Raw genomic sequence first — 129,450 nt, 5'->3', positions numbered from 1 at the left:
ACAGAGATTAATGAGCCTCAGACCAGAGGGGCGGATGAGCTGTACTGTTCTTATGGGAAGCCTGGAGCAGCGATATGGCCTGCCTACCTTTGAGGATGAAGCAGTACACCAGACGGAGATGAAAAAAGTAGAGCATAGGAGCTAATGCCACCAAGCTTCACAGACTAATCCAATGCTGCTAGCATGCGTTCCCACATCATATCCAGAAGCATATCTGAGTGGCAGGCCAGGGCACACTGCTCAAGGCACATACTGTAGGTAATTACCCTGCTCTGACGCCCTTGTGCCCTCCCACTTATTCGCTACCATTAAACTATAGGAGGCCAGCACTAAGAAGAAACTTGTTGTAGCAGACCTACAGTTTTTTGGGAGTTTATTCCAGATAAGTGGTGCATAAAAACTGAATTCTGCTTCTCCATGTTTAGTAATCATTGGATTGCTGTATCGCAGTTGCAGACACCCAAAAAGGACACGTGGGCAAGATACAGCTTGGTGGGTGTAGCTGTCCCAGAGTTGGGTTGAATTTTGTGGTATTTATGGGGCCAGGCTTCCAGCATGGACCCATATTGTTATTGGCATTATTCCATTTCTTCTTCTTCTTCTTCTTCTTCTTCTTCTTCTTCTTCTTCTTCTTCTTCTTCTTCTTCTTCTTCTTCTTCTTCTTCTTCTTCTTCTTCTTCTTCTTCTTCTTCTTCTTCTTCTTCTGCCGTTTTTGTCAGTTCTGGCTGAACCGTGCATACGCTTTTTATGAAACTCGGCCATATGATAGATGGTCATGAAAAACGATCAAAAAATAAATCTCACAATCTTTCGTCAAAAGGTGGCGCTATAGCACTCAGTTGAAAATGCCAACTTTGAACAGGTACAACTCATGCCCTGTTTTACCTACAGCCATAAAACTTCAATACACACATGCGTCTCCTCATGATGAACAACTTTCACACTCTGACTTTTGACCTCTGACCTTTAGATCTCCCACCATTTCGAATTATATGAAAAACAGTTAAAACCTATCTCCTCCTGGGATTTTTGAGTAATCTGCACGAAACTTTTTACACATGAACTTTGGACCTATGCCAAAAAACGTTTGCAAAATATTTTCCATAAGTGAAAAAATGAAGCTTTAATGAGCCAATGAATATTGCAGTTTTATGACAATTATTCATCTGCCCCTAACACATACATGCAGACTTACCATTCTTTGAAACTTTGCAGAAATGTAAAGGGCCATTCCAAATATCACTGAAACCAATCTTACTCCAATTGGTCAAACGGGGGCGCTATAGCAATTTTTTGAAAATTGAAACTTTAAACAGGCAAAAGTCATGCCTCGTTTGGCCGACAGCCATTAGACATGCTTACACATGTGCCTTGACTAATGAGGAACACATCTATCACGTTGACCAGTAAGCACCGGCCTTAGATTGTCCGCAATCTTGAGCAGTTTGAAAAACACTTAAACCCAGGATTTTTCAGCTATTTGCGTGAAACTGTATCATCTGTGTGATCTCCTTTTTCACAGGTTCTTGTCTGTTGGTGGCTTCTCGCTTAAATGTGTGCCCCACAACCCGAAGGTCACCAGTTCAAGCCTCACTTGGTGCAGATTTCATCTAAGTTGCATTTCACACAACATGACTATCAATAAATACATCTGTAATTGTTAAAGATAACATGAAATACTTAATTGAGTGTTTTTTACATACAGCTGATCAACAATCTCACAACTTTTCAGATAGCAATGAGAGTATGTTTTTTCAATGTATAACATACTTCATTGTGAAAATAGCTGATGTACAATCTGACAACTTTTAATGGTTTGTGAGCTTGTAGATCGGCTACTTTCACTGGTTTTGGTTCTGAGGAGATGTACAATTTCTTCATTGGTAAATGGTTTGTGAACGAGTGATCTTTGTGTTAGTGAAACAGGGGCTTGGGTCATGACAGAAGGCAAGAGTTTGTGATCCTCAACAGACAATATCAGCCTGGACAAAGCTATAGCACTATAGGTAGTGTTGCAGCTACCTAAGAGTGCCTCACGATCGCAAGGTTGCCGGTTCAAGCCTCACTTGATGCAGACTCATTTAAGTTGAATTGCAAAAAACATGACTCAATCTATTCCGTTTCCATGGCTCCCTCTCTCTCTTCAATCTATTCCGTTTCTATCTTCAATCTATTCGGTTTCCATGTCTCTCTCTCTGTCTCTTCAATCTATTCCGTTTCTATCTTCAATCTATTCCGTTTCCATGTCTCTCTCTCTGTCTCTTCAATCTATATTCTCTCTCTCTCTCTCTCTCTCTCTCTCTCTCTCTCTCTCTCTCTCTCTCTCTCTCTCTCTCTCTCTCTCTCTCTCTCTCTCTCTCTCTCTCTCTCTCTCTCTCTCTCTCTCTGTCAGGGTCGGCCATAGCTGAGTGGTTAGGGAGCCAGAGGCTCTGGTTGACCCAGGTACGATTCCAGGCCAGGTCAGCAAATGTGTCGATGAATGGAAATTTGTCCCTGAGCAAGACTCTTAACCCCTAATTGCTCTCAGGCCCTCATTGGAAACAAGACCGCAAGGACTTTCATGAACTGACCTGTTAAAGGAATTATCATTTCTCTTTCTCTCTCCTGGCCCCGTATTATCGCTGCTTGCAGCTATATTTGATTTTATTATTTTTCTGAAAATATGAAAAGTGAATATTGTTTATTTTGGGTAATATACTGTATTGTATGTGTATGGAGTATGGTGATATAGTGCCTTCTACTGTTCTCTGCATTGTGGCCTGCTATCACGTGACACCAATCAGGGCAGCATTGGGTTCACTTGTGTGAGCTAAGGTGCTGGTAATCAGAACAGAGTTTCAGAGCTGTGAGGAGCTCTGTCTATGTCAAGAAGAAAATACATAAAATGATAAAAAGTACTAACACTCCTGAATATCTGGGCAGAAGGCGCACACGGTATGTCATCTGTTTATTTGTTTGTCTGTAATGATTGTTTTTGTATGTGTTTATGCAACTTAAAAATGGACATTTCATTGATAATGTGGACATTTTATGGACATTTAAAAAGAAGACGGCATGGCTGTCAACAAGGAGATTCATAATTCATGTTTTTAATTCATTGTGGTTAAAATATATTATTTGTTTTATGTTGCAGTTTTTCACGTTGTCTACCTTGGGTGTAAATAAGAAGCCCTTGTGAACACCAGTGGAGCGTAGTTTACTCTGCCTCAGAAAAAGACAGTTTAGGAGCAGGAGTCTCTTTAGTCTTTGGCATCACATTACATTACAGTCATTTAGCAGACGCTTTTATCCAAAGCGACTTACAATAAGTGCATTCAACATAGGTAGGGAACGAAAACTACTAATCACCAGAAGTCTTAAGTGCGTTTTCTGCAAAAACAAGCAACCAAGAGTATACCTAGCGCTAAGGTAAAAGTACAGTATATCAGCTACCTACTTTCTTAAACAGATGAGACAAATAGCAAAATCAAATGAGCAAGAGCTAAAACAAATAAGTGTATCGACTAAACAAGATCCAATAAAACAATACAGCAATAAAACAAGCGTTTGTACAACTAGTTAACAAGTAGGCCAGGCAAAGAGGAAGGGTAGGGTTTCCTGAAGAGGTGGGTTTTCAGCCTGCGGCGAAAGATGGGCAGTGACTCTGCTGTCCTGACATCAGTGGGAAGTTCATTCCACCACTGTGGGGCCAGAACAGAAAAAAGTTGTGACCGTGTGGATCGGCCAGAAGGACCCTTGAGTGACGAGGCAATCAGTCGCCCCGAGGTGGCAGACCGAAGTGGTCGGGCAGGGGTGTAGGCATCGACTATAGCCCGGTCACAAATACCCTACGCTTTCGGCCGCTTCTATTGGTCGAACTACAGGCAACTGTATGGCACAAAAAGGCCCCACCTGCTGTTCACGCGCCCTGCTACAGCAGTACCGGTGGTGACACTCATGTAACCTGTGGGGTTGACAGTTGTCTCAGTGGTTCCACTTACCGATTTCCATTGTAAATGGCCCCGAGGATGGTGATTCGGAATAATAATAGTTCTCTACATTTTGAATTCCATTCTGTTAACCATATTAATCAGTATGATGCGGAGCGTTGCACAACGCATACCTCCTTTGGAACATTTGGTAGAGTCCCATCATTTTCCACCATGTAACCTCAAGGGGGCTGCTGTGAAAATGTTGTCCCCTTCGTTTTCATAGCAACGTTTGTTTGTTTTTCTGAAGAGATGCTATTTAAAGACGGGGTGGCGTGTTTTTCAGTGATTTTTTTTCCCGCCCTAAAACATAATCATCAGGTATTATGGTTGTACTAGGAGAAAGATTTTTTTCAAAAAAGAAATAGTTAAAATTATGTTTTTATGTGGACACGCCTCCAGTTCATTAAGTATACCTGGTTCTCACCTTAGCACCTCCTCCACCACCTTAGCACCACCCACCTGTCCTAGTCCCTCCTCCTGCCCACACCTGTTGTGTTATGAGGGGGAGTATATTTTTACTATGTCACTAAAGGGCTGTTTTTCTATTGGCACGTTTGACCCTCAAGGTTTCAGCCTCCTAGAAACTCAAAATAGTCAGAGAAGATATAAAACACCATAAAAACACCACCAGGGGGCTTAATGAAGTTCTATCAACCTCATAGACACATGAAAAACAGAAAAAGTGCAAAACCATGGCACCACCTCTTTAAGCTCTGTGTTTGTAATGGTATTCTAATGGGTATGGCAACAGAGAGAGGGGAGGAGGCAGGGAGCTGGAACTAATAACCTTCCCCCACCCACCTCACCGTCCAACACCTCAACAACTCCGTCACCTCTTCCCCGGTGCCTGACCCCACACCAATGTTGCCTCTGTTTCATTATCATGGACAGCTTCAAAGTTGCCATCCAGCCCACCCTGAGACCAATTTCCTTTTATCCTATCTCTTGTCAGACCCAGCGTGGCCCACCAGCAGAGAGACCCGAGGCCGACCCAGACGTCAGCCAGACGCATCTCGTTATCTCAGACCCAGAAAAGGAGCACAATATGTGGCAGTCCAGGACCAGGGTATGTGGGGAAACTGGAGAGAGGGGGTGGTCAACCCTAGTTAGAAGAACATCTCAGGATGAGGTTTGGTGTCACACTAACGAGCTTCTAACAGAAGACAGACAGTTTGGTTTTGTGCAGAGCAGAATAAATAAGAGGCGAATGCAAATCGTTGCTGTCAGATGGAAAACTTATATGTCCAAAACGGTTACTTTTCAGGAAATGTAAAAGAATAACCTGTGTTACAAGGGTGTCTATGTAGTTATTATTTACTATTTAGTCACAAGCCCTAATGCTTTTAATTGGATACATATTTATTAAACCCCAGACAGATTTAACCACACCTTCAACAATGTTCAAAAGTAGTGAAATAGCATATCTACAAGCTCACAACGTGTTGCGTCAAGATGAGATTGTGAGTTTGTAGGTTGGCTATTTTTGCTACTTTTGTGTGACAATGAAGTAGGGCATTATGAAAAAACTTGAAGCGTTGAAATATGGAGATACAAGGTTTCTGCCCGACGGGGTCAAAATGCAACTGGGTCATCTAGCTCTGTAAGTGTGAGCGGCAGTCACATTGGAATGATGAAACATTATTTTATTGGCCATGATTGTCCAAGAGGGGGCAGTATGTCATTAAATGATCTGAGGGAGACAAGTCAGCGCCAACTTATTAGAGTATGTACATTTGAATTCAGAGTGTATTCCTCTCATAACTAACTCAAACAAACAGGCAGACATACTATTCATGTATCTATGTTTACACAGTGTTTCCCCATGATCACTAACAACAAAGAAACAATTATAAGCAGCTATGTTTAGATATTGATATTGATTGTGCTCTGAGAGAGCCCTTTTAATGTTTTTAGTTATTTGTTTTTTACTGGCGTATGCTGCAGAATGCCTTTGATGTTCATGGGGGCACCGGGGTGTTTCATTTAAATCCATGGTGCTTTGTAGAGAAGTAGCTGCTGAATCCCCTGAAGTGTGTGAATGGATAAACAAAGTCTTCTCTCACACTGGCTTTCATATCCAGGCCTCAAGTTTACCCCTCTCTCGCTGACACTGCCTTTCTTCCTCACTTGTGTGTGTGTGTGTGTGTGTGTGTGTGTGTGTGTGTGTGTGTGTGTGTGTGTGGGGGGGGGGGGGGGGGTTACTGTGTACTGTATTCCTACCTGTCGTGTCCAGGCAGGAATACAGGACATACACACGTGTGTGTGTGTGTGTGTGTGTGTGTGTGTGTGTGATATAGAGATCATTCAGTACTCCAGACAGACTGAATCCTTCCATCATCAAAACACCACCAACATCCTCCTCCATCACTATAGAGCCCTGCTATTGCACAGAGTGCACCAGCTTTATCATGGCACTCATTCTTCATTTATTTATACTCCATCATTTTACGCTGTCGCATGCCGAAAATAACAGGTCTACAATCGGAGTGGCACGCCGCCTCAGAATGGTGTGTGACGCGAGAAGGAGTGATATTTATCTTTGTCGTAAAGATCTGCATCATTATACTCTCTTGTCTTAAAGTCACTTTCCCCGATGGCTTTCAAACATTTTCATGTCAAGGACCCCCAAATTGACACAAATTAGGCCATATTTGAAAATATTTTGTGCCAGGAACTCCCATAACAGAAGATTGTTGCATTAGATTTAGTACAGAATTCTACCACTGTCTCTATAGTAGGTACTAGGTAGGGAGATAATAGTGGGGAGACTGAAACCCATTATCTGAATATACATTCTTAATTTCTAGCTGAAATAATAGGAAATAAAACTTTCAACATGGTGTCCCTATTTGGGCATTTGGGTCATTACAAGCGAACATTGTCAGAATGTTGGAAGATGCTTTTTAAACGATAGCAAAAATAGCCTATCTACAAGCTCACAAAGCATTGCGTTGTGGCATGTTCTGAGCTTACATACACGCCACAACGCAACGCTTTGGATAATAGGGCATAAGTGGTTAAACTGTTCACCATTTTGCTGGGGAGCCCTGGAACCATCCCAGTTCTTGAGACCCCCCAGTTCTCCTGGTTGAAATTATAGCCATTTACACAGTAAAATCTTCAATGTTTATTTAACCATGAGTTTCTATTACAGTGTAGTACTTGAGGACTAATTTTGAGCTTGGATGCCAAGCGTGTGTAACCAACTCCACAGTGAAAACCTCAGTGTTCGTTGTGTATTGAGTGTTGCCCTCGGTATGCTATCTGAGAACGTCAGGTGGTTAAAATGAAACTTTCAGTCATTGGTCGGTGCCCTTTTAAAATGCCATCATCATCAATATAGCTGTCAAGCAGCCCCGTACATGTAGAGGATGAGTGCTGTGGATTCACCGCAATCTTTATAATCCGCTTTAATATTGTTCTTGTTTGTTTTCATTCAGATTCCATGTACTTGCTCTGTCATTGACTGTGGGTAACCAACCGTATAATATACTCGATATTAGATTGTAATTGTAGAGTGAGTGTATGTGTGTGTTTGTGTCTTCATGCATGTATGCACATATCATGTGTGCATGCATGTATGTTTGGGTTTTTGTGTAGGTATTAGTGTGTCTATGTGGAGAACTTCTCATTAGTGTGTGTGTGTGTGTGTGTGTGTGTGTGTGTGTGTGTGTGTGTGTGTGTGTGTGTGTGTGTGTGTGTGTGTGTGTGTGTGTGTGTGTGTGTGTGTGTGTGTGTGTGTGTGTGTGTGTGTGCGTGTGTGTGTGTGTGTTGCTCTGACAGTTACATAACCTCATAGAAGTAATAGGAAGCAGGTTGTTCTCCTGACAGTGAAAATTGAGGTGTTGAAACGACAGAAGTACTGTGGTGAAATATTGCTGTTAATTGCATTGTGAAAGATGCTTGCAGCATACACTGAGTACAGCCTACCTCTGCAGCTCTGCTGCATGTTAAAAGCTACAATCCGTAAGTTTTGTTTCTTCCGACAGACAGACGTAATTGCAACAATGTCCGAATTCCAATAAAAATGGTGGAGCATCTAGTGTGCAATCGTATGCGCTGCCTACTTCAAATACCTTTATTGACAGGGTCAACCAGTCTGTGTCCTACCATCCTACTAAATGTCTCAATGTCCAAACACTGCAGATGTGCTATTTATATTGCATTAACAGGATTGTAGTTTTAACAATTTGGCATTTAAAAGAGCGTTAGTTAATTCTGCAAATGAAGACTTGAACACATGCAAATAAAATTTCTCACAAAAACAAGGACTCAAAAATGTCTGTAGACAAGGACTATAGTGAAATGGACATACGCACGCACGCACACTGTACAGGACACATGTTAAGACATATTCAGTAAGAATGTTTATACCCATACTGAAGGCCACATGTGCGCACGCACACACACACACACACACACACACACACACACACACACACACACACACACACACACACACACACACACACACACACACACACACACACACACACACACACACACACACACACACACACACACACACACACACACACACACATTTTCATAAAGACTGGTCAGATGTACAGAGCATACATACAAGCACTATACTTCAAGCAGTGATGAAACTGTGATTGATGATGATGGCAGTGGACCAGTGATGCAACAGTGAAACCAGAACAGGAGTGATTTGATCATTCTTCAAAAGGAGCTGTTGTGCCTACAGAGAAGATGTTCTTTGAGGTGAACAAACGCCTTGTAATGAAAGTTGACACATCTATGTTTGTTTTTCTGGGTTAACATTATTTTCTCCGTAACGGAGGCTGCTTTGCCTGGGATTTATGTTTCACACCAGCCTAGTGAGTTTATTTATCACCATGAGGATGTGGTGCAAGAAGGAAAAAAAGCGTAGAGAAACTGTTTTCGTTTCAGCTATTAGCTGCTGTTTTACCCACAAAGGGTAGGAGAAGCACTCCATCACTCACAGCAGTAGCTGCAGCAAGGTATTGGCAAGGATGAAGTGTGATTAAACAAGGTTATTGGTTTCTTGACGACCCAATTCAAGCCTTTATTGTGGTGCTCCTCTGTCTTCTCCACACGTTACAATGAGAGTCTCGAATGTTTGTCTAGTTCAGTGTTCAGGCTTCAGTCTTCTTCTGGCACACTGTTGTTTTGCTGTCTTTGGCAGATTTAGGTTGTCGCATTATCCAACTACCAGTACAGTATATGTTATCTCTGATCGGCTCTGATTGTAAGCGCATAGTGTAAGATCTTATTACAGATCACTATATCTGAGAAGGTGAAAGGTACTGTATTGTAGAGGGAAGGCTGGATATTTTGGTCCTAATGAAATAAAGATGGAAGAGTTCACTGTAAGTAAATGGCATGTACCTTAGCACCCCACTCCTCACCCACAATCCTTCAACCTCCTCACCTCTACTTCACTGATTAGATTACAGAGTATACACACACACTGTAAAGTGAGGGAATGGTTATTACTGTGCAATCTGAATAGTGGCAGTGTTACTGTAAATCTGCTGGCATGAGAGGCACATGTGCGCAGGGAGGGATGGAAAGGGTGGGTGGGGTTAGAAAAGAGCAATGGACTGCTAATTTATTAGCAACTAGTTGCTATTAACCCATTTAAACCCTATATACTTAGTTGACCGGGGTCTCTCAGGGCTCTGTCCTAGGTCCGCTAGTATTTCCCTCTACAATAATTATCTTTGCCAAAAATAGCTCACTGTGAGCTTGTAGATCGGCTATTTGTTGAATGTTCGCCCCAGAATAGGGACGCCAGGGGGTTCATGTGGTTAATGACACCTCAACAGACCTTAAGCTTCGGCAACTGATGGTCTTTCATCTGATGATGACAACCCACCCCAGGCCCCTGTGCGCGAGGACACCCATCAACTCTTCAGTTCATGCTGGTACTGTAATGAGGAAAACCATAATGGTGAAAACCGCTTGGAGCATCTTCTGGCTGTGTTCAGCTGGTGGATAGGCCCTCTCATTATCTCAATATATGAGCGCCATGAGGTTTGAGTCGTGCTTAGCGTTTGGACACACATTAATCATACTGTCACATCATATACTGTATATAGGCCCACTCCGGAGACAAGAATTCACATTGTCACATGAGGATGTTTTGTATAGACTTGCACGTAGGGCTCATAATATCGTCGCTGTCTGCCAGAAACCTTGTATCTCCATATTGTTTTTCTGTAAATGAATGCCCTTCTTCATCATACTACAGTGTGACACAAAAGTAGCAATAATAGCCGATCTACGAGCTCCCAGTGTAGATCTGCAATTTTTGAAAACATGTTTAAGTGAAAGTGTTTAAGTTTGTCTGTGGCTTGTGACTAATTGATAACTACATTGGAACCATTGGAACACAGGTTCTTATTTCTCATTTAAGTTACAGTTTTGGACATACAAGGTTTCTATCTGACAGAGGCCCAGAAGAACCCCAAGTGAGATACCCATATAGCCTGGCTGCAGGGAGCTGTATTTTCCTACTTTGCAGCAGCATGGTGCTTGATATTATCTGTGAATGCAGGCATTAATGGTACTTCTCCACTGTAGCTCAGGGGTGTTTCGCTACAACTCAACCTTATCAGCAGAATTTAGGCAGAATCCCACTGTTCCTTGTCGCTGCACAGTAAAATCCCCAGTGTTCATTTAACTCAGAGAGTGTCCAAATGTAATCAAATGGACCATGCGTCCATTTGGTTACTTTTGCTAATTTAAATGTGTTAAATTAACACTACTGTATAGTGGTGTATTATGCTTGCTGTGGGGGTTTCTGTTCTTATGATTATTTAAAGATATTTCAGTTTTATTACTTCAGAAAAGAGACACAGCAATGAGGGGTTAGAAAGAGAGAGAGAGTAGATAACAAGCGACACAGGTAGTAGTCCCGATTTGAACTGTACTGTACAGTTGTACTAGTATATGTGCTGAGCCAGCAGCTCACTGCTGTGTTTTTGTGGAAATGTTCGTACTCTGGCTCTGTATTAATTTCCGAATCATACTGGGTACAAAGGGGATGAGTGTAATGATATTCATGGATATAGCTTTGAGAAAACAATGTGATGAAAGTCCCTCCCTCCCATGAATAACCTGTTGTTTTTGATACTTTTGCCTTATTTTGTGCTGAATGTTGCACACTGAAAATATACAAGCCCCCAATGCGCCGCATCAGCAACGTGCAACACCATCATACAGCTAGATATAAGTCTGGCTTTACTGGGACAAGGAGCTGCAGTTATTGATTGCACTTAGGTTGAGGTATATACGGTTAGGCGCAGATTAGATAGAACAGACAGATGCAACCAGTAGGATTAAAGCTCCCAAGTTTTATGTATGGTAATTCAACTGGTGGCCTTCTCTGGGAGCATGCAAGTCAGGAACAGTGCAAGTTGGAAATGCACCCACCGGGTTATATGCAATACCTGTTGTACCAACCTGTTGTCAGAATACTTGCTGTACCCGTTGTCAGAGTACCCTGTAGACAGAGTACCCAGTATGATACCCATGGGACTACTCAGGAACAATGCCAGTTGGGAATGCAGGCCCCACTCATGACAAGTTTGAAGTCGCTCGGTCAGACGGTGCCCGAGCTATACCCGAGACAGACAGACAGAGATTTTATACATTTATAATGTTTACCATTGCCAAATAAAGTATTATTTCTTAGTTACGTAAACAATTTAAATTCCATTTTAGATGAGCAATGAAGCAGGCTTCGATCACTGTGTATCTGTATTGCTTTTGGATATAGCATCCAGACATAAATTGATTCGTGTGTGTGCTCTTTAGACAAGCTTCAATGGAGAATTTAGATGAAGGCATGGATTACACAGATGATAAATTATATCCCAGCTTCCTGATTCAACATTATTTAAATTTTCTTCTTCTATTGACTGACATTGAATTGACTTTTGTGATTCATGGAAGAAGCTGGTATAACATATGATAATCCTCCTGTACATAAATAATGCTGTTGTAGTTACTATTGGTTGTGGCTTTGCTAGGTGTTTTTTGTATATTATTTTTTAAGGCTGCTTAAAGAACCTCAGTCATCTGAGTGACTCTGGCACTCTTGTTTCTTGTGGTGTCATTCTCTTTTGTGCCTGAATAACCAGATGGCTTTGAAAATACCAGATGTATTCATTTATTTTAAAGACTGACTGCTTTTTAATTAAAATTTCACATATTGGCTTATAGTCAAAGTCTAAAGCACAAGAAACAAAAAAATATTAGTGCTGTTAGATGGTGTTTACGTATCTTCTAAAGTTATTGTGATGGTGTCACAGTGCCCTTCAATAGTTGGGGTTGGAAATAATTGAAATTACGGTAAGTGAAGATTTGCTGTCAGTGTTGTGAAAATCTATTAAAGTCAAGTATGTGTCTTCACTCTTCGCAGCGCCAAGGCCCGTTACAGAGAGAGATGGTGGAGAGACCTTTGGCATTTGCGGTGACCTATTTATAATAACCCCCATGATATACCCGTTATATTCTTTTTCATTTGCCACATGTCTACATGGTTTCTCAGTCTGTTCTGACAAACACAGAACAATATCCTGAGGTCCTTGTATTTTTAACCATGTTTTATTTAAAACCAGATTCTCTGTTATATGTGTTACTTGAGCTAGTCATGAAGGATAAAGCTGGGAAAATACGTAGCAATGATATTTATAGACCAATTTAGCAAGTCCACTCTCCAATGTGCTGGAGAGAAGCTTGTTGGACTATGCTATATTTAAACATAAACACGGGAGTCGGGACAGATATGTGAATTTTTGCCTGAAAAGAAATAGTTGGAGAAAAATAACCTCTAAGGTATTTGACAGAATAAATCATACTATTATTCAATAAAATATGTCCAAGAGGTGTGCCCAAGTTCATACTCAGGATTTTAGCTTTTTGGTATGCGCATCAGTCTATGCAGGTGAAATGGTGCTATAATGTGTCTGCTCATTATGCTGGTAGGGGTCAGACAGGGTGGGATCTTATCTCCTATTTTGTTTAATGTATATGGTAGACTTACAAAGCAACTGAATTTGTGTAAAACTGTCTGTGTGGTTGGAAATAGTTGTTAACCATCTTATGTATGTAGATGTATCTTATGTACAGTATGTAGGTTATCTTTTCCCCAAGTGCTGGCTTACAACAGCTTCTGATGATGTTCCCAGTGTGTATGATGAATATTTTAACATAAAATACAACTCCAAGAAATGTATGGTATGTATTAACATAATACACAACTCCAAGAAGAGTAGTATGATTGTACAATGTAAAGATGACAAAAAGGCCTAATTTATTCATTTTATTCTGAGTAGATTAACTGTATCTTGGTCATTGCATTACTGATCAACTCACAGATGATAAAGATATCCCTATTAGACAATGCTGTACATTATGGCAAACATAATTGATACAGTACATAAGTACTCTACAGATGTTAAGGTCTCACTGTTCTAGAGAATTTTGTACTCCTTGCTGCTCACCTGTGGGGTAACTACAGGATTTCCAGCATGCAGATACCTAAGGTTAATGATGCTATTAGATTGTTGTTATGTATCAAGATGGCACATCAGTGGCAGCCAGCTGTTCGTTAATTTGGGGGTACCTACCTGTCAAACACTCTTCTTGTGTACAAAGTCATGTGTCGACTAGAAGAGTCAGATAATTGCGTCATTGCGATTTTAACTAACCCTGTAAAGAGCTATAATCGCTATTGGCGCAACAGCCTCTATGGACTAAACTTTTGTAAGGACTGTCTGTGTGACTGGGTTTTTGTATTGGGTTTGTTATTGTTTTAGTTTTTATCTGATATGGACCTTGAGTCTGAAATACAGTTTGAACTGAATATGTGTAAATGTGATGCATCTGTAAATATGATGCAACTGGCTATCACCACATGTGTATCAATATTTACTTGCCAACAATCTGTTCAGTATGTTTACTGAACATGCCTCAGGAAATGTTTCAGAATATTCAAAATAGGCTACAATATATTTCGAATACTCATACTACAGTATGTGAAAATTATTCAAAAATGTGTGATAATGTCCCTTTTAAAATAGATTTCCCCACATTTTGGGATTATTTTCCTACAGTTTGAAACATCTATGTAAACATGCTGTATAAATATTATTTTTTGCTTTCACTTCTATGGGTTGTGACATAAATTACGCTTAAGTGCAAGTGCAACTCCTCCCCACCATAACTGTTATTTCCCAAGAGGCCACAGTAAAGACAGGTATTTGTCATGTTATCCCAGTCTTGTACTTGTCGCTACTGCAGCAGTACAACAGGAGAATGCTGAGCTGAAAGCCAGATGGCAGACAAGATGAGGGAAGCACAATGAGCTGCCATGAGATGATAACGACTAATTAGAGAGTTTTCTCTTCTCAATGTCATGATTATGGGAGCCTGATGAATATGGAAATGCGTAGAGTGGAGAAGATGGCTGGATCTGGGTCAGACTGCCGGTGGATGATGAGCGGTTTGTGAAGGGTAGTGAAGAGACGTGTTAGGAACACCACACTATTCAGAGAAGCCCTTGCCACTGCCAGGCACACGTGAGAGAACTTAACAAGTGTGCAGCCTTTTGATTTTCATTGATCTATACTTTTTCAGGAGAAGGAGACTTCCCTAAAGATTATTTGTTATAGCTTGCCATTTAAATTAGTTAATTTAATTAATTGATTGATTGGTCAATCCTTTCCTTTGATAAATCAAATGGAAAAGGGGTAGACATATAATGGGATTCCTTTTTTCTCTCTCTATGGAATTCTCACTGCTCCTAGAGTTAACTATACTGTTTCAATAGTTAAAGGAGGAGTTCACCCAAAAAATGACTTATTTTCTATCAATTGCACACCCTATGAAGCCTTGAATCCATGGATTCTTTTTTGTTTTTGTCGCATTCTTAAGCTAATAATTTGATTCCCGTCTCCTACCGGCTAATGTGTCCGGTAGGAGACACAAAGTAGATTATTTGTGTCTCCTACCGGAAATACACACGTTCATCAAATTATTGTCTTAGGAATGCCACAAAAACAAAAATAAATCCATGAAATCAAGGCTTCATGGGGTGTGTAATTGATAGAAAATAAGTAATTTTTTGGGTGAACTCCTCCTTTAATAACTTCTTCCCTGTTTGTTTTTTTTGCCTCATTAAATAAAAAAATATTACCCTAATCATCACCTGAAATTGATATTGATCGGACTGGTTTATAACCCAGAGTAAGAGCTAATTGTCTCCGCCAGGCCGCCATGCAACTCAAGCAATTCGGCCTGGCCATTTGTGCCACATTAACTTTTCCGCCATTTACTTCGATTAGATACTGTCCAAATCTCACACAAATTGGTACACATTATCTCTGGGGTTATGTGACCATGATGTATGAGTCAGAATGTTCCCATTACAAATGCCTATGCCTGCGTTCCAAAGTTTGCAGGTCTGGGTAGGAAACCTTTGCTCAGATATTATGCTTTTAAATTGCTGGGGACGGTAAAGTAAGTGGTTTATACACATTGCAGGTGTCCCAAGTCACAACAAACAGTGTTTAGCAGCACTATTATCATGTGATGTGTGTTGTAAATAGTTGCACCTGTTTTAGACCAGATTTTACTTTAACCACAAAGTGCTACCATTACATTTATGGCAATCTACTCGTATTCCAAAACAATTGAAAACGAGTTCATTTAGCAGAAAAAACATTAACCGCTTTCAACCTGGCGTCCCTATTTTGGGCATTATAGGAGACATTTTGGAAAAATAAGGCTTGGGATCTCAAAAAAACAATATTTGGGGGTCCTGTCTTTATTTTTCATTAGATGGAAGTTGTTACAGTTCCATCAAGTTCCAGCAAAACTAGTTTTGCGCTAGGACAGGAAAAAACATCTACACTTAACACTGTATTATGTTCCGTCTCGCAATCACAATGGTGAGCGAGTGGATGTGCGCGGCACACATAATGGTTACAACAATACCCCCATCTGCTCTGCAATAATTTCCATCCCGGTGATTGTAATTTGAATATGGCTGTGCCATTTTACCAACTCATTTTCTGGCTCCTTGGACAGACATTGTTAAACTTTTCATTAACAGCACCCAAGATGAACATACTGTAGACTGCATAGTTGGGTTCAAAGTTGAAGCTCCCTCAGCATGTTTCTTGCTCATTATGTCTTTGCTACGTGTTTGCTATAGACTTTTGCTGTGGAAGGAAAGGCCTGTCGTTACACTGAGCCAAACACATGCCCGTCAAAATGAGCCTGCCTCACAGCTGACTTCTCTAGGCCGTCACATTATGCCTATCCAACAGATCTGTCAGGGGATATGAGAAATGCCTCCAGTATTGTTTTCGTTTATTAAATTGCACAAGAATATTTTTCACAACCCTCTCAATCAAACTTTGAACAAAAAAGCGTATCATTCCTTCATGCATGATAGCTTTCAACAAACACAATTCTGGAATGTTTTTATTTTCAATTTGTGGGGGAAATGTTTAGAATCAATTAGTAAGTCATCTCTACTGTGTGTGAGCTGCATTTAAACATAAGCCCAGACCAATACCTCTCTGTGGGTCGAGGCAAACGAGATAGCTGTTTGAGAATCTTGTTCTCGACCATCTGCAGAATCAATCCTCTCCGAATGCAGAATAAAGCATAAGTAACAAAATCATTAGTGAGAGGGTATCAATGGGTCTCATTCGCTAAGCTTGTTTACGTCCATATTTTGTACTTATCAGCATTTATGCAAATTCCCACGTTAAGAGTCTGATTCATCACTCTTTTGTTGTCCGTGAAGTATACGGACGTCCGCTCTTTCTCACGTCTGCACGGAGGCAGACTTACATGGGACCAAAGCTTGCGTATATGTCATTAGAATGCCTTAGTCTTCATGCAAAATCATTTGCAATAGTGCCAAACCTGAAATAGAATATTTATGTGCTCAACATTTGTCAAACACATATATAAAAAAGAAAAAATATGTCAAACGATCTATTGCTTGGATGCATATTATAGACTTGATGCAAATTCAACAGATTTTTTTTTCTTTACAGTTGACGCATTTAGAGCTGAATTATTATTTCCCTCTGCGTGTTTGCCGTTAGTGCAAGTGTGGCCACAGTTTCGCCTATTGGGCTTTCATGCCAACTCCAATGTCACGCTATTAATTTATAATATTGACCACATCACGTGAACGCAGTCTTACCATCTGATGAGGATACAGTATGGATGAAATCTAGCTCTGTCCCTTACTCCATTTCCAATTCCAATGTAGGACAGTGGATATGTTCATTCAAAGGACATATTCCCCTCAGTAATCAATATTACTGGTGGATTCCAGCATAATTGTGTTACCTCGCTAAAGGTGAGGGGGCAATTGTTCAGTAGAAAGGGCTTACATAATATCCTTTCCAAGTTTTACTGCGGTCGTGAACTAACTTGTTATTCTCGTTACACGTGAGAGGTGGCTATTTACTTTATTAACGTTCACGACCAGATCCATCGTGTGAGGGACTCTCTAGCGCTGATCTACAAGTTGTCAAGTGGGTGCATCCTGCCGCGTTGTAAGCTTGTAGATCTGTCCATTTTGAGGAGTGATGGCGTTTTTCATCTGTCGTTAGATGTTTCCGGTTGCCTTTTATGGTGTTAAATGTGGCGTGGATGATCTACATGGGAGCGCGCTTGTGACTTTCAGACAAAAATTAGATACACCTGTGCTCCGCACATATCAAGGCTGTACACTCCCTTTCGTGAATCCCACGTCAGATTATGCTTCGAGAAAATACACCCCTTTAGTCACTTTATTTCCACATTATTTACAAACAGCTTAGTGAATGAGGCCTGTGAGTTAAAAGAAAAGTAAAAAACGAGAAAACAGCATGGAAAATGACAAGATGTACTAAAAAAGACAGGTTTGTCAGGAGGAAGATGGCAATGGTGATAAAATGAAACAATAGATAGCGTTTGGAAGGGGCTCTAAACATAGCCAGCAAAGAAATATATGACCTCAAAACAGAACTGAAAAACTACTTTAACACATTCAAAGAAGAATTCAAGATGGCATTAATGGCAGATCTGAAAGAATTCAAATGGGAAACTCGGTGCTAATGCAAAAGAAATCCAGGCACAGGGCACAAGAATTAAAGGGCTGTGAAGGAAGCAGGAAGCACAAAAGTCTTTGAAACTACTGAGAACCATGCAAGATGCATTAACGGATTTGGAAGGGAGGTCCAGAAGATCCTATATTTGCACCTATTGTATAATGTGCCTGTGGATGCAGAGGCGGCTCGGTGTGGGAGTTTATCGATAAATTACTGAAAGCTGAGTTCTACCTATAGGCAGATACCAACTTGCAGATCCAGTGGGCTTACAGTGCGTTTGCTTAAAAGCGGGATGGTGTACCCCCTGCCTTGCAATATTGAGCTGCAACATATAAATGGTTTGCAAAAACGTACAATGGTAATGTTTCTTCACCAATATGGGTGGAAGAACCCATACCTGAACTTTAAGGCCCACGTCAAACATCTCTGTAAAACAGTTTTCGTCCAGACTCATTCTGTCAGATTCTGAGAAACTTGTCCACGCCTTTGTCTCCTCCACTACTGCAATGCACTTCTCATCAGGATCCCTATAAGAGCCTTCAAAAGCTCCAATATATCCAGAAAAGCGCTGCTATAGGATCCTGATGAGACTGGACAAATACGAGCTCATCACATCCATCCTCCACTCACTGCACTAGCACCCCATCTCCTCCCGGACAGAATCTCCCTATAATAACCCATCAATGCATCCACACTCCCTTCTATCCCCAACCACACACCTCCACTCGCAACCTCCGCTCTGGAAACACCAACCTGCTCCACACGCCCGGAAACAAGCATGAGCCTTATACTCGGCCGCTCCTCAACTTTGTAATGCCCTCCCTGACCACCCAGTACCGCAGTCTGTTGATGTTTTTAACAAAGCGTTTTTAGCTACTCTGGCTACACTTAGGCTTTATGCCCTTGTGAATGAACTCCTAGACATTGAAGTGGCAGTGTTTCACCACAGTACAACATGACCATGGTGTGCTACCACTTCTGTAGACAGACACGCTACATTACTTCACTAACGGCAGGAGAGTGGCTGCAGATATCACATTCCCCACTGCTCAATCAGTGTAACAGATGAGCTTGTGTTACAGACAGTGATGGGGACATGCATACACACTGGCACATGCATATACTGTTCACACGCATTTTGCACACACACGCACACACACACACACACACACACACACACACACACACACACACACACACACACACACACACACACACACACACACACACACACACACACACACACACACACACACACACACACACACACACACACACACACACACACAGATGGTTGCCTCATGCCGTGTGTGGTGGTCAAAGCCTGTCATTCTTTTCCCATGACGAAGATGAATGAGCCGGAATACAGCGCTGCCTTTCCTGTATGCTTGGTGTAGGTCAACTTACAGTAGCTCTCAGTAGGCCAGCTGAATGAAAGCTTCGCCCATGGGGCCGGCAAGGCAATGGAACCAGTTAGTATACCGTGTGCTGGTGCAAACGCTGCTTCACAATTGATTACAGTGGATACTGCTTCACACTCTGCTACTGACAATGTAGCGTACGACTTGAATTCCACCCACTGCTCATGAGACACTGTATGACTGAAATATTATCAGGCTGGAGGAATTCAGCCATTTCTCATGCTCAGTCAGGACAACTCATGAATGGAATTAAAATCAGGGAATAAAAGGGATCAGCTGAAATAGAGGATGACAAATGTGTTTCTGGTTTAACACAGGAACAGTGTTGAATTGAATTATTCCATTTCAATTTAGACATTTAGCAGACACTCTTATCTAGCGACTCACACGTGCAAAATATGAGTCAATGGCATGAACTCTAGTCAACACAAAGGAAGGCCGGCTGGACGAAGATGTTTTGTTGTATGCTGTAGTGGACAAAGTATATACTCAAGTAAAGACTCAAGTATTCAAAAGTACAAATTACAAAGTACATTCTCAGAGATTGTCAGAAATGTCCAGGAATGGTCAAAACTTTTCAAAAATAGTGAAAATATCAGATCTTCAAGCTCACAACGTGTTCCACTGCAACGCATTCTGAGCTTGTAGATCGGGTATTTTCAATAAAAAAAAAAAAGGGCTAAAGTGGTTAATTCATAATATTTCACTTCCTACAAATTTGAAATGTAGCGTAGTGAAAGTCTAAAACTAAAAGAAAAAGCAAATACTCAAAAGATGTACTTAAGTACAATACTCAAATAAATGTACAATATTAGTTACTGTCCACCACTGGTTGTATATGAAATGGCATAAAAAAAAATAATCTGAGTGCAACCTTTCCTTTCCTTCAATAAATATGAACAGTTTACTAGGACAATGCACCAGACGGTCAGAGCGCAGTGTCAACAAACGAGAGTAAATAGTCACAAAAGTAGAGTGCAAAAAGAACAATTTGGTGCTTCAAAGAAAGTAGGATGTCTGGTTAAACAACACCTAGCATCTTTGTAACAACATGCTATCTAAAAAACATTCATACTTTCATAGTTTCTGTGGTCAAGTAAAATAAATCGTAACTAGAAAAGTGCGCTCGCAGGTCTAGTCTGGCACAAATGGCTGGGGTCTATGCAGAGTTGGAAATAAATAGTGCATAGCTAAATAGTAAATAGCTCCTCAGAGCACAGGTCTCCACCAGGCCGGGTTGCCTAGCCAGGGCCAGCAAACAGTCTTAGCCAAATGGAATGGGGTCAAAAAAAATCTGAGTCATACTTGACCCCAGAGATAAAAAATCTGTAGGAGTAGTAGCAAAAATGACAGAACATGTCATCTGGCAAAACCGGGGCCTATAAGTTGCGTTGTGATCCAAGGAATCCAGGGCTAAAAATATGTTGATTGTACGACCTACGGTTCAAGAGTTATAGGCCAAAACGTGAGGTGGGCTGTTGTAGCACCACCATGAGGAGATTTGAAAATATTGTTAATATTATCAGGTGGAAATGAGCGTAGCCTATTTGGTGCGTTGTGTAATGATCCAAGGAATCCAGGGGGATTTTTTTTTATTGTATGACCTAAGGTTCAAGAGTTATAGGCCAAAACGTGAATACGTGTTATAGCGCCACCATGAGGCCGATTTGAAAAATGGCATTTCTTGCTTGACCTAGTGGGAATGTGCGTGCAAAATTTCACAGCAATCGGACAGGCCACTCCTGCATACTTTGGAAGCCAATCTTGATAGAATATGAAAAATCAGACAGATCCGTCGAGAGACGTCTTGATCCCATTACATGACTATAGATAGATAGATTATGTATACCAAGGCAATTTGAGTGATGTTTGGACAAAATCTGTACAATATTTTTTTTTTGTTGCAAAACTCTGCCTCCTGTTGGCGCTATAACGGGGCAGAGGTTCTGCTCTGGCCTCCAGGGAGTGGTGTGCGTGCACAATTTCACGCCAATCGGTCCAACATGTCGGAGATTACAGTAGCTGTATGTATACAGACAGACGGACACTCACTCACTCACTCACTCACTCACTCACTCTCTCCGCCTCACTCTATATGACTCTGTGTGTGGTGTCCAAATTACTTTTCCACTTTGCACTGGGTAAATGCGAGAGAGAGCTCTCCCTCCTCTACCCACTCTTCGTCTCTCTACTATTCTCCTATTGATGCATTCCGCCAACAAATTCAACATTTAATGTGACATACCCACGCAGATGCCTCACTACCATCACGCCTGACTAGCACATTCTATGACCGATCTTTGGCCACAGTCTACACTTATTGTTGCAGAGGGTACTGCAAGGATATAAGGACTGTATTTCTTAATAGGCTGGCTATTCCTATTAATCGCCGCAAGTGCTTGACGGGGGGCCCGGATTGGATATAGATCCTTAATCACGCACCTTAGTTATGGTGAAAAGGCCCTGATATTTATCTAGGTATTATTAATTATTACTATTTATTATTACTACTACAACCGTCAGACACTTCCCATCTGACAGCGTCGTAGTATTTATGGGTAGGATATGATGTCATGCGGTCGTAAGACTACGTTACGCTGGCGTTGTGTCCATATACGGATGTAGTACCGTATCGCTGTCGTCATCTTCGTAACACTCCTGCCTATGAGAGGTGGTGGTTCGGCTCCCGCCGTGTGACCACACTCTCATAATTCCCAAATTAAGTGACGATGTCCGATGTGGCTATTGAGTGGAGTGCTTGTCCACGTTCTGCTCAGTAAGGAATGTTAGAAATACTGCAGGGCGTTCGCCATGCTCAGTATCCATCCTAGGGTCTGCCTCCAACGCACCACGGCGTAAACCCATCCTGTTGAGTGTGTCGACCAAATGGTTAGTTGCGTAGAGGAGGTTAGGCTGGCGAAGTACCATGAGTCTCCCTTCAGGTTGCCATGTCGGTATGCTAGACCTTCGTCTTCCTTCGGGCTGGGGGCTCTGACGTACCGGATCGCCAGGAGCTCCTTTGGCAGGAGAGCCAGTTTGGTCTCGCGTGGGTGGACTGCATTGTTATGCTGCTCTGCCACAATTGATTGCACTCTACGACGGACGTTGGGCAAAGTGAGTGCGTTCTCCTCTTTGTTCCGGTAATTGGTCGGGAGAGTAGATTCGTACCAATCAAGTTGTGCATCTCCGACGGGTGCGAGCGATGAAGATAGGTGTGCTATGCAATTGGTGATCCCGGTGTAGCTGTAGGCAGGTTGGCCTAGATGGCTTAGGGAGAACTTGTGACTGTAATGTACAGTCACGACGACACAGAACACCATGGCAACAAAGCCGAGGGTAATGATCGAGTTCACGTCTCTTGATTCTGTTACCTGACCTCGGTGTGAATCGTTGTGGATTGAGCCTCCTGGTCCCGTGCCTCGTTCCACCTCGGTCTCTAGGTAGAGGACCTGAGGAAACGAGGGGTCTGATCGTCCCATCAGGAGATTGTTGAGTGTCGCTGGGCCTGAGTCCGCTACGTTTGACACGTAGCCTAGGGATCTTGAGTAGCTTGAGTATAGGATGGCTTCCATCTCGATCAAGGCGGTGGAGAGTGCCTCCTCAGGGATCACCTGCATTCCTAAGACTTCTTGGAGGATCGTCTTCGCAGATCTTACCTCTCTCTCCCGTGAGCCTCCAGAGTGAGGGGAGGCGGGGGGATTGAATACGAAGCCGACTTGTTGTTCAAAGTCCAAACGCCTACCGGCTATGAGTCGGCGTGTCATGTTTGTGGGTGGTTTGCCTACTGCACCAGTGGAGTCTGCCCTGTGAGTCTATAAGGACTCTCTGCGTTATTATTCGCGGTAGTTCAGGGGGCTTTCTCTCGATTCGTGTTGTTAATCGCGGTAGTTCTGGGGGCCTTCTCTCGATTCGTGGGCCTCTCCCCCCCAGGGCCGTAGTGTTATCGCTCGCGGTTTTATGGTGTCAGGTGGGCCTCTCTCCCATCGGGGGATAGCATTATCACTCCTAGTCTTATGGCATCGGGGGGGATGAACAGGCACTGCTGTGAAGTCTGGGTGCGACGGGTGCGAGCGATGTGGCATTGATTTTCTCACTAGAAATGTAACCAAGATGCATCTTAAAATTTTGAATTTTGTATGTTAGCTTTCCTTCTTTTTGCCAAAAGAAAACTGACAGCACCTGCCTGATAACAGGCCTTCTGTACCTACTTGGCTCCACCAAGATTGCCTCACTGAAATAAATGGGTGAAAACAGCCCATATATTTGGGACTGATTCGTGCTCCTGTCATTCACCGACACTGATCGCACTTTAGCAGGTGTTTTTTTTTTTAAATTGCAAGTGACAGATGATATACTTGTCCTTGGAATGTGTTTCGCTTTTTAACAGCAAGAGACAAGCAAACAAACAGAACAACAAAGTCACTCTTTAGAGACCACCATTCACCATGCGGTCGTGACTGTTTGCTCCGCGCAGGCGAGACCCCAATCATGCCCATGTAATTACAGGTTTGCCAGAACTGTTGGGAGAGGGCTGAGCTTGGGGCGAGAGCTAAAGCTCAGGCTCAGCATGTGGTGTGCAACAGGGTAGGGTACTCAGTGAGGAAGGCAAACTCAGCCAACCAGAAGGCACCACTGGGCCTAATTACAGAGTCTGTGACTAATGATGAAGCAGTGCTCTGAAGTTGTGTGGCCGGAAGTCTCCAGCCTTTGCCGCCCAATCAGCTCACCTCCTGGTCCCAGCTGCACTGTAAATGGTACATTATCATTGTGTTCAGAGCTCCCACCATGCCTTCCTCCCACTGATGCCCGGAGTGTGATGAATAGCCTGTGGGCCTTATACTGTACACTTAATTGTGCCATGCATGTGTGTGTCTTAATCTATATTTGAGCGTATGTGCGTGTGCTCATGCATGTGTCAAAGTATGAACCATTAAACATAATATGTAACCATCTTTTAGCTGTTTGCATTAGCCTTGATATTTGCCATTCTCTTCCTCTATAGGCTCAGGCTATATTTATATGCAGTATGTGAGTGCATGCCTGTGTTTCCCCGAGTGTCAAGGAATTACATCAAGGTAGGCAAGTGTAAATGGATGGTTTTGAGTGGTTTATTTGTTATTTCCATTTGGGTTCTAGTGGTGATTTGTTTTACACTGATAGATGTGGAGAGAGGTTCTCGAGGTGACATGTGATTGAACATGATTTCTCGGAAAGGCTTTATGTGACCAGTAGATACACAGTGCCTCTGTGCTGAGAGAAAACTATCGCTCACTGCTGGACAGTTTATCTTCTCCCTGGAGATCGACTGTGCCTTCGGTAACCATGACTGATGGGGGATAACACATACACACAAGAACAAATCCTTACTCATGTACATGCAACTACACCAGACACATAGACATCTTAAATCCCCCACAAAGGACCACAGCAGTTTCCAGCCATTGTTTACCTGCCTTTTTTTCTTTTGATGAGCTAAGCCTTCTTCCTGTGTGTGTGGCTGCCTGAATTAAACTACCAGGGCAAACTAGGACTATAGTGGGCCTAATCTATCAAGACAGCAGAATCTGTCAGAAGAACTGCCCTAAACATGTAGTGTTGTTGTTAGTTGGAATAAACACAGAAGCACCCGGGAGGAAGTTGACTGAGAAAGGGGAGGAGCCAAACCGAGTTCCTGTTTCTGCACAAAAAGGAGGTGGTGCCCACAGAGTCAAAAACAAAGAAGAAACCCCCTTTTTTCGAATTGATTCCCGGATTGGTAAAGCACTCTATGGACTAAAGAGACTCACAAAGAAATAACATGGCTGCCATTCTGACAAACGAGCCTTTGGCCCCAGAAGAAAAGCAACGCTTTTTATCAACAGAACAATTGAGCCAGACGAGCTTGAGGAGCTGTCCAAGTGCTGAAAGTGCAAGCAGCCTGTCAAGTGGCGCCACTCCATGAAAGAAATGATACATGTTTAACTTTGGCTCAGCCTCATTTTGACTTCACTACCGTGCCGCAAGACGAAGTGTAAATTAATTTTAAGATTAAGAACAGTCGGCCTATATACCACTGTTGCGTGGGAGGCATGTTTAACTGACAATTTATTCGCCCAATATTTTGCATGGTATAGGCTGCTAAGCTACATTTGCCGCATGGAATACAAATTATATGTGTAATAAATATTTCATTCTGCTAATGAAACCCATGGGGTCCAACTTACATGCAGTAGGTTACACTGCAAGCAATTACACTTAATGTAAATCCACAATTGGCTGATATTCAATAGGAAAATAATTACACTGCCCTTTTCAGCTAGACATGTCGTCTTGCACTCCTATCCTTAACGCTCCCCAAGAGTGGGCACTAAAGAAAGAGTGGGCACTGTGCACCTTGATGTAAAATGTTGTCCAAAATGTTATGTCCAAAAATAAATAACGTAAAGGCTATACATAATTAGAACAGGATTAAATATTTGACAATTAGGTCAACTAGGGCTATAGGCATCTAGCTACAAAACCTCTATATCCAATCATTTTAGGCATAGACAAGAAGTTGAAGGTAAATGTAAGTCTGACAATGATGTACCGTGTGCATGTTTTATTTTTATTTTAATGAAAAAATATATTGTAATTACATTTTGGACAAAATAGCGAATTTTACATCGAGGTGGCCACTCTTCCATATTAGTGCCCATGCACTTTATCCTTCCCATGTATCAGTTATTGTTAATACCCCTCACAAACCAATTAATATAGCCTGCCAATCTGTAGCCAAACATCCCCATAATCTGCATTGAACAGCAGTCGCAATAAGCTGCATGCAGAAGAATGCAGTCTCTATACACACTCGCAGTGGGAGGAGTTCGCAGCTCTTACTTTTCAAACGCCCCGTCGCCAGAAAGAACAGATCATTCCTTGCAGAGACTAAAGTGAAGTTCATGCCAGTGCTTGGTTATCATCATTCCACTGTCTGGTAAAAGTGAGTGAGCATCATTTCCAGTAAACTTTCTACTTCCAAAGGAGAGTTAAGAGACTGGACATCCCTCATCTACTGTTTTGCGGAGGGACCGGGAGTGACATTTAGGGACGCACTCCTCGTGGCCAGGCTGTGTGAACCGGGGAGCTGGCCCGGGTCTCCCGCACGGATGATGGAGGGAGACGTTATGGACAAGGTGGAGGCCATGGCGACCGTCTGTGACTTCGACCCGATCACAGGTAGCATCCCGGCCACCAAAGTGGAGATCACCGTCTCTTGTAGGTGAGTGAATGCGCTGCCGATTGTGCGCCAAAGAATTTGGGAATGGTCCGTGCGCTTTGGATGCCGTGACTATTATAAGCCAGTGGTTCTCAAGCTTTTAAGCCTGCGACCACCTAAAACCATTATATTTTAACTGCAAGGGGACCCCTCACCCTGACAAACACTTGAAATAGGAGTTGAGCCATTCAATTTTGCTTGACTTAAAATAACAACGACTGGAGGCATTGTGAGCTTGTAGATCTGCTATTTTCACAATTTTTGCCACTTTCTTATATCATTTGACAATTTGGCCAATGTTTGACCAGTTCTTATAGTATAGATTGTTACTTTTCATGCAGCAGCAATGGTCTTTTTTATTTTTATTAAAAAGGTCTTAAAAGTCCTTAAATTGTCACTTCGCTGTCATCTGGGGACCCCCCCCCCAAAAAAAAAGAAATTGGGACCCCCCTGGCCGTCCCGACCCACAGGTTGAGAACCACTGATATAAGCATCGCATCGTATAGAGGCAAACTGGTGCAGTTGCCTATACGGTAAATGGCCATACCAAAGCGTGCACAAAATATTCATGGCAGTTCCAAACATCCACCCATCCCTACGATTTTTTTTCGAAGTAGCCCACTGTCTAATGTGACGTGTCAGCAGGCCAAGTAGCCTATAGTGGCATCAAACTTTATTTTGTATTATTTCAAACTCTTAAAGTTGCAATTAAGTTGTTATGGTGAGGGTTTTCAATTATCTGGCTGTTTGTTCGTGCATGCGGTCTTTAAATATATATATATATATGTGTGTGTGTGTGTGTGTGTGTGTGTGTGTGTGTGTGTGTGTGTGTGTGTGTGTGTGTGTGTGTGTGTGTGTGTGTGTATATATATATATATATATATATATATATATATATATATATATATATATATATATATATATATATATATATATATATATATATATATATATATATATATATATATATATATATATATATATATATATATAGTTCTTGCATGCGGCCAACCGTTGGGAGTGTGAGCGTGTGTGCCTCGGCTGATATCGACCTTTGGAGAGTTTGTTGGCGCATTTGAGAGGCTCCCTAGAGACAAATGTGCCACATATATTGAACCCTTCACTGAAAGTTAACATAGAAACACTAAAGACGATGTAAGCATGATGGAAAATAAGGCAAGTGCCATGCCGAGTTAGGGTGGGGCGTGCTGGCCGCTGGTTGCAGTCAAACCAGAGAATTGGTTGCAGATTGATTGTCATAATTACTACACCAAAACAAACACTAGCATTTATATAAATAATAATAATAATTTAAAAAGCCAGGTGCTTCTGGTGAAATGACTATATTCATGTAAAAAAAAAAAAAAAAGAATAAAAAAAAGAGATATTTCACTGAGTTTAAAATGTTAATCATGCAGTGGGTGATAATTAGATATTGATGGAGTGAAGGAGTCAAGATGTGAACCTCATAATGCCTTACTATCACCAATGTGGGGTATCTGGTGTCTGGGGAGGGTGGGTGGAGGGGATGATGGTGGTGGGCTGCTTAAGTGGTATGACTGTTTTGGGGGATTTTGTCACTTGCTTTTTTTGTTTTCCTTTCTTTATTGTTATTTGAATTGTGAACATTGATTGTGAGCATTGTGTTTGGTCATTTTGAAAAGAAAGAAAAGCTGTATGCTGGTACATCTCAATTGTGGAATATACATCATTTGTCATTTTGAACAATATCTTCCAATCTACAGTTTTCCCTTGTGTTGCCAATGATGAATGTTGGTTTCAGTACTGTGATTTTGAGGTTATCAGGAATCAATATAATATACTGTTTGTCATATGGAGACATTTATCAGCCACTTGCATGTGCTCCCCATACCTCTCTACTTCAGCTTTCCTCTCCTATCTGAATCTATCTATACACGCTCATTCAATTCTCTCCAGGGGTCAGTGTGCTAGGCCCCTCAAGAGAATTGTAGCCTACCAATCATGTCTTTGATTGGTACATTTTTCTTATTTTCTTTTAAAATAAGAAGCATGTGGTTTTGGAAGCCCTGTTAAAAAAATACTGTGATATGAATGATGCTTCATAATAAACACATATTTAGAACAAGCCAGTCTTCAAAACCATTTCCAAAAAGTGCAATGAACTCATCTGTCACATTCAAAAAATCACAGCAGTTGCTGGTATAAATAGAAACATTCAAGAGAGCAAAGTAATTGGTACAGCGTGAGTCTAATCTGTTAATTGTTATTGTATTGTAATAGGCCTATAGTCCGTTTGTGAAAAGCATTGGAACGTGCATCATCACAATGGGGACTATTGTGCCTCCCTGTTTGCTTGTCATTATGGTATATTTTACGATGAATTCATTAACAGGTCGATGGTTTGTGCAACATGAACAGAGTCAGCTTTTTGTGACATCAGAGGTTTACAGGTGTAAACATTGTTTTCATGCACTCTCCACCATTTTGTAGTATTCCGTGAGAAGAGAGAGGACAGAGTAGAAGTAGAGTGAGAGGAAAGGAAAAATCAAACAAAACAAATATACAGTATATACTGTAAGCGGCTCAGAGCCTCTGCATGATGAGAAGCCTTATAATATCTCCCCCGACTAAGGGGGAATTCCCCCTTAGGCTAGTGGTTAAGATGTTGGCTTTCCACGGGGGAGACCCGGTCCCGGGTCCCGGACGTTTCAATGGTGCCGTGATGAGGATGGGGTTTCCCGGTGGGGGAGGTCAAAAGGGGGGGTGAGTGTATAGCAGTCGTGGCTCAGAGCCTCTGCCTGATGACCAAAAGCCTAATATCTCCCTCAGCTATTAGGGGAGATGTCCCCCTTAGACTAGTGGAGCTACACAATGAATTTGAACTTTTCCTTTTTTTGTGTTTTTGGTCTCCCCTACCTCTCTTCGTTTGAGCACTCAGGCTTTCACAGCATATCTGGGGTTTTATGTAAATTGGTCTCAAAATAGGCCAACTGATTTGTTCTTTTAGAAACATAAGCATCATATGAAGGTGTGTACATGTTCTTTTAGAAACATTAGCATCATATGAAGGTGCGTGCATGTTCTTTTAGAAACATTAGCATCATATGAAGGTGCTGCCATGAGGCAGGGTTTAAAAATGTTGCAGCAGTTAGATGGTTCTTAAGGTGCTGTTTCAAGTTTGTGCAGCATGGAAAGGTAAAGAATACCCCACACATTTCCCATGGTTAAAAAACACTTCACAGCCTGGACTGCTGGCGTAGCGGTCCAGGCACCTAGGCTCAGCGTAGCCTGACAGCGCGTCGCTGGTTCGAGTCCCGATCCAGACGGCCTTCGCAGCATGTCACTCCCCAATCCCTATCTCTCTCCCCATTTCCTGTCAGCCTACTGTCCTATCAATAAAGGCATAAAAGCCCCCAAAACAAACTTTTAAAAAAGGGGTTCAGTGTATTGCTCAAGGACACGTCGACACTTACTCTGGGGGAGCCCGGGATTGAACTAGGAACCTTCCGGTTCCCAATGCCGCCCCTTAGCAACAAAGCACCCAACATAGTGTGTGTACGTGTGTGCATGTGCACGCAAGTGTGTGTATAAGTGTTTATATGGTTTTGCAGCTGTACTTGTTGCCCATCTGTTATTCAAATGTATAGCATTGTCCACAGATGCTATGTACATTATTTAGATAAATGTATACTAATTGCTTGTCAACAGAAGTATGTTATTTAAATAGCATGTTATGTAGACACATTATTATAGAATAATTGTTTTATGGTGCAGCCTCAACCACAAAAAAAACCCTAGCATCCCTGTCTTAATAGGCAAAAATAGCAGATCTACAAGCTCACAACATTGTGAGGTTGTTGTTTCCATACAGTACATGAGGAAGGGTGCTTGGTGGTGGTTGTTGTTGTTGTTGTTGTTGTTGTTTCCATACAGTAGAGGCAGGGTGCTTTGTTGTTGTTGTTGTTTCCTTACATAGTACATGAGGCAGGGACCGGGTGCTTGGTTGTTGTTCTTTCTTTACAGTACACAAGGAAGGGTGCTTGGTTGTTGTTGGTTGAGGCCCTCAGGCTGTATTGCTGTGCAGACCCTTCCATTAATTTCTCCCAAAACAAAGCCTTGCTTTAGGATACAGTTTAATATTCTCTAGAAACATGAATTCTTGTTTTCACCCGTCCTTGAAATAATAATGCCCGATCCAAGATGCGTCATCTCGAGGATCTTTTGGGCTTCCTGGAGATTGCTTGCTCAAATGTAACCCCGAGGATGCCTCGAAAAATAAATGATTAGACAGCTCACCAGCTGAACTGGACTAAATATGCATGACATTTATTTTGAGACATGCATACGCACACGCATACGCATACACGCACACATGCACGCACGCGCGCGCTCGCACACACACACACACACACACACACACACACACACACACACACACACACACACACACACACACACACACACACACACACACACACACACACACACACACAGCAAGCCCCGTTGAGGGACATCCAGGTGGTCTCCACTCCCCAGCAAAATGAGGAACCGTTTAACCACTTTAACCCTATTTTATACTTAAAAAATTGGAAACATTTGAATTTGAACACATATCTTCTCTTATGGAGGTCCCTGCCCCTGGCATGAAATATTTTCAGATGGGGGTTTGTGGCCAAATACATAATTAAATACAAATACATCATCATTTTGGGGATACTTGACATGAAAATGCTTGTGAACCACTGCCCTAGGGTTCTGTTTGGTCCGTCCCATTGTAATGATCAGAAACACTGTTAATGTGGGTGAGAGGCAACAACATCACAGCCCTGTGTAATTGATTTAGTAAGGCTGAGAGCTCTGAGATTGCGGTGTACGTGGAATTGAATTGCAGCATGCACCCCTACAGGCGTTCTCATAACCCGGTGCTGTTATTGCAGAAAGCCTCTCTACAAACACAAGGGACCGACGATACAGGCAACTCTGTATCAAAACAACAAGTGCATATCTCTGTGATAGCACATTGTTTCTGCTCTGTGAGTATGATTGGTTGGGATCACGGGTCAGCCGGTGAGCTGAGGCTCAGAACGTGTGATTCCCATCAGAGAAGGCTGCATGGTGCATGCCAACTCACAGCAGTGTTAAGGTGCCAGCTTGTAACCCGAGTGGTTTCTAGCCCTGTGTTCCTTCTCAGAAATATGTTCATTGAATACAGCTCAGTGGGTTAAGACTGGAAAGTGGTTATGGACCCTTGGCACATTTGAAGGCTCAATGGCCACGGCTAAAGTGCCAGTAATGAGTATTTTCAGTGGTTGATAGTTGAGTAGCGGTTCTGAATATTTCATAAGCTGGATCATGCCAAAACGAGTAGTAACTGTGAATCCAGCTGGATTTCAGATGATGCCCTTTTTATATCTCGGCATACCAGCCTGTCTTACTGTTCCCATGTGAAATGACTTGAGGGAAACTGGGAATTCTCTTGGTCCAAATAGCCACTGAGAAAGACTGTTTCTGTCATTGATAATCAGTGGTAGAAAATTCACAGTGACAAATACGACAAAGCCCCAGGACGGCTGATGCTTGTATCATAATACTGTGATTAAATTATGTTCTGTTTTTGTTTTTGTTCCTCATGAAGAGCCAAGCCCAGAGCTTAAGTCATCATATGTATATCTATAGTGGCAGAAACCAAACTCTGTCTACCTCTGTGACCACAGAGCAAAAAGATAAAGTATTTCTTTTGAAGCAGATCAAAAGCAAACTAGAGTTGTGTAATGCATCTGCTGACAAATTCTCCCCCTCTACACTGTGCTCTGTATCCCATCTGACAACCCAAGTTTAGACATTTCCCATTGCCTGGACACCATTAGAGCAATGTGAAGACATTGCTTATTGTTTACTCCCTATTTCTATTATGGTTAGATGCTAATGCTGTCCCATCCTCCATTGTTTTCCACCATTGCCTCTGAGCTCGGCGGTCCCATTCATTTGGTGTGACAGATTGGTTAGAGTAGCACTGCACCGATCAATGGATTCCATGGCTTGACGGTTTAACTCAACTGGGAAATGCTTTAGTCCCTGGGCATTCATTACCTGATGCAACACACAGCCAAGATCACATAGGTCACATCACGTCCAGTATTCTGTGACAAATGGTTGCAGGGGAGGTTTCTTGCACATCCCTTCACACAAGGCTCCTGATTGCTACTCTCTCGGGCCAATCTGGAATCATGTCGCGTGTCAATCAATATAGCAGTCGGGGGGAGTCGTAATGAAAGCATGGCGGTGATTAGACATGTTGTGCTGTAGATTTATATGTCAAAAAAAAAATTGTAGCAGAGGAATTACAATTCCATCTGGTTAACCAACCTGGTGTTTATTTGACTGTATTGTCACTAACATTATGACAAATTGTGTCTAGTTAGGTGTGTTTAGCGCCACAATGTATCTCATGTTTACTACTCCAATTCCTGTGACCTGGTTTCTTGACTGTCTTTGTGTTTTTGTGGTGGGAGGAAGCAAGTTTGAACGGAATTGGTTTGCATTGTGCATAAAATATTAATTGAAGATCTCTCTGTGTAAGATAGTGAGATTTCAATTTGAAACTGTTCTACCAAGCCCCATTCTTCTCATACCCATGTTCTGAGTTAAGACTGACCCCAGGCAGGCTCACAGCTTTTATCTCCCGGGAGTGTGTGATGTGGCACATCCGTTTTTCTTTTTTTGCGAGTGTGCCTGTGTGTGTGTGTGTGTGTGTGTGGAGGGGGGGGGGGCACAAAGGCACCAAGAGAGAGTAGTTCCTTTCCAATTTTGGGGATGTTAGGATCGCACCAGGCGAGTCCTCAATGAAGCGAATAATTATGCATGAACCCCTTAAACTGTGAAATATTATATTTGGATGAGAGAGATGTGGCCTGTGGTGGTGTCAGTGTTATTAATACATTCTCATTTGGGATGTAAAGCAGGCAAAGTGGTGCAGTCATGTCAGTGGGCTGTTGATATGTGCTGCATGTCACATGCATTGACTTCAGTGATTGAAGGAGTCAACAGCCAACAATTAGCCTGGTAAAGCCAGTACCACAAATTTCTGCCTCGTAATATAGTGGGTGATTGGCTCAGCGTTTAACCAATCAGAGCCTCAAATGTACAAGCAAAGGAGCTAGTTGGTAAATCAAACTTTTAATGAACCCAGTCAGGAGAAGAGCAAAAACATTGTCTCCCTTGAGAAAGACCTTCAATAAACGTTTTAATGAATTCTATAGCAGCATCGATGCTAACCTCTTCAAGTACAGCCATTGTGGTAATTTAAAATGCAGAGCTGCTTGTGTTGTCATCAGCTAAAACCCTCCCCATAATTCACTGATTGGTCTGGCTACCAAAAGCTGGGCACAGTTGATTCTCAGTGGTTGTTTGCCAGACTAACATCTTAACAATGAAGATTGCAAGATTTTAGCCCACAGTGTCAGTATGGTTTGGACAAATCAATGCGTTCTCTTGTTTCAAGATGTTAGTTCACCATACAGGGGCAGTTAAATATGGCATTCTATTTGTGTGTAGCAGGATATCGGCTCTATAATCATGACGGCATGTTTGGGTTTTGTGAATGTGACAGTTGTGGGTGGGAAGGACTGTGCGTTATGATTGACAGGTTGAGTTTTGCTCAGGGAATATTTTTAACCATGTTACAGTACACACATGTACACTGAAGGTCTCATTGTCAGGTTACTGTCGTAGCTGAAGATCAGAGTCAGGAATTGTTTCTGTCAGATACAATCCATGGGATACCTTATACTGTGGCAATGAAAGACACTTAGGCCCCGCTTAGACGACAACGGAAAAAATAAAACATCAGACGTGCCTTCCGTTTTGACTGCAACAGCGTTTTCACAAAAAAGTGAAACACCCTTCCAGGGTGCAAATCTTTCAAAACGCTCCGCCTCACGTCTCCGTATAAACAGGTAATACGGGGGAAACCGCAAAACAACGCAATGTGAGCTTGGAGATCGGCAATCTTTGCTATCCATCGTACAAAGAATAAGGCTTCACTCCGGTAAAATGTAAACAAACCCAAAATAAGAATAACAGGAAAATGGTCTGATTGTGAGTTTGTAGATCAGCTATTTTTGTATATGGGGCTTTAAGTGGTTAACAGTATAGTGCTCCAGGGTTGGCTGTACACTGGAATGGTTATTATTCCACTTGTAAGTCACTCTGAATAAGAGCGTCTGCTAAATGCCTAAATTGTAAATTGTGGTTACAGTTGTAGTCTCCATGAGTTCATGCTCATTACAATTTGCCTCACACTTCTTCATTCCTCTCACCTACAAGGCTCCACATGCCATGCCAACACCAATTACACACTTTACTTCTCTCTTTCCTTCATGTTGTGCATGCTCGCTACTCTCTCCTCCCCCTCTGACCTCATATAAATGCCAAACATATATCGTTGCTGTCGGGCAGAAACCTCTTATCTCCATATTCCATATTTCGTAAATTAACGCCCTATTTGATCAATTGTTTTAGCCTATATGTGGTTATGTGTGTGTGTGTGCGCGTGCGTGCGTGCGTACAGTAGGTGTACGGGACTTGTATACACACATGACACAGCCTACTGTACTTGTGAATATTGTATATCTACAGTTTGGGTGTTTTCAGAGAGCGGGATGAAGCCAAATAGGCGTGAATTCACCCACCAGGTGAAGTGGAAAGTACTCCATCTGGGTAGTAACCGTTGCAGTGTGCACATCTCCCCCAGCTCCTCACAGAAGCCCATCTCCACACAAACCCTGAGCTGTCAAAGTGTGCAATTAGCAGTGATATTATTCCCAGTCCAAACATTAGTCACACACAGCCACATTGTGGAGTTATAGCCTCAGGGAGTCGTAGCATATAATATATGCTGCGACTCCCTTAGGATAGCTCTGTGTGTATGTGTGTGTGTGTGTGTGTGTGTGTGTGTGTGTGTGTGTGTGTGTGTGTGTGTGTGTGTGTGTGTGTGTGTGTGTGTGCGTTGTTATTTGCTCGACCAACAGTGGGAGGGGTTTGATCACTTGGATTCTGTCACTGCTTTATAAAGACGGCCACCCAGGGAGAGCTCTGCTGCAGGTATGTAGGCCTAGAGAGATCCCAGGGTGAACAGAAACGGAATAATTAAACAGATGGAGGAGAAAAAGACACCTGGCGCCATCATGGTGAAGGTCAGCAGACGGGTCTGTCACTAATAACGGGGCCAGATTGCGTGACATGAGCGTGATTGGATGAGAGGTCGTGAGATTGAGACAAAAGCTACATCCTTCTGCATTATCTCCCGTCACCACCTGTAGTGTTTCACAGATAGACAATATCATTCAGATAGGGATTGTTACCTACGCTAGTATGCAGGGTGGGTAATTTCATCAGCTCTTTTTCAATTTGTCATCATTTTTAGCCATGCAAGCAGCAGGGTTCTAAGGATGGCTATTACTTAATGCTTCTGTTGTACAAAAATATCAGATCTACAAGCTCACAAGTATATCATCCACAATGCGTTGTGAGCTTGTAGATCGACTTAAATCCGTCCTAACGCTTTACTCTCAAACAACAGTCTTAAACTACTCGCTGATATGTCGTGGCATTTGCTGTGTGCACCTTCATGTTACATGGAGGATTAACCCTACGGTCCCCCATGGCCTTTCCTCAAAATGTTCAATTGCACAGAATATCCACTTGCACACATAAGTTATCTCAAAATCTAATGGGTGGATTGCCAGGACACTTGTTAAGCACATTCATGCTCACTGGAGGATGATGATTTACTGTAGTGCCACTGTCTGGCCAAAATGTCAACTTTGCACACACAGTATATCTCATAAACTAATAGGCAGGCTGCAGGAATAACCCTTCAAATTTACGTTGACCCCATTTGGCGGCCACATTTTCTAGTTGGGTCTAAGGAGCAGCATGGCCTCTAGGGGCTGCTAGCAGGGCTGGCTGCTTTTAGACATTTCTTGAGTTGATCAATTTAAACAAAGGTAAGTTCTGGGATTGTAAACATGTTAGCAGTAGACCAAAGTACTGTACAGCAGTGGTTCTCAAACTTTTTCATGTCAAGGACCCCCAAAATGATATGTATTTGGCCGCGGACCCCCATCTAAAAACATTTTGTTCCAGGGACCCCCAGAAGCAAAGATTTGAGTTACAAATGTTCGCTTTAAAAAAACATATATTCAAAGATTTGCACAAATGTTCAAGATTTTTCAAAAATAGCAGATCTACAAGCTCATAGCGCGGCACTCGGTGCCGCGCTATGAGCTTGTATATCTGCTATTTTTGAATAGCCAAAGTATAAAAGGTTAAAATTATTTTGATGCTATATTTACACATTTTGCTGGGTACCCCCTGGAACCCCCTCAAGTACCCCTGGGGGTCCCCGGACCCCACTTTGAGAACCAAGGCTGTACAGTACATCTCTCCAGCTTGGCCTTCTGACCCCAATGCCTCCTGTGATGCTCCTTAAAGGCATATTAGAATTTCCTACTCCTCGCATCCGACCTTTCTGGCCCCATAGTGTGTGAGGGGAATGGTCCATAGTCGGAGTGGAAGAGTAAGTCATGGGTCAGGACATACAGTAAATAGAGAATATATAGTTGCAAGTAAGGTCAAAATTGTATCCCATCGTTCTCTCTCTGCTCCAGGCATTCACCTACACTGGAAAGTATTAACCACTTAAACCCTATACTAAGTTGACCGGATTCCCAAGGGCTCTATACTGGGTCCTCTCCTGTTTTCACTCTAACTAAATATCTTCTGCAAAAATAGCTGATCTACAAGCGTTATACGCTTGTAGATCTCTGCCAAACCAAACAATTAATGCAAAGCAATAATTTGATTTATTCAATGATGAAAAATAAATAAAAACATTGTCACGTTAAAGGAGCACTTTATAAACACACCATTTTCAACTTTAACTTCATATAATTGGTCCTCACTAATGCTCATTGTAAGATGGTACAATTTCCATCTACTCACTCTGTCTCATTGGTGGTCTGTGAACAGTTCAGAAACCTGCCTACCAGTGACTGTGACACCATCGATGAGGATTCCAGGCTAATATAAACAACACGCTTTCTCTTCCTGAAAAGTTAGCATGCTATACTAGAAGCCATTGTTCTTGCATGAAAAAAAGAAAAAAGAAAAGTTTGAAATCTTGTTTGAAATGAGTTTCTGCACTCAAACGTTTTAACCACTTAAAGGGATATTTCACTTTAAAAAAACGTTTGGGTCATTTTATCGTCTACTCAGGGTTTTGAGAGCCCCCCGGACAGTTTTTAAGTTGCTTGAATCAGTATTTAGATACTTGATATAATTTTTTATCAGACACGCCCCCTTCCTATACAAACCCATTGTAACTTCAAACTCCATTTTAACCACGTTAGATTCATCGAAAACACCCGTCTTTGGTTCTGGTGACTGATATTGTCCTTCTAATATGTGTTTTTTCGATAACTTTTTCATAAAATGAATATCAAATATCTAAATACTGAATCAAGCAACTTAAAAACTGTCCGGGGGTCTCCCAAAAGCCTGAGTAGACGATAGAATTACCCAATTTTTGTGGGAAAGTGAAATATCCCGTTAAGCCCTATATAATACTAAAATAGCCGATCTACAAGCTCACAACAAGCGATACACCTCCTACTGTATAATGACACTGTGTCATTATACAGTAGGTGTAAGGATCCCAGGTTGAAAGTGTTTAATGAACTCACTGATTGAAAGGCATATGATCTTGAGAAGCAAAAGAGAAATACTTTTACACTCTGAGTTAAAGTAGCACTCTAGATTTTACTTACTGTAGAGTGCAGTATTGTGCTACGCCATGCCCCAATGCAAAAGGTTTTATGTACAGTGTTCACTGTATAGGGTTAATTGACAATAAAGATTTAATTGTGTGGAATTGAAATAAAGGCTATTAAAATGTGGGTAAAATATGTGATAGAGACAAATAGCCATAATAAATGTTGTGCCACTTTTCAATGAGCCTCAGACCACAATGACTTGGAATAATGGTCTTATCTTATTTAGAGTCAGTTGTGGTGAGGAAGAGATAAGTTATGAAACAAGTCATTTCAGGGATAGCAGATTGATTGTCTTTTTGTCTATGAGGTTGACATGTGCCCTTGAAAAGACCCTGTGCTACAAGCATACTGTAGCATGGTTCCCTATTATTAGCAAGGCAGGCATGTAGTTTGGCTCAGTGGCCTTGTGGTTAGAGTGTCTGCCATGAGATTGGGAGGTCATACCAAAGACTATAAAACTTTGTTACCCAATTGCTTGGCACTCAGCATCAAGGGCTTGACTGGCGTTAAGTCCCTGCGTCATGTTAGCGTCATGTCCAGGGTGGGCGTACTTGTACATCAAGCTGCCTCACACTAATGAAACAGGAGACAGGCTCCAGACAAGGCTCTTATTTATGTAGTTTGGCGCCTACTGTATATGTTACAGTGTAGCAGTGCTATCGATTAAACCTCTAATCAATAATACTGGATCACTCGTGGGTACAGTATGTGTTCAGTCTGATCAAACTGAGATTCACAGCCACAACGTGGCACCCTCAGATCTCGGCCGCTCTTTTAAGCTCACCAATTAACCGTGTGGTAAAATACTATGGCACATATTCACAGGACATTCTGTGTTGTGTCGTGCGAAGATAAAGTATGGGGAAGGTGATGGACAAGTTAATTGGCTGAGGGTAATGGATGCCACAACGTAAGGTGGATAAGAGGAGACAGTTATTCACAAATGGATTTGTTGTTCAGTGATAATTACAGTGACAATGTTCCGCTACAGTCAGGTCAGCCCTGGGCTAAATGCCATAACCCAAATTAAGCTGCGTCTCAGACCCCCTACTCACATCCCACATAGGACGACATTGGACATTGTGTATTGCTACATGAGTGATGGATTCTTACTTGGGTTTATATGAGACACTTGGAGTCTCATATATATTCATGGAAATCATTCCCTAAGGGAATGAGGATTGTTGTGTTCTGTATGTGATTTATTTATTGACATTGTTCAGAACAGGAAATCAAATGGGGAACAAATTTATCAGGTTTTGGTTTATGCTGATATGCTAATGAGGTTGCTGAAGCAATCATCTTTAATGTCACTCCTTCTGAAACTTTAGAGATGCCTGACGGCACCCACAGTGCATACGTGGCACTACTTCGAAAGATTCATTTTAAAATGTGATCTCTGATTTATGACACAGTATACTGTCAAGCCAGCGAGAATAGATGGGAAAGAGAGAGGATGACATATATCAGTGGATTGAATCCTGTGACATTGTGAATACATCACAGTATGCATGTTAGACCCTAGAACTACGTGAATGTTTCCATGTCAGCATGAGGTACGATGGCAAATATATATATATATATATATATATATATATATATGTATATATATATATTGTGGTGTACTGATCAAAGCCTAGACTCAAACAGTTTGGTACAAACCCAGATATGGGCATTTATTCAAGGAGATGCAGAGGTTGGGGAGGGGAAATGCTAAATCAATAAGGTAAGTATAACTTTAACAAAGGTTCTTCCCAGTCTGGGGCACAGTTCATTGCAATTTTGTTCATGTTCCACAGGTTGCCTATGAAATAAAGAGAACTGTCTTTAGTCACATGTTTAACCAGTAATTTAGAATGAATGGGGAAATAGTGGAATTTTTGCTTATCGCCTGAGCACCCGTCCGTTCAGAGAGGAGAGCCAGTGAAGACTGAGGCAGAGTGAGAGACTGTTTGTAGCCTGCACTCCACTTAGCCGGTCAGCGCAGGTGCCTTCAGTTGCGGTTGATTGAAGATGTAGATTGGAAGGTACTGCCCTTCTATGACATGGCCTAGGCTGGGGCACTGTCCTCTGGGCTTCACTCTGCCTCTGTCCCACTGTCTTCCCTCGGTGCGGTGCTTACCTTGTCAGACGGTCCCGCAGCGAGACTCCACAATATATACAGTAAAAGCTCACGCTGATGGTTAATCATCACGATACTCTTCACTCTTCACTGTACACAAGAAAATCCTTAGTGCTAGTTCAACTCGGGACATATAAGGGTCCACTAAGGATTTAGCTGTGTACTGTAAGTAAACTTTGAATGAATTGTTTCACCACAACTCAATGTTGATTATCCTGACTGCCAGTTGTGAAAGTATTCAGTGGTACTTTGCGGCCTTAAGGTCATTTCAGACGGGAAGCGGCCGACGCGCCTATGTAATTCAATTTCAATGAGAGGTGTGCAATTATTTGGGACGTGCAGAGAAGTTGAGGGGCGGTGAGGCAAGCGGGTGCGGTCCCGTGATTTTTTTTGCGCTTGTGCTCGTTTGCGCATACGCGAGCGGGCGGCAAGAGCTCGATTGTGGTGAGCTTTCCTTTTCCCCGCACTGCGCAGGAGGACAAAACAACAATGATCCCGGCACGATCCCCGCTGATCCGAGCGGTAACGTCCGCATCCACCGCTCCCAGTGTGTAAAGACCTTTACGCAGTAAAATGTGCAGTGTTCATTTGAACATTTGTAACTCTTGGGTGTATGTACTGTATGTACAGTATGTCAGTATGTCAGTATGTACAGTACGGTGACAAGCTCAATGCTTCTATCCCTTTTTGAGCACTTGGACAATTAGTCTGCAGTAGCAGATGGGAATTTCCAAATGGACTTGGTGATTGCATTGTTTGTGTCATGAAAATTGACTGTGAAGAGTGTACACATACAGTATAACTGTTATGGATATTGCCATAGGGGTCTGCCTTGTTCTGTGTTTGTTTTGTGTGTGTGGTATGCAGATTTGAGTGTGCGGAGCCATTGTTATGATTGGAGCAGCTGTCTTGTGTATCAGCCTGCTTGTCAGCTCAGAGGTCCTGTTTGATTACCATCTTCCATGATCAACCTGTCCAATGAGTGCTCCCTCTGTATACAATATAGCCAGATTTTCCATTTGATATGGCTGTGTTAGTTTGTGTTAGTGCAGATAGTTTGCCATCTGGTGACATTGGGTTGAATGTGAATTGTCTATTCACAAATGTATAGTGTTTGGTTGGTTGACAGTTAAACGCTTTAGTTGGAGAACCAGGAACAAGTTAAGTTTGTACATATTACTGATCTTTCATAATTGGTTGTTTAGCACATCAGCTAAGAGGGTAGGTGACAGTCTTTGTATTTTGTTTAAATTATAGGTAGGAGTAGGGTAGTTAGTATAGATTTTGTTTTATCGCTTTCGCACTAGTAGATAATAGATATATTCGTGGGTTAGAGTGTTAGCAAAGTCTTTTTGTTATTTAGTTCTTTGATTTGGCACCTGCTCGGCCCTGTTCACACTGCACCCGTTTGAAACCACTGTAAATACCATTCACTAAATTGCTTGCACTAAATGCACATGAATGTTGAGGTTGTTCCCTACAATATATCTTTCACTTTTGCATCATACTGTAACACCAGTGTAGTGTTGTGTGCCTTATCTTGAGACCCATAGGGTGGTACATAAATTGGGGCTCTGAATCTGAGCAGTAGGTTGATTGTGGGTCGATCATCTTGCATACAGTACTTGTGTGTGAAGTCCAGTGATTGGGTACACCTATAAATGGATGGTGCCCTGTTTAATTTTGAGCAGTTTTCGGATATATATACACAGCCAACTACATTTGCGGTCATCAGCCAAGTGCGGCAAAAATGTACACTTTGTGGACGTAAAGAATGTCCATATGCCTATCGATGTCTGGACTAATAACCCTCAAGCATGTTCATTAGTTGAGTTCCAGATTTTTCGTTTACGTGATAAGAGTCCTGGTAGTACTTGCATTTACTTAATTCATCCAAATCTTGAGATATTTCATTGTTTGCTGATGCACTGGTGTTGATAACCAACTGTTGCGTTGTTGATATATGCTGCAAATCCTTGTACCTGTTTTATTGCAAACTATCCCAAAACAATTGATTAAGTTCCCCATTTCCCCCACATTATTTTATTTTACATATGTTTGTCATAAAATGTCCAAATAGCGTGAGAAAATCATGTCCCTCTTTAGAGCATGTGATTATTGGCAGAATCGTGGAAAGTTTTGAATATTTGGCGGTCCCGTTTAAAGGACCTACACCATGAATTAAAGAAATAATAATAATATTTAATATCATATTGTTGTCCCTCAAACGTTTTTCAAAAGTTTTTTTTTTTTGGTTGGAACTGAAAAACGGGAGGTATTGTACCCTGACGTGACGTGACGTCAGGGTGAAAATCAGTTTGGCCTGTTTTGAGACCAATTTACAGAAAACCCCAGATTTGCTGTGAAAGCCTGCGTGTTCAAACTGGGGTATTTTTGGGGATAGAAGAGAGGTAGGGGAGACCAAAAACACACAAAAAAAGAAGAAAAAGTTCAAATTCATGGTGTAGTCCCTTTAAAATGTTCACAAGATCAGTGGTTGTTGCAATTGCCTGCACTACAAAACTTCACCATATTGCGTTATGATGCAAAAAAGCATAGAATGTAACAACAATGTGTACGTTCCGTAATGCAATTCCAATGGCGAAAGCTGTGTTGTTTGATCCGGCGAAGGAATGGCGGATTCCCAAAATAATAATATGTGTGTCTCAAAGAATATAGAGCAATTAAAAGTCATATGGATGATGGCAAAGTACTTCACTATGGTCTCAAAGCAGGTGGTTACACTCAGTGTTTTACAGTGTAATTATTGAGGCAGAGCCTCCTACAGTACTCGGACTGTCTCATGGCCTTTTACTGTGAGTGAGTGCAGCCTCCAGCTATTTCCTCTACCTGCAGCCTCATGACCAGACTGACCGGTCCGATCCACCCACTCTACAGTGCTATCCAACTTCCAGTCAATTGACTCACTCCCACTTTGTACAGAATACAATGGCAACTTTAGAACCTCTACAGACAACTTCATACTCATGCTTCCCAAAGTGATGTTCGCATTTTTTCTTTAGTGTCCTTTTACTGAGCCAAAGAGTTAGTGTGATTACTATACTATGAAACACATAAAATAAAAGCTCAAAGGGCATCGCGGTTTATAGGAAGGCTTCTAAGAAAATCGTAAATGAACACACAATTACCTTGCACTACAGAGTGATATACATTTTTGAAACATTAAGAGAGACTGCATAGAAAGTTATGCATTGTTTCAACAAAGGCTGAGTGATATAAAACATGAAGAACGATATAATTAATGTAGCATTGAAAAAACATAAATACACTTACATACATGCAATCCTCATTTTTTATGATATTGCACTTTTGATGTATTTTTGTTTCTGTCTGTTTTACAGGAATCTTTTGGACAGAGACACATTCTCGAAATCGGACCCACGTAAGTGCTGTGACATTATCCTTACGTTTTCCATGCAAATTGAATGTGGTCTATGCTGAATTAAAGTGCTCACCTCTCTTAGAAAACCATGGAATGACAGCTCTTCTCTGTTATTTTGTCTGACTCTTTCTTTACTTTCACTTTTGCTGAGCTTAACTGTGATTCAGTGTAGTCTGCTATTTCAAAGTGCTGCTCTAATAACTCCATATCATTTGCACAGTAATGTGACAGCCGCTACTCTGCGAGTGCTACAGAAGGTACCTTAATGCATGCAGGGTTTTAAATCGCCCGTTTCTGAATACAAATGGGCATCTTTTGGTGAGACACGGTGGAGGCATCCCTAAGTCTCTCACGGGTGGCCGTGAAGGCATTTGCTATGATGCTCCCAGTGGGATAGAAAATGGAGGAGGCATTTGACATAATAGGGCTGAGGTTCAAGCCTTTTGTGTAAATAAGCAGTGGAGGAAATATCACACCCGCCCTACTTTGTATTCCACATAAGACGTGATGAACCTCTGGCTATGTGACAGGCCATTTTGTCCAGGCTCACCACAGCACCGTTTGAAGTAACAAAAATCAAATAGCACCTGGGAGGATCCCACTGTTCAATGTGGGATTGCTCAATAATAGATGTGGCTCCTGCAGCCGTTGATCTTGGTTAGAGCACTGTTCTTTTCCTGTGGAGATCATACCTAGATCTGATATGGTGCGAACTGTCGTTTGAAATTGATGATGAATGGAGGCTGGAGAACCCCCCAAATCAAATGACATTAGATAAAGTTGTCTGCTTGATGTTTTGTATGTACTGTATGCCTCTTTTTCTCTCTACATGTCTCTCTCTCTCTGTCTCTCTGTCTCTCTGTCTCTCTCATGTCTCTCTCATGTCTCTCTCATATCTCTTTCATCTCTCTCTCTCATCTCTCTCTTTCCTTAGTGGTTGTTCTGTACACCCAGGGAGTGGAGTCCAAACAGTGGAGAGAGGTGAGAAATCACAGCTATGAACCTGTCGTTCTCCTTTCCATAGCAACAGTCCCAGTTAGTCCCCCCGTCCCCCCCTCCTTTCTCTCAAGGTAAACGCTGTGACTGCCAATCACTCTCTATTGATTGACCGTGTGAATATTCATGTGCTCTCCACCGCCAAATAAGCTGTGACTGATTGGTCATTAGGATGACAGATACACATATCAATAAAGATCAGCCTCAGTGTTAGAATCCTGCAGAGTGCCAGCGAGCTCTCACAGAGCACTTGATTCTTAACATGAGGAGAGCATCACAGGATGAAGTGGTGGTGGGGGTGGTTGGCTGGGGGAGGGGTTGGACAGAGACTCCCTCTTGGAACATTGCTAGTCTTCATAATCCATAATCGTATATGAAGTGTCCCTTATTACTTTTTCAAATTGTGTGTGTGGTTTCTTAGTGCTTGTCATTTAAACATGAACAGGGTGCTGTACAAAAACATAACTTATAGTTTAAGTGTAGTCATGCTATGCATTGACGTAAATGAAAGGACATAGTAAGACAAGATAATTTGAACTTCCATGAAACTGCTCAATTACGTTAAAGGGATATAACTGGTATAACTGTTAAATAGGAAATATAAAATGTAGATAGGGCCAGCCATTATTTCTGAAAACTAAACACAGAGAGCTTGAATGGGTGCTGCTTGGGTGCTGTTGTTGCTGCAGTTGTACACATTTGAGCTGTACACTCAAATTAAACAAATTAGACTTCAGTGAGCTGAAAGGTTTGCTTGAACTTTCACGCACCAAATCGGTGTAATTAAATAGTAGTGCTATAATTATTTCAATTGAAGTTGGTGTGACATTGTAACAGTATGTGGTGAGGCAACCAATAATCAACCAATAACTTGTTAAGTGGTCATTTAAATAGATTGCCAAGAAACTTGTCTAAGTAACTAGAATAGCAGGAAGGCAGGAAATCTATCATCTCTTTAAATCACATACTATATAAATGGCATACTTAGCATCTGTGGACAAGCGAACAGCATACACCTATCAATTAGCAAATGATGTGAACAATTAACTAACATACAGCTGGATAACATAACTAGCATCTATATGGGCAATAAATACTGATACAAAGACATGGAATTTGTGTTCAATTAAGTTCAATTTAATTAATTTTAATTGTCATTAACACAATGTGCAGGCACATGTGTAAACAGCTGTGGCGGGGCACATAGGGTCATACATCGCATAGAACGAGCACATAGCTCAGACGCTTCCTGTACCTGCCACAATATTGCATAACCTGACTTCCAAGCTGTCGGCCACAGCCTTAACATCTCTTTCTCCCTAAAGGAGATCCAATATGCAGCTGTGAATTGGGAATGGGGCAGATGGACTTTGTAAGAGGCTGAGTCCAGCTGCACTGAATTGATAAAGCTAAGCATCTCACTGGTCCTCTCTCATGTAATGTGTGTTTTGTCCTCCCAGGAGGAGATACGGTCAGTCAGAGCTCCTCTCACTGTGCCACAAACTGCCTGTTATTCAATTACTCTCCAGTGGGAGAGACCCTACCCTCAAATGCTAGTTGCTCACACTCTTCTGTCAGGTGTGTGTGTGTGTGTGTGTGTGTGTGTGTGTGTGTGTGTGTGTGTGTGTGTGTGTGTGTGTGTGTGTGTGTGTGTGTGTGTGTGTGTGTGTGTGTGTGTGTGTGTGTGTGGATAGACAGATAGATAGATAGATAGATAGATATTTGGAATTGGAGGTACTAGTTACGGCATAACATTTAGTTTGACTCGGTTCCACAGATAAATAGTGCCTCTTTTTTTTAAATATTGCCTCTTTTTCTAAATGTTTGCATCTTTCTTAGGTAACATTTGTCATTTTTTTCAAATATAGTATAGTTTGTTGATTACTTTTGGTGCAGTAATGGTCAAAAGTAATCGATGTGCATAAACCATGTATACACTTATAGCCTACTGTATGTTGGTTTGTTTACTGTTGAGTGAGAAAACAATGTTGCACATTAAGCAAATCATCTGGGGACCCCCAAAATCATTTGGGGACCCACAGTTTGAGGACCGCTGTGCTACAGTATGTGACACCTAAGACACAGACAGGCACATTTTTGTCACAAGATTACTTTAATCTTTAGTTCTGGGGCCTATATTCATTCCCAGTACTTGACAATTATATTCAAAAACAGTACTCCGACATTCTGGGTTATGATTCATTCTAGTTAAAGATATATTAATTATTTTAAGATTGGTTATGTACAGCCTCTTCTGGAGAAAAGCTAAACAAAAAAACTGTCTTGACCCAACCATTTGTAACAATTACAGACCAATTTCTCAACTGCCATCAATTAGTCTCATAACAACTTTTGACAGTCGTGAAAGAAAAAAATATTTTTGAAAAGTTTCATTCAGGATTTCAGCAGTATCACATTATCAAGACTGCACTTATAGAGCCACAAACGATAATTTACAATTTACAATCCAGAGCGATTTACTGTAAGAAAGGAAAACACGAGGTAATACATCAAATGCATAGAAATAGTCATCTAGGATCATAGGTAAGTAAACCAAGAGCCTATCATCAGTCTATTCAGTATAATATAAAAAATTACCTGGCATCTGTCTACATAACATGCTATCTAAGTTACATTTTAGCCTTTGCATAAGCCTACAAGGTTGTCAAGGCTAAGTGCTACGGCAAGTGCCACAGGCTAAGGTGGAGTCTGAAGAGGTGAGTCTGAAGAGGTGAGTCTTCAGACTACGGGGGAAGATTGCGAGTGAGTCTGCAGTTCTAACTGCAATGGGGAATTTATTCCACTGTTTGGGAGCCAGTAGGGAGAAGAGTCTGGGACGTGTGGAGCGTTGTCCCAGATGTTTTAACGAAGGTTCTGACAGCTTCCCTGTGTTAGCTGATCTGAGTGAGAGGGAGGGGTGGTAGGGTTGGATCAGGCTGTGAAGATATGGGGGTGCCATACCTTTGGTTGCTTTGTAGGCCAACATCAGTGTTTTGTACTCATCAGTGTTTTGTGCGGGCAGTAAATGGGAGCCAATGGAGGGAGCGGAGAAGGGGGTAGACGTGAACATTTTGGCTGGTTGAAGACCAAGCGTGCTGCAGCATTCTGGATCATTTGGAGAGGCTTAAGTGCACATGCCGGGAGGCCAGTGAGGAGCGAGTTACAGTAGTCAAGTTTTGGTATGACTGGTCTGGATAAGGTGAATTCTAATGACACAGTGATGGTTCCATGCATGTTTTGTTGGACTTGAGTGCAGGATTTGACATCACTGATCATAATATTCTTAACATTAGATTCCAGCTGTAGGTTTGCATATGTGGGAATGCTGTAGTCAGTATATTTGACAAATCATAGGTTTGTTTCGTATAAATTGGTAACCATGTTTCCCCTTCGTCCCCCATAAGTTTAAGGTTCAGTTAAAGTGTTTTTTTCCCTTACTGTGACACCAAAGTTTATAGTATATCCACTGACAATGCCTCTAACAAAACGCCCACAGTTTACACATTGCACCCACAAGGTCCAGCCATACTGTATATTGGCTTTGACCTAGTCTTGTTTCTCTGAGGTTGACAGCTACAGTAATACTAGTGCTTTGCTGCACTGGCCTTGCTGCCCTGCTGTGCACACAGAGAAGGTCAGAATGACACGTGGGCAGGGAGGTATGTTATTTCAAACAGTGTAGCAGTTCTTTGCTGCTGTGTTGATTCCTTGTCTTTTTCTGAGACCTGGCTGAGACTAAAGTAACTGCTACCGGCCCCCTGCCACCACTTTTGTCCGTGACCCTGAAGAGATCTGAACACTTCTACATCAGTCGGAACAGAGATCACTTTCTCAGAGAGAGAGAGAGAGAGAGAGAGAGAGAGAGAGAGAGAGAGAGAGAGAGAGAGAGAGAGAGAGAGAGAGAGAGAGAGAGAGAGAGAGCGAGAGCAAGAGGGGGGAGGGGACTTTTATTGGCTCAGACACACTCTCATGTTTGATGGGGAGCATGCCATCATACTGTAGGTTATTCACATTCTCTTTCAGTTGAGGGACTATTCATTTACCTATCTCCATCTGCTCAAAGGGAGGTATTGCTAGGGCTATAGTGAGTTTTGATCACCGCTACGCTAGATATAATCACACGTGCGAGTCTGCCACTCTATTCCAACGTTTTCCCCTGCTCGTTAAGGCCCAACTCCGATATTATTAATTCACTATCAGTTTATGGTAAAATCTTCTGCTGGGGGATCTTTTATTTATGCAGTGTTCTGACTATGAATTATTCATTTTGGTGTGTGTGTGTGTGTGTGTGTGTGTGTGTGTGTGTGTGTGTGTGTGTGTGTGTGTGTGTGTGTGTGTGTGTGTGTGTGTGTGCGTGTGCGTGCGTGCGTCTGTTGGGGGGATGGGGGGGCTCTGCTTTCATTTTCACTTGCTGTCTCTGTCAAGGGTTTTATCACCAGTCTTCTACACAAAAAACATCCTGCCCACAACCCCTTATTCACTGAGCTTTATCTCAATTTGACATGTATTGTATTGTGTTACTGTACTACTATTAATAATCTTTTTAATAAAGTAATCAATCAATCAATCAATCAATCAATCATTGTACAGAAACATTGTACAGTGGTGGAAAGAAACTAAGTACATTGAGCTACTTTTACTTTACTTTGTCATTTTTTCCAAAACGTTTTTAGTACTTTTTGCCCCACTGCTATTATTTGAAAACTTTAGTTTCAACTTACTTAGACTTCGACGTAGACGTAGATTTCTATGAATACAAAACATACATTAGCCAATTAAAGGAGAATTTCGCACAACGTTTTCTCACCTTTTTTATGATGTTATGATATAGGTGGTACAGTAGAAAGAATTCATAACTCCATCCCGGGTCCGCCGCTGCTAAAAAATACGCCTATGGGACTCTCAATCACGTATTTTAACAGCTGATTTTTTTTGCTGAGATCTGATGTTCATAGTGAGAGAACACTATACAACGTGATATTCTTGAATGCGCTCCAACGGAAGTATCGCTGTCCCGAGACTTCCGGTGGAGAGCATTCAAGAAAATCACGTAGAAAATGTTCTACTGTAGCCTACCACTCGTCCTAGGATATCATAACATCATAAAAAAGGTGAGAAAAACGTTGGACAAAATTCTCCTTTCAGACCTATTTTATACTTTATCTATTTGAATATAGCAGATCTACATGCTATTTTGATGCCAAAACTTTTGTACTTTTACTCAAGTAAAATGTTGAATATAGGACTTTACGTGTAACAACGTATTTCTACATTGTGATATTGCTACTTTTACTTACTGTAAGTAAAAAAATCTTAGTACTTTTCCCACCACTGACATCTTCACTACTGTACAGTACCGCCTCACCTTATCCAGAGTTGTGTCCCTGCCCCTGCATATAGACAAAAGTGTTTCTGGTATGATGAGACATAAGTCACTTTTGTCTCTGTTGGTGACTCTGCCCCCTACTCTCATCTTAAGTGGCCACATTAATTAACTCGGTATAATTGGAGTCAATAACATTGTTTCCTCCGGGTTACCCATCACCAGCGCTATACAGAGAGGTGTGGGAAGAAGAAGGTACCAGGTGTAATTATTGACTTCTGTTCAAATCTTTGAAACTCTACTGAATGGAGAGTGACGTTGTAACATGATTGAAAAAACACATCTGATTGAATGCATGCTACGCAGTGGAACGTACAGTAACTAATTACAGGTATTCTTGTTACTGTAATTGTTACTGTACAGCTTTCTTAATGTACATTCTAAAATCAGTACTGTAATTTCACTTAAGTTGATTTTTGAGTATTGCACTCAACTACAGTACTTTTGGAAAGGCAAGAATGACAGAATAGCCTACAGTTACACTGTTTTGTTACAATCAGAAGAATATTACATTTAAGTTTGTATTGAACTTATTTTCCCATGTAGGGCAATCTTTGAGAAAGCTTTCTTATAAAGAAATGCTCAGCACTTAGGAAAGCATCAACGTATTGCTATTGGTTGTCATTGGTTGGTTGGAGAATGGCTATTTTTAGTGCGCAACACCCACACGCAACTAAATATAAATCAGGCTTAACAGCTCTCTCCTCACATTTGTGCATCTCGTTTGCATGCCCCCCCCCCCCCCTCTCTCTCTTGGTCCTGATCTAGTTTGGGAGAACAGAGGTGATAGACAACACGCTAAACCCGGACTTTGTCAGGAAGTACATCCTGGACTACTTCTTTGAGGAGAAGCAGAATCTACGTTTTGATGTGTGAGTTATTCTGCTTGATCTGGTCTTCTGAGGATGCACATGTGTGAGTTTCAGATGCACCCCCTGCTACGGATTCAGCAAAAAACAAAATCATACCTACTCTTTCTCTTCTTCTTCTTCTCTCTCTCTCTCTCTCTCTCTCTCTCTCTCTCTCTCTCTCTCTCTCTCTCTCTCTCCCCCCTTCTCTTTCCCTTGCTCCTTCCCTGATTCACTCCTCTGCCATCTTCCCACCGACTCAGCTCTCTCCTGAGGAATTATTCATTGGCGCGGTGATCTCGATTGTCATGTGTTGGGACTCAGGAGGGGAGCATCGTATAAGGATGATAAATGTTTCATATCAAGTTTTATACTCATTCTCCCTGCCGCTAAGCAAAGCAAATAATCTAAAACCAAATCCCATAAGAGTTGCGCAAGCACTCGTCCTGCCTTGCACAAAGCTGCCTATCTTCGTTTAAAAAGGTCAGATCAGCGAGAGGGGGTGTCATGAAAGGTGTGTCTGAGATTGGAGACAGGATTTTTTCAACATGCAGAAGAAAAGTACTGATGCCAGATATTTGTGTCAGATTCTGACCCCGATTTTGGAGAGTCCTAGTCCACCGATTACCGATGTTTTGACCGATATTTTGTGAGGTAATTTTATATAACCACTGAAGCCCTATTCAAAAACGTTCAAAAATATCCGATCTACAAGCTCACAACACGTCACAACGCAGCTTGTAGATCAAATATTTTTTAAAGATTTTTGAAAACATGTACACTTTAACCTATAATGACACGCCTAAAATAGGGACACCAGGTTGATAGTAGTTCAAATGGGGACACATCGGTTGTTACCGATACCAATGTCGTAATTCTTTTTTGCCTGAAAAAAAATCTATTTCAGTTTCAAGACTGAATATAGAGCAGAGTCCCCTGTGGTTGTGCAAAGTCTCAGAGGATCTTTATTAATTAATTTGATACCCTATGATATAAGTGTGTGTCAGCGGGAGAGGATGTGCTGTATATCCCCTAAACAATTAGTGTTACTCATTTACATCTCCCTTTTATCATTGGGGTGAGAATAAGGATACACTGAGCTTTAATTACGTTTACATTAACTTTCAATGGCAGATGCTCTCATTTCTTTACTGCATGACACTGTTGTTTCAATGTGATCCGCAAGCACTGTAATGGAATGATATTCATAGAATCCTTCCCTTAATTAAATGCCACCATATAGCTTTTCCAGACATCCATTTGTCTCCTGGCTGACACAATGCTTGTGACTGACAGGGACAAAATGTCTGCACCACAGGGTCCTGTGTCAGCGACAGTTCTTTTATCAGAGTTAGTAATTAAAGTGTTAGAGCGACATCCTGACTCTTGCTGGGGCTTAAAATGTTTGCTTCGGCTTGCCTCTGTGATTTATGCCGTCTTGTGATTTCAGGTACGATATTGACTCTAAAAGTCCAGATCTGGCGAAGCATGTAAGTGAAAAACATTATCTTGTGGTCATGTGTTATGAGACTAACTTTGTATTTTGCCCTTTGCATTTTTGTCACTTAATTCCTTGTCGACTGTGCATGGCATCCATGTTCCGGTCTTATGCAATTCAAAGGTTTGTGACATCAAAATGCTGAAATAGATTTGGTAATAAAAAGTGAATTATGTCTTCCAAAATGTCATTTGCATCTCTCCATCTTCCATCTGTTTGTACAGTGTTTGCTTTCTTTTTCAATACAAAAAGAAGCATTGCCTTCTGTATTATATTAAGAAATCAAGAGTGAATTATGCCTTATCTCCTAAAATTTCCATTTCTCTACTTCCACACATTTGTATTTGTATGATGAAGTGCTGCATTCCTGTAGGCCTAGGATAACATAAGTTTTATTTGTGTCTTGTGAAAAAAGCAAGGCCTTCCATGTTATTATCAAAGCTTTTCAGAAAGAGTTAAGTATTCTTCAGTTTACCATTTGAGCGTGCACTGTATAACTAATTGTCAAGGCAGTGAGTAATCAATCAAGAAGATATGTATTTGTATCAACGTTCTGACATGAAGGGACAATACATTCATTAGAAGGTAGAGAAATGTATCCTTAGCAAAGCAACTGAAAAGATAAATGTAAGTTAGCATCATCTCTCACAGTAAAAATCTTTGATAAACAAGCCATTACTCATACAACACACACACGGCAAGAATATACAGTATTTGCAGCCTTTGGGTTGCATACTGCCAGAGTATTCGTCATCGTGCCCATTTATCACTGTGAGTGATGCTTTTATCGTTGCTTATTAGAGCCCGAGCTACAGTATAGTATGCTGGATTTGGGGGTCTGATAAAAATAGGGAGTAAAATAATAATAAAAAAATATAATTACCTCTAAATTACCCCAAGCATCTTTTCCAGTAAGGTTTTCATATCGGTGCATGTGACAGATATGTGATATGTGATACGGTACTCGTATACAGTACACAGTATCTGTGATAAGCCTTTTATAGGCCAATATCGGCTGATAATCTAGGCCAAACCGATATATACTGTTGGTCGAGCTCTACTGTATATTCTCATTGGCATTTCAATCAAACTTTCCTCTTGCTGAAAACAAACTCATACCTATGTATGTCTTTATCTCTACAGTTCTTTCCTATTCTCTCGCTTTCTCTCTCTCCTTCCTGTTTTTATCTCTCTCTTCTTCATGTCTCTCTCCAATGTCCTCTACTTTCCCTACATTGTTCCCATTTTGCATTTCTTCTCTTCCACACTATCCCTTCTTTGCTGTTTTCCCTTTGCGCTTGTTTGATGACAGTCTGGTATTTCGTATTTGTGTCTTGTGTCTTATGTTCCATGATATGCTCTGTTATGTCAATGCTGCTGCCTGGTCTCTCTCTTCCTCCTTCTCCTCCTCCACCCTGGAAGCCACCCGACTTCAACGTACGTGTCTGCTTCAGGACTCCTAATTTATCAATGTACAATGCTTATAAAGTCTGATCTATGCTTTGGCGGAAAAGGGTAGTGCGACATGTAGCACAACAAAAGACATATTCTCAACTGACAATGTAATATGTATGTCATGTTTTGTCGAGTGACTATTCTTTTTCACCAAAGCATAAATTAGGCTACCAGTGTTTAGATACTCACCACCTATCCTTGTTTCTCTGCCCTATGACCCCGCCAACCTCCAACATCCCACCCTACCCCCCTCTTCTTTTCTTCTCTTCACATTTCTCCCCTCCATGGCAGGACTTCCTGGGTCAGGTGTTTTGTACATTGGGAGAAATTGTGGGCTCACCTGCCAGCCGTCTGGAAAAGCCTTTGGGGTGACTATGTTTTCTCATTTGGCCTCTTTTGTATAATCCAGTGATTTTCAAATGTTGTGTGCCCAATTAGGCACACCGATGGACAAGTCAAAATCTCAAGGCACACCTGTATTCATAGAAAACATAGCTGTTCTACAGGCTCACAATATGTTGCCGATGCAGAATTGCTTATTTGCTTTGTCTACTATTTTTGAGAACTTGTGAAAAAGATTTTCTCTTTACATTACAGCTAGGTTGAAAGTGGTTAAAATATATTATACCTAATATTTAGTTTTTAGGGTAGGCAATCACCCTATCTTTCTAGGTAGGCTAGTCACTGCCCATCTTTCACTGCAGGCTGAAAACCCACCTCTTCAGGAAACACTACCCTTCCTCTTTGCCTGGCCTACTTGTTGTTAACTAGTTGTACAAACTCTTGTTTTATTGTTGTATTGTTTTATTGGATCTTGTTTAGTCGATACACTTATTTGTTTTAGCTCGTGCTCATTTGATTTTGCTATTTTGTCTCATCTGTTTAAGAAAGTAGGTAGCTGATATATTGCACTTTTACCTTAGCGCTAGGTATACTCTTGGTTGCTTGTTTTTGCAGGAAATGCACTTAAGACTTCTGGTGATTAGTAGTTTTCGTTCCCTACCTATGTTGAATAACATAGGTAACAAGTCGCTTTGGATAAAAGTGTCTGCTAAATGACTGTAATGTAATGTAGGCTATACAATTTGCCTCTGCATTGGACAATGAGTGTGCACAGTACTGATTTAGTAAACAAATTGAATTGTTGTATATTACAGGAAATTAGTGTAGTCACCAAATCCCAAGGCAAACCTGGACTTGTCTCACGACACACCACTGTGCCTCGGCACACTGTTTGGGAACAACTGGTCTAATCAGTTTGCAAAGGAATGCCTCATTACTCATTCAATCTAAGAAGGTTTTTTTTGGCGGGCTGATTTGAACTCTTATCAAGCAGACAAGTAATTGTACTTGGACTTGTCAAATGCTTGAGTTCCTCCAATGCACTCTGCAGATAATGATAACTTTGACAACTCTCCCGCAGCATTTTAGTCGTGGTTTAATCAAACATTACACACCATCTCCCCTTCTGCTTGTTCCAATGCTGGGATGATGATATATGTCTGCCATCTATAGCCATCTGTAGAGTGCATTACGTGGTTAGATTAGGCTGGCATGCTCAGATGGGAATGGGTAATTGAACACGACTAGGGGCTTCCTCGATGCAATTACTGTCATTAAGGAAGCAATCTGCCATGGTGCATGAATGGAAGGCAGCAAGAGAACACACCGCAGTATCATACAACTTCAACATGAGACCTTGTGTCTGTGTGTGTGTGTGTGTGTGTGTGTGTGTGTGTGTGTGTGTGTGTGTGTGTGTGTGTGCGTGTGTGCGTGCGTGCGTGCGTGTGTGTGTGTTTATGTACCTTTGTGTGCTATTATTCCACAGTGTGGGTGTGCATACTGTAGGTGTGTACACGTGTCGTCTGTGTGTACTTACATTTATATGCGCATATGTAACGTTAGGATTGTGCCAGTTTATATAACTGGGGAAATACTGTACGCTCCTGTGGAATTGAGGTGTGTGTCACTTCAGCAGCAAGCAGCAAGTGTTGTGTGATATGTCGTTCGACAAAAACAATTTATAACTGTGAACGTACTGGGAGGATTCAGTTGAAACTTAACAGACATGTTAAGGCTTAACTTAACATGTCATCAGCAGGGCAGTGGAAAGAGCTAACACAAATGGTCACCCACAGATGCATAATATCCCAGCCATTGCTGAATCTGAATTGCATAATGTGCAGACTCTTAAATGATAGTGGATTTTAGATTTGTGTTTTAGGTTATTAGATTTTTAGATGGGCAATTGCATTTTTTTGATTTGAAGTTTTATATTGTAATCAGCTAAATCATTCAGTGTTTTTAATTGCACCGGTCTTTTTAAACATCTGTGATCATGCTGAAAGCTGAATAAACATAAACATAAATAAGTAATGCTTTCTATCAAAGCATGTAGGCAGCAGAGCCAAATGGTATTCCAGGGTCGGTGTAGAGAGCATTTTCAACACAGTTGAACTCAAATGTTCAATCAATCCTTTCGTGAGTCCCATCATGCTTTAATTGGCTACAATTATTCCAGTGCAAAAAAAAGTTAAATAACTGGTCTATAAATGACTGGCGGCCTGTAGCACTCACACCCATTGTGAGCAAAGGCTTTTGAGAAATAAATCGAAGGGCTGATCAAGAGCATGTTGCCAGTCACACTTGACCACCAATTCACCTACCAATTTTATAGATCCATAGACGATGCCATAGCAACAACACTACACACCGCCCTCTCCCACTTGGAGAAAATCAACTCCTCTTTGAGAATGCTGTTCACGTTCAACACCATAATTAGACTTGACACCAAGCTCAGGAACCAAGGGCTCAACCCCAGCCTGTGCAGCTGGATCCTGGACTTTCTGTCAGAACGACAACAGGTGGCTCTAACACCTCTGCCCCCCTGACCCCAGGAGCCGTACAGGGATGTGTTCTGAGCCCCCTTCTCTAGTCCCTGTACACCTACGACTGCCTATAGCCACGCACTCACAGCTCCAACTAATCAGTTGCCAAGTTCGCTGACACAACAGTGATAGTCGTGATCAATTCAGTTACATTTTATGGTGCCAAATCACAACAAGTTGTTTCAAGACACCTAACATATAGAGCAGACAGCAGAGACCCAACATTTCGCACCCTGAGCAAGCATTTTTGCAACAGCGGCAGCGAAAAACTGGAAGAAACGTCAGGCAGACCCAGGCTCTAGGGTGGCCTGCCATCTGCTTTGACCGTGTCGGGGGGGGGGGGGGGGCGCGGAGAGGAGAGAGACAGAGAGAAGGGGGAGACAGAAGGAGAGACAAGCAATAGCAGCAACAACAGTAATTATCACAGCAATAACAATAGTACAAGTAGTAAGAGCTGAAAGCAATTTGCAATAACCTGAGGTTCAGGAGGCTTCACGGCCCTTTCACCTGTCGGTGGCTTTGTCAGAGTACCCGTTGTACCCGTCTGTCTGTTTCTTTTGTGCCCATACTGTATATGGAGATATCTGTTTCTGTCTACCTACCTGATCCATGATGTCATCAGTATATGCCCATATATGGGCATGCTGATATGCCCATGTTGTCTGTTTCTGTCTACCTACCTGTGTCCCTTTTATGCCCATATAAGGAGATCTCTGTATCTGTCAGTCCTTGTCCTTTTTATGCCCATATATCGTGATTCCGGATGTTTATGGTTATGTTGTCATAGTGACGTGGTGGTGGTTTGTTTATGTTGTCATAGTGACGTGGCCGTGGTTTGTTTATGGCTGAGTCAGAATGACGTCAGAGGTCAGCCCGCCCGCCGACCCACCCGCCTGCCCTCCCACTAGCCAATTTTAATATAGGATAAGCAGTAGTATAATATAATAACAGTAATAGTAAGTATAATAATAGTGTAAGATAATATATAATGGTATACTATAGTATACTAATAATGTTAAGATAATATATAATGGTATAATACAATATAGTAGCAATCCACAGTCGTGCTCAATGGAGAGACCCGGTCCACAACTGGAGGACCAGAATCACACCCTCGATCTGCAGCCGGGGGGTCCGTGATCACAGTCTATGGAAACCTGCCAAATGGGAGACACAGAAACTCAGAGGAACGGGTCCCCGGATGATGAGTGAGTGACAGTCCTCAGTCCTCACTGGGATACATCATACAATGTTAATTACATGCACCGATGGGATGTGAACCCACACAATGAAGCGGAGAGAAGAAGAGAGGTTGAGGAAGGAAGGGATGGTGGAGAGGGTGAGGGGATAGGAGGGAAGAGGAGAGTAGATGAGGGTGGGGGAGGGGAGGGGGTGGTGAGGGAGAGAAGTGCCTTGCCCTTTAACCCACTGTTTCCCAAACACTGGGTCGGGACCCATTTGTGGGTCACAAGTAACATCCCTTTATTTTTTGTTTCCTACATTTTGATTTTAATTATTGTTATTTCAAAACATTTTCCACAAAAATCCCCAAAAATGCAAAATCTTTCATGAATTAAAAACTAATTCAATGATTTTTCAAAAGAATTTCATGAATAAATAAAAATAAAATCAAAGAAATTCCATAAATTCGAAAACTGTTTAAGAAGTAGTGAAAATAGCCAATCTACAAGCTGAGCTTGTTGATCTGCTATTTTCATTAGCTTGGGTCCAGGGGAAACATCACATTTCTCTTTTGGGTTTTTGGGAGAGAAGTGGAGAACGCAATGCTGCCAAGAGAACAACCTGGCTCTCAGCGTCAACAAGACAGCAAGAGCTGATCTTTAGACTACGGGAGGCCAAGCACAGAACACACCTGGCCACAAAGTCACTGGCAGCGGGCTGCTAAAGAGCTTTTCCCCCCAGACAATTAGATACATGATCAAGCTAGCAACACTTGGAAAATGCTATGTACCTGTACACAAGATGTAACAGTAAAGGCCAATTTGAACCTTGACATTTTACATTCAAAGTTCAGCAACAGTGCATAGATGCTATCCACCCTGTAGTGGCAGTGGATTATAGGGTGCCCTACAGTACTGCAAAAGAGGATGAAGAGACACTGTTCACAATATGCTGTAGACAGTCCACATCAGCAGTAGGCAGACAGGAGGCTAAATATTGAGGTATACTTAGTTGTCAGTGGATGTCGTGCACCAAAATTAGCCGATCTACAAGCTCACAATACATGGCAGTGCAGTACGTTGTAGAGCTGCAATTTAAAAAAATGTGAAGCTCAACAAGTCCTTTTGCTTTCAAAGAATTGAGAATCTTCTGTTTCTCTCAAAATGGCTCTTACAGTCAAACTGAGATTTCATCTCTTTCCTGTGATATAGGATTGTTCAGTGGTTGTTTAATGGCTACATGCTTCACGGAACCTGACATTAGAGTGGCTTTGGGCAGTGGGGCTATGAGGAGTGGCCACTCCAGGGACCGAGGAAATCTGTTAGCCATGCTTAAATGAACCCTCCCAAGGCACACTTGCGTCCAATGACCTGCTTATGAAACGCATCAGTCCCCCTTTCCCCACTTACTGCACCTCTTGTGTATTCTCTTCTCTTTACCTTTCTTTCTTTCTTTCTTTCTTTCTTCTTTCAAATTATGTTTTACTTTTTTCTACATCAACTCCCTCTCTCCCTTACAGTATTTTGTCTCTCTTTCCCTCTCTCATTCTTTCTCTCCCTGTCCCCCTTGTTCTTCCTCTTATTTTCACTGTTGTCTCCACTGTCTTGCAGTCTCCTATTCTTTTTTCCTGCAGGTAAGCAGAAACAAGACCAGCTAAATGAGCTGGGTTCAATCATTTCCCCAACCGCTCTGAAGGTGGGCTCCATACTCAGAGGTTTTGAGGCACTCGGTTCCATTTAAATTACCAGAGATAGCACTTTTTCTTGGGCAAAGAGTAGGTCAGCAGATCACGCAACACAGAGGAATGTCATCTTTTATTGAAAAGATGCTAATTGTTACTCATGAGTATTGCCTGTGGGAGTGAGAAGCATAATACGATTATAGGTAACATGATAATAGAGTTAATTACAGTCAGTGAGAGTAGTAACCTTTTATGTTGGTATGGGAAATTCTACAAGGCACAGGAGCATATGCATGCAATATTATATAACACGTCAAACTAATTATTGTTATTGAGCCCTTCTGCTGTGTTCTTCCAGCAGGCAAAACAAATTGGGTGCAGTGGGTTTGTTTTCGATATGATAGCCAAGGAAAGGGATCCACTGAATATGTTACTAAAAAAAAAAGCTTCAAGCTGAATTAAATATTCTGAGAATTGTTTCACATAGTTTGACAAAGATGCATTTGCAGTACATCCTGCATGTAGGTAATACAATGAACATTTGGCAAACCACAGGATTCAGGTGTTTTTTTCTGTACTGTATGGTATGAGGGCTTCCTGGTTTTTAAAGAGGCTGACTCACTTGCCGTACAGTAGGAGGTTAACGATTTTTATGGAATGTAATTCCATATTTCAACTTTTTGTCATCACCTTAGGCTATGAATGCATTGTTATGTTGCATTGGATTTTTTTGTTCTGTAGCTCACATGGCATTTTGGAGGTTGTTTCTGTTTTGTTACACGTATCAACATGTTTTAAGAATGATATAAACCACTTAAACCCTACATACTTTGTTAACCAGGGTCCCCCAGGGGTCTATACTTGGCCCCTATTTTCCCTCTACAACAAATCTCTCCGCTGAAAATAGCTGATCTACAAGCTCACAATGTGTCGTAAGATTGTGGATTGGCTATTTCTTCATGTTTGGCTATTATGACCCATGCCAGAATAGGGACGATAGGCTTCAAGTGGTTAACCACTTAAACCTCCCTAGACTTAGTAAATTGGACCTGAGTTGAACTTGGCCCGCTTTTTCCCTCTACACTAAATCTCATTGCTAGAAATAGGTGATCTACAAGCTCACAACTTGGTGTGTGTGTGTGTGTGTGTGTGTGTGTGTGTGTGTGTGTGTGTGTGTGTGTGTGTGTGTGTGTGTGTGTGTGTGTGTGTGTGTGCGTGCGTGCGTGCGTGCGTTTCTATTGATGAGGTGGCAGAATATATAATTTCTTGTTTTTTGGTATGACGAGTATTAGTAGTATATGAGTAACTGCAATATCAGCGAATAATAAACCTTATTTACATTTCATTGATTATTACATTAACAGTATACCACATAGTATTGTATACACTTCCACAGTAACAGATGGCTAACTAACTTGTCACTGCAATTAGCAGAGCTGGAAGGAATTGTTCTCAGAGAAAACTGGAGCAGCAGGGTTCGTTTGTCTCATCTTGACTTCAGAGACTCACAGCTCTTTTAAAGTTGTTGGTTAATGAACTTGGCTGCCTGACTTGGGGCTACACAGCGGCTGTTCTTTGAGATGGGGGGAAAAAATAAGCCCTCGACAGATTCAAATAATGAGTGGTGGAGAATGCATTTCCTTTCTTTCTCAAAAAAATGAAATCCTTTAGGTATAGTATTCAAAATGGAAAGATTTTAGAATTTGTTTTATTTAATGTGTGTGTGTGCGTGTGTGTGCATGCGTGCGTGCGCGTGTGTGTGTGAGTGCGTGCGTGTGTATTTGGCATGTTTATTGCAGTTTTTGGAGGTGAAGTGTTTGAGACAGCTAACAAAATTATATACAGTAGATACTTTGCCTTGGGACATCAAACACTATTTGACCATTCTGTTGCCTTGCTTAATGCCAATTTGGGCTTGAAGGCTGGTCATTAACGAGGGTCCCTCAACACACGGTATGTCTCACAGTTTGGAAAATACCACAATCTTGCTGATACTACAATTCATCTTGTTTGACTCACACTGAGAGAGATTTGTTGTGTTATTTTGATAACATAAAATGGATATACACCGCAGAGCTGTTGCATAGAAAACAATCAGCTTTTTATGGCCCTCAGAAGTTTATATTCCTGTTTGCAATTTCTTTGTCTTTGACTCTGTTATGACTTGAAGGTCCCACATGCTAGATCAAGAAATCACCCAGGGTATGACAGGATATAAAAATATGTTTTTTTTTAATTCTTAATATATATAGTCATTTTAAAAAGGACATAGGTTTTCAAAGTACCGTGGATAATTAACGTAAAGCTTGGTATTCCACCCAATTATAATGGGGGTCATGGGTAAATCAGCAAGCAAGGACAATGGATGTCTGCTATCTGTAGTTGAGCTATGCTGATTGTTTAGAACTTTGAGCAGACAGTATTCTTTCCTGTCATAGCCACAGGGTATAATCTCTTGGAAAGGTGTGAAAGCACCTTTGCTCCTCCCTGCATCTGCTTGCAAGAGAGCTGTGCTGTCTCAGCTCAACACCTATATTATTAATCTTTTCAGTAGTCACAGCAGCTCTGTCTGCACACAGACTGTGATCTAATAGTCAGTCTGAGCTCCCACAGCAAGAGAGGTCAAGGCGACCCTGTGTAACATGATTACAGATATGAATGCCATCGCTCACTATCCAGGTGCTGGGTAAGGGGCAAAAGGTATAGCCTCTGGCCAGCTGACAATGAGGAGATATGAGAGAGGAGAGGAGTCTGTTATGTGGTCTGATGTTATGTGTCCACATGAGGCAAAGTGGTATAAAATGCTATCGACCACCTCACAGACTTAATATCTGCATCTGACTGTCATGGGGTGGGCATCTGCCTCGACCTCTAATAGAGTGGGATGTTCTGTTTTTGCCAGGGGGAGATTGAAAAGGATGTAGGGTAGCTTGTTATGTCCCCTGGAAATGGGGAATTGGAAGATTCTTGATGGCCAGAAAGAAAGCAAAGAGGGCAGCGGGGAATTAATTTTGCCAGTGACTTTGAATAGTTTCAGTGTGGGATTGAAAGGTAAAGTATCTTTTTGACTGACAGCTCCACTTAATCTGCTCTTTCACAGTCAAAACAAGAGCCTTTTTAGTGCCTGCAGGTGGCTCGTGAATGCCTAATTCATTTAGCTAGACACACTGAATCAAAAGCAAAACAATCGTATTAGGTTACTGAAACTATATGGAATATTGTCAAAATGTCATTGTACTGTAGGATTGTGAGCAATTAGTATGTGCCCAGGAGGCTCTGGATTTCAACGCAAGGTCAGTGTTGATGTCTGCTGTGGATCAGATGCAGAGTTACAGCTGCCGGTAGATTAGAATGGTTATAACCATCAGTGATGATCTAATCAGAAGAATAGGGATATGAAAACATTGGGTGGCCCGGGCGGCTGGCGTAGCGGTCCGTGCACCTATAGGCTGCTAATGCAGCCTGACAGCGTGTCGCGGGATAGAATCCCGACTTTGCTGTGTGTCACTCCCCATTTCCTGTCAGTCTACTGTATTCTATCAATAAAGGCAGAAAAAGCCACGAAAAACATATTGGGCTACTTGCTGTACAGGGAATTCCTTTCCTTGTGTTGCAGTGATACGACAACATACGGTAAAACATTGAACACTTAAGAAAGGACATTCAGGACTCACATTGGTGCAGTAGGATACGGCATGATATGTAATCAGATAGTAGCTGAAACTAGACAGCAGAAAGTAAGATGCAGTAAGATTCCCAGTTTAGTATTTGGGAAGCTACACAACAGAGTGATAATGTATTCTTATGCATCTGTCAAAGGTTTGGCATTGCACTGAATTGTGATATTAATGCCTTGAAATACAAAGGTAGTTAGGACTAGCCAGGACCGTTCAAACAAAATAATGTCTCTACTTTTGTCTTAATTTCATGGTGTTTACAGTACATCTCTTTTATCTGTAGAGAAAGCGATATTGTCTGTTGTGTTATATACTGTACTGTACATGGTGAAAACACCATCTGTCATTTTTCTGCGCCATATGGTATGCCTTATTTATTCTCTTTGTCCACAAGTTAGAAATACCCTTTTAACTTGTACCTTAAAAGATAAGGCTGGCGTAATCGCTTTTTCTTTTTTTTTCTCCTATCGTCAACATAGCTTAAGAAAAGTCCAAGACCAATAAATGTATTTCACCTACTTACTAGTACGGACTGGAAAAATGACAATGCCCCCATTCATTGTAATGATGAATTACACTGTCAGTAGAGCTCTGGAACTTGTTTTAACAGGTTTTTGGACAACAACGGAGTACTACTGTACCTTTAATCTGACCATACTTGTAAGTACCGTAGGTGAAATGATTTTTCTGGTCTTGGAATTTTCGCAGGTTAAATTGGCAATAAGAAAAAATAAAATTACACCGGCCTTATCCTTTAAACCCATATAGAATCTTCTTCCTCCAGTAATGGTACAAGGCGGCTGTCTCTTCCTCGTTGTGAAACAGGTGTTCTGAATTCACTGACGGCCCTTTTAATCTTCTTTTTAAATCCTGGGGAGATGAAGGATTTCGGTTGCTTATCACTATGTACTATGAAGATCAAGGGGATTAGAGGTGTAATCCCATTTGAACCCTCATGGAGTTTTGGTACCCCGTCATCTAATTTTCTTTACCATATTCTGCCAACTGCCCACAAACCTTTACCATGGCACAGTGCCACATCATCAACATACCCTCTACATGTGTGATTTATTTTAATTGAATTCAGATCAGTGAGACATTCTTATTGTCTCCGCCAGGCCGAAAGCTATGGCGAGAGAGTATTTTCAGATCAGCCATCATAATGGCATAGCGCCACCATGAGGCCGACTTTTGCAAAACACATTTTTTGATATTACTCCCACAGATTTTGTCCAAAAAATACGCAAATCGGTACACAGCATCTCATGTGATCAAGACGGATCTGTCCGATTTTCCATATTCCATCCTGATTGGCTAAGATTGGCTTCCAAAGTTTGCAGGATTGGTTCGTTTTTAACAAAATGCCTCAAATCATGAATGCAGCATGCGATTTCCGTGAAATTTTCCACGTAGATTCCCACTTTGCCCAGGAAGAAAAGCCGCTTAAAAACGTTCAAATCAGCCTCATGGTGGCGCTATAACAGTCCGGTTCACGTTTTTACCTATAATTGCACCGATCTGCGTGAAACTTTGCACGCACAGTAGTCCCTAGAGGCCAAGGCAAAAGCTTTGCCCTGCATTTTTCACATCTGCCTTTTAGAGCGCCACCAGGAGGATGACTTTTGTAAAACATTTTTTTTGCTCTTACTCCTTCAGATTATGTCCAAAAACCACACAAATCGGTACAGTATTTCTAGTCATGTGATCAAGATGGATGTGTCCGGAATTTCATATTCCATCCTAATTGGCTAACATTGGCTTCTAAAGTTTGCAGGATAGGTCTGTTTTGAACAAAATGCCTCAAATCATGAATGCAGTGTGCGGTTTCCGTGAAATTTTGCACGCACATTCCCACTAGGCCGAGGAAGAAATGCCACCCTTTTCACATTGGCCTGTTATAGCGCCACCAGCAGGTCTAATTCAGCAAACACATATTTGGAACAAAATGCCTCAAATCACGAATGCAGTGTCCGATTGCTGTGAAAGGCCTAAGAAGAAATGGCACCCTTTTCACATTTACCTATTATAGCACCACCAGGAGGCCACAATAACCTACCTGACCTGGCAGAGACTTGTGCTCCGAGGAGCACTTTTTCTAGTTTACAATGATTCCTTGTTAAAATAATGAATGCCACCTTAACCACTTGAACCTCAACATATACTGTGGGGGGAGCATTAGCCAAAAAATAGCAGATCTACTAGCTTGTAGGTAGATCTTCTATTTTTGGCTTAAGAAATATGGTGTAGAGGGAGAAAGCGGCCTAAGGACAGTTAGTAACTCAAGTCTGTTTAGCTAAGAATAGAGGGTTTAAGTGGTTTATTCTAGTTGTACTTGTGCTCTACTGACACTAAAGAGTATGTATACCTACCATCAAGTAGGCAAAGTACCATGTGAAGAAAGTTATTTTCTTTTGTTTCATTCTCACAGTTTAATCCTGAGTGTTAATTTAACAACTATGAAAGTGCAGAAGATAATCCTTTCAGGTCAATTTGTACACTCTCAGAGTTAGATTAACACTGAAGATTTTATAGTGCACTCATAATATTGAGCAGATGCCCCTTCCCCTATTCTTACATGCATGACACGTTGTGGCGTGGTTAAATATCACTATCATTCCTCATCCTAATGACCTACGTGGACAGCTCCAACAATTGCCTAATTCTGCCACCTCCATTCACTCAACCTCCACACTGGAAGGTGATAAAGAATATAAGAATTCTGAATCACTACTTCACTATGGCAACTTCCTCCGTCGAATAAATAATAAAAGCCATAGATATCTCTAATAGGATGTGCCATGCATGACGATGTTCGGTGCTTGATTTCTCTCTCTTTTTTTTTTTACACAAATTAGGCCATATTGTCTGAACTGAACTGAACATCGTTCAGTTTCGTTCCCATGAAGTGGATTTAAATAATCTCTGCTTCTTAAAAAGGATGTATTGGTAGTAAGTAAGAAAAAAAAGTACCGACATCTGATTCGGCGCAGTATTTTTATAATTAGAGTTTAAAAGTCGGTACTACTTTCTTAGCAGCGCAGTAATACATTCAAAGGGGTGGTGCGGTTTTTGACACGTGATTCCCGATACAACCAATGGAGTCGCCTCTTCCGTCTCACCACTTCCTGCAACAACGGCCATAGCAACGGTAACGTCCGAAGAAAATACGTCAAAACAAAGAAAATATCCTTCAAAAGCACGTCAAAAGGACTCGAAACGATGCTATATGGATCTTATGTCTGTCAAGAAAGAAGAGGTTCAGGAATTTACACGGACAAGATGGGATACATGAACAACAAGCCATGGATACACGACGGTCGTCTGTCCCGACCGAACTTCAACCAGGTGTTTGCACTTTTCCATTTACGGCCCGTACATCTACATAAACGTTCAGATTTCAAATATAAAGTGCTTACCGCATGGCCATTGATGTTAAAATTCTATATGGTCCCGCAGAAATACCCGTATATTCCGTATTGTTCAATAAAGAGTATTCTTAACCGATCGGTGGCCATTTTCTCATAGATTTATAATGTATCAGAATGCAATACACCTCCCATCCGATAGGGTCGCATTGTTGAAAGGATATGGTGAAAATGGCTACCGATCGGATTAAATTCAATTCAATTTTCAATTCAAAGGGCTTTATTGGCATGAGAAAACATACGTTTACATTGCCAAAGCAGATAGCACAATACAACAATACAGCAATACAATCAAAACAAAAATATGTACATTTGAAAGTCAGAATCTTCCATAGATCAATTTCTATGTATCAAGATCACTGTGCAGGTATAGTGCAGGAATATACACTTAATTATTAGGATTAACAGGCTTTTTATTGAACAATACGGAAGATACAGGTACTTCTCTGGGCCCGTACATCATTGTAACATCCATGGCCATGGGTAAGCATTTTAAATCTGAAATATGAACGTTTATGTAGATGTACGGGCCGTTTATGGAGAAAGTGCAAACACCTGGACTGGTTGAATGTTTCAGGGCTACTAGAACGTGCATCAACGTTACTTATAAACATCAACATTGTGTGGATATGGGTTCTTACAAGCCTCCTGAGGACGCTGGGTTTCACGCAACATTCTACCAGCGTTTTATTGACAAAAATACATTAATGTGATTAATGTGAGAAGAAAACGGCAGAAGGATCAACTCTCTCAAACAGAAACGTCAGCAGGTGAGCCACATTTTAACATGAGACTGAAATAATTTATTGTGTTATCAGATAAAAGCATTGAAAATAGCAGATCTACAAGCTCACAACACATCACAACGCGTTGTGAGCTTGTAGATCTGCTATTTTCTATAGATTTATTTGGGGGGAGACACATTTTAACATGAGACTGAAATCATTTTTTATGTTATCACATGAAAAAAATCAATTGAAAATAGCATATCTACAAGCTCTCACATTTTAACATGAGACTGAAATAATGTATTGTGTTATCAGATAAAATCATTGAAAATAGCAGATCTACAAGCTCACAACACATCACAACGCGTTGTGAGCTTGTAGATCTGCTATTTTCAATAGATTTATTTGGGGGGAGACACATTTTAACATGAGACTGAAATATTTTTTTATGTTATCACATGAAAAAAAAACAATTGAAAATAGCATATCTATAAGCTCACACGTCGCGTTGTGAAAGTAAAACTACTGTACCTCAAAATTCTACTTGAGTACAGTAGCCTACTTGAGTAAATGTACTTAGTTACTTTACACCACTGAAAGTACAGGTACTAAAAAAACATACAGTACTCAAGTGAATGTCCACCACTGCATCTCACCTGTGCTGATAAAGCCCATAAGCTAATTGGCAATATGGCCAAGTAAGAGATTGTAAACAAAACATGCATGTCAATATTGGACTGTCAAATATTGATTTGTCATTTTATGATTGTATGTGTGGTATTACTGTATTTTAAACATTCGTGTGTCATTTCAGTATTAGATAGCCTGCACCTTTGACTCTAGCCTAGAGGAAGCCTTTATGACAAAGGTCATTAAATAGCAACCACTCCTACATACCATCTCAGAGCTGGGCTATTAGGTGCAGACTATTTGTTCTTATATTTGGCAGCGTATAGGACACACCCACATACTGGCTGTTAGAGGGTTTCAACAACTTTGGATGCCCAAAAAGGAGGCAAAAAGGTTGGCAAAGTATTGTGCTGTAATTGGCAGCCGCCATATATGGCGGAGAGGGTGTTACTTATACCCATAGAGTACTGAGTGACATGTTTATTGTATCGTGAAGTCATATGCCAGGATTATGTGAATGTAACCTTACTGCACCTATAATATTTGTGTCCCTGTATGTTTCTCCTTTATGTGAACATAAATAAATGGTTAATGTGTGTGTGTGTGTGTGTGTGTGTGTGTGTGTGTGTGTGTGTGTGTGTGTGTGTGTGTGTGTGTGTGTGTGTGTGTGTGTGTGTGTGTGTGTGTGTGTGTGTGTGTGTGTGTGTGTGTGTGTGTGTGTGTGTGTGTGTGTGTAAGTGAACCACCCTTCGCTGACCGCTACAAGATCTTCTTTGAGAGTCATCCGCCATGGCTTATAGTTGACCAAGAGGTGCTGAAACTAAAACAGCTACGAAGGATGTTCGTAAACACAGTGAAGAAGCATGAGGATCTTGATGCTTCAAACTACAGGTAACTCAAATACTATGTGTGTCTTTGACAGTTCTGGGAAACAAAACAAAAAAAAACCTTTATGCTGAAAAGTATATTATAGATGTATTCCCTCACAAAAACTATGAGAGTCTATGAGAGTATATTTAAACTAAATTGGCGATCATTGTTAAAACGTCTTTATTGATACACTTGTGCTCATCTTTCCCTAACATTTTATGTTGCAGGCAGGATAAATTGAAGCGGAGGTTGACCCCTGATTTCCCCCAACTGGTTTTTCACTGCCCTACCAAGTGCAACATCTCTGAACATACATACATGTCCTTCCTACTGTAGGTATTTTAGGAAAAAGGTTTGGTGATGCAGGGCTGCAAGACATACTCATTGAGTGAAGTTGGTGCCCCAAATCCATCAATGGTGTGATCAGTGGTCATCCACAGGAGATGCAGTCTGCACTTATATTGTGTATATATATTTTGTCATATTTGTATACTATTTAGCTGCCGTTGCACTGTCAACCAACATTTCTCTGTTCATACCTGTGAGTGACACAGAAGGCCTGATCTGGGGGGTGGGTGGGAGGGTTGATGTACAAATGACACATGCTGTGACACACTGTGGTATTTTAATAAATATTTCATACCATATGTTGTAATAATTTGGAGCTTTAGTGTTTTTATTTTACTGTAGTCCATTTTTGGCATTATTCCAATCTAGAGGGCTGATTTTCAGCCATTTTGGGCCAAGGAGTGCTGCTTTTTTTCTCCTACCTTTCAGTACACAGTAGGTTGTGACATTTTCTATGTATGAAATATAAGCTTTTAGCTAAATGTGCTATGTGTATGTTTCATTGTGCTGGGCACCAATCACTTCAGTAGAAGCGTTTTCTTTCTACATTTCATGATCAAAATTCAAACATGAGTACACTAAGGCACCAATACTTGTTTCAGATGTTAGGTACATGTATTTATGACATTTGATAAAGATTTTGTGTTGCCAAAATCAGTTTTCAATATTTTACAAGCAAAAATAGCAGCACAAGATTTTCGTTTTTTGGTTATTCACTTTAATATACACATTTCTGGCTTGTGAAAAAATACTGCAGGATTTTGTGCGGAGATACTTTAACCCAAAGTCCACAAGGGTATTGGCTATGCAAAAATGCATTGAAAAAGTAGATCCAAGTCGTGGGAACGAAATTCATTTTCTAGGCACTTTTTGGTGGGTCACCACACGGCCTAAATTATATGAAATTGTTTGCTGCTTGAGAGTTCAATTTCCTGTTTGCAATTTTTACTTGAACGGAGTCCCCTATGGCTCTATACTAGGTCTGCCCCCTTTTTACCTCTACACTAAATGTCTTAGCTGAAAATAGCCCCTCCCCTACCTTTGAATCTACCCAGATCTCATACATGGCCTCTCTGGAAACCAATTGACAGAGACAGAGAACTTTAATCTCTTACTTCAAATTGTAATAATTCTGCATGATTCTGCAGTTTGTGTACTATTCTGCAGCTTGACTACTATTCCACGGACAGGCCAGAATTCCGTGAAAATTGCTGCGATCGCGGAATCCTGAAATCCTGGGGGGAGTTAGTAGGAGTACCGTGAGACTAGTCCAGGTGTGCCTTGGGATTTTCTAACAATTCTTTGTGTGTCTGTCCGTCTGTCTGTCTGTCTGCCTGCCTGAGTGTCTTCCAAATGAACGGCCTCAAACTTGGCGTGTGTGTCCCATATGATCTGGGGGTGTGCAGTACTGAGTACTGTGCAGAGAACCGAAAAAACAGAAATATCTGTATCTGTCTGTCCCTGGGTCTGTGGAGGACGTACCTTTGTGTTAAGGTGTCCGACCAGCAAACAGACTACTACAGATTACTACAGACTGGCAGTCTAATGCTAATCTTACTGTGGATAGGAAACCCACCTGAGGTATTCTGTGAAACATCAATATGTATTTTGATGTCAGCTGGCAGAAGTGTGATGAGGACCATATGGTGGGGTGTTTGCTGAGTGCCAAAGGGTGCCCCAGTGTCTGTATGAATTATGGCCCACTTTAGGATAGCATTAGCTACTTAGCGTGTGGTTGGTTCTCTCACTGCACTGTACACCTGCCTGGTTGAAATTGTGGAAACCGTAGTGTCATCATGATATCATATTAGCTGGAGGCCCGAAAGCAAACGGTAATAATAGGCACTAGGCAGTCATCAATCTTCTGCCGAACAAGAGGGACCTCATCAGAATGGTGTTCAATTGCCTGCGCTTAACTCACTGAATTGAGGCGCCATTACAGCTACTGGCTAATGATGTTCTCCCTGCCTTTGTTCCTGTCAAATGTACGTTATATTAAGACATCAATATCACCTAACGGAATTGCATTATTGTTTAAAGGTTCTTTTCTTAAAATATAGATGCTTTCCTAGTAGCCAGTTGACAGTTCATGTTAAATGCTGCACTGTACTTGAGTGTTATGCCAACCAAACACCCAAATGTGAAACATCACAAGACCATTCCAGCCTCCTGTTTGTTTACAACCGGTTTGTTAAATATTTAAAAGATTGATCTGTTGTTATGGGGGTATTATAAGTACACATGAAACCAGTGTAACCTCGGAGCATTCCTGTACACACATCAGTGTGTATCAGAGTTGAGGCCTCATTCATAATAGATAGAATAGATAGTGTAGAAAATAGGACAGTGGCAGCACGTTTCACTTGGTTTCATCATCAAAGCGTCTCCCACTGAGGGCCAGTCTCTGAATGAGTGCCGAATCAGGGCACACCACGCAACAAGAGCTCACACCTCTTACACAGAAGCTGTTAGATGCGCCACAGGGTTGAGATGAAATATTATTTGTGGTTCGGTCCATTGAAGATTAACTGATGTTTTGCCCACAGTTTTTTGCCCACTCAGCATGTTCCTGTACTTATCCTTTATGTTAGCAGGCTGCCACTCTTTGAATTAACCACTTAAACCCATATACAGTACACTTCATTGGCCGGGGCGACCGATGGGTCTGTACTTGGTCCCCTCCTTTTCCCCTTCTAAACCAGATCTCTTCGCCAAAAATAGCTGATCTATGCATCACAATGTGACGCATTGTGAGCTTGTAAATCTGCTATTTTTGCAGAATGTTCACCTATTATGACATGCCCAGAATAGGGATGCTAGGGTTCATGTGGTTAAACCCCCTTGTTTAGTGATTCATGCTTAATTAGGCGACGGCTGGTGGCATTTTTTCTTCACCGGGAACTGTTTGTGTCACTTCTCAACCTTTGTGCAACTTAAATCTAGCCTCTCATTTAATTCTATTTCCCAGATTGGTATTAGCATTGGCCCTTGTTGTGAATCAAGAGAAATGACTTGACCTGTGGTGTGTGGGGAGGGGTGCTGTCCTCCCCATAGGTGGGCTTTATTGCCCATTCAAGGCATCATCAAGCTGCACTGTGGAAACTCGGAGCGAAACATCAATAATTCAAGGACATTTAATTCACCTTGAGATTGGTCCCTGAGGAGGATGGTATAAGAGCCATAAAGAATGGAATGAGTCTGCCCTATCAGGACACAACGGCTTCATTTCATGCAGTGCTTTGTTAGAAGCAAGGGGTCTTCCAATTCTCTGTCAAGCACTATGTATTATGTACTGTAGTTGAAATGAGAACAGTGTTTGTTTTAAGGAATCGATCATACTTGATATATTAGGAACCATAGTTGCTTACTGGGTAATCTATATGGGATAAGGGTCTGGGTATACTCTCAGAGGTCAATCAAGGTTAATGGAAAGGTCTGTATATCATGCCTATAAACTGCAGCAGTTGTTACTGTATACAGGACAGATACAGGGAAGGCAAACCATGTCCTGCTGTGAACCAAAAAGTATTATGTTAGTGGTTGCCAGTGGGATGGGACCCCAATAATGGGTCACAGCAAGCAGAGACATGCAGAGAGATAAAATCAATAATGAATACATTAATGCAATTTATTATATACAAGACAACTATATGGAATGTGCTACAACTCCAATAAAATAATTATAACCAATGAAATAATGGTTATAATTAGGTCCAGTTGCTACTCAGCTTTTTATGGAGAAATTAACAATTGAGCCAATCGAGTATATATATGTCTATACTATTGACATGTCAGCGTGTAACAAGTTGAGGACCTCTGGTATACAATGGTCACATAGACAGTGTACATTTCTGCAACATGAAATGGCACCTCTCTATCTATGTATGGTAGGTGGAATCCATGGAGGGATCTGATACGCCAGTAGTCACAGCTGGAGCAAAATTGTCATTCAAGCCTGAACTGGCTAGGTCTCCTGCTAGGTCCACATCAGAGACCATAGTCATTACCTCTTTGTCTGGAAGGATGGCAGGGCTGTCAGCAGCTAGAGCATCACTGTATGATTGAACGGTGGATATCCTGACTCATTCTATGTGAGATAAAGGTCCGTCTTACTTTAGTCTGGCAGGTAGGCTTGGGGGTTAGAATAGCCTCGTGAGCCAGTTCATTGTGGGGTTAGATTGACCCTACCATAATGGAAAAGTCCCTAGTTTAATATACCTGCTATGGCCATGTGTCTTCTCTAGGTGCTCTTGAGTTTCTGCCCGGTCGATTTCTGAAGATTGCTTTTGATCTCCACTAAATGCCAAAAATGTAACTCTAAAACTCTAAAATGCAGGTGGAGCCATGGCGGGTCTCTCCATGTAACCTCCTTCTTTATATTTAACCACTTAACCACTTTACCACAAAGATCTTCTAATTTATTTAGAAAATAGCCAATCTACAAGCTCACAACTCGTCGTGGTGTGACGCATTGTGAAATATGTATACTATTTACTATGTATTACTTAGGTGCAGGGGTCTATACTAGGCCAACTCCTTTTTTCCATCTATACTAAATATCTTTGCTGAAAGTAGCTGATCTACAAGCTCACAACACGTCACAATGCAAACAATAGTGTTTAAAGCATCTGGCAGGAGCTGCAGAGCAACCATATGATTTGATGCTAGAAATCCTATCTGGTGTAAAAATGTGGGTGGTTTGGGGTCCCAGCTTTTCACAGGCATGAAGGGGAACTGAAAAGTGGAGAGATTGGATTGAAGAAGAAAATTAAATTTTGTCCTCTTCAAAAGATCCAGCAAAATAACATTTAGTATAGGCTCTGGAGAAATGCTGTCTCTCTTTGTTAGTGCCATTGGAGTGGCAAGCAACCGGGGATATGATGTATTGCAGATGACACCTGGAAATACCCATGCATGCGTGCAAACTCACGTGTATGTGTGTGCATGCTCTCAGACAGACATACTGTTCATACAGTACATGCGTATACACAGTGCCGCTTTATACTCCACAGGGGCTCTACGCATGATACGTGCGTAGAGCGCGCGTTTTTTTTTCGGGTTTCCCGCGGATAAAGTTACTTTTTTGGTTACTTTATTTCGGTTTTAGGGTGACAAGCAGCGCTGCGCAGCCTGCGCTGATGTGAACGCAGTAAGCACGTTATTTTCTGCTGAAGGGAGGGGGCTCCTTTGATCGGCGGGTAGGCGGGGCCCCACGCAACCTGCGTAGTGTGCGTGTAGGGAGAAGCGCCCCTGCGTATACACATTGATACTGTACTGCACATACGATATGGACTATGTGCCTGTATTTTCAGTCTAGACAGGGGTACTGGATGTAGGCCTACAGTATAGCATTTATGTCTCAGTTTGCACAGATGTACAGTAGATGGGTGTACGTGTTGTATATTTATGATTATTTTGACTCATGGTGCATTCTATTAAACTCCCCCTCCCCCTTTCTACACATTCTCCATTGCATTTAAAGAGGGTTTGACATCCTGCGTACTCTTGTTGTCTCATAAAGATAGAGTTAGAGTTAGTGTCTAAACCTATCATTATAAAGTGTTCCTTTTATTTCTATTTCTATTCGTATTATACAGTTGTATACAGTTTTCCTGCCGTCTGACAGACAATGTCACTCTAACATTTTGCTGCTTGTACCTGTAAGTGACATAAACCTTCTTGATTCTCTTGATTCTTGAATAAGACTGGTAGGGGCTTTGTGTCGGTGCAAAATTTCTACTACCATTATAAGGGCCCTACAGTATTTTGGGGAAACCGATGAACCGGCACGAAGTGCAGTCAACGGCGTGGCGGATGGGGTGTGGTGAAAGGGGGAGTTAACGGAGCATAGTTCCTGACGTTCAGTGCTGTGTTTTTCCCTACCTGCATGTTTGGTGTGTTTACTGACACTATGGGAATGCCGGTGTGGCGAGGCTCACTGCTTGTGGGTATGACGACAAGTGTTGTGATGGTGTGTGTTTTCTTTCCATTTGTCAAATGGAAAAAAACAATCTAGAAATACTTCAGATTTTTATTTTATTTTTTACAGAATTTCAACTATGATCTACACTACAGTATATAAAATATCATGCTTGTGAGAAAGGGTGCTATGTAATGTGACACTGTCCATTGTGACTGTCGAAGGGCATTTGTGGTACAATAAATAATGATGTCTCCTGTTTATTGTTCTTTCAGTGGCATACCTGGGAAGAAATGTGGGACCATTATCTTGTCTGCTGAGGAGCTAGGAAACTGCAGAGTAAGTCCTAAATATATACATCTTCTGTAAATGTTCTGCTTTGCTTGTCAATACTTAATTCGAAGTTGCATAATGAATCTTGAACAGCATTTTTAAACTGGTAGATTAGAGTGGTGTACCAACAGGCGATTGCATCTGACATAGGGAGATTGAATATAGTACATGGTGGCCATACTATGTGCTTCAATGGATTTTTAATGAGCTAATGTTCATTCCAATCACTGAAACAGGCATTTACTCTTACGTGTGGCGTGTTAATCCATGAATCAGATTTAATAGTCTGTGTCCGCTAAAGCCCATTGGCTTTCTTTCTGTACTGGTAAATGAAGATAGTAAATAATCACATTATAGTGATGCCATTGGAGCTGGAGAAAGAAGCAGACTTATTGTCCAGAACAATTGTGCCCCTCTCAGAGGCTGTAAAGCAACCCAGTGAGCTGGAGAAATTGTATAAATGTTATATGACAGCCTCAAGCACCCTTAATGCATCTAGCTTTTTACAACATGAATGCCAACATCGTCAACATCGGTCATAAACACCAAGTGAGATATCCTTCATTCAGCTGGTGGCACACTGCTCTATAGGCATGCTTCCATGATACGTCACTCTGAAGCTTTGATGTGAAATGCCTTTTTGACAGGAAACTTCCATCCTATTTCATCTGTCTGTCTGTCTGTCTGTCTGTCTGTCCGTCTGTCAGCAGTTTTGTATGGCTTTACATGAGGTGCCAATGCTTGTAGGCAGTGAGTGCAATGAAGGGCAGCTGTGAGTCATCAGGTGCAGTTGGTCTGCAAGGATATGATTTAGCGTCATTGAGGCAAAGTACCTCTCCAAGCGGCGAGTTGTAATATAAATGCAAATTGTCATTATCATCACGAGTGACCATTTCCTCTTTCCCGATCTTGTCGATTAGAGAGACGGGCCCAAAAATGTCAATCCAATCTCCCTCTGTGCACTCTACACATATGAACTCTGCCAAGAAACACCTGGAACTACAGTAAAGAAAGCAACGCTTATGGTTGGATGCGGAAGGTGTCAAAGATCATCTTGTTGGGTGGAAGATCCCCAAGTCTGTTTTTCTCAGTCGCTTATATACATTTCTTGAATCATCCTTAACATTTGCGAAACAGTAAGAGCATTTCTCAAAACAATTTGTACAAACAGCACAAGACAATGCATTACCTTCAAAAGCCTGTGATCTTCTCAAAATCATTGGTTTATCAATCAAAAGTAAATATCAAGGAAAATAGCTGATCTACAAGCTCACAACGTGTCCCAATGCGACGTGTTGCGAGCTTGTAGGTTGGCTATTTTTGCTATTTTTGAAATAGTGGGCCCCTGGTGTTTGAAATGATCACTGTCACTCTAAGTAAAACTACCCCAAAGGTCGTTATGCATGTTTGCCATATTATATCTAAAAGTACCCTGCTGTGTCATAGATAGCCCAGAACTCCAACAGATCCAGGAGTAGTCGGCCTACCCGGCCGGAGGACCCTGGGCCTAGATACTGGGTCAAGTATCACAAGTTTTGTGGGAACTGAAACTATCTAGGGCATAGATAGGTATTTGACTGCATGGGGGAACTTCTGCACGTGGGGGGGGGGGGGTCTGTTATCCAACAGAGAGGTAGGATCTCACCTGGGGTGTTGTTGGATGCGTCAGCTATAGCTAGACAGGAGAGGCAGCTCCAGCTACTGATCAAAGGCTCTCTCTCTTGGCTGCCCGTTATCTCTGGCACATATGATGTGTAGAATAGCTCGGCATCAGCAGGTGTTCTCTCTCTACCCCCCCCCCCTCTCTCTCTCTCTCTCTCTCTCTCTCCTATCTTTGTAGTCTGGGCCATCAATCTAGCCAACCACTAGCCTTTTCACACAACACCCTTAAAGCCTGTGGGGATTTCCTCCCACCAAGTTATACCTTCAATATAGTAGTTTGTGAAACTATATTGAAATGGTTAGCAGTTGAGAATGAAGGATGTATGAAGGTACTGAAAGGAGTGTCAACCATGTACATTTTTATACTTTCAGTTACATTCAAATTGATTAAATTAACATTTTGCTGTACACCTTTCTATAGAGGAGATGGGCCATGTCCTCTATTTTGCAGTAAAATGATAGTATCTGAACACATGTCATTAATTTCTTCCATCCATTGCCATTGACAGTGCTGTTATAGTACATCACCCTATACCATTAACAGTACACTCACTGGTAATGTGAGAAGACTCTTCTGTAGTGCACTTCTCTCCAGTTTCCTGTGTACTGTAGTATGATAAGAGTTGCACTTTTGTTACCATTTTCATTTAGGTTACATAATTCACTGTGTAAAGCAAATAATTGGCTCTCCCTTATTAACAAAGTTCCCTCACCTGCGGCTTGCATTCATAACACATTACAAGGCTGGAGCTAAAAAATTAAAGTAGGAAATTACATTCAGGAATGTTGTTAATTTCAAACCCAATAATTTCACCTGTTTTTAATTGTAGTGGCACTTATAATGTAATATGTGTCTGAGCGGGTGCCATGGCAACTAATGTCATATGAATATATTATTTCACTGCATTGTTCAGCATGCCCATGTGTATAATCCAGGTAATTACCTCACCCATAATTGTATACATATTTGGGTTAGATGATGGCACAGTAACACAGTAACATCCTCAGTGTTAATCTTTCGAATTCTAACTCTGAGGGTGTGTACAAAATGTAACCAAGTGGACCCGTACATTAACACTGAAGATTTGACTGTGTGCTTTGAGAGCCTCACTAGTCTGTGCATCACTACACTGTGCCACCACAGTGATATCCTGCTAGACAGCAGGAGCTGAAAAGGGGACATGCGCTCATTGCGCTGCATCACATGCATCCCCCTGGTGCTCATAAACCCCAATGGCTGCTGGATTGAATGTTCTGCCTTCTTTCCCGCCTAAAGTGAGAACGCTGCTGGGCGCTGATGTGAAGATGTGTTATCCGTTCCTAGTGGGGGGGGGATTATAGCACCCGGTCTCCATGACAGCATAATGGTGGAGGCAGACTGCATCAGGATAAAGTCAATTAGGCCCAGTACTGGGCCTCATTCTTCCAAGGTGCTGGTGTTTTCTATTTTTTTGTTTTTTTGCTGCTGATTTCAGTACTCTCCTCTGCATTGTGTAGTGTGTTTTTATAAACCATAAACCCCGTGAATGAATGATTGGTTCAGGGAGGGAAAGTATTGCTAGCCACAATATGCAGACTGTAGTTCATTACGGGAACAAAGAAACAAGAACATAATTATTAACCCCGCACTGGCACAACTGCACTGGTTACCAGTTAAATTTAGAATTGAGTTTAAAGCTTTGCTCTTTGTTTTTAAAGCTCTCAACGGTCTAGCCCCTCCATACATTTATGATTTGACAAAAGAGCCTCCTGCCACTAGCCTCATCCACTCAGAAACTCCTTTCAGTTCCCCCAACAAACCTCATTACCAAAGGTAATGTCGGTTGTTGTTTGTTACTGCTTTGTTTCTATTTTTTTCCTACGTTATATGCCTTTATTTTGCTTTGTGAATAGACTAAGGTCTATTTTTTGCTCTTGTTTTGGAAAGCACTTTGGGCCAACTGCTATACATTTGACTTGACTTAACTTGTAGTTGGTAAAGCTTACTAGATGCTTAAAGTTTATTTGTACTGTGCTTTACATAAAATCAAGCAACTAGAAAAAGTGCTCCTCGGAGCACAGGTCTCCGCCAGGTCAGGTACGTTATTGTGGCCTCCTGGTGGCGCTATAATAGGCCAATGTGAAAAGGGTGCCCTTTATTCTTAGGTCGTTCACGGCAATTGGACACTGCATTCATGATTTGAGGCATTTTGTTCCAAAAATTTGTTTTGCTAAATTAGACCTGCTGGTGAGGCTATAACAGGCCAATGTGAAAAAGGGTGGCATTTCTTCCTTGGCCTAGTGGGAATGTCGTTGTGAAATTTCACGGAAATCGCAAACTGCGTTCATGATTTGAGGCATTTTGTTCAAAACGGACAAATCCTGCAAATTTTGGAAGCGAACCCTAGCCAATGAGGATGGAAAATGGGAAATCGGACAGATCCGTGTTGATCACATGACTAGAGATAATGTGTACCGATTTGCATGACGTTTGGATCAAATCTGTAGGAGTAATGTAAAAAAATGGGTTTCGCACATATCGGCCTCCAGGTGGCGCTATAACAGGCCCATGTGAAAAATTTGAGGCAGAGGTTCTGAATTGGCATCCAGGGAGTGTGTGCACAGATTCGCAGCGGCCGGGCCAACAGTGCCGGAGATTTGGTGCTAACGGACGGACAGGACACGGACACACACACAGACACACACACGGACAGACGGACGGAGGGTAAAACATACTCTCTCGCCATGCCTTTCGGCCTGGCGGAGACAATGAGACATTAAGTCACAGAGCATTAAAACAGTGCAAAAGAAAGTTTACACAGACAATACTTTGGCAGATAGCCAGCCATGATAAAAGGTTCCTCTTCTATTTGAAAAATTGAATCATGTGGATCATGGAATCCACATGGGAACAGCGTGGCATCAATGTGGATCTTGGACTTCATGTGATCACACTGTGGCGTTCATCATCTACTGTATGACATATCTACTTCCACGTTACATCCATTATACAATTAAAGTTAAATATTTCAAAGATTATAAAACAATATGTGAAAAAAATAATTGGTTGGTGAATTCTGGAGAATCCATTATGCATTGTTATTGGTGTCACACCACAGGGTAGTTGGTCCTGTAGTTCACATGGTTGATTTCCCACAAATTGGAGAGCTCAGTTTGGCTATTATATCCTCGCTACTATTATATCAGATGGGGAATAAAAAAAGTTTATGCACAAAGCACCAGATTAGAGTTATGGAGGCTAAATTAAAATTGATCTACTGTAGCACTGGTGCATGTAGTCCCCACTGGCTGGTTTAATTAGCACTTTACTTAGGTTTTTCCCCATGGCATTGATTGAAACAGCTCAATTTGCAAAAGAACATAATTTGAGATCTATTTTCCTGTGTATTACTTATACTGTCATGGAGTCTGCTGTTTCATTTTGTGGCCACACCAACCACTGTAAAATGGAACCATTTGTACACTCAAAGTTTGAGGCTGTGTGGAACGGCATCTGAGCACCATTCCAAGGTTTAAAACATCTGGGGTCAGTGACAGTGAGAGACTGGTCAGCGACATTGCTGACTAGGTTGATGTGGGGCGAGATCAACATGTGCACTTTCTAAAATGTTTGTGGTGCTGGAAGTAAATCCACAAGAGGTGAGAACAAAATGTCCATACGCCTGCACACAATTCTCTCTGCTTTATTTGTCAACGTTTCGGTCAGACAAGGTGATTTTAAACATCACCAAACAAAGGTGGTTGGATAACTGGAAATGTTTGGTTGATGAATTAACATCACGGTATATCCTATGCACAATGAGGAAAGCATGTTAAAGAATATTTAGCATGGAAAACAGAAATACATTCAACAGTATCGGGCAGTCCGGCGGGCTCCTACAGTATTCATAGCACAGGCACGCACGCGCACGCACACACACACACACACACACACACACACACACACACACACACACACACACACACACACACACACACACACACACACACACACACACACACACACACACACACACACACACACACACAGAGTTGATCAAAGCTGTGAGTGGATGGTTGGCCGGTTTGAAATGGACAGTTATTGAGTGGCTTGTTGATGCGAATGGCTGAGCAATGTTTGACCATACAAACTTTCAATCCTCTTGTTATTTCAACATTAGCCTTGGAGCAATTACATGTAATTTCATAAATAACTCCTGTTGTTGAGCTTGTAATGACACAATATATTTTGTGTTTCTTTATGGTAAACGAGTGTGAGAAAATGTCGCCTCTGATGATTCAATTACACCGTGCACATTTGTAATTACCTTCAGGTTGATGTGGGTCACGGCGATCGATGTGGGGCCCTGTGTTTAGGTCCGAAAAGGGCAGTCCAGCCCACCACTACCCTGTCTCCAATTTAATTACTACTGCTCAATATAAAAAGCCCTAAAGACCACCTGGGGAAAATTGCACTTTCATCCATTACATATCTGTTAGTTGAATGGCATCTTATGCCCTACGACATGACATTTCAACCTCTGAAATGTTGCCAAGCCACTCAAGCAGAACCCAGGATTAGATCCCACTTGCATACAGTTTATGGCAAGTTTCCAAGTAGAAATGCAGATCATTGTTGCTCACTGACTTTGTAACTTTTTTGGAAAAGCACTTCCTAAGGTTATTATTATAATAAGCTATGGCAGTGGCTCTATGTGTTTCCTCTGTGTGTAATATATCATTACTGTTCAGTATGTGGAGAACTAATGACAGAATAATGATGCTGTTCTCTGCTGTGCAGTGCTCTCTATATCCATTGTACAGCCTCCTTATTACAGAACACCTTGACCACTGGGATTATTTGGCTGTAATAAAGGTGCCACGGGTTGTGTTGTCCCTGTAATGACACTGAGCAGTGAAATGATGCCTAAATGAGTATAATTATGGTAATATCTGCCCTTCTAATGTGCTGTATCATTAGCTGCACTCACACCCTCCATAATACAGTACTTTTTTGCACACTATCCCTCTCCTTATATGTGATTTTAGAATCCATTTCTGTGCATTTTTAATGTGATGCCATCTGCACTTGTGATACACTACTTGCATAATAAAGAAATGATTATGAATGCTCTTGTGTCTATGCTGGTTATGGAAAACCGGGGCACACTGGCTGGCTTCATTTCTAGACTTATTAGGATTCAGTCCGTGCTTTGCTTTTATTTGGTGCTTCAGAGCTTTTATGACTTGGCACACAGCGTGTTTAAAAGCCATAATGAGGAAGCAGGGATTTACAATGTTCATTCTTTGTTTGTGCCATAATATTTCTACCTATCTGTAAAGCTACATCTCTGTTTCTAAGTCTCTTTGTTTCTCTCTGTACGTCCTACTATCTTTCTCAATCTAGGATTGTGCCACGATGCAATTCTGTGCCAACAAATTGGACAAGAAGGACTTCTTTGGAAAGTCAGACCCCTTCATGGTCTTCTATAGGAGCAACGAGGATGGGACGTAAGTTTGATATTGTCTCCGGGCTGTGGTCTCTGAATTATTGGCTTTTGATTTGGGTCTAATAAAACAGGACGGCGTAGCATGGAGTTCAAAGGAGAAGGGAATCAAGGATTAGATTCCTCTGACTCAATTTCATATTGATGTGAAGACAGAGGCACATTCCCAAAACAAAGCAGAGAAGAATTGTTATTGGGTTTTGTTTTGGGGGCTGTTGGTTTTAGGTCTGTGCGGTGCTTTGTGCTTGTGCACCTCTAGGTTTACCATCTGCCATAAGACTGAAGTTATGAAGAACACGTTGAACCCTGTATGGCAACCCTTCTCCATCCCTGTTAGAGCTCTCTGCAATGGAGACTATGACAGGTAAGACTCTACTCCTTCTTTGTTGTTTTCGATTATTAGATGATCACCTGTGCTATACATTATAGCTGCGATTCTCGACCTGTGGACGGGTGCCCGCTGGTGGGCCATAAGGATATTGCAAGTGGGCCCCAAATAATTGGCAAAACACAAAGATTGTATTGTAATATAACATTAATATAAAATAATTCATGTAAAAAATGTTTTTATTTTTTCTTTAAAACCTTGAAAAATACAAACTTGAAATATACTACATTGGTTCCATTTATCTAAGCCAGAACATTATCGATTAAATAATCATAAAGATAAACATGCTCTGAAAATGCACCCACGCAGCTCATGAATGGCAGTAGCAAGGATCTGTGTGATGTTTCAGTGGAAATCAAAGGAGCAGAAGATTTTGACAGCCTTGATTTCCTGCTGTTTTTTTTTTAATCTGCAGCTCAAATGGAGAGTTATTATAGGCCTGTACCTCTGACTAACTGCTAGTCACACAACTGGCAATAGCGTTTCAGATCACTCTCCTATTGGCTCCTACATAGGCGTCCCCTAGCACTGGGCAGGAGTGCTGACAAGCAGGAAGCCACTTGACAGGAGCATAAAAAACAGTGTGAAGTAGGAAGAGATAGAACAGAGAAGGAGACAGAGGAAGAGACTGAGAGAGAGAGAGGGGGGGGCGGCTAGGAGAATAAGAGGAAGTGGAAGGACGGTTGTATTATTTCCTGGAGAGACACTGATCTGTGAGGCAGATGGTGGGAACATCTGAGGCCCCCTGCTGTGTATGTGCGTGTGTACGTGTGTGTTTGTGTGGACATGAGAGCGAGGGAGGGGAGTATTGCAGCTATATGAGGATGGAAGTAGTCACAGCGTGTCTAGAGCTAGCCCCCTCCACCATGTTCATGCCCCCTAGGAGCCAGAGCCTGTGTGCCAGAGCAAGTTCCTTTCACCACTGCTCTCTGCTGCTCACCTGTGCAGCGAAGATAATTGGCATAGAAAGGTGCAGTGCAGTGGTGGAAAGTACATTTGTTCAAGTGAAGTACAATTTTGCGGTGTTTTTTACTTTACTTGAGTATTTCCATTTTTCAGTGCTTTTTACTGGACTACGCAACTACATCTAAGAGGCAAATACTGTACTTTTTACTCCACTCACAGTACAATTATTTGAAAACTTTAGTTACTTTATAGATTTTGATTATTGTTACAAAACATACATTAACCAAGTAAGCCCTATTTTACGCTTTTTCTATTCGAAAATATACGATCTACAAGCTCGTATTGTGATGCGACACGTGAACTATCTTCGAAAGAGTTTGAAAAATTGGGAAAACCTTTGAAAAATGTTATGAAATGGGACATTCTGCATAATAAGTACTTTGATACACTACGTATACAGTATTTAGATGCCAATACTTTTGCGCTTTAACACAAGTAAAATGTGCATAATAATAATTTCACTTGAGACGTTGAGTCGTTTAAGTACACCAGGAACAGTAAAGGCCCTAGTATGCTTCCTTGAGGAACGCCGCAGCTCACTGGGAGGGGGAGGACAGGGTTCCTTTCACCTCCACCACCTGTTCTCTCCCATCCAGATAGGATCTCATCCAGCCCACTGATGTACTATCAAAACCGATGGCCTTCAACTTATCCATCAGTATGGAGTGATTGACAGTGTCAAATGCCTTTTGGACGTCCAACATGACCATGCCGCAGTATTTGCCTGAGTCCACCTCACATTTGATGTAGTCGGTCAAATAGAGTAGGCATGTGTCTGTGGAGTTCTGAAGCCAGATTAGAATTTGAACATTAGTTTTTTAGCGGTGCCAGCCGCTCTACACCTGACTATGTCCGTCCGTATGTCCGTTTGAGCCTGGATGTCCGTTTGTCCGTTATGTCCGTTTGAGCCCGGATGTCCGTTTGAGCACGGCCTTAAAACAGCTATAACTCCAGTTCGCAGCATGCCAGCAAGTCCAAATTTGGTATGTGGACTTACACCACCAATTGGGACGAGCATTGATTGCTGAAGCCCCGCCCCGCCCTATTATAGCGCCACCAGGAGGCCACTCATCAAAGGCACCGCTTCCTTCACACAGGGTGCGATTTTTTTTAATTCATATGCTAACCTCTCTATAACCTTTGAGATAGAGCATAGAATAGAAACAGGGCGGTAGTTGCCAGGGTCTAATTTGCTTCCTTTTTTGTACAGAGGGGTGACATTCGCTAGTTTGAAATCTTGAGGGACGTGTCCCTGGATGATGGAGATGGTTTGTTATGTGGGCAATAATTGGGGTAATTTCCATTTTAAAGTTGTGATTGAGGGACAGGATTCTGTTTTTTAACCTTTTAAGGCACTGGAATTATGTTGAAAAAGTTACACCCACATGTGTCACAGTTCTTGTCATTCTTGGAATATTTAAATTGATATTTAAATGCATATTGTTGTTGTTACAGCAATATATCTGTTCTACATGTGCAGTCTTGTGGGCCTCTTTGTGCAGTCTTATGGGCCTCTTTTGGGGAAAATAATTGGGACCCAAACAGAAGTTTGTATTTTTAGAATCGTTTTTTGCTCTCATAATAGCACCTCCAGCAGTATCTCACTTTGTCAGCATTGATAATGATGTGTGTTCTGCAAGCTGCATACCATGGCATACAGTACAAGCCAGCAGTGCATCTTCTACAGAGAACCAGTCAGTGCACTGGATAATGTTAGGTTAGTTAGGCTATAGTCCAAACATTACCCGCATTACATGCCAGTAGATTGCATGGCTTAGAAATTTACAGCAAATGTTATGATCGGTCCATTTAAATGTAGAATAAAAAGCAATAAGGTAAGGCCATATGGCTTCGCTTCTTTGATACCACTGGCATCAACATTATGTCTGTGTCTTGCAACCGACAGTTTTAACTTATAACAGAGCAAGATTGTTGACACGTGACACCTTATTTCCCTTCCCCATTGTTAGCAAAAACAAAAACAAAAAACTGTGTGTATCTGTGTCTTATTCTTATTTCTATTTTACTTCTTAAAGATCATAATTAATAAGTAAACACATTCTCATATTGTCTGTGCTGTGGAAAGGGACTGGTCTCCATTGTGACATATTAAGAGGTATTTATTACATCACTCTCATTGTGAGTATAGGGTTTAAATGCAGTGTTGTCTCAAGGCCAAACAGTCATCAAATGGCACAGTTTGGGTTTGGAATAAAGCCCATTTGTTTCAACTTCTGATATCATGCAGGTGTGTGCCGGAGGTTATCTCAGTTGGCATTCATTTTGTTGTCTCTATGTTCTCTCCATTCTGCGCTTAAGATTCTCTCCATGGGGCTGTTTTGTTTCGTTTTGTTCTCAACTTGTGTGTGAATCAAAGGCATGAAACGGTTCTGCCTATTGTTTGTGCACAGTTGTGTCTCACATGTAGCTGTCAACGGTTTGGCTTTAATCATTTATCATAACAATGAAATGCTTCCCATTTCCACTGAAACAAGCACAGCATGTACAAATTGATCGAGTGTTGCTCTGCTATGAAACTGGGCAACAATCAAAATAACTACCAAATATAGAAACTTATACTGATACTTAGAATTTGGCCTCAGATACATTTCTACAGTATGCATCATAATGAAATGACAGGAAATTGACACGTATACCAAGGTGGCCCAAGTGTCCAAACTCATTAGGTTCATGCTTATCATGTCTGTCAATCAGTAGATTCTATCCCTCACTTGATCTGACTCTTTAAGTGTAATATCCAGCCAGTATATTGTCTACCAGTATATCAATATATTTAGGCTCAAAACAAGGGGAAATGCACTGTTTTGTCAATGTACCGTTTTGTTTCATGTAAGTGAATAACGTTTGTTTGAACTCTGAATGTGTACACCAGACGCGTTGCTAGGTCTCTACTAGGTTGGGGGCTTAGCCCCCCAGGCAACGGACAGCGCGCGTGCATGTGTCCCTCCCCCCCGCGCGCGCACGAAGCGCGCATGCGCGCAATCTTTCGTGATTTCGGCGGATTTGGGTACTTTTCCCCCTGCTTTTTTGTTACTTTATTTTGGTTTTAGGGTTAGGGGTAGGGTTAGGTTAGGGTTATAGATATATAATTTAAAAATAAAAGAAATAAAACACTTTGGATAAAACATTGGTGGCTATAGCCACCGAAGCCCCCGCGTAACGACGCCCCTGGTGTACACTTGAGACAGAATGAGTTCAGACGTAGTTATCAGGGCACAGCATTTTCTCTGCTTTAACAATCCACTGGACACATGATTGACAGAAGCTGGGGCCTAAGTCAGTGATCTCTCTATAGCCGGATTTCCACAGGCATGGCTCCACACCACCCCACTCTATCAGTGCTAGTTGAGGAGGAACTGTTTGCAATGTTCTTAGTGAATGGGTTCCCTCTCAGGCAAACTGTACTTATTTTGGCTTCTCACCTTCACACTTATTTTAGGAGCTTGTAAAAATATGCTCCCTCCCATGAGGTTAGTTGTCTATCTTTGGCAGACATAGGAAAAACACCTTTTATCAACCTGCTCTCTCTTCCCTGTACAGACAGGATCTCTGCATGTGAAGTTTTTTCAATGAATAATTCAATAAAATCCTTGCATTAACCACACCAACCCTAGCGTCCCTATTCTGGGCATGTCATAGCAGGCGAACACTCTGTGAAAATAGGCGAACATTTGGCTGTAATAGCAGATCTACAAGCTCACAATGCAACGCAACATGATACGTTTTGACCCGGCTGTTTTCGCCATTTGATGTACAACAAAGTATACTGTGTATACAGTAGGGTTTAAGTAGTTAACTCTGACAAGTTTATTGACTTTTTTTGCGCTACGGGACCAGCTAAAAATAAACTGTTCAACCTTGTGAAAGGGAGTTATCAGCTAATGTGTATTCCTTGCTGCCCGGTATAACTTTATACCGCATATTTCAGTTTTTGGGAAGTAATCGCGGCAGCACTGGAAAAGAGGGTCTCAGCCCTAGTGTGTTTTCCGAGAATTAAATAAAGGTTGAAATGATGTTTCACTCCCCCGCTGATTGCATCCACAAAGATTCTCATCTGTGTGGATGCAAGAGCCTGTGTTTTAAATCAGCTTCTACTCAGCGGTTAATAAGCGGTAATGGCTTGTTTTCACTGCTTAACCAAACTCACACAGTGAGGAGTCCGGTAGCTTATCTGAATCTCCTAATTAGTTCGGAGACGTTCTAGGAAGGCTCTGGGAGATTTGCCTTGAAGGGCGCTGATCTAAAGAGGCCCACATGTTAGATCAATGTGCTCACTAACATTAATCCTCTTTTCCTTGCCTTTGCTTTTGCGTGCAGGACGATCAAGGTGGAAGTGTATGATTGGGACAGAGATGGAAGGTATGAACACACACACACACACACACACACACACACACACACACACACACACACACACACACACACACATATTTGACTTTGTGTTTAACTTTCTAGCCACGATTTCATTGGTGAATTCATCACCAGCTACAAAGAGGTGTGTCGGGGTCACAGCCAGTTCAACAGCTATGAGGTGAGTTCAAGTTTAAGCTCAAGACTTTATTGTCCCACAAGGGGATCCATGGGATAGTGGCAGCATAAGAGACTGAACAAGGTTGTACAAGATCGCATAGGCCTACTGTACTATATGCCAGTACAATAAAGTATATGATCTATTATCAGTAAACGTACTGTTCATGGCCAATATGGCCTCTCCTTTATTGGACCTGGCTAGCCCATCAGTCTCACTTGTTGCAATGTAAGCTGGATGAGGTTGGACAAGATGAGAGTCAAAAAGCTGAATGCAACAGAACAGAATTTGTGATTGGAGTCCCCTTACACGACCCTTGTGGGACTGATTGGGTATTACGCTTAGGCCCCGGGAGGACCTTGCCGGGCCCTGCTCATTAAAACACTTGCCACGTTATATTAGCTAGTGGATTAGTCATGGAGGTGGCTTGATGGAAAGAGGGAGGGTTCCTGGAGGAAGTGTGAAGGAGAGAGCAGGGCGTATAGAGCCCTGGCCAGAGAGAGAGAGAGAGAGAGAGAGAGAGAGACAGGCGCGCACTCACCCACGGACGCACGCACGCACGCACGCTCGCACGCGCGCGTGCGCACACACAGACACACAGACACACACACACACACACACACACACACACACACACACACACACACACAGAGACACACAGAGGCACGCACGCACGCACGCACGCACGCACGCACGCACGCACGCACACACACACACACACACACACACACACACACACACACACACACACACACACACACACACAGAGAGATAGACACCGAGAGAGATGGAGTAAGTGAGCAAATGGTGGCATGCAGACTTGCCCTTTTCCACTGCTGACATGGCAGAAGCAGGTGCATTTATTAACCTTCAGGAGCCCTTGTTGGATTCCAATCAGGAAGCTGGAATAGGACAGCTTCTTCACTTTTGGCCCCTCAGTCCCCCAGAAATTGATGAATTGGAAAGCATGGCTGTATGAACTAAATGACACTGCCTCTTCCACTGACGGTGAACTGGATTTTGAATAAGTATCAGGCCAGTTAGTTCTACCCCTTTGTAGCTCCCTGTACGCTCAATCCCGCATATATAAGACCTGAGAGCCTTAAGTCCCTCATGTGTCATGGAGTTGACCGCAGCCTAATGCTAACAGGGGAGCGGTAATGGAGAGTGATGGCTTTGTGATTTAATGTGACTGTGGCAGTGAATGATGGCTGTGGTGCTACAGAGCATGATCTCAATGGGAGAAGATGAAAGGAGTAGCATCAGGATCACAGAGGCGGAACAGCAGAGGGTGGGTGCCAGAGGGAAGGAGCAGGCTAGAAGGAACAGTCCTAACTTTGACTTATTATTCAGTACAGTTCACCCTAGGCAGGTCCTTTATGTTATGTATGTATGTATACTGTAGTAGAATGAGCAGCAGAGATGTTTTGGCACTAATGGCTAATGGCTTACCCCTGGATATAGCCCATGACCCCTTGCCTCAATCCCTGAATGTTAAATACTTTATACTTTATTTTATAGTTATTTAATAGGAACACTGTTCCTATAAAACTTTGCAGCCCATAACCTTGTTTACTGTGTGTGTGTGTGTGTGTGTGTGTGTGTGTGTGTGTGTGTGTGTGTGTGTGTGTGTGTGTGTGTGTGTGTGTGTGTGTGTGTGTGTGTGTGTGTGTGTGTGTGTGTGTGTGTGTGTGCGTGTGTGTGTGCATTGAATGTAAGCATTCCAATAAAAACCTTCTGCAGAATTCATGTATTTTATTTGAAATTGGTGGCTTTTGTGTGTGTGGGTGTGTGGGTGGGTGTGTGTGTGTGTGTGTGGGTTTGGGTGGGTGTGGGTGTGGGTGTATGGGTGTCTTATCTGCTCTGTATGTATACATAACACATTCTTGTATACCAGGGAGTTAATGCACTATATACTGTAACTGTGTGTATGTGCATTACTTGCCCATTTACTGTTTAGTTGAGATTATATCTTTCCAACAGCATTATACAAGTTATGGAACAATATTCAGTTGTCCCCGGGTTCAGTTGCACATTCATGTGAAATGTACAGCGCTGCCTCTCATATAAAGCCTCCCTGAATAATCAGTGTTCGCCCTACAGGCGTGATCAATGCTATCTCTCTCTCACCTACTGCAGTTATTGGACTCGCTCCCTATGCACCATTACCCTCCCAGATATGCAGGAGGAGCACAAAGGTGTTTTTATAACTTGCCCACGGGTGAATAAAAAAGGATTGTGCTGGAAGTTTACATTCTCTCTCTCTCTCTCTCTCTCTCTCTCTCTCTCGCTCTCGCTCTCGCTCTCTCTCTCTGCCTTGCACTGATATTAGGTGGTGAATGCCAAGAAGAAGTTGAAGAAAAAGAGATACATCAACTCGGGGACGGTAAGTGTGATGATCGAGATCAGTGCCAACCTGCCCCTTGCCCCCTCCCCCTGCATTTCTGGCTGGACCACAACAGGCAGACCAGTGACTGACTGACTAGCCAGTGCTATCAGAATATTTTTTATTTCACTTTAAGTTGTATTTAGATGTTTATTGTGCTCATGTATGCTATCTTACTTTTATATGTGTATTTTTTTGTGGTGTGTATTATTTCATGTCAGCTCATCTACCAATGTGACACATTTTCTGCAGCTCTGAGTGCGCCTGCACACAGACCTTGTGAGATGTCTGTCTTGGCTGTGTGTGTGTGTGTGTGTGTGTGTGTGTGTGTGTGAGTGTGTGTGTGTGTGTGTGTGTGTGTGTGTGTGTGTGTGTGTGTGTGTGTGTGTGTGTGTGTGTGTGAGTGAGAGATTGAAGTTGGCAGGAACAATGGAGATTGGAAACATTACACATTTCTGTCTGCCATTGCTAACTGTTTCTGAAGGTTCCAAGTAGTCCTACTTTACATGTGGCCTGTGGTGGTCATAGGTTGCAAACGTCATATCTTTCATTGGTTTTGTGGCGATATAGGTTTTGGCCTGGTTTTTGGTGGCTTGTGCAGTTTTTAGATTTTGGTTGAGTTGGGAATTGACTTATATGATCGGGCAAGACTACTAATAACCAACCTTTTCTTATAATTTGACGTTGGGGCTGGTGCTACTGTACATGTGGAAATGGTTGAATAAATACTGTATATCCTTTACCCTTGGTTTTAGTCAGCCTGAATGTTCTCGCATGACCAAACGGTGATGATAACACCAAAACCTGTATCTGTCATTACTAATTCAAAAGCTGTCCAGTGTTTCATACAGTACACCGTTTTGACCTAGTCTCCACTAAGTGGTTTGATGGAGCCAGAAGTTCAGCTTTCTTATTCAATCCCAAAGCTTATAATGCAGATGGGTGAAGATGTAGTAGAGGAGGAAAACATTCTAATGGCCCCAAATCAAGGCTGAATAGCAACAAGTATATAATAATGCATAAAGGGACTCCTGTCTACATCCTATTATTGAGCGCCAGTGACTGATGTTTATGAGAGAGGGGGAGAGACAGCATTGTTATTGCCCAAGCACTATGCTGCTCTATCTGATATCTCTGACTGCATAATTAAAATCGGAGACAATTCATCCATCACACTGGCCCATCAACTCACAGATGGATGTTGGATGGCTGCTTCCATGCTAATATGTCACCCAATACCTGGATGAATCACGTTATGGGTGGTTAGACCCAGCGCCAGGCGCTAATGTGTAGATTGGTAAATTGTGTTTTCCTTAATCACCAAGATTCAGCACAACCATAATAATAATGATAATCAGTTTGGTCTCCATTTCCCAGGTGTCGGTGGTGTCGTTCAGCGTGGAGTCAGAGCACACATTCCTTGACTACATCAAAGGAGGGTGAGTTTTGTATGCCGTCTAATGTCATTAGGTTTGTGTACAGTTTTACCCAACAGCCTTGCTTCCACGGTGACACCCATTGGGTTTATTTTATGGCAGCTTAAATGAATTCCCTGTGTAGTTTCACTGCATGTTTGAGTGGCTGAATACAGAAGCACTGAGGTATTTAAACCAGAGAGCCAACACTACTGCTCAACCTCAATACAAAACCCAGATTACTGTGCATTTAGATGCATCACTCCTTCTGTCCTTCTCTGTCTGTCTGTCTGTCTGTCTGTCTGTCTGTCTGTCTGTCTGTCTGTCTGTCTGTCTGTCTGTCTGTCTGTCTGTCTGTCTGTCTGTCTGTCTCACTCACTCACTCACTCACTCACTCAATCTGTCTGTTGATCTGTCTCTCTCTCTCTCTCTCTCTCTCTCTCTCCCTCTCTCTCTCTCTCTCCCCCCCTCTCTCTCTCTCTCTCTCCCCCCCCTCTCTCTCTCTCTCTCTCTCTCTCTCTCTCTCTCTCTCTCTCTCTCTCTCTCTCTCTGACTGTCTCCCGTGTCCACTCAATGCCTGTAGCAGCCCTTCTGTACTCAAGAGACCCCCACACTCTCCAGTGTTAAGAATTGCATTTACTTTTAAGTGGACTGGAATTTTCCATACGTGACTACAGCCTGTCCCCAAAGGAGGACAGCCTACTCTGTGGCTCCAGCCACACTGTGATGAATATGAATGACGGTGATAAAATATGAAGAGCATCGCAGTGCTTAATTAAAGGCGGCCAACCTGTCTCTGTGGATCAGTGGCTGCCCAGAATTTCCCAGCTTTCACTCTGTGTCCCAGATCTGTTCTGCTGGTCCCTCTGGCCTGCACGAATGTACACGCACGCGCACGCACGCACGCACGCACGCACGCACGCACGCACGCACGCACGCACGCACGCACGGATGCACGCATGCACGCACGCACGCACGCAGCTTTAATCCAAAACTCTTCTTGGAACAACATGCGCTATCACCAAAGCTGTCATCGTCACTATGGGGGGAAACCTTGCATATCTCGTTATTTCATAGGATATGGAAAAAATAACCTGTGTTTCAGTGGATCCATCCAAAATAGTTATTACTATTTAGTCACATACTGTTTCATTGGTTTCAAACTCAAAACAAACGTAACCACTTTCGAAAAATAATGGAAATAGCTGGTGCGACACGTTGTGAGCTTGTAGATCGGCTATTTTCGCTACTTTTGTGCGACACTTTTGTATGACAAAGTAGAGCATTAAAAAAACGTAAAAAGCTGAATCGTGGAGAAACTTTTTTTCCTGCCCGACGGCAATGATACTGTATGTCTTGTACACACAGTGGAAAAAGATAGGAAAGATCAGAAAAAGTGATGGGTGGATTGACATGCAGTCAAGATCACAAAAGTATTGATTACTTGAACCCTTCTTATTGCATGAGCAATGGTTGTGTTTCTTCACATCCCTGATTCCTGAGGACACCTACCTACAATACCAGGTCTGTTCTGTAAACTAGTGGTTCTCAAACATTTTCATGTCAAGGACCCCCAAATTGATTTGTATTTGTCCCGCGGACCACCATTTGAAAAGAGTTCTGTGCAAGGAACCCTCATAAGAGAAGAGTTGAAGTGATTAAATTGTTCCTCATTTTGCTGGGGACCTCTGGGGGACCCCGGTTTAAGAACCACTGCTCTATACTCACCAAAGCTTCTATTTAGAAAGGGGGAGAGGCAGATTTTTTCTTTCTTCTTCGTAAGTGACAGTGTCTAGTTGGTTCCTAGTATTGAGCCCTGAGGGACTCCAGTCACCCATAAGGGGTTTAAGTGGTTAAATATTGATGCTATATTGATTTCTTCCAATTGCATGTGTGTTTGCCCTACCACCATTCATTTTGCAACGAGTGATATCTGTGTTGAATTTTAGATGACTGTCTTTTTTCCCACTGGAGGGGAAAAGAGTGATTTCCTTTATCCCCTCTTCAAAAAGATACGACCTAACGGTTCTCAGAGTGAAAGGTTTTTTTCCCCGTTAATGTTCAAGTGGTAGGGGGAATTATAATAGAGGTTACTAAAGGTCTCAACGCTGCCCATACTGTTCCATTCTTAGAGCTTAATGCAAGATTTATATTATTTTTCATCAAAGAACCATATTAAAATGTTTCTTTTTAAATTAAATCTTCAATGAGATCACCCATGGGTAATGATTAAGGTATAATAGCTTCATAATACACCACACTACTGTAATGTGAAGAAGTGATTGGTGATTGGTGTGGTATTGTCCCAGCAGTCTGCTGTTTTTACAGGATAGAGATGTCTCCTGCGCCATTACTGAAATGTTTACCACTGAGCTAATAAAGCCTGCCTGCTTGCTCTGGGAGAAATTGAATTTGGACCTTAAGGTCACAATTCTAATTCTGTTATTGTGTAAAAAAGAAGGTCTACTTTGACCTGAAGCCAAAGTTTGTGTCAGCCTTGCCCGCCTAGACATTTGAATTTTGTTTCACTTCTCTTTAGTGCACACTTGGAGGAAATATTTTTAGCATATGCTTTTTGTCAATGCAAGCTAACGGTAATTAAATGATTAATCACAATAATCCTGATGTGATGCACCATTGGCGTGCCATATGGCAGCCATTTTGCTCTTACTTCATACTTGGTTCAGCTTTCTGTCATTCATATCACGTTGCATGCGAACAGAGAATGGGGTACATGTCAAGCAAACAGACTGAATAGGGCAACATCTGGAATTTTGTGGTCTGCCTGCTGTGAAGATGTACAGTAGAACCCAGATACAGTACATAGAAGCCATTTGTTGCTGTCAGACTTTTCCAGTAACTCAACAAACGATATGAAAAAGCTGAGCTTTCAGTTGTAGATGAAACACAAAATCACTTTGGGAAGTGATATACTGTATGATAAAAGATAACTGAAAGACAGTTTCCCAATTCTAGGCAAAAGGAATCGTGAAAGAAAAGTGGATAATATGCCTTAAAGTGTTTATGGCTGTTCGCATGCGGAACAGAAAACTACAAAGAAACAACAGTCATTGTTGATTTGTCTACTTCCAACAGTTGTTGTGCAAATCCCCATCCTGTCACAAGCGAAGGGAAACAAGTTCAGAATCAGAATCAACTTTATTGTCACATCACAGGTTTACAGGTGTTAAGAAGAGGGTGAAATTTGTTTTTCTTTTTAATGATTGATATTTTCAGAAATGAAAAGAAGGGGACAGGTAAAGAAATGAGAAGAAAATCGAACGCTAGTGAAAAAAATAAACATGTTGAGGAGAGGCAAAACATCTATCGAATTATGTACACATCCAGCTGGTACAGTATGTAGGAGGTTAGACATAAGGTGCAAAAGAGTATCAGCGCATTGTACATGATATGAAGGTGCAAAGATAGTGTCAGCTCATTTGTCAGGTTCAACCACATAGTCCACAAAGAGCAGTAACTTTCACAGGTTCAATTCACATGGTAGATCTACAGGGAAAAGTAAAGTCCATGTCCAGCCTGGTGACAGGCTCACATATACTGTAGCGATAACCTTTCACAGGTAAAACCCACTTGGTAGATCCATGCAGAAAAAGTATGTTTTAAGTAAGTTTTAAAACAAATCATTAAATGTTTTTTAACTGAACACTCCTTATAAAATTGAGAGAAGTACAGTAGTTATTCCCCTTGGCCAGTGGCCACAGACAGACAGGCCAGTACTGATTCCCAAAGGGCTGTGAGTGTACTGTATGTTAACCTGTGTTTCACTGCACTTTGCTCTAATAGCAAGAGGCTCCAATGAGACTCCCCTGATTTTCCAGACTGTTTGTTCACCAAGGAAATGCTCTAAAAAACTCAACGTAATAAAATGAAAGAGATTGAAGCAATGAGATAATAGAATGAATTAATAACGCTTTGCACTGTATGTTAATGGAATAGAGGTTCTCACAAAATGCATGATACAGTATACAGTGCAGGGGTTAGTCCAGAACGAATGGAGTTTAATATGGTCCAGTAACCAGTATAGTGCTTGAGGTTACAGTTAGAGTGGATGGCATCACACTGCAGATGAAAATGACAGGTTTTGTTGTGGGGGCTTCATCTGCCTATAGCTACACAATATAAGGGCTGAATTGCTTTGAAGAGCTAAGAGAAGAGTTAATCGCTAAATGGCAGTATGACTGACAGTTTACCTTAATTCTGATGCATCGCCTTGCTTTTTTTTATTTTTATAAAATGCGCACACAGCCGGAGCTAACCACAAAAATCAAACCGAGACATTCAAATAAAGGCAGCGTGCCATCTCAACAATTCTCCATTGTCAGCCAAGCAGTCCAACTCAATGCTGATTAATGAGGCAGGGTCAGAGTCTCCCCAGGAGAAATGCACTATTATCTGTGATACAATGCTGGGCGGCATTTCTGAATGGACCAGGAGTCAGGAGAGGCAATCAACGTTAATCACAACGAACGAGCACACACTTTGATCTCGGCTTCCCACTGCCTCCTCTGTCGGTCTGTCTATCTTGGGGAGCAGGCGAGGCAAATCCTAGCGCAGTGTACTGTCGTTAGATTGTGTTTAGTTTCTTTTCAAGGTCTTGGCTCTCACAATCACTGTACTCATGAATAAAATATGTCTGAAGGTGTTTGGTCAGCCCTTTGTGATGCTGCTTGCTTGATGAAACAGTGCATGTGCTGAGTGGAGATCCCTGAAATCTCCATTGATTGACTCCATTGATATAGCCTAATAATATATTGACTGAATCAGAGTGGAGATGAGGATGATGATGATGATGATGATTGTTGTTGTTGTTGTAATGGTGGCAATTACAACAGTGATGAAGATGTTGCTCAGTATTCAGTATTATGCTCATACGTGTTAAGCAGAAAGACAATCCTCCCTTATCTGCCTTATGTATCGATTTCAACACCAATCAATCAAAGTTGATTGGTGTTGTCTTTTTCCACTGTACTATGTAAAACAAATAATAGCTATTTTCAGTGGGAGTGTAAATTAAGCTTAAGTCCTTGTATGTCCTTGATACATAATAACACACAATGTGTGTTATTGTGTATCTCAGCATTAACCAGGAAATATTACATTTAACGTACTTGGGAAATGATCTTAAGTATGATAGTGGATATTTTAGTCCTGATATTTGGCATCCATCACTTCAATTAAAGTCTCAGGATTTATTCATTTTTAATTCAGTTTAGTCAAGCATGTCTAGGCAGACACTGTATCTCTGGCTATTCCTACAAGTGGAAATGAGTTGGCTAGCTTGACATGATCTTGAACCCATTTCCATTGCATCGGTGGAAGCAGATGAAAAAATAAAACTATTTTTTGAGACTCCACAGTTGACTGAGCCATGTTGCTTCCCAGGTGAGAGCTCAGGCAGAAAGCAGAGTGAGACTTGGGTAATTGCAGCACTCCTCTGGACAGATGGACAGGATTAGGCCTCTAAGCCAAAGTACTTCAATGTTACGGCAACTCTATGGGAGTCCTTGAGAGACGGAGAAAGTGTGGGAGTTAGTGAGGTAGGAGACAGCCAGCCTTCCTTATGGGGCTAGCAGTTCTCTGTGAATTTATTGTGAGTTTTGAATTCCTGCTAACCAACATCCTTTTCCATATCTGTCCATTTCAGCACCCAGATACACTTTACAGTGGCCATTGATTTCACTGCATCGAATGGTGAGTTCTCTAAATAACATAATTTGTAGGCTGATGTATGACTATGCCATTTTCCATGACCCGAAGTCAGGATTTATGGGGTCTTTCTTGCTGGATATTATCTTTACAGTGTGAGTTATGGATTTGTGTTGTACAAAAGGGCATACTGAGAATGAATGGTATTCCCAAAATACTTAAACCGTTGCACTTTGTACAACGTACTGTTTGCCTGTCTGTTTTATTTTACCAATCGAGATTATACAGTAAGGCACTTCATGGCCTAGCCCCTAATTACACCTTTGAGTTATTAACCCTTTACTGCTGGTTGTTTCTGAGCTGAAGACAAAAGTTGACCGTGCCTTTACTGTAAGGATCGCTCGACTTTGGAACAACCGTGTTCATTTATAACCAACGTCTCCACTTTTACAGTATAGTAAAGTATTTTTTGAGCTGCCGGTTTAACCTAATGCTGTGCTTTACGGACTGACTCTTCCTGTCTTGAAAGGCAATCCATCCCAATCCACTTCACTCCACTACATGAACCCCTACCAGATGAATGCCTACGCTATGGCCCTGAAGGCCGTGGGAGAGATCATCCAGGACTATGACAGTGATAAGATGTTTCCCGCCCTGGGCTTTGGAGCTAAGCTTCCTCCTGATGGGAGGGTCTCCCATGAATTCCCTCTGGTAACTATCACCTCTGGGGCTGCTTGATCGGCTGTTAGAATCCCTCATCAAACAGTCAAGGCCTGATTACGCAGCTTAGACTTTTCAGTGAAGTGAGGCTGAATTTGCATGAATATTTTATGCATTCCCAGTGGAGTTTGCCATTTGCATGTGGCTTGTTTTATGTTTTTAATGTTTTTTCCGATGTGCGGGTAAGACGGTGGTCATGTGCATCGATGTGCATCGATGTCATGGATGCATCTATATCTTTTTGGGTGAATGATGGTGCACCTTAGACAGTGTTGGGAAGTAACTAAAGTAATATGTAACTTAAAGTAATATTATTACCTTTTCCCAGTAACTAGTAACGTAACTAATTACTTTCACGTTTTGAGTAATAATATTACCTTTACTTTTTTTCAAAAAGTAACTTATTACTTTTTTTCACGAGCCTCGGTGGTACTCTGGGTTTGAGTGTGTTTATTTGATCCTGTGTTGTTTTTGGTCCATTGATATAATGGTAGACTGGTTGGGATCGAGTTGCTATGCAGGCTGCTTGCTGATCCGGTCTAGAGCGGATACGGAAACGTTGCGCTCATGTCTGTGTGAATTATTATCAGCTGCGGAAGGGCGGGCCGCCCTTAAACCGGATCAAACAGTGTTGCCATGTCTGCTTATTATAAGCGACTTTTTAACCGATGAAGATGCGCCGTAAGCTTGTAGGTCGGCTATTTTCTATATATATATATATATATATTAGAATACATTTGTTTACAAAGAAATTAAGCACTTTATGAAGAGGTTTTGTTGTTTAGTTGGTTGCTGTCAAATAAAAGGTTTTTGAGAGGCTGGCTGTAAGTGGGTCCACCAGCATATTGTCCAATGCCCACTTAACCGTAGGCCTAGTCCATAGGCCTAGCTGTAGGCTGCTATGAAGTGGTCAAGTGGAACACACTTTTGATTTATTTTCCTGATATGTTTTTTTGTGTCCTGAATGATGCACTAAATATCAGTCAGTCAGAATGATTGTTTTGAAGTTTACATTTCCTACACCCACGAACCACGATGATATTGCTATGGGAGCCTTTTTATTTTATTAGAATTAATTTTGTTTACAAAGAAATGAAGCACTTTATGAAGAGGTTTTGTTGTTTAACTGTTTTGTTTAACCTAGTACATAGGCCTAGCCCACGATGATATGTGTTGCTATGGGAGCATTTTTATTTTTGTATTTTATTAGAATACATTTTGTTTACAAAGAAATATAGCAGTGTATGAAGATGTTTTTATCTATGTTTGTTTAGTTTATGTTTGGAGCTTTAATAAACAACAGAAGTTGTTCAAAGATTGTGTCTCATGATGAGTCATTATCTGTTTGAGCCCAGGTGTTTGAATTTGAATATTTTATTAGGCAAAAAATACATTAAATACATTTAAAATACTTGTTTCCATTGAGGTCCTTAGTATTCAATTCATAGTCGTCAAATGGTTTTCATTTAGTCTGTAAGTTATGAATTCATACACTGTAAAAGTCTTAGTGTTAATATAATTCAAATGAGTGTACAATGAGGATTTTACAATGTAGGCTGCAGAAAAGAGAAAAAAAACAACTGCTAATGTTGAAAATGCAAAGTTAGACTTTTGGGGAGAAAGGATGCAAATTACTGGGGGCGAGAAAAAAAAAGTAACTAAAGTAATAAGTAACTAGGTACTTTTGGCAGGGAGTAATAAGTAAAGTAACTACATTACTTTTTAAACAAGTAATATGTAATAAGTAACATATTACTATGTTTTAGTAACTATCCCAACACTGACCTTAGATATGCGTGATTTAGAATGAATTTCATTTGCCTTTTTATAGTGAAAATTAAGGTCTGTAAGCCTGACAGATTCTTAAATGAATTTGGCTTCTCTCAGCAAGCTACAGTAATGTCCTCTGGCTGCTGTACAGTACACTTAATGAGGGGCATATCTACAGGGTATTGTCTCCATCTCTCCGTGTTTCCATGAAAATGTACATTAGCATTAAGACTAATATTGTAAGATAATTTCTATCCTCTATTCCCTATAACTTGTAAATGGGTTTAAACCTAAGTTTAAATAGTTGTTTGATATGTTGCATGTAACCAAATCATAATTTTATTAAATTGGTTTTCACGTCTTGATTTTTTTCTTTTTCATAGAACGGCAACATTGAGAACCCGTACTGCAATGGAATGGAGGGTATTCTGGAAGCTTACCACCAAAGCCTTAAGACTGTTCAACTGTATGGACCGACCAACTTCGCTCCAGTTGTTAACCACGTAGCAAGGTATACCTATCTGGCTATCACACTGCATCCTAGCGCTTTCCTCCATGTTCTCTCTCCATTCTTGGCTGCAAAGTCAGTCCTAAGGACAACCTTCAGTGAGTAGACAAGCTATTAGCGGAATTACAACAGTGAGTGATGGTTGCTCTGTCAATTAAGCAGAGCTAATGAAGGGAAAGTAAACAATCAGCTGTTTGGCTGAGATGAATGTAACTGGTCAGACATTTATGGCACCAGACATTTTCCAATCTACAGTAGGTGCTACAATACTGTGGCGTTTTGACATTGAGTGGAATAACAACCTCCATGTCTGGTTTGGTGTGGGACAGAAGATGCCGATGGGGTGATTAAAAATCAGGCAGTAAACTACGATGCTTTTCATCCGTGTGTTGATCAGACACCATTCAACCGATGAGTCACTTATTACTATAAGTGGTTCTTGCCATGCTTTTCACTGCTGTAAGCTTGCTGTCATCACAAATAGTAAGATTTGACAAAATTAGCTCAGGGTAAATAGGCAGTGTCAATGCAGCGTAAAATATTTAACTTGCTTTTGCTTAACGTACATACTTTCACTTCCATTGGATGAAGACAGTTGCACAAGGATGTATGTAGTCTACCACAATCGTCTCTGTGCATAACTGTAGTCCCTGGTTTCCAGAAGGTGGCATATAATTTCCTGTTCCGGTGCAGTGTCCCTTAGCTTTGTTTGATTGGCTCTGCAGCAGATTTGAACTGGAAACACAAATTATACCTTTACAGTATGTGTTTCCCGTTCAAATCTGCTGCCGAGCCAATCAAATGATTGGAAACTGGTAAGCCACATTCTGAAAACCATTTGTCTTCTGCATTTGTCTTCTGCATGAACCCATCCTAAATATTGGGAAATGTGGGCAGCCATTCTCCACCTCTAAGGCCAGTGACTTTGTTCAAACTATGTTCTTCTTTTGGTGTGGGATTAAATATACAAACTCTGCACAAGGGCTCCAGTCGGACCCCAGTGGAATTCAAACTTACAACCTTCTTATTAGTTCATAAACCTACATGTATTTCAATGTGATCTTACTTGCAAGATAAAAAGACTGTTTAGTGAGACCACAGTTATTCATGATTTATTTTAATGAATAGTAATAAGTCAGATGTATTATATGTTGACCAGGCACCTGTTAAGCTATGGCTAAATTGTAATAGTAAATTTTGCTGTTGTTGTGTCAGCTGAAAGCCATATTTATACTGAAAATAACTGATTATCAATGGAATTTCACCTGGAAATCTGTTAATTTCTGCAATTCATCGTTGATGAAGAATTAATTAGGTTTAATATTTGTTTATACAGACCTGCCCTACATTCCTATGTCAATGACCCACTGTGCTGTTTGATTAAAATGTCAGACACAATCATGCAGTCACACATGCGAGAGTCTGACCTTGGCTTAGAGCCTTAGACAATAATATGCCACTCAATGTCCCTTCTTTATCCCTTACCAAGTCTGGTTAATTGAGCACTGGGCAATCAATAATGTTATGAAAGAATATGACTATACAGTGCCACTTGCATAAACACATTAGTAAATTATTCATAGTGCGGCCAGCAATGCGCAATTGAATCTAGGACACCCAGTCTCTGATGGTTTATTATTATGTCTGGATGAGCCAGTGAGACTTTAATACACAGACACAACACATTGTGTGTGTGTGTGTGTGTGTGTGTGTGTGTGTGTGTGTGTGTGTGTGTGTGTGTGTGTGTGTGTGTGTGTGTGTGTGTGTGTGTGTGTGTGTGTGTGTGTGTGTGTGTGTGTGTGTGTGTGTGTGTGTGTGTGTGTGCACATGTCTATAGAGATCAAGTTTGATGTAAGGTCTGTAAGCCTGACGGATTCTTAAATTAATTTGGCCGCCCCGCCTCCCCAGCACCTTCCACTCCGCCGCCGGCATCCCGGCGCTCTCCCGCCGGCAGCCCGCGGCAGCCCGCCGCTACGCCGCCGGCAGCTTCTGCTGCCGGAAAATGCACTCGCTGTGCCTCCAAGTTAGGGATGCCAGATGCCATTTCTGTAGAATTTGCCTCTGTATTGGGGAATGAGTGCACACTAAGTACTAATATAATAAATTGACATTGAATTGATAATTGTATGTATTGCAATACTTGTCACAAAGCACTCCGTTTACGAAACACTGCTCCACAGTATAAGAATACTTTGCCTTTTCTTTCAGTTTGGACTGCTTGGTGCTGTCATAACTCTATACTCCACTCAATGTCCTTTCTTAGCTATGCAGCGGCTGTACAGGATGGCTCTCAGTACTTTGTGCTGCTGATCATCACTGATGGCGTCATATCAGACATGGCCCAGACCAAGGAAGCCATTGTAAATGTGAGTTCCCATCTAAACCTAAATGAAGGGGGTTCAACCTCCCCCAACTCCTGGTTAAACTCTGTCTGTCTGTCTGTCTGTCTGTCTGTCTGTCTGTCTCTCTCTCTTTCTCTCTGAGGCAGGGCATCTTAAGTGCTTTTAACTTACTGTGGCACAGTTCTTGCCAGCCTCCCCCTCAGGAAAAAATCAATCTTTGTTAAGTTTATGGATATAGTATAGAAGTCAGTAGCACTAGATTAGAGGAGGATTTATGCATTGTTTTCTGCTCTGCTTGCACTGCTTTGTTTTCCACCTGAACTTGGAAGCTCTGTTTGTCCATTTGTTTATCTGGACTGCCACAGTGGGCCAGCCCTATAAACACAAATGTCCCTCGACTTACTGACTTGGCTGTGTCACTGAAGTTACACCACAAACTAGCCAATCACAGACCAATCGTCCATCCAGGCTATGGGATGTAGTGGGATAGTCTATCGATCTATCCTAATAAGAGAGAGAGACAGAGAGAGAGAGAGAGAGAGAGAGAGAGAGAGAGAGAGAGAGAGAGACAGACAGACAGAGAGACAGACAGAGTGAGACACTACTTGCAGGCACTTCTCGAATGCACTTATCTTTGACAGTCTATGGAACACACTCATTTCTGTTGAAAGAACGTCATGATTGAACAGACATATATTTGTAATGGTGGATATACTGTAGCTCCTGCGATTTTTGTGCCCATATGATTTGATAAGTTTGGATGAACTTGCACAGCTCCAGTCTGCAGTTTGTACCTCTGCTGTGGTCACCAGGTACAGTAATCAAGCAGAGTGGACACCGGGTATGGTGTTCAGATAGCCGACCATCCATTCATACTCATCGGTAGGACAATGAAAACTAATTTTTAAAGGTTTTGAAGAAAACATGTGACATTTTTCAAATTATGATTTATTTATTTTATTTTATGTTACATTCAAATCTTAGTGTTTTGCCGATGATTTGGGGTCCCACTTACAATATCCTCACGACCCACCAGTGGGCCCCGGCCCACAGTTTGAGAGTCACTGATATAAGACTGCCATCAAACAGCCAGGAGAACCTCTGGATGAACCCACAGCAGACTGGGTATAAAGGGAATAATCGTTGGATGAACCCACAGCAGGCTGGGTTTAAAGGGAATAATCGTTGGATGAACCCACAGCAGACTGGGTTTAAAGGGAATAATCGTTGGATGAACCCACAGCAGACTGGGTTTAAAGGGAATAATCGTTGGATGAACCCACAGCAGACTGGGTTTAAAGGGAATTTGCGACTGTTAGTCAAACCATTAGAACAGCCACACCTTCCTTTTAAGATCTTGTCTGCTGCTCTAAGCTGCCTGGGCCAAACCTGCTGCTGTGTCCGGCTGCCATCACTGGCCTGTGACCTCTGACCTGGACCCTGCTGCTCTCTCCTGTTGGCACCGTAGAGCGAAGGACTGAATGACCTGTTTCAGTTGGCACTGCAGCCATTTGCTTATGCTGATGAAAACAAAGATATGGAGTTGTTATGTTCTGTGCTTGAGCTTTCTTTCTTGTTTTCTTGTTGTTGTTTTTTTGCTGCTGTGTTAAATGTGTTTTTTTGTAGATACAGTAGCATCAAAGGAAACCTCTGTTGGGAGTATTGCGAGAACTGCTGTTAGCCAAAACTGTTCTTTCCTGTTGGCCTTAGTCCTGCACACCTTAGCCTTCACTGCCAAAAATATCTAGTTGTTTAACATGACAGCCTTTGGGGTAAATAATGGCTCAAAGTCTTTGCTTTGATGTTATTCTACCTTTCTTTCCCACAGTCTCCAGACCAGACAGGATTGTAAATCATAAAGTAGGAGTTCTGTCTCCGTGGCTCAGTTGTCCAAAACAGAGGAATTGCAGCCACATAATGTATTTGGCTCTGCTCTTAGACCGTCTCTGGAGTGATACATTCTCCCTCTTGCCTGGACAGTGAGACTGACTTGACTTGAAATGAAACTGAAATTTGAAATATGAATTTTATGGAAATTTAACAGGCTCTGATGAACAAAGGTGATTATGAGAGGAATTTATGCCAGAGGATTCTTGACCTGTGAAGTGGGTGGAATAAGAGAGTTGAGTGGTGAGAGAATCCCAAGCAATGTAACAAATGGTACAAACTAAATAATGTAGGCCTGCATACTTTATATGAATGTGATGTGGTAAGGCTTATAGGAAAGGATATGTTTCCTATATGTTCCAGAGAGATGTATTGTGTATTAGTTCATGCTATGTGTATTAGTTCATGCTATAGTATGTGTCAAACTAATACCATGTATGAGCCTCCAGCGGTAATGGAGAGAGAAATATGTTGATAGATAAGTAGATATAAGAGGGGAACATACTGTAGGGAAGAGAAACAGAAAGAAAAGGGGTAGAGATAGAAGTAATGTGTGGTGAGTGAGGCAAAGAGAGACCAGTTAAAGAGCGAGAGCGAGGGGGGAGACGGTGGTCCTCCTGCAGTAAGTCTGTTTACTCTTATCTGTGACAGTCTTATTCCCTTGGGAGGTTTTCCAGGAAGGCTGGCCTACTTTGGCCCCTTCCGCATGTTTTTCTACCACAAACATACTGATTATTCATTCATGCCAGAGCTTTTGCATCCTCACCATGAGACATGCAGCCTATAGTATGTTATGGAGATCTGATCAGTACACAATGAACCAGAGTGGAGATCTAATCAGTACACAATGAACCAGAGAGTGAGTCATAATGTGTATTTTTATCATTTCTTTTCACATACTGCCAGATATTGGGGATATTTTTTATCTGTTAATGCACATCACTGTTTTCCATAATGTAGTATTGATAAATATGTGAAACCCCTTGCGTTTTTGCCATGAGCAAACATGAATAAGTAATACAGGAGCGTGTGATGGGTGTATGTGGAAGTAACCATGTTTTATGCATATTTGACACACCACTCATGTTGGGACATTTTGTCTTTTACTTTCGAATGGTTCGTACAGAGGAAGCAGTCTAACCTCATGTAGCCTCGGAAACCCATGCCTTTTTTTTTGTTTCAAAAGAAAAAAAGCCTGGGAGAACCTTGCAGGAACGCTGGTCTTAGGACCTTGTTATCTCCTAACCAATCAGAATGCTCCAAACCCAGGCGCTGGAATCCAGCGCCTGGGTTTGGCTCCGCCCTTCAAGACCATCGATTGGGCTCGTTCTTTCAGTCTAAACCTCATGTAACGTTTTAGAATTTGACATTCTGTATTGTGCCAACCTATACCTTTGTAATGTTCCACAATTCTTTGGCATTAACTGTGGAGCTACAATGGTCCTCTGAATTGAATAATGCAGTTCCTCCATTCTCAAGAGAACCCTGCTGTGCTTTGACAGATGTCACTGCTGTACACTGTAATGACCTGTTTATGCTAGTTGTCAAACTGGAACTTTTTTTATTTCTTTTTAATGGTGTGAAAAGCAAACACAAGATAATTTGACTGTATCTTATGTTATTGTCCTTGTCCTTTGTACTATTGCTTTGGGAAAACAGACAATACTGTACTGACATTATGTTCATACCTCCAGCTATTCAATGACTGCTTGTTCCTTTCCTTCGTGACAGGCGGCCAGGCTCCCCATGTCTATCATCATTGTTGGAGTTGGCCAAGCTGAGTTTGATGGTGAGATGGCTTCACCTTCACTCACACTAAAGACCCTTGCACACAGTGTGAATATTTGGCATGAAAAAAATGTATGACAAAAATGTAAAACGTCACCTCTTGTGCCTTAAAAATATTTATCATCATGTCGGGCTCAGTGTGCAAGGGCCTAATGTCACAGGTTTTCAAAGTGGGGGCCACCAGGGGGCCAGTGGCTAATAAGGTGATGAAAACGAATACAATCATAAAAAATTATGCATACTGTATATATTTTTAAATTCCAATTCAGTTCATATGATTATTGTACTAGTTTAACTACTTTCAACCTGGCGTCCCTATTTTAGGCATGTTATTATTGTCAATATCTTTCATTAATGTTCAAACATTGTCAAGCATTGTCAAAAAATTTCAAAAATAGTGAAAATAACAGATCTACAAGACAACACAGTGTGATATGACGCATTGTGAGCTTGTAGATTGTCTATATTTGCTATTTCCTTTATCCTTTTTTCACAAATGGGGGGGGGGGCTGGGGCTGCATCCAAATGGCAATTTTGGGGGTCCTTGGCATGTAAAAGTTTGGGAAGCCCTTGTACTAAGTCATATTTAATGATTATATGAATTAATATGGCCTTTGTAGCTATGGTGGAGTTGGACGGCGATGACATCAGGATCTCCTCACGAGGAAAGCTGGCAGAGAGAGACATTGTACAGGTGAAAAACTTCTGCTGCATTTTTTGTCTTCTGTTGGTGAGACTACTGTGTGTGTGTGTGTGTGTGTGTGTGTGTGTGTGTGTGTGTGTGTGTGTGTGTGTGTGTGTGTGTGTGTGTGTGTGTGTGTGTGTGTGTGTGTGTGTGCGTGCGTGCGTGCGTGCGTGCGTGCGTGCGTGCGTGCGTGCGTGCGTGCGTGCGTGCGTGCGTGCGTGCGTGCGTTTTCCTGCGTGATTGGATAGAAGTCTGTGAACTATGTCAAGCCCGTACCGATTGTGTACTTTTCCTTCCCAAGTGGTGAAATATGGTGGCTCAGGTGGCACTGACGCGACATTACAAAGTCTAAACCAGTTGTGCTATAAACACGCCCCCTTCCGGCACTGACATATCCCTATCCAGCGTCCATTGTTTTCTAATCTAAGAGGCACATGTGGTGCCCTTGACAAGATGAAAAACTATTGTAATTTGTTCATTCATTTCATACAGTAGTGTCACAATTAGTAAACATAGCACTGCAATAACAAATATATGTAAATCATGTCCTCATCAATTTCACCCATGTTGTCCCAGTTTGTACCATTCAGAGACTACATGGACCGTACGGGTAACCACGTGCTAAGCATGGCCAGGCTGGCGAAGGACGTACTGGCTGAAATCCCAGACCAGCTCATCTCGTACATGAAAAGCAGAGCCATTAAGCCCTCCCTCATTCCACCAGCCTGCTCACCTGACGACCACACCCAGACCACACCCATCTGAGCCCCACAGAACACAGGGAAGCGAGGAGAGGGAAGAATGGGAGCCTGGGGGATTCTTCTGCCTTCGCCCGCCTGCCCATGCACCCTCCTCTCAGAGGACATGGAAATGCTTCAATGCCTTTTCGTAAATATTCACCCAGTCACACTCAACAGAACCAATGAGACTCCATTTAGGTTTGGAGCAAGACAGCTTGGAAGGAGGGGGAGGGTGTGTGTGGAAAGATGGGAGCCTAATGTGAAAGGTTGTTGTTTGCTGTCCAACATGTCAAAGTGGTGATTCAATGGATAGAAAGCGTACTGTTTGAAGGCGTAAGTATAGTAGGATGTGCCAGTGTGTGTTTGTGGATATGATGCCGATTATGGAGTCTGTGTGTGTTGAACTAGGAAATCACATGTATGCCAATTGTATTTATTTATTTATAGAGGAAATAATTTATTTATTAGTTCAGGGAGTCGAGTAATATTTTCCCTCAGTAGTTTTCCATCCTATTGTTTGTAATCAGTGAAAAAATAGAAAAAAGAAAAGACAAAAATAACGGTTTCTACTTTGATAACTGTATTATAAAAGCATGCGATGAAACCTATCCAGGGGTTTATGAATCGTTGTCACTGAACAGCAATTCCTCACTGTATTCATTGTGTATAGGACCAGATTTTTCCAACACTACATAGTTGTAATATTTATGTAAACAGAACAATGCACTAATTCCTGTCCAAACTAAGAAGCACAAAGGTCATAATGTTGACAAATTGACAAACAACTACTACAATTAAAAAATAATGGAAAGGATTACAGTACATAGTTATGCTGAACTTGTGTGAACGGAACGCATGCCCATTCAATTATGCAACCAATATCCGTTGTACCTGTTTTCCTTGGTGCTTGCAGTTACACATTATCGTAGTACTTGGAAGCCAGATACATGCTGCCAGATTCATGCAGAGATTCCACACATTTATAGTGAGAGCGTGTTTGTGCATGTAAACTGTCCTTCACGTATCTCAAGAATCGTTCGACCGATCGACTTGGCATGTGTATCGTAGATGGCCAGAGTGCAGTGCCTGATGTGAAGTTAGTCAGAAAAGCGGTTCTCCAAAAATATCTGTAAGTCCCTATATATGGAGATCCCTGATGTCATCGCACTGATGTCATAGACTGGCCTCCAAGGGTACTGCACTACGATAAGTACTCTGACAGCGGGTACAACGGGTATTGCATAATCGAAGGGGTATGCGTTCCCACGGGCATATGTTGAATTATGTATGAATAGGACAGAAAAACAGTGTCTTCCACCACTACTGCAAACAGGACATACAAAGTAAATGAATGTTGAATAGAAAAATATTTTGAGCCTACATTTAGTATATTAATACTATCATTATATTTAACATAAAAAGCAGTATCTACACATATTTACACTAGCTGAAGATACAATATACCAAATTATATATATAATATATATATATATATATTCAATATACAAAGCACATTATGGAGGTAAATCATACTGCTGAAGTCATGTTTTCACCTCACTCACCCAGCATTATGCTATTGATGTTTTTCCATCATGTTTGTTTGATTAGCGTTAAATTATTTGGTTACTTTTTCTGGGGTTCTTTGGTGTTAGCAACGTACCCTACAGATGATAATACCTTTTTGCAAACTTCAATGTCAGCTAATTATTTCACATAATAAATTGTATTTATTTTCCCAGATTGAAAATTGAATAATCAAAGACCTTGCAACAGTACAAACTATTTGAATCCTTTTTGAAGTTGCGTGGTAGTTTTTAGTGATATAAAGGAATATATAACTAATTGCACAAAAGCAATATTCTAGAGAGTTTCTGATAATTCTAAGGCTTTCTTAGTTGTTATTTTTTATTTTGACACTTTGTATGTGATTGACCGTTTGTTTCCCCTGATTTATTCCGTACCCTTGCTATATACCAATGGACAACATCAACTATACATTTGGATAACTAATGCACAATTTAAACATTTGTGTCAGTTGCATTTTCATAGAGGCAGACACAATTTGACAACATTGATTCATGGCCACTATTAAGTTATTTTGTAATGTCTGTATCTTCTTTTTATTGCAGTTAAGTGGCTGACTGCTAGTGACTGTGTACATCCCAGATGTTATATTCAGTGGAATCTCTCAGTCACTCAATATACTGATCCAATTGTGCCTATGACATGGAAACATATCTAAATTGAAATACCCAGGTTGAATTCTGCTCAGCAGATCTCATATTGTTATGACTGACACATACATAGTGATGCTAAAGATGTTTCAAGATTATGGTTACTAAAGCTACAACAGCTGTTACTCCCTTAACTAGGATTCTTTTTATACTTATAACTTCACAAATTATCTTTACATAAATGAAAGTAAACAGCATAGCCGAGACTAAACAGCAAGTCAAGACTTGTTTACAATATTTTTGGCTTAAGGGATTTTCAGGCATTCATTTGTTTGATGAAATTTCCGTAATTTATTTTGTAACTGATGTAATTGAGCATGTGTCTTGTTCTAATATAGTTTATATTTTTCCTGTCTTTGTGGTTAAGGTGTTCGAATATGAATGCAATGATCCAGCATTAATGAAGAGCGGTTCTGTTGTAGTTGTCAGAGTAGTCAGAGAACATACTGTAGGTTTTTCTGTTGGTCCTTACTCCAGAACATAGGTGAGACACTAGGTGAACAATGGTGAGGCATTAATAATTTATAACATGTGTAAGGGTCTGTAGGGGGAGGGGAAACCTCAACCATAAACTTTCGTCATTGACTTTAAAGGTCTGGCGGGTTGAGCCTAATTATACTACAGGTACAGCGAGTCCGTAACTCCATATAATTTCAATGTAAATCAAAATGATTATTGGAACTGCAGCAAAACACAACGGATCAGAAATAATGTTACTGTGCCAAGCGATTTATGCAAGGTTTCAGCCTGATCCGAGCCCCATTGACTTCCATTATAAAATGTAAGTTAACACACACACACACACACACACACACACACACACACACACACACACACACACACACTGACCATCTTATACTGTAGACGGCTAGCCTCCTGCAGAGCCACTTCGTAAAATCTCATTTCATAACATACAGAAATGATGGAAATGGCTCAGATTAAACCTATATACTTTGAATTAACCCTTTTAAGAGTTAATTCCAATTGTGTACATACGCCTCATGTGAAGAATATCCAGTGCCAAAATATGTTCAGTGGAACTTAGCCTTTTTAGACAAAGTGCATGTACTTGCCAAAATATGGCAGAAGGTCTGACTGACTGGTCTACCTTCATTTCACTTGTTAAGTGCATCTGCTGAAGTATGTGCTTCAATTGTTGCTTAGGGATGCTATTTAGAGACAGCAGACTCCTAGCATGTTGGATCTCAATCTTCTTTCCATTCTGTTACTACTAAAACATTATTGTTTTTCCTTGCCACTATCCTTCTTTTATCCCAGGTTGTTTACATGCCTCTCTTGGTCTCTGACTTGCATGCTGAATAATTTCCAAACCAGATGTTGGACATAATATTGTCGTCATACTGTGGTTTGTGAAATGCTTTGTAATGGATTGCCTTAATTGAAGATATAATAAAACAATGACAACTTTTGCAGAATGTACTGTAGGAATAGATTGTGTGTCTGGTCATTGTGTTGGCAGACATGACATCATGTACGAAGATGGAAAATGACTGAAAATGGTTTTCACTTGGGAGAATGTTACATCAGTGCAGGTGTCCTGTCCAATCCCATTTACTAGATTTTACAAACCAGTAGTGCATGAACAATTGCATTGTCATTCGATTTTTCTCTGTATACTTCTATTACAGTTTTGTTTTGATTTGTAGTCTTGGGAGATATATCGAGGAGCTTTCGTCCAATCGTAAAGAAGCGCTGTGTCCCCTCAGCACGTGTTTCCCTCAGAAATTATTGTTTTTTTTCTCCACATGTAACGAGATGCACTGCTGATGAATCAAGCTGTCCAGCTGGGGAGAGGGTGACAGCAGCTGGAGCTGTAAATTATCAGGCTGGGATAGAGCCAACACCTCCCCTTTCCCACCCACTATCTGCCAGAACAATAACCACAGACTGGCAGCTAGGGAGAAAATCAACACCTAATAACATGGAATTATTCGCTACTTATACAATTTCACGTTTCATATGGATAAAAGGTCCACAGTCAGACTTTGCTGAAAGAAACTGCCTAATGGTATCAATGCATCAAGTGATGGGATTGTTTGTAATTTTCCAAGGCTAATGATGAAAAAAATATGAGCTTTTGTTTTAAGGATTTGTCAGTCATGTATAATCAATACATTTTTGAGAGAATTGAGAGATTTATGTAAATAAGTAAATGTGAATTTATTTGATGCTTATCTCAACACCTTATGATTACTATGATTACACAGGTCAAATTAATGATACAAGCAACAAATAGAAGAGCACGCACATCCAAATAGATCCAAAACAGCAGGGCAGACGTGAACAACAGTGGAAAAATCTGCACACTGAAAATGTATATTTCGGTGGTAATAAACCCTTTTCCTTTGGAGCATATTCCAGTGTGCGGACTCTATTTTTCCACAGGTCAAATTAATCACATTAAACCATACCACCTGCACAGTGGTGAGAACATTGTTTTTCCAATGCAGAAGACTCAAGTCTTCGTTTGTGAACTAATAAGGTCAGTAGTATACACATGCACACACACCTACACACCACATACACATAATGATAAGACCGTTTGAGGAGTTTAACTGCTTGTTTTACTATATTTATTAGGGATACAGGTCCAGTGGGCACCTGAACCTTGTGGGCACCTCAACGTTGATTCTTTTTACATTTGATTTTTTTTTCCAAAAGGTAAAAAAATTAAGAACTAGAAAAATGTGCTCCGCGGAGCATAAGTCTCGCCAGGCCAGGTAGCTTATTGTGGCCAGCAAAGTTGAAAATAAAAACGCATGGTGGAAAACCTCTCAGGTGGAAATTGGTGTGGCTTATTTGGGGTGTTCGAGCGAGCTAATATTTGAGGTTGAAGGGAGAGGTGGTAGGTCAAAAGATGAAAATCCACAGCAAACACCTCTCAACTCAGGCTGAATTCACTGAATACATCCACTGATGATCAGGGTTCATTATGACAGAACTGAGATTCAAGTTATTGCTTAAAACCATCTGTTGGAACATTTACTCTGCACCCCACATTTACTCTTTCATTGACAGCAAACAAGAGAGATTATTATATTTAGCCTTACTAGTAATGTAATTCAAATTAATATCCAATATTGTCATATCTAGTCATTCCTTAGTTTTATATTAAGAAAACGTTTTTGTTTAATCAAATACATTTGCTGATGTCACACTGGATCATTACATTAAGATAATTGTTGGCTGTATACGTTTTCATCTACAGCAGTTTCAGTGTGGTATTATGACCAGAGCTTCTTTTTGATTAGCTTAATTAAGTTTGAGAAAATACCACTGTACACTCATGCCATGCAGAATATCAAATCAATTAATTATAGGCTGGGTGGACCCCATACTTGTGAACTGCATTCTATTTATTACAAAAAACTGCTGTGCTGTGAACAGTTTAGGCTAACAAGAACAAAGTATTATGACACTGTGGTGGATATACACACACAGGACAATCATTAAGTACAGTTATAATTCACAATGTTTACATTAGTTTTGTTCCACTTTACCAGAGGCAGTATTTCCTTTAAATGCATAACCTGTGCTGTTACCTTTAAGAGAAAATGCACACCTCCGAGGTGATGACGTAATTACCTGCACGACAGGTCTGTTGTTATTGTTTTTTGTTTGAAATAAACGGAGTGCTACTTGGCTCTTCAAAGAGGAATAAATCTCCGTCGTTTCTCTGCCTGCACTCCTACATTGGTGACCCCTTTTACTCTTGGACGTTTCCAGAGTTTACTGAACATGTCTGCTACACTAAAGTTGCCCGACTTTTGGGAACGGAACGCAAGTGCTTGGTTCGCACAGGCGGAGGCTCAATTCGCCATCAAGGACATAACGGTGGACGAAACAAAGTTTTATCATGTCGTGACGTCCCTTACCAGCTCAACTGCGGGAAGAGTGGTGAGCCTACTAGAACGTCCTCCAATACGGAACAAATACACCACTCTGAAGACGCATCTACTGGAGACGTTTGGACTTAATGAATCCGAACGTGCGCGCCAACTACTCTCCCTTCCCGGTCTCGGCGACAGTAAGCCTTCTGAGCTGATGGATCACATGCTGGCTCTGCTGGGAGACCATCAGCCGTGTTTTCTTTTTAAGGAGTTGTTCCTGCAGCAGCTTCCAGAACAGGTTCGTTTGGCACTTGCAAATTCACCTATTGCTGATTTTCGTCAACTGGCCAGGGAGGCAGACAAATTTTTCTCCGCTGGAAAAAAGTGTTTTGCAGCCACGCCCCCTTCCACCTCCAGTGCTACCAGTGATGACTATATGCACCAGCCATACTCCATCTCTGCCACCACCACTGTGCCCCGACGTGCAAAGCAGTCAGGAGGATTGTGTTTCTACCACGCCAAGTTTGGCAACAAAGCCAAGAAATGCCTGCCCCCCTGTACATTCAGTGCGTCGGGAAACGCACCGGCCGCCACCTATTAGCAGCCGTGGGTGTCGGCCGTTCCGGCGGCTTGCTGTTTATTACTGACTCCCTCTCCGGTCGTCGCTTTCTTTGTGACACAGGCGCCCACATGAGTGCGCTGCCTGCATCAGCCACAGACATTCGAGCAGGGCCACGCGGCCCCCCCCTTGTGGCTGCCAATGGCAGCACAATCCACACCTTTGGCACACGCACTGTGACGGTGTGTTTTGCTGGTCAGCGTTTCACCTGGGATTTTGTGTCAGCAAAAGTGTCCATCCCCCTCTTGGGTGCTGATTTCTTTTTTGCCAACAAGCTTCTAGTGGATGTGAGGAACCGCCGCCTTGTCCACGCCGAGACATTCGGCTCATTTCCCTGTGAACACAGTGACAATGCCCCGACAAAGCTGTCCAGTGCCCTCTCGCCCACTGATGACTTTTCTCACCTCCTCGAGGAGTTCTCAGACATCACCGCACCTACCTTCTCATCCGCCTCCGCCAAACATGGCGTGTTGCACTACATCTCCACCGATGGCCCACCTGTGCACGCCAAGGCCCGCCGTCTTGACCCACACAAGCTCGCTATTGCAAGGGCTGAGTTCGACGCCATGGAACGCCTTGGCATTGTTCGTCGGTCGAACAGTCCGTGGGCCTCCCCCCTTCACCTGGTGCCCAAGCCCAATGGTGGTTGGCGCCCGTGCGGCGACTACCGGCGCCTTAATGCTGTCACTACACCGGACCGTTACCCTATTCCGCACATTCACGACTTTTCAGCCCACCTGGCGGGTGCGTCTATTTTTTCGAAAGTGGACCTCGTCCGGGGCTATCACCAGGTACCCGTTCAGCCTCAGGACATTCCCAAAACAGCGGTGATCACCCCATTTGGGCTTTTTGAGTTTCTCAGGATGCCATTCGGCCTGAAAAGTGCTGCCCAGACCTTTCAGCGTTTGATGGACACTGTGCTGCGTGACTTGTCGTTCATTTTTGTCTACCTGGACGACATCCTGGTGGCCAGCACATCTAAGACAGAGCACCTGTCACACCTGCGTATCCTCTTCAGTCGTCTCCAGCAGCACGGCTTGATCATCAACCCAGCGAAATGCCAGTTTGGACTGTCTTCCATGGATTTCCTGGGCCACCACATCACTACGGCCGGGGCGGTTCCACTGCCATCGAAGGTGGAGGCAGTGCTGAAGCTCCCGCAACCTCTCACTGTCAAGGCTCTACAAGAGTTCTGCGGCATGGTAAATTTTTACCACCGTTTTGTGCCTCGCGCTGCCAACCTCATGCGGCCCCTATACAGTGCTCTCAAGGGTAAAAAGACTCCTAAGCACGCCATTTCTTGGTCCACGGACATGTTGGCGGCTTTCTCTGCCACAAAAGATGCCCTTGCAGACGCAACTATGCTGGCTCACCCTGTGCCTGACGCCCCGGTTGCCTTGACCACGGACGCCTCTGACTATGCTGTTGGCGCTGTTCTCCAGCAGTTGGTCAATAGTGTTTGGCAGCCGCTCGCTTTTTTTAGTCGCCAACTTCGGTCCAGCGAGCAGAAATATAGCACTTTTGACCGTGAACTCCTCGCCCTGTACTTAGCCGTCCGACACTTCCGTTTCCTGCTGGAAGCTCGTCCCTTCACTGCCTTTGTAGACCACAAGCCTTTGACCTTCGCCATGGCCAAGGTGTCGGAACCATGGTCTGCCAGGCAGCAGCGCCACCTGGCTTTCATCTCTGAATTCACCACGGACATCCAACACGTGGCGGGAAAAGACAATCCCGTGGCTGACTGCCTCTCCCGTGTGGTCATTGGCGCTGTCCACCTCGGAATAGATTATTCCCGAATGGCTGTGGACCAGGCCTCGGACCCCGACATTCAGGCGTACAGAACGGCGGTCACTGGCCTCCAGTTGGCGGACGTCCCGTTCGGCGATGACGGCACCATGCTGCTCTGCGACGTGTCTCTGGCCCTGCCCCGTCCTGTGGTGCCGCAGGTTTGGAGACGGCAAGTTTTCGACACCATACATGGCCTCTCGCACCCGGGCTGCAAGCCGTCACAACGTCTTGTGGCGGCAAAGTTTGTCTGGCATGGCCTGAAGAAGGACATTCGCGGCTGGGTCAGAACCTGCGTGGCATGCCAACGCTCAAAGATCCATCGCCATGTTAAGGCCCCATTGGAGCAGTTCACAGTTCCTGAAAGGCGTTTTGATCATGTCAATGTTGACCTGGTGGGACCCCTTCCTCCCTCCAGGGGATTTACTCACCTCCTGACTATGGTGGACCGGACCACCCGTTGGCCGGAGGTTGTCCCGCTGTCAGCAACGACTTCAGCTGACGTGGCCCGGGCCTTCATCGGTACCTGGGTCGCCCGGTTCGGGGCCCCCTCTGACCTTTCTTCTGATCGTGGGCCCCAGTTCACTTCCGAACTCTGGAATTATGTTGCCCGTCAGTTAGGTGTCTCACTCCACCGCACTACAGCATACCACCCTCAGGCCAACGGCATGTGTGAACGATTTCACAGAGACATGAAGGCCGCCCTTAAGGCTTCTCTCACGGACGACGGTTGGGTCGACAAACTCCCATGGGTGATGCTGGGGATTAGGACAGCGCCTAAGGAGGACCTCCTTTCTTCCTCTGCAGAGTTAGTTTATGGCCAAACCCTCAGAGTCCCGGGTGATTTTATTCCCCGCACTACAGTCCCCTGGTCTGCTGCTGACCAACGGAGTAGTCTCCTGGACACTGCCCGTACCTTCCTACCAATCCCAACCTCGCACCACTGCCTGCCCCAGGTGCACATGCCTCCCGACCTGCGAGCAGCAGGGTATGTGTTCATCCGCCACGATGCCCATCGGGGACCCCTGCAACCACCGTACGATGGCCCTTATCGGGTTGTGGAGGCTGGCGACAAGACATTTGTCATCGATATCGGGGGCAGGCTGGATCGCGTCTCAGTGGACCGGCTGAAGCCGGCCCACCTGGATTTGGGCCGCTCTGTTGAGGTGGCTCAGGCACCACGCCGCGGCCGGCCCCCGGGTAGGGCTGCCATGGAACAGATCCGGCCCCCTTTGAACCCCCCGCACGGCCGCCCGCCGCCTGCTCACCGTCAGCGACCTTCTGTCACCCTCCCGCTTCACCCCCCTCTGCCTGCCCAGGAGCTTCGGAATAGCTTTGGGCGGGTCATTCGGGTCCCTGGTCGTTTCACTGGGCCAGTTCTTGTGAATTCTGGGGGGACGTGTGTGGTGGATATACACACACAGGACAATCATTAAGTACAGTTATAATTCACAATGTTTACATAAGTTTTGTTCCACTTTACCAGAGGCAGTATTTCCTTTAAATGCATAACCTGTGCTGTTACCTTTAAGAGAAAATGCACACCTCCGAGGTGATGACGTAATTACCTGCGCGACAGGTCTGTTGTTATTGTTTTTTGTTTGAAATAAACGGAGTGCTACTTGGCTCTTCAAAGAGGAATAAATCTCCGTCGTTTCTCTGCCTGCACTCCTACAACACTATGATTATATTTTTTACCAGGTTGCAACCTGGTCTACATCTACACTTGTAGTTGTGACTTTTGCGTGACAAAAACAGGCTGTTGCGTGAAAAAACAGTGTGGTCGTGGCCACCAAACAAACTATTGACGTGACTCCTCATACACACACACAGCGCCGCCAGCGACCCAGAAAAAAACAAGACAACGCACACAAGCCCTTACTGAGGCTCCGTTCATAAACTATTTACTATTTACTACCATTTTGGCCGTTTTTGTTAATCCGTGAGCGAAAGGATACAGGACCACGGGTCCATTTGGTTCCATGCTGGGACGCTGGAGAGAGCAACCTGGTATAATATGACTGGGTCATTTTACTAGAGTATTGTATGCCATAGGCCTATACTGTAGTAATACTTTTCCCTTGTCATTGAAGAACTGAACAAAAAAAATTCTTAAACTCCTTTTGCATCAACTCCTCCAAGGAACATATGATCAGATGTAGTTTGCAGGTTTTTTTTCTGAAGAAGAGTGACAAATAAATAACCATTTATGAAATCGAGTTAAAAAGGCTATACATAGCCTAATTATTTTTCTCTTACAGGGGTAGCAGCTAATGGTTAAACACACTGTTTCCCTTCCAGCAGGTTACTAAATATAGCCGACAAGTCTACATTTACTGTATTTTCAGCCTACGCAGGTGTAAGTAGCCTAACCCAAATTAGTTAAGTCTACCAATTTACAGCAGAAATTCAATTAACACATCCTCATGTGCTCACTAAGTCTAATACAGTTCAAGGTCTTACACAGGGCTCATTTTACAAAAGCCAGACTTAGCAGCCTCTTTCCAGGGACGAGTGACAGGTGTGACTCGTCATCCGCCAACCGTACCCATATGTTCTTCTCTTGTCCCAAGCTGGCTGAGTTCTGGTGTTGCTTTTTTCGACACGCTAGGCAAAGCCCTTATTATCAAATTAGAACCCTGTCCCTTGCTAGCCATCTTTGGGGTGCCCCACTCCCCTGCTAGTTTGTCCAAGAAGGAATTTGTTTTGTGACCATTACTGTTAATGTCACGGTCCGCTCCTAAGCCCTTGGACTTTATCTGTGTTTATTACTTTTCGACTTTTACTATGTATTCCTGTTCTGTTTTGGTCTTCTAGTTCTGTGTAGTTTGTTGCCTTGGTGTTCTGTGTCTTATTTTGTAGTATCGTTCCTATTGTTTCCTGTCTGCTCAGTTATCCGTAGTTCCGTACCTGTCTTGTCTAACCAGTCCTGTGATTCCCAGTGTTTCCACCTGTGTGGCTTAGTCCCCTAGCCTATCCCAATGTTGATTGTCTGTTTAGTTCACCTGTGTCTAGTTAGTCCTTGTCTATATGTATGCCCCTGTGTGTTTGGTCCCTTGTTAGTTCGTCGTCGTATTTGATGTGGTTTGTTCTTGTCCCATGTGTTTTCCAAGTCATTGATATCGTCTAGTGTATTCCTAAGTCCTTGATTCCTTGTGAATTTCCAGTGTGGAGTTTTTGAGAATAAAACCTCTAGCATATTCACTATCCTGCGTGTGCCTGATCGTTTTGCACCTGAGTCCTACACCTCCATAACCTCATCGTGACAGTACGCTGTCCTACGTTACTGCCTCTGATTGGCCGAGCTCCTACATGCTTGCATGACAATCACAACGCGGGGAGGAGGGACAGTGGAGCAGAGTGTAAGAGAGAAGCTAAAGTTTTAAAAGATGATAAAAAATGTTTAACAGCAACGGCGATCCCCACCGATTAATGCAGCTTTCCGCACGGTACTACTGCAGTTGGGGTAGCCCCTTTCGGGACCCTGTTTACCATTTTTATATTTGGGAAGGTGGTATCCAGGGACCAGGGTCCCTTGATGCTCAAACCACTCTCTCTCGTACTCGCGGCTACCACTGTCTGGTCTCGGGTAAATATCTCGTCGCTTAGAAGTTGCAGAGATTTCTCGAAGGTACCCAGAGATGCAGTAGTAGCGCGCCCGAAAGCTGCATTAATCCGCACGGATCGTGATGCCGTTTAACATTTTTAATAATTTAGTAAAACTTAAGCTCCTCTCTCACACATTGCTCCACTTCCCATGTCCCGCCTCCCCGTGTTGAGATTGTCATGCAAGCATGTAGGAGCTCGCCAATCAGAGACAGTAACGTAGGACGCGCAGCTTGTCAGTCACCGCGGGGAGGCGGGACATGGGCAGTGAAGCAGAGTGTGAGAGAGGAGCTTAAGTTTTACTAAATTATTAAAAATGTTAAACGGCATCGCCGATCCGTGCGGATTAATGCAGCTTTCGGGCGCGCTACTACTGCATCTCTGGGTACCTTTGAGAAATCTCTGCAACTTCTAAGCGACGAGATATTTGCCCGAGACCAGACAGTGGTAGCCGCGAGTACGAGAGAGAGTGGTTTGAGCGTCAAGGGACCCTGGATACCGCCTTCCCAAATACAAAAAAGGTAAACAGGGTCCCGAAAGGGGCTACATACCCAGTCCAGGGCTACAAACAACTTCAGTCCGCCACCTGTGCCTGCTAGTTTGTCTAAGAAGGAATATGTTTTGTGACTATTACTGTTAATGTCACGGTCCGCTCCTCAGCCCTTGGACTTTATCTGTGTTTATTACTTTTGGACTTTTACTATGTATTCCTGTTCTGTTTTGGTGTTCTAGTTCTGTGTAATGTGTTGCCTACTTGCCTTGGTGTTCTGTGTATTATTTTGTAGTATCGTTCCTATAGACGGATTTCCGCGCGACGTCATCACAGAGCAGAATGCGCAATCTGCGCATGCTCGGGGGAAACGAATTGTTGCGCCGTTCACTCTGTTGTTGTGTTCGGGAGTTAGATATATATTCTGCTATTATAGGCATAATAGGCATAATGCTGCTATTATATACAAACAGATCCAACTTCCGACAAATCATTTTTATTGAGTAAACAAGGTATTACAAACTGCATAATTTAATCTACTTTCATTAAACCCGGTGAAGATCATTTCTTTTATGAATGGACATTTGACCAGAGCTGCTGCGGGTAATGGCGCCCTCTATAGGCTTCCCCCTCCTCTGCGCGGTCATATCCTCTCATGTTTACTAACAGGAAACCTGTCTATTGTTTCCTGTCTGCTTAGTTATCTGTACCTGTCTTGTCTAACCAGTCCTGTGATTCCCAGTGTTTCCACCTGTGTCCCCTTAGTCCCCTAGCCTATCCCAATGTTGATTGTCTGTTGAGTTCACCTGTGTCTAGTTAGTCCTTGTCTATATGTATACCCCTGTGTGTTTAGTACCTTCTACCTTGTCAGTTCGTCGTCGTATTTGATGTGGTTAGTTCTTGTCCCATGTGTTTTCCAAGTCATTGATATTGTCTAGTATATTCCTAAGTCCTTGATTCCTTGTGATTTCCCAGTGTGGGGTTTTTGAGAATAAAACCTCTCGCATATTCACTAGCCTGCCTGTGCCTGATCGTTTTGCACCTGAGTCCTAAACCTCTAGAACCTCATTGTGACAGATAATTGGATTACATCAAAGAATTTTGATATGAAAATATAGATAACCAATTATACTTGATCCATAACGCCATGTCTGGCATTTGTTACCAACTTAACTGCTTGAAAATCGGTTGAAATGTTTATTTGTGGAGAGACTGCCTGCTTCAATGGACATATATGCATTAGAAGGCTCTGCCTGCAGTGGCCAATGAGGTATCTAGGTTTCTATATCTATGAGGATGCTCAGTATCAGTATCAGCAAACGTTTAAATATTTGACACAATTGGTGTCAAGACTTTCGATAGGAGTCAAATGGTGTAACCGGTTAAATCATTTGACATTTCAATGTAAAATCAAATTTGACAGGCGTTATTATCATGGACACCTATACGCAACCTCATATCCTTGTTTTCCTGAGGTCATACCATTTGACATGTAAGACCTTACCTGATCATGCCCTGAAAATGCAGAATTATGAACATTTTAAAGAGATACTAACACTAGCATGCAGCAGTTAGCTTCATTAGGGGTTCTCCTTTCTTGATATAATTTCCTGTCATATGGTCTTCATTTTGTTGTTTTTTAAAAGATGTTTTGGTGGTTACACCACCTTGACAATTCAGTTAGTTGACTTGACTGACATTATTCCCCAAATGAATTTGAGCTTTGGTGATCCATTTTTTTAAGCAAGTTGAATTATTTGTTAAAAGCTTACACCAATTGACATTTTTGCCGTAATTCCTCCAAATATTCTATCAATATTTAATAAAAACAGAATTTTTAAAGTAACATTTATGTTTCTTTTCAAAATGTGTCCTTTTTAAATGTAGCTAAACCATATGCACACAAAAAGAAAATGCGTCACGTCCTTGACCCACCAATCAAAAGCTGCGATAATATGATTGCTGTAACGTCTGCACTGCGCTGTTAATTTTCATGAACAGCACACACCTTGACAGGTTTCATTCAAGAGTACAACACTTACTCGCAAATCCCTCACAAAACCCACCTCTGAATGGCTATAAATCATCATTAGGCTACCAATAAAAAGTTAAATAAGAACCATGAGTGAAGTTTCAGTCCATTAAAGACACTATAATGGGGCCGGTGCTCTGGGTGGCTTCCCACTCCCACAGATGAGATGAGATATTTTATCTATGTAAAGAATGTTAGATGGCAATGAATAATCTGTAAAATGGCAAATGAGTGTCAATGAAAGTGACAGCAAAGCAGCAAATCTTCGAACATTTTTAGCTCCTAATCTGTTCATAATTCGACAAGAGTTGAAATTATAAAAAAATGCAAAGACGTATATATACGTCTTTGGCGGACAACAGCTGATAATTAAAAGACGTATATATACGTCTTTGGCAGCTAATGTGTTAAATGCAGAATTCAGTAAAAAATACATCTATTTCGCAACCACCTCTACACAAAAATATAATAAAAAGGACCCATTTTAGTAAAGTTCTGCTTTGATGGTTTGGAATTCATATCAACTACTGTACATCAATAAACAAGAAATGACTAAAGTCATAATTTAGCCGCGAGCGGCAGGCTTTTTTTGCCCCAATCTGCCGTTGAGAAATTGAAATTTAAAAAAAAAATGAAAAAAAAAAACGTTTTGAAAAAACATAAAAAAAAAAAAAAACTTTAAAAAAAATATATATGTCCTTTTGAATATGATTTGACATTCATATTATTAGCAGCTGTATTGTGTGTGTGTGTCCCCCCAACTACTCAAGTTAAAGTATCAATACTGCAATGTAGAAGAACTCTGCCAAAAAATGGCATACCTCAATATGACATTTTGCGGCTATATTATGACTTTGTCATGTCTTGTTTTTGTATAGTGCTGTAACATGTTATGGCCTAATCACTGTCATTCAAGCATAAATGTCTTAACATTAAAATAAAAATAAGTAACCGGTATAGGACTAGGCTACCTATTGTGGTACAAAACAAGTCCTTCTGCAGTGAATTACAACATTAGGATTGTGCAGAATTCAAGAAGCTTTATTTGTTACTGACTCATAAAGATACAAGCAGCGAAATGTTGTTGGAACTTGTACCACAGATGGTTCTACATATAATTGATATAATGAAGAAAAGAAAATATTAAGCAAGAAAATAAAATGGACAATAATAACTAAATAAAAATAGCCTACAGATATATACAGTTTTAGGAATACTCTGGGACTTGTCTTAGACAGGCATGTCATCAGTGGTGTAAAGTAACTACATGTACTCAAGTACTATATTTAAGTACAATTTTGAGGTATTTTTCACTTTACTGTGGTATTTCCAGTTTTCAGTACTTGTACTTCTACTCCACTACATCTCAGAGGCAAATATTGTACTTTTGCTCCACTACAATTATTTGAAAACTTGAGTTACTAGTTACTTTGCAGATATAAATTATTACATTATAAAACATACATTAACCACTTTAGCCCTATTTTATACCAAGGCTATTTGAAAATAGCTGATCTACAAGCTCACAAAGTGTCGCATCGCGACACGTTGTGAGCTTGTAGATCTGCTATTTTCAAACATTTGTGTACTTTTACTTTTGGTACTTTAAATACATTTGGATACCAACACTTTTGTGCTTTTACTCATGTAAATTTTGAATTGCGGACTTTTACTTGTAACAGAGTACTTCTACATTGCAGTATTAATACTTTTACTCAAGTAAAACATTTGAGTACTTCCACTGCTCCTCAGAGTTAAATCAACACTGAAGCCCTGCGGCTGTTGTAAGTCACAGATGATTAGAAGATTCTCCGCTGGCCGACTTTTTATGACTTAATGACTTTATGACTCTCAGCCTCTCACTCTGTCCTCTCACTATTACGGTTAGCATAGCATGTTGCTAACACATCAACAAAGCAACCACAAACTTTTCGCTGGAGCTGGTGTGTGTGTGTGAGAGAGAGAGAGAGAGAGAGAGAGAGAAAGAGAGCGTGCGCGCGCGTGTGTGTGTGTGTGTGTGTGTGAGAGAGAGAGAGAGAGAGAGAGGGACTTGGGAGAGGGACAGATGGAGACGGAGGGGGGGGGTGCTGCGAGGGGAGGCGGGTGCTGTGAATGACGGCCGTCCATTGGCCGTCCATGGGCTTTAAAGTAGTGTCTCCCCATTGGCTGTAAAGTAGTGAAGGACAGCCAGGACAGCCAATAGACAAATAGGTGTCCCGAAAACATGTCGAAAACATGTCGTGTCGCGAGTGACGATGTCTGAGGCTGTCTGTAGAGCCGCAGCGCTTTCAGCTCGCGGCTAAAAACAAGTGAATGCTCAGGGGCTGAGGACTAAAGTGTTAACTCCACAGGGGGGTCTCAGTGTGCAGAATGTCTTTATAACCTGCCACAACGAATCTTATTTGCTGCATGCTACAGAACAGCCTTCTCTCCATAAAAAATGCATTCCCATTATGGGCAAAAGCAGCACTGAAATTGAAAGTGCCGCGGATATTTTAGTTGTTTCATTGCATGAATTTTTATTCTCATGAGCCCGGGGGAACAGGGGAATACAGAGGAAGAAAAAAATAACTAAATATGAAAAAGTGATATGAAGAACTGAATACCAATGAGTTTTTGAGAATACAATAACGATTTGTAAACTTACTGTAATATCTATATATATATATATGATATATATATATATATATATATATGAATATATATATATTCATATCTATCTATATATATATATATATATATATATATATATATATATATATATATATATAGATATGAACGTGTGGAAAAAAAGATAATGCATATGAAATAACGAGGAAGATGGGGAAGAAAAGAAAGTGAGAGGACATGACAGACGCGTTATTATGAAACCCACGCCGCGTCCTGGCAAACCCGCTGTGATTGGTCAGTAGTCGCTGTGATTGACAGTTCTCGTTTTTGCTACTATGCCTATACCTAACCTTAACCCTAACCCTAACCTCAGTAAAACTATGCCTAAACCTAACCCTAACCCTAACCCTAACCTCAGTAAGACTATCGGTGCATTTTAACAGCGGGCGATTCTCGGGCGATGCCGGGCAATATCGCCCAAAATATAATGAAAGTCTATGAGAGCCGGCGATCGGGCGAAGTGGGCGGGGGGGCGATGAAAGATGGATTTTCTTTATCTTTTTGGGCGATATCGCCCGGCATCGCCCAGAGTTGCCCGCTGTTAAAACGCACCGTACACAAACCTCTTTCCTGGCTCACACGTGCATAATCGCAGCATATAGTATCGTGTAGCCGTAGCCAAAACCCAATGCCCTCAACCATAAAAGTCGGTGCAAGAGGGTGGTCTGTGGAGGCAGTTATTCTTCCCATTGTACCATCCTGCCTGGCTCTACCATACACCTCAGATTGCTTATCCACTGACTGTGGGCCTGGGCTCTGATGTCTGTTTATGAACACAAAGACAAACATGGACTGGGAGAGTCTTGATTGATAGACGCCTAACAAAGCCGGGTGATTTTTGAAGGCAACATGTTTAAAGGGTAAGACCACTTTGGTAGAGGTTTGGGTTGTGTATTTACCTTGCCATGATGTAACTCCAAATGTGGGCAAGAAATCAAAAATAATTGCTCCATTGATTAGAAATTGATAATTCAAAATATGCTCCTCATTGACTTACATTGTACGGTAAAACAGCTCTCAAAGTCACTCTTTTAGCACGTAAATGAACCCAAACATAGCTGATTCAGACAGTATTGAGCATCACCAAACCCAGTACTGTTTTTTTTTTTTTATAAAAATGTCAACTTCCTGTTGATTTTACTATTTGAAGATATGGATCCGGATCCGCCGATCCAGTCCGGGTTTTCTACTTTCTACTTAAAAATGGCAAAATCAACAGGAAGTTGACATTTTTATTTAAAAAAAACAGTACTGGGTTTGGTGATGTTCTATATTGTCTCAATCAACTTTGTTTGCGTTCATTTTTGTGCTAAAAGAGTGACTTTGAGAGCAGTTTTACTGTACAATGTAAGTCAATGAGGAGCATATTTTGAATTATCAATTTCTAATCAATGGAGCAATTATTTTGTATTTCTTGCCCACCTTTGGAGTTACATCATGGCAAGGTCACACAACCCAAACCTCTACCAAAGTGGTCTTGCCCTTTAAACAAGACCAGGAGACGTGGTTCTGCCAGACCCAGAAGGAACAAATTCCTAGTAGGCAAAACACCTACAAACCACTTTATAAGTTAAAAGTATAAATCATTTTAGGCATTTTGTGTGTGTGGCATTTTGTGTATAGGGGTATTTGGTTGTAGATTTGTGTATAGGCTAGACCAGCAAACCGTCCAGTCTGATTACATTCACCTGTCCCTTGTCAGTCAGTGCACAGAATATGGGCAGAAGGGCTTTGAATCCAGCATTTCATAAGTTTAGGTAATTTACTATGCTGCTTGTGTAGTAATAAACCTCTGAAATAAGTTATGTAGAACAACAAAATTGCCTAAAGTTACACGGCACATGTTTAAACCAGTTGAATTAAAGGTAATTCAATGTTTGTTAGTGTCCCCATTCACTGCTGCTTCAAATGGTAGCAAGTCCAGACCTGCTCTGTTGCCCCTGGTGGTTGAAATCTGAAGCGTTCCTGAATGGCTGGGGAGGAAAAGAGGGACAGACCGACCGACAAGGCTGTCGGTCAGGCTGACCCCCTGGGTCTGGCAAAAACAGGGACAGCTGTTGAGTGTGAAGGTGTTACAGTGTAGTGGTCTAGTGCTCTGTCCCTGAGCTGAGAACTTCTTTGTTCAAGTCCCATACCTTCTGTATAAAAGAATTTGGCTAAATGAATTAAGAAAATTAAGTCTGCACACTGTGGCTCAAAGGGCTCCCAGTCAAAGCTTTATTTGTTAACGTTTTGACTAGAACAGAATAATAACATAGAATAAAATACAGAATAATAACATAAAAAGAACATTTCAAAAGTACTAGCAGAGCTTTATTGAGTGTTAAGGTGTTACAGTGTAGTGGTCTAATGATCTGTCCCTGAGCTGAGAACTTCTTTGTTCAAGTCCCATACCTTCTGTATTACATTTTGAGGCTAAATTCATTAAGAAAATTAAGTCTGCACACTGTGGCTTAAAGGGCTCCCAGTCAAAGCTTTATTTGTTAACGTTTTGACTAGAATAGAATAGTAACATAAAAAGAACACTTCAAAAGTACTAGCTGAAATTTGTTGAGTGTGAAGGTGTTGTGGTCCAGTGGTCTAAATGCTCTCTCTCGGTCCCAGGCCTCTTGTAGCTGAACACTGGAGTAGTGTACTTTTACATTTTGAAGGCTTAAGGTTGTTACACACCGGGGCGATTTTTTCGTGCGAATAATGCGTTTTTTTTAAAACCTTATAAAGTCAATGGCTCCGTACATGGAGCGAAAAAGCGAAAAAGCGTCTTTTAATTATTCGGAACGAGTCCGAATTTTGCGTATATTCGCTATTTTCGCCGGTTCGCCCCGGTGTGTAACAACCTTAACACTTTAAAAGCATTAGAAGACAACTTTTTAGTGTAAAGGTGTGTTGGTGGTGCAGTACTGTGAGCAGTCTCTCCAACAGAGTTTACAAAATGATTCAAGTCCCAAGCCTACTATAATAAATACTTACATTTTGAGTGTGAAATGACATTACAAAAGAACACGTCACACTAGAGGACACCTGTTGAGTGTAGCGGTCTACTGCCCTCATGTCTACATCGAGCACACCGATTCCTTGTTCGAGTATCCCAGACCTTCGGTAGTTCCGTTTTGAGCCTTTAACACTGCACCTCAGTACATGCTCTTGGGCACCTCAGAGCACACCCTGCCTTTTATGACGTCATCATAATTAGATACATAATTCATATTTTATAAGCGTGTGCCATAATACAACCCTGAAATGTTCGATAAGAAATGC

The 129,450-nt window shown here is 41.8% G+C and overlaps 1 protein-coding gene across 4 annotated transcripts; it reads left to right on the top strand.

Moving 5' to 3' along the window:
- Window positions 1–26,621: 26,621 nt before the first annotated feature.
- cpne5a (copine Va) lies at window positions 26,622–109,575 on the top strand (the record flags this gene model as incomplete). 4 transcript variants are annotated; one of them, XM_084070445.1, is made up of 20 exons in its annotated part: window positions 26,622–26,746; window positions 44,044–44,084; window positions 45,019–45,065; window positions 51,232–51,335; window positions 52,762–52,822; window positions 54,556–54,632; window positions 75,889–75,952; window positions 82,995–83,098; window positions 83,354–83,458; window positions 88,787–88,828; window positions 88,925–89,000; window positions 91,330–91,383; window positions 92,761–92,822; window positions 98,464–98,510; window positions 98,995–99,176; window positions 101,339–101,466; window positions 103,727–103,829; window positions 107,424–107,481; window positions 108,101–108,174; window positions 108,742–109,575. In XM_084070445.1, the coding sequence occupies 20 exons, from the start codon at window positions 26,634–26,636 to the stop codon at window positions 108,928–108,930; spliced, it is 1,731 nt and encodes a 576-aa protein (XP_083926571.1). In that variant the 3' UTR covers window positions 108,931–109,575. The 4 variants fall into 4 exon arrangements, with proteins under 4 accessions (XP_083926571.1, XP_083926570.1, XP_083926568.1 ...); XM_084070444.1 differs by having other exon boundaries at window positions 26,634–26,746; window positions 52,762–52,801; XM_084070442.1 differs by having other exon boundaries at window positions 26,634–26,746; window positions 52,762–52,816.
- Window positions 109,576–129,450: the final 19,875 nt, after the last annotated feature.

The sequence above is a fragment of the Gymnoscopelus microlampas genome, assembly GCF_963454915.1.
Source record: "Gymnoscopelus microlampas genome assembly, chromosome: 10".
In the NCBI taxonomy this organism is placed as follows: Eukaryota; Metazoa; Chordata; class Actinopteri; order Myctophiformes; family Myctophidae; genus Gymnoscopelus; species Gymnoscopelus microlampas.
This window is presented reverse-complemented; position numbering and strand designations above follow the sequence as displayed.